Source organism: Thermobia domestica, chromosome 18 (genome assembly GCF_964235325.1).
Source record: "Thermobia domestica chromosome 18, izTheDome1.hap1.1, whole genome shotgun sequence".
Classification (NCBI taxonomy): domain Eukaryota; kingdom Metazoa; phylum Arthropoda; class Insecta; order Zygentoma; family Lepismatidae; genus Thermobia; species Thermobia domestica.
This window is the reverse complement of record NC_137471.1, coordinates 38,055,566-38,199,744: the sequence shown is the minus strand read 5'-3', so window position 1 is coordinate 38,199,744 and position 144,179 is coordinate 38,055,566. Positions and strand designations below refer to the sequence as shown.

Genomic DNA, 144,179 nt, shown 5'->3' with positions numbered 1-144,179 from the left:
AGGGTATCAGTATTTAAATATTTAGGGATTGTGTTAGACGATAAACTGAATTTTGGAGAGCATATTAATTATGTTACTTAAAAGGGTCATAAAGTAACTAATAAACTCATTTCATTGGCTCAAACAAATTATAGGCTACCGAGAAAATTAATTAAGACTTATCAGGAGGTAATCCTAAGCGCCTCGATGAACTATGCTTCCAGCGTATGGGCACATTGATTATTAGAGAATAACTCCTTAAAAGCAAAAATAAATCGCCCACAAAGAAACCTTTTAATTCGGCTCATTGGTGCCTTCAGCACGACACCGCACAGCGCGTTGTGTATTTTGATGGGTTTCAAACCAATGTATTTAACAGTAATCCAGAGAGCGGCAACATATTGGTATAAAAAAGGAAATTTAAATAAGACGAAAGAACTTTTAGGGACCAAAGCACAAAAACTCGATGAAATAGAAAGACAAATTCAACAAAAATGTATACAGGACTGGCAAGTAGACAAAACATCAAGAAGATTATTCACGTTTATTCCAGACGTTGGAACGCGACTCAAATGGAATTACTTCAATCCCAACAAAGGACTAATTCATTTCCTAACAGGACATGGTCCCTTTCCAACCCATCTTTATAGAATCAACAAAAAAGAACATGATAGCAGTGAATGTGGAGAACAAGGGACACCTGAACACAGTGTTCTGTGGTGCCCGTTCCTGGAGGAGTACTTGCGAATTCGTGACCAAATTAGACAGAAAGATATAAAAGCTAGCTTGGGAGATGAAGAGGATTATAGAATCCTGGCACATGTAGCAGAGGAATACTCAGAACTATGCAGAAAACATTTTACAAAGAAAACACAAACTAAATGAACATAAAATATGGAAAACAGAATGAATGAGGATTCCTCCCTCCTGGACCGAAGGAAACTTCTGGAAGCGCTGGATCTCCGCGCCCCCAGGAAGGAGGTTAAGTGGTGGTGTGTGAGTGCCTAGAGCATTCTCGGTCTTTGACTGGTAAGGAACTCCGGATGCTCTGGGAGCGTATGTGTGATGCGATGGTGACGGAATGAGTGTTAAATCTAGAGCCGTGGGAATAAATATACACTAATATGTAATAGAAACAATCATATAAAAATATCCCAATTTTGACATGAAGACTCGGAAATAGAGCATCATCTCGAAGCCGCTTCGCGATTAGGTTACGATAGCGTGCGACTTTCGGTCCGTGGGTACGCGGCGGCGGGACACAACTGACCAGGGCCCGCACTAAGTGCTCCGAGTGTGTCCTGGGCCTCATGTCGATACTCACGGTCCGTTTCTGATGTGTAGGATGAACCGAGATCAATGAATAATACAGCTACATCAACAAATACAGTCATAATCAAAATTTTTAAAAAATCAGTGAACCAACTTTATCGATATGACACTTAAATGCATTATAGAAAAGTGGTGTGTTAGTGAAGTGATGTGTAGTGTAGTGTTTAGTGAAGTGATGTGTATATAGTGATTATTAACCACACAGGGGAAACCGTGACACAGGAGAGGAACGCACATACAGGTGAAAATCATTTAGGTGAGAAACCAAGATTAGGAAGAATATCAGCAGTCAGCAGTAAGCAGACACCGAAGTTATCAGAGTGTGATAACAGGAATTTTTCGTGTTATTTAATAAACTCTTAAAATCAATAAGACGCAAATAGAAAATGTATGTTTTGGAAATATTAAACAATTGTCAACTTACTATATATGACAATTTAGGTAGTAGCTAGAAAACAATCAAATTTGTTACGCAATACGATAATAAAATTAGGTAGGAATTAGATAGTAATTTAATTCTTGTTTAGTTAGTTAATATTGATTAGATAGCTCAAGTCCTTTTGTTTTTCTTTTCGTTTTTCTTTTTGTTTTTAAAATTTTGTTTTGTTTTATTTGTTGTTCGTTGTTGTTGGATGTTGAGTGTTGTGGTCTCGTCCTTCCCACCGTTTTCCTTGTTCCCTGTCTTCTTTCCAATTATTGCAAATAAAGATGATGAAAAAGGCTAAAGGAAAACAAAATGCGATGATGATAGCCCGTTTCGGTTAAAGTCTTCAGATGCCGAAACTGAAGAGGCAGATCTGAGCATTAAAAAAAAAAATCGGGGATATTGAAGTTACCACCACGTAAGAACGAGGACTTCGTTTTGGTCTGCGCTCGTTTGATTTGTCACGGAGAATCGTAAAGGGGCCAACATGAACTATCACCAGTCATGTGCATGCGGTTATTATTATATATTATTTTTCGCTGACGAATTGTTATTATAAGGAGAATACTTGAACTCCGGGGGTCAAGAGTGACTCCTGCCTTTACATCATGAAGTGAAAAATCTTGAGACTAGTGCGTATAATTGTATGAATTTAGTTGGCAACTGTCGCCGATCACTAGCAAGTGAATATGGGAGAACTATGAAAAAAGTAAATAGACGCTTGCCATTTTGTTATAAAATTACATGACGAATGCATTTGATCTGATTCCAAACAGTTATCTTCAAATATACACGGTTAAAGGAGTACTCTGATTAGAAATATTAAAAAGACTTCAACGATTTATCACTCTACAAGCTGTGTCTTCATAGGCGCTTTCGTGGCGAGTTCGGAAGATTACGCAACTAGTAACCCTAAGGTTGATGGTTCACGCCCAGCTCACGGCACTTTTGTTTTATTTTTAAAAAAATGTTTTTAGACACCTTGATGCAAAGAAATTACGCATATAGGCGATTTAACGTATTTTAGGGGAATAATTTTGTGGTTCGTTGGCGTCCCGTCGCTTCTCTGCCGGTGGTGGTATAATTTTCAAAACGGAAGCGTTACCAATTTTTGGCTGCGGGACCGCCAATTTTTGGGGACATGTCACTAGTTTCCTATCGGTGGTCCACCGACGCTTACGGCATGGGATTTTCCCCTCATGAGTGAGGCAGATTGTAATCGACCAAGAGTGTTTTGGAAAAATGGGAAACATCTTCCGACTTCGACTTCTGAATAATACGTTTAGGATCAAGTCGAATCAAGGCTGCGCCACGGGAAGGTAGAACAAGTGAGACAATCGTTCCAAACACTACGCTCGAGAGCTTCCGTCTCATTCAAGACTTAGACTCTTCAGGAAAAGTAACAAGTTTATTACTTGTAATTCATTCATTGAGTCAAAGTATTTTACAATAAACCATCGTTTTGTAAGATATTTTTACGATTGTATACTATTAATTTCAAAAATTGTACTCATAATATAATTTCCCATCATGGATTTGAAAAAATCAAAGTTGGAACAAAGAAAGATCTTCGATCCACATGTCTCTTCATGTTTGATATGGAAGTCTCATCTTCATTATTGACCCTTAATTTATTTTAGTCCTAGGCAACGCGAATCGACGGGATGGCTCTAAGTGAAAACATTCATTTAGATGGTTAAGTAATCAGGAAATTCCTGCTTTTATTTCACGAAACACAACAGATCTTGAGGGAAAAAAAATTTTGCTTACCAGGGGGAGGGAGTAAATCATCTGCATACGTTTTCTTAACTAGAAAGAAGGCAAGGGCGCCGATCCTGGGGGGCCGGGCCCGCCCAAAGCTCATGTAGGCCACCTTTGTATTTATGAATATACAATATTTGGCATAATTTCAGTGTAATTTGTCTTAAAATCCTCATATATATATATATATATATATATATATATATATATATATATATATATATATATATATATATATATATATATATATATATATATATATATATATATATTATTGTGTACCACAATGTAAAGAAACATAATATTTAATTGGATTTTAAAATTTGTATAAAACAGGCAATGTATGAAGTGAAGGCAGTTTGAATATTCTTTAGGATTCATAATCCAATGGAAAATTTAGAGTGCCTTGACTTCTACAATGCAAATGACCGGCGATGACTTCTAGAACTAGGAAGACTCAGAAAGAATGTGCAAGAATGTTGACATGACGGAAAAATCATATAAATACTACCGGATTCTCTTCCGGGTAGGAGAAGTTCTATTTTGACGTCGAAACTCTGCGAGTCAAATTATTCATAATTAGTTTCTGTCACTCCGTCATTTTGTCCATCAGAGGTTCTGCTCGTCATCGTTATCAAAAGTAAGTGATTATGCATTGTCTTCTCTAGTCTTTAAGTCATACCAGTCCACATCATGCTCTGTAGTTTTTCAGTCATTCAAGATCAGTTCATTAAATTCTTGTTCTAAATTATTTCTGTGTTATCGAATTTTATCTTTGAAATTCTACTCCCATGTTTCTAATTCTGAGCTACGCTATCTACGCCCCCAAGACTTGCATTAGTTTAAATTACTTCTTGGAGAAACTGGGTGGATGTTAAGGCCATTCAGTAGTTTTCATGTATGAGAATTGTTTGGGGTTTGCGACCCAGACAAGAGGTCTCCGTTCGACATGCCTCCAGAAGTTTCTAACTGCCTTTTACGTCACAAAACCGGTCACGTTTGAGGTAGATTGCAAACCTATTTTTAAGGTTTTAGCATGGTGGAGTGCGCGGTCTTTTGGATAGTGTTACAAGCTATTTTGTATGTTGAAATTCACTGTTCAAATTGATTTCGGTATCGTAATGTTTCACCAAGAGCGGGAGTGTGCAATCATATTTCAAAGTGTATTTAAACGTTTTAGAATTTAAGTGCTAAGGTTGTATTTAAGGTGGTTTAGAAATTTAAGGTTATATTACATAGAGTACAATGTTATATTAGTTATTTAAGTTAAAAGATTATTTTTCTTGCCTTATTTTGCTCATGCCCATTGATGAGTTAACAGAATTGTTAGATGATATACATTTACATGTAGTGAAATTAAAGAAAAAGTCAGCGCAAACGCAAACAAGATTTCCACATAAATATAATACTAGGCTAAACAGCAAAATGAATCAAGGAACGAATACAGAAACTCCGGCAAACAATTCGGTTAAGGTTGAGATTGCTCGAGATTTGTTGCCTATTCCGAGGTTCGATGTCAAAAGTGGTGATGATATACGTTTATTTATGGAAGAATATGATGACGTATGTAGGATCAATGGTTGGGACGAAACTAAGAAAAAGGAAATGTTACCGTTAGCATTTACAGGGCAATTTAGAAAAAGGTTACGGGTATTTTTACAGAGACAAAGTGAAGAGCCACAATCTTATGACAATTTAAAGACACTTATTTTTAAGGAATTTGGTAGATCTACACTAGGTTTAGACATAGAAGATCAATTGCGAGAAAGAATACAAAAACCTGATGAACCAGTTACGAACTTTGTGTATGACATGCTTTTGCTGATTCAGAGATTTGATGACAAGTTGTCAGAGGAAAGGGTGATTGCTCTTATAGCCTCTGCATTACAACCTTATTATTTAGAGCGCATTGGAGTATATGAATTTACAACTGTAGAAGAAATGTTAGGTGTTTTAGTTAAGCTTGAGAAAAATAAAGCTCGTGTACAGAGAAGGGAAAAACGCGAACGTAATACTTCCGTTACGAAACAATCTTGGAAATCCGTACTTCCAAAGTTGAAAACTTCATTAACAGCAGATTCTTCCGAGGTCGAGTCAGATAGTGAAGTAGAGGTGAAACCGCTGAACAATCAGGAAAAGAGGAAGAAAAAGAAAAAGTTAGTTAAGCAGGAGGCTAGTGAACCGAAAGTGCAGAGTCAATCAAGTAATCAGGCACAAAGTCCAGTTAGCTCCGATCAATTGCAGTCGTTAGAGAAAAAGTTAGAGAAATTAACTTTACAGATTAGTCAGCAACAATCTGATCAGAATAACAGTAATAGTAGTAATAAAAACAATGGTAATAAAAACAGACAGAATTTTCAAGGAAAAGGGAATAACTTTTTCAGACAAAATAGAGGAAATCAGAATCATAACTCTAGTCAAAGAGGAAATTTTAGAGGTCGAATCCGTGGTAACTATAGAAATTTTAGAGGCCAGTCGAGAAATCAATTTTATCCTAGAGGTAATTTTCATAATTACCAGTTCCAAACACCTATGTATGGTAGTAATTATCAACATTATCCGACTCAGGCACAAACACATCCCATTTGTTCTGTTTGTGGTCATGGTTTTCACACAGAGGATACATGTTTATTGCGGAAGCAGTCTTTAAACGCGTAATGTCTGTAAATGTGGGAGGTACATTTACAGATAACGCAGTATTCGGGAACAAGGGTCACGTTGTAAAATCCTCCATTATCACTCAAAACAATATGATTTTAATGCCAATACTGATAGAAGATAAGAATGCTCATGCTGTGTTAGATTCGGCTTCACAAATATCAATAATTAGAGAAGATTTAGTTTCACCAAAGGCTAAGATTTTGAATATTGATACACGCATAAAAGGAATTACTCAAAATTCTCTTTTGATAAATAAAATAGCAATTGTTCGTTTTAAGATTAATGGGAGAACATTTCATCATGCTTTTCGCGTGCTAAACAATTTTTCCCAAGACATGTTGTTAGGGAATGACTTTTTAGTATCCCAGAGAGCACAAATAGACTTGAATAGAAATGTTTTGTTGCTACGTAGATTTGGAAAACCTCCTAGGTTTGTTATAAGTGATAACAGGGATATTTCAAAGGAATTATCACCACAGGCTAATAATTTAGTTTGTAATAGTATGAACCCTGCGTTTGTTTTGGTTAATGATGTTACTATTCCGCCTCGAACGAAACAATTTGTTGAAGTAAAATTAGCGAATTCAAAGACAGGAAAAGAATGGTTACTTGAACCAAACAAATCGTTACAAGACAAGACAGGAATTTTGATTCCTAGGACAGTTTTATCTCCCAAACAACACTTTGTACAAGTTATTAATCCTTTTGTGTCTTCAATTTCGTTAACGAAAAATGAGATTTTAGGGTATGCCGAAGATCTAGCATATTTAAGTGATTTTCAATGTTTCAATGTACAGTCAGAGGATGTAGATTCAGAGCAGTTGTTGAAAGATCAGAAATTGTTTGATAGTACAAAACTAGATGTTGGTACAGAGGTTAAACCTGAGATTAGAGAACAATTGATTGATTTATGCTATAGATATGCCGACGTTTTTGCTTGGTCAGAGGATTCTATAGGGAGAATTAAGAATTATGAGCATGTAATAGAATTAAAAACACAGGTTCCTTTCTATAGAAGACAGTATCCCATTCCTGCGGCCCTTAGACCACAAATTAGAGAACAAATCAATCTTCTTTTAGACCAAAAAGTTATTGAATATAGTGAAAGCCCATATAACTCGCCCGTGCTGTTTGTAAAGAAGAAAAATGGAGATTTACGTCTATGTTTGGACTCGCGTCTCCTTAATTCTCACGCAGTGTTACAATCCGTTTCTTTACCACCAATACATGACATTTTATCTACTATAGGAGGAAGACTGTACTATTGTTCGTTAGATATCAAGAATGCATTTCATTGTGTTCCTTTGGCAGAACAATCTAGACCTTATACAGCTTTTAATTTGCCTCAAATCGGGTCATTTCGTTATCGTTCGATTCCCCAAGGTTTCTTAAATTCTCCAGCAATATTTAGTAGAATTATGTCTATGTGTTTAGCGAACGTTTATCCTGAACATGTGATGTGTTATATGGATGATGTCCTGATTTCAAGCAATTCTCAGGAACAGATGATTGAGATTTTAGAAAAAGTGTTTCAAAGATTACGTAATGTAGGTCTGAAGCTTTCTGTTGAGAAATGTAAGTTTATCCACGATAAAGTAATAGCGTTAGGACATGAATTATCCAGGTTTGGTTACAAAATTTCGGACAAGATCATTAATTCAATCAAAACATTTCAGATACCTACATCAACTAAAAAATTAAAATCATTTTTGGGACTTACGAATTATGTTAGGAAATTCGTAAAGGACTATGCAGAAATAGTGGACCCTCTTCAAAAACTGACGAGAAAAAATGTGAAATTTCATTGGACAGACGAACACCAGAGAAGTTTTGATAGATTAAAATCAGAATTGATGAAGACACCCATATTGAAGCCGTACGATGCGAAGAAACCTCTAGCTTTATACACAGATGCTTCCCGAAAATCTGTGAGTGGAATTTTGATGCAATGCGATGAAGATAAGAAGTGGTATCCAATAGCCTACTACAGCAGGAATTTGCGAGACAGTGAGAAGAATCTGGACATTTATTCTTTAGAGTTACTCGCAGTGTTAAGTGCATTCAAAGCGCTTAGAGTATTTTTAATTGGTCGAGAGTTCAAATTGCTTTGTGACAATAGGTCAATTACCTACTTGAAAAATACTCCTAACCTACCATCGAAGTTAGCGAGATGGCAACTACAGCTAGCAGAATATCAGTATATTCCTATTCATGTTAAGTCTTCAGACAATGTGGCAGATGTACTTTCCAGGGAAACAAATAATCAACCAACAAAAGAGGACTTTGATGTTGAAGACCTGAATACATTCATTTCATTCAAGGAGGACGTTGATGTCGGCAAACTTCAGAGGGAGGACTCTTTTTGCGGTCCAATCATCCGAGTTTTGGAAGGAGAAGAACCGAAGGACGCGAAGACGGAAAGACAATCGTACTACTTTGAGATCAAGGATGGACGCCTTTTTCGTAAACAAAAACATCCTGGAGGAATTAATTATTTATTATGTATTCCTTCTTCTTTAAGAGACTATGTTTTTGACTGTGTTCATTCTTCTAATCTAGGAGGGGGACATCTAAGTTTTTCAAAAACGTATTCAGCCGCAGTTAAGAAAGTTTACATGCCAGCCTTAAAGCAGTACATACAGAAACATTGTCAGCAGTGTATATCTTGTCAGGTGAACAAACGAAGATCTGGTCGAACACCTCTACATCCACAAACCTATCCAGCATACTCTGCTATGAGTACAATAGTGATCGACGAGTGTGGGCCTTTTCCCTTATCGGCTACACACAGACATAAATACATTTTAACAATGGTGGATGCTTGTACAAGATATTTGGTGACTAAAAGTCTTCCTGACATTACGGCAGAAACGATAACTAATGCCATTTATGAGGAAATAATTCTCAAGTTTGGTATTCCTCAATTAATTTACTTAGATAGATTGACATCCCACAAATCGAAGATCATGGAAGAAATGGCAGAACGATTCAACATCAAGTTGAAGTTTGCGAATACAGCTAGTAGCTATACCATTGGATTAGCTGAGAAATTTAACGACAAAATACAAACATGCCTTCGACATTTTGTAAACAAGAAATCAAATGACTGGGACACGGCTTTGGCAAATATAACATTTTGTATTAATACCCACAAACATGAAGGTACCCGTTTTTCGCCTTTTTATCTTCTTTTCGGATTTGAAGCGAGAACGATGTTGGATGCGAAGTTAGATCTTCCATGCAAGTTCGTGGAGAATGAAGTCCGAATCAAGAATGTACAGGATGCGAGGGAGATTGCAGCGAAAAATCTTTCTAAGAGATTCGAATCGCAGAAACAATACTTTCAGAGAAAATACTCCGATCAAAAATTTCATTTAGGACAGAAAGTCCTAATCCAAGATGTTAACCCGCAGAAAGGAGTTCCGGCTTGCTTTGGAAACAAATTTAGGACGCAAGGGACAATTGTTGAAAAATTGAATGAAAATTCGTATCGAATTCGCTATCGAAATTCGAAAAATGAAGAAGTCGAGGATTCATTTGACATTAGAAGACTACGTCCGTTTTACGAAGATTCCAATTGCCAAATGGGAACGTTAGTGTAAAAAAAAAAAGAGTTTATGAAATATAACATTATCTAGTATAGGTATTAACTGGTGGTGGACTATCTTATTATTTTGCGTTTTGATATGCTTCAGCGAATTCTGGACGCTGAACCTCAACCAAGTCCAGACAATCAACGGAAGTTGACATAGAAATATGTTAACATTTTCTAAATTTCAATATCAAAACGTAATTTAATAATCTTCAATTGTGTCGTTTTCTATTCTATCCTTTTGGGTTAGATTAGGAATTATGGATTTTTCTTACTCACTTAGAGAAACGAATCAACATTAGAGAAAAAAAAATGATCCTGTAAAGTAAATATTAGATTAGAGAACATCCTATAAATAAATTTTAAATCTGAGATTTCATTTTCAACAAGCCGCTTAGTGGAAATTTTTATTCATTTCAGATGAATTGGATTTCCATGACTCTGATTCTTGTATGGTCCATGAGTAGCTACTGTGAGCTAAATCTTGACCCTCAGCAACAAATTACTTTAGCAGAACTAGGCATTGCTATTTCGCAAGCAGGCTTTGCAGTTCATGATGCAGAGAACATCTATACTACGCTTCGGATTCATTTGGATATTAATTTTACGTTACCACACAATGATAGTTGTACAGATTGGACTCAATTCAGGCAAGAATTATTGGAACATGAAAGAGAATTTTTTGCAGAAATCAGAGACGTTATACCATGTGCTTTCCAATTTTCGAACAATTCAGTTCATTGTGTACCTAAACAACGTAATCGGAGATCAATTGTATCTTGGATACTTGGTCTTACATCTTTAGGTCTTTCAGGTTATAATTTTTATCAAACCAGTCAATTAAAGGCATCTGTAAATGCGTTACAGGAACATGATCATCTGTTAACAACTGAAGTTCAAAATCTCAAGAAAGCTTTTAATCATGAAGTTAAAATTGTACAGAATGTAGCCTTAACAGTCAAACACACTATGCTGAAAATGAAATCACAGATAGAAGAAGGATTTTGTAAAGTAGTTAGCATAGAAACCTATTTGCTTGCAATGTTTACGTACTATCAATCACAGCAAAGGATTATGAAAATGATATCTGATATTCTTCAAAATAGAGTGACTCACGAAATATTAAATTCAAAGCAAGTTTTAAGTTTAGTTAAGAACCATGCAATTTTAAAAGATACTTTGTATATCCATGATATAGGTTTATTTTATTCAATTTCATCTGTATTTTTGGTTAACTTCAATTTTGAAACACTGAATGTAGATTTAGTTTTGAAAACACCAGTAGTAACACCAAACAAAATTTCAAAATTGTTTCAAGTTTCCAATTTAGGAATGTTACATTCTGATAAGCTTGTGAAATATAATATTCCAGAACAGGTATATGAAAGCGACAACAAATTCATGGAAATCAATAAGCTGTTATGTAAATGGCATTCATTTTTATTTTTATGCGAGACGTCTAGTTTACGAGTCACTTCCCCATCGAAATGTTTAACGAACATGGTTTTCAATAAATCATTTACTAATTGCGAAGTTCAAACTATTTCACATAAGTTTGAGTATAGTCATCTTTATACTCCTGCAGGATTATTAGTTAATTCTCTAATACCAGGACACATTACAAAAAGAACATCTCATAATGTTCTTCATACTGAACCATTAGTCTATGGTAACAACAAAACACAATTTATTTTGTATGAAAACTTTGAAAACATCTTTATAAAACACACTGTATTGCCCTCAAGGCAAACTATTAATGTGGTCAACACGAATGTTGTTTTGACAATAAATATCTCAGCTCCACATTTAAATGTAACGTATGCAATTAAATCTTTAGATCAAATCAGTGCTGAATTAGAATCACTCAAACTCAATGAAAATAGTTTGCATATGCTACATTTTGACAACTTGCATAGCATTTTTTCAATTGTAATCCCGATTATGTTAGTTTTGTTTCTTGCTCTATTGTTGTATTTATTTTTTAAATTGAGAAAACTAGAGAAAAATTACGCTAACTCACATGCAAACAATCTTGAAGGTAGTAATCATTGAACTACTTACCGAACTATGTGTATTTATTTTATCCTTATCAATATATTTATGTATTTAAGTTTATTATGTATATCAGTAACAGCATACATACCTGGAAAATATATTTAAAAAAAAAGAAAAGAGAAACAAAATATTAGTTTTCTTTTACTTAAATATTTCCAAATATTAGTAGAAATAAGTTAGTAGTGTAAGTTAATAGAGATAGTTCATAGGAATGTGGGCATTGTACCTTGCATGATGCACAAGTACACTTCCACACCTCATTCCAAAGTTCAGTATTGATTTTGAGTTTTTTAAGTTTCCTTTAAATAATTTAAGATAGAATGACTATGATAATAATTCATATATGTAATTAATTTTTATTTGAATTAACTCAATTCATGATCTAAGGCTACCAAGGTGTGAGACGTCATGCTAAATGTGTTAGTCTTATTTTCATGCAATCATGTTAAGAGTATGTTATTTTTGGTCTGCGTATTAAAGCGCAGGGAACATTTAGTTTTTATTGGAATATTTTATTAAGGATATACGATATTAATAGTAAGACTAGTGTATTGAGGCACGAGATTCAACCTCTCTCCCTATTTTACAGGCTTGAGACTGTTCAGGATTTACACTATCCTGAGCTAGGTTAAGATTGAATAACGTACCTTTTGTATATGATGCTTATAGAAACTTCATAGTTGATCTCTAAGGTTCAGACAGACGAAGAGAACACAAAAGAAAGTAGTTGAGAAATAGGAAATAAGTTTTATTATTGCTTGTAGTTGTTATAGATATTATGTTATTTTATTTCGTTATGGCCAAAATATTTAGTAGTCCCTTCACTCTCTTTCTTTTACAGAGAATGGACGGACAAATTATTTTTATCATCGAAGCCACGACATTAGTTTGTATAATTATTGCAGTTATATTATTTATAAGACTGTTGTTCAAATATGATTGCACCTTCTCGAAATGTTGTATGCGAAACTTGGCAACACCGCAACCCACTGGACCTCACGTACCTCATTACGTTTCTAATTTGTCATTCGAGTCACGTGACAATCAATTTGTAATTGCATCTACGTCAAGTTCACTACACTTATATGACGATGTCAATTTTTCTATTCCTAGTAATTATGTTTCTAATATTCCTCTATCCAGTAATAACTTTACTTCAATTTCTTTGAATAAAACTCGCTTAGCCGTTTGCGATATGCAAATGACTATTATCTAAAACAGAGCATTCCTTTACCCTATATCCTTCCCAGGCAATGCAGGTCACGAATTTTTTTAACAACTAAAAGCAACATGACTGATTGATTAGAGAATGATTTCTACAAGATAATTATAGCAGGACTAGCTATGAAAAGAAGTGAGGATGGAAAAAGAAAAGGGAAACAGTGGTTTCGCTTTGATGCACAACACTTCTGAACTGTAATTGAATTCACGATTTTTTTTCACTTTTGTTCACAATCCACTAGAACTTTAAAAAACACAAAGGACCCATCACTATATTATGTTGAAAGCACCAATAACACAATAAAATAAGAAACACCGAAAACAGAAACTATTATTTTAACAAACTTTGTACTATTAACTGACTTCACACACAGACAAATAAAGACAAGATGCATTCAGCACCAGCTCTGTAGCATCTTACGAGGGGATCCTACTAATCAGTGTTATTCTACGCATCTCCAGTTTTCCCCCCCTGCTTCCGCTGTCATTGAATACTACTACGCTGCATTTCCGCTATCAACTGTGAATATTAAAGAGTGTTGCTAACTCTAAATATCCTAGAGTTACTGAGTGAAGTGATTTAATTTACTTTTTTGTATTATTTACACATACTTAGTGATGAAATAAGTGAGTGAGTGCATGTCCCTAAACAATATATTTTAGTGTTGTGTGCAAGCGCTTATTCCAGTGATTATATACTTCTTAAGTTGTGTATATCCACATACTTTGAGTGATTAAAACTTGGTGAATTTAAATGCAGTTGGCAACGCGCTGTGAACATTCTTGAGAACTTGGTCTCTGAGCCAACAACAGAGAATGGTTGTTTGTTCCCACAGACAAAGTGATAAGTCGACAGAAAAATAATCTGTTATCTAACATGACTTCATACCATCTTTGCTTATTCTACGTTCCTGAACTGCTATGTGTCTGCTTTTAACAGACTTTAACTAACAATATTGCAAAGACTTATTTACCATTACAATAAAATATTCTTTTTTTATATACAGGATAATCCAATGTGGACAATATTTCAGAACATTTTTTTTTTAAATTTCATTCAAGCATTATTTTTCTTTTATTTATTTTGATGTTCATTTTATACATCATGTATTACGTATAGGATACTTTTTATAACATATAGGGTGTTTCATAATTTATGGGTCAATATTTTAAAAAGAATTGATTATTATTACTATTATCATTTTATGTAATTTTTGGTTTTGGTTTAACTTTTTATTTTTTTCTCCAAGCTTTTGTTTCAACCACCAAAGAAACAAAATATTTAATTAAAGCACAGGGAATATTGTGTACCACAATGTAATGAAACAAAATATTTAATTGAATTTTAAAATGTGTATAAGATAGGCAATGTATGAAGTGGAGGCAGTTTGAATATTCTTTAGGATTCATAATCCAATGGAAAATTTAGAGTGCCTTGACTTCTACAATGCAAATGACCGGCGATGACTTCTAGAACTAGGAAGACTCAGAAAGAATGTGCAAGAATGTTGACATGACGGAAAAATCATATAAATACTACCGGATTCTCTTCCGGGTAGGAGAAGTTCTATTTTGACGTCGAAACTCTGCGAGTCAAATTATTCATAATTAGTTTCTGTCACTCCGTCATTTTGTCCATCAGAGGTTCTGCTCGTCATCGTTATCAAAAGTAAGTGATTATGCATTGTCTTCTCTAGTCTTTAAGTCATACCAGTCCACATCATGCTCTGTAGTTTTTCAGTCATTCAAGATCAGTTCATTAAATTCTTGTTCTAAATTATTTCTGTGTTATCGAATTTTATCTTTGAAATTCTACTCCCATGTTTCTAATTCTGAGCTACGCTATCTACGCCCCCAAGACTTGCATTAGTTTAAATTACTTCTTGGAGAAACTGGGTGGATGTTAAGGCCATTCAGTAGTTTTCATGTATGAGAATTGTTTGGGGTTTGCGACCCAGACAAGAGGTCTCCGTTCGACATGCCTCCAGAAGTTTCTAACTGCCTTTTACGTCACAAAACCGGTCACGTTTGAGGTAGATTGCAAACCTATTTTTAAGGTTTTAGCAATATATATATACCCAGATAGCACAGAAAAATATTTAAAAATTTGCAAAGGCAAACTAAAAAATTTGCAAAAAACTTGCCTTTTCAAATGAGAAAATTTGCCGAAAGTTCAATGCAAATAACGAAGTTGACGCTGGCTGAGTTTGCAGCAAAGTTGCCTCAGAAAATGAAAACATCTGCCAATACAAACGAAATGTTTGCGACTGCACAGCAAGAAAGTTTGCCAGGACTTTGCTGCAAATATTTTGTGCAAATTTTATTTGACAAAATTTCCGAAAATGAGCTGATAAATTTGGTGAAAATATTAAAAGGTTTGCAGCAACATTATAGAAAGTGTTTTCACGATCGCAAGATCATGTTTGCTGCAAATGTATCAGTTAATGTTTGCTGCAAATTTATAAAATGAAACCTAACTTTATGAAACATCAAAATTTTTATAATGTGGATCCGTCTTTTCTTAGTGGCAAGCATTAAACATCTTTAGCTACTTGCCAAAGATAAGAAACTTACGAACGATAAACGCACAGACAAAGGATATTGCAATTTATCTACTTACTCAACGATCATATCCCTGTATTTACTGTCACACACATTCACAAAATAACGTCAGACTGCCTAGGTGAATAAAAACATCTGATAAGACACCAGTGAGTTTATTCTGGAGTCCTCTGATCCTGATGTATTGGCTTTTCTCCATTCTCACTTCCCGCTTGTTTTGTCACAGTTGATGTAGCGAAGTGACTTCTGGGTACGATGTGCGCGCACTCGGTAATATCATCACATATTTGCTTTCAGCAAGTTTTTCGAAACAAGTTTTTTTACAGTTGCAAACTGTTTGCGACAGCAAACTTTCAACGCTATATTTTCAAAAAAGATGCAAGTTAATGCAGTGGTGAACTTATTTTTACAAATCAGCGAAAATTTGCAGATCATATTGAAAGCTTTTAGTAAATATTAAGAAATTTTGCCTTCGCAAACTTTCAGATTGTTTGCTCCACTAAACGAAGCAAAAATTTGCCGCAAGTATTCGTGCTATCTGGGTATATATATATATATATATATCTTCTGCATTTGAATGACCCCCCCCCCCCCAAATTTACAGAGAAATTGGCGTCCTTGGAAGGACTAGTGATAACGTGGCCTTAACGTGGGAATCGGTTTCGGACCATGCACTTAAGCCGCTTTGCCATAGAGGCACATAGGAGTTTTTTTTTCGATTTCCTTAGGAATATTGCGAATGGTATGACTTAAAACAATGTTTAAAAAAGAATACACATCGACACAATAAGATGATAATCTGATACCTAGGAAATATATTCAATTGTTTTTAATTTGTTCTCACGTTACCAAAACAGTACTTACGCTTTTTTTTTATTCCAGCCTTTTAATATAAGCATTTCACACTATTGTCTGTTCTAGGATGATACAATTCTAGTTCATGTATATGCTAGCTTTGGAAATACAGTAGAGTTTCGCTTATCCGACATAAACAGGCAGTCAGAACGCTGGATAATATGGATGTGTTAAGAAAAGACCTATTAAAAGTAAAACTTATGATATAATTTTACATATTACGCATCTAATAATAATGTTTTATATCAAATAACTGCACTGCACTGAATCAGGGACGTATCCAGCGTGAGAGTCTGAGGGCTCTCATTCTCCGAAACTCAAGCACTTTTTAATAAACTTTTTTTTACCCTTTTTAGGTTCTTTTATATTAGTTTACTAGTAGTCAGTGTCCAAACTTTGGGCAATGTGCTGTTGTCTTGTTATAATTCTAAGAACATCCATAATGCCATTATACCAGGTGGAATTAAAGAACAGTTTTAAATAGGATTAACATTTCTTTTCCGTTCTGTTTTTAACTTTAATATATTAGAACGACACACTCAATGTCTTCTTGCTATTTTTGTTATGCGATATACGTAGCAGACAGTTTTCTTTAGTTACATTTTTCTCGAAAATATGTTTCATTTTGTTTGTGCTATAATGCAGTTTACAAAGTAAATGTAAAGTAAATGCGGTTTATAAATGAAAAGTAGGAAAAAGTTTAAGAGAAATACAGAACTGTTGCATTATTATTATTATTATTATTATTATTATTATTATTATTATTATTATTATTATTAATAATATTATTATTATTATTGATATTGATATTTTTAAAACATTAGAATTACGTGCTTACGAGGACGTAATTCTACGTAATTAGAATCATACGTGTTGGGCCCACTCCGAATGGAAAACCTGGATACGTGTCTGCACTGAATGATAGACGTATGAGTCAAGGTGTAGAGGGCGCGCTAGGCGATAGACTCCAGAGCATAAAAAAATAGATTAAGACCACAACTTGCAGTTCTTCTTGCCGATTGGTGCTATTTGCAATGATATATCGGATCATACGGTATGTGGAACAAAGGATGGTCGGATAAGGGAGACCATGGTGTATTGGTGTTTCACGCACCTAAACCTGTAAAATGTTTGTATAAACAATTATCTTTCACTCCCTAGCTAAATTAGTGGGTATGATCACACACCGTGCCTCATAAAGTATAGTCTTATAAATAAAAAATATTTTTTTTAGCTAAAACCTAAAGAAAAGCCAACTTCAATAATTTAGTTTTTTTAAATAATAATGGCAAACTAGTCCATCTCATCACGATAAATCACTTTTGGTACTAAGATGTCTTTTTCTCTCCGTATATATCCTTCACACTTTGTTGGAGACAAAATTGTTCTTTCCCCAAGAAAACAGGATGAGAGAAGCTATACAACAGCATGAACAGAAAACAATAGCTATTAACAATAGTTCTCTAATCCTGGATAAATACGTCATTACAGCAAAATATCAGTAAGTTGTCCTTATTATATTGCTTCGGTTCTTATTAACATGAAAATTATAATGTTTTGTAAAAAAAAAAAAAGAATTGGATGGGATGGGATGGGATTCGATGTGGTGTCAAAATAATGAAATAACTACAAGCCGCCACTCTATCCACCTAACCACGGAGGTTACGTTGTATTGGCTCTTTTTTTTTGTAAGAAATAATCTTCAAAGCCATGGTGCGTATTGCTTCGAACCTTAAGATAAGAGTTTTTCTGTTTAATTCTATATTTTCGTACGACATCTTAGTTACAAAAGCTAATTTATATTTGGCAGGCAATCTACACACTAGGTTTTAACCAATAAATGCAACATTTTAGTCCACTATCCAGTTCCTTGATCCAACTCCTCGACTCCCCTACTGAATTCCCTCCGCAATCATGCTCTGCTACTGAAAAAATCCATAGAAATCATCGTTGCCAGTAAACACAAAACCGAGCATAATTTTGTTTTTTGCTTATATTTTTATTATTTTATTATATTTTTTGGAAATATCTCCTTAGATGGATTGCTTTCTATTATCTCCACATACTAATAACTGAATTTTACCTATAAACGTAAGGAAAATGGAATAAATACGAATAATCTTCAGTTACAGTATACGCGCAATTTTTTTGCGCATGGGAGTACAATTACTTCTTGCAACACATTAGTATCGAAGCACACTTTACTCTCTTTATTTTCACAATGATTCATATCTCTCCTGATCCTGCGTTGTTACTGGCATACACCTCTTTGTTCTTTATTGTGTAAATTGAAAAGAGTTAATCTACAGGGTGTATGACTTTGTTGGTATACATTTCTCCTATCCACATGACAAAACAAGTAGGGGTACAGTTGAATCGCTGATTTGAGAAACGTCATAAGTCAGCCATATGCCGAAAATGAATTTACAGCTTTGATTCTTGAAGGGTTGCTACATCGTTAGGATGTGATATATCAGAGGTCACGCTACTAGTTTGTGCAAAATCAAGCTGAAACAAGTGACTCTGAGTCGAGGAACGTCATAAATCATTGACTTATGGTATTATTGACACTATTGACTTATGACGTTTCTCAAATGAGAGATTCAATTAAGTTATTTGAATAAAATTTGTTTCAAATGCATTGCTACTTTTTTTTAAAATAGTACGAAGCTGTTTGATTCCACATAGTAGCCCTATATTCCATCTTAGTTTCACTTAACTACATATCCCAAGTAAACGTATGTACCTTTTGTTCTAGTTACATAATTTGACTTCTATGTTATGTTATTCCTCAATTTCAGTTTTTTTTTTTTTTAATATTCATCTTCAACACGATTTCCTTACTGTTAAAATTAAGTTTTTCGCTCAAATATTTCAGTTTTAACTCGACATTTTCAAAAATAGCTAATTAAATAAATTAGTCAACAGCATAATGGCAATGGAGGGATTTTAAAATTTATTTAAATACATTTTTAAAAATAACATTTATAACCGGATTTAATATACACACAAGCTTACATTTTTCTTCTTGTTCTTTTACAGGATAAAGTTAGTCTACAGTTGAGGACATACAAAATAACACGAATACTATTGCAGATGAGTGAGACCTCTTATAATTAAAATTGTGTGGATACTGAAGAAGACAAAGTGAAAAATGTAATTTATCAAGCTACACAAATACATTCGGATAAAATTTTTCTGATAAATTATATTGTCCCGTACTTTATTCAAGTGATGGTTTTACACTTGATTGAATTTTTACGAAGCCTTCATATTTTATTAATCAATTTCAGTTATTGTAATAAACTTTTAGTTACTGGCGATTGAAATTGTTCAAACAATATTATGAATAATAGTTCGAAAACTCTAATTTGAGAACTCATGTGTTTATTTCTACGAAACTAAGTGTTCATTTTTTTTTTCATGCTTAAGTTCATCATTTAGTCTGATTTTTACGCATAAAAGCAACACAAACGCAAAATGAATAGTACAAATGTAACTGAAAATAATGAACTCTGTGCGGGAAATTTCGTCCAAGCATTAGCTGCATACGACAATATTAGTTTTCCAATAGAGTTAGTTATTTTGATATTAGGTACTGTTGGAAATATCTTGAACATCATAGTTCTAGCTCGCCTAAAAGGGTGCATCAACATTTTCTTGATAGCGCTATCTGTAGCTGACTTACTAATGCTGGTTAATGAATTACCAATTCTCATACATTGTAACACTCATAAAAATGGAAAGAATGGCGAAAATAAATCGTGGACTTACTACCACTTGATCGGAGGACATTTTCTAAAATGGTCTTTCCACACCATTTCGACATGGATGACTGTTTTGATTGGGGCATGGCGAATCATACTAGTTTATTATCCATTTAAAAGCCTAACAATGAACAGTTCCAGAAACAGCTATGTTGCAACAAATGTGGTCTACATAATCTCGATATTACTGAATGTGCCACTTCTTTTGCTAGTTCTCGAAGAGCACAACAGAAAACATTTTCATACTTGTTTCCACAATCATTACTCTAAAGAACTTGTCAAGGAAAATCATTACACAACATTAAGGAACCTGAATTTCAACATATTTCTGTTTGGTAAATTTCTGGCGTTAATCCTTGTGATAGGTCTCTGTGTGATGCTATTTTTGGCCATTAAGAAGACGAAGCAAAAAGTGAATACATTGAGGCTAGGAAGTTCGAACACATCTATGGAAGAGAAATCAAACCAAATAACCATGACACTCTTGCTAATTGTGGTTGTTTATTGTGTAACACATTTACCAGTTGCCACTATTTATGTAGCGTTTTATATTATGTTTTTTACTGGTAATGTTTGCTATCAAAAACTAGTGAGAATTTCTGATCAACTAATTTTCTTCAACAGTGCGATTAATTTTGTACTTTATTGTAAAACAAGTGCTGAATATAGAAAAACATTCAAGGAAATGTTCACATGCACTAAGTTAAGAATAGTGATGGTTAGTCGTCTACCAAACTGGATGATTGGTTCAATTACACTTGAAACTGAAGTGTAAACAATATCTTTCTTAATTATTTTCGTGGTGTTAATCTAATTTCTTGAAAATTGTTTGTGAGAAAAAAGCTTCGAAAAGATTGCTAATTAAAGACTACAGAGTTAATGCTATGTCGTTGGTAGCGTTTTTATAGATACTTAAAGAGATTAATGTTACATACCTAAACATTTTCCTTAATTACAATTTAAACTAAAATATCATTAACATTTACTGTTAATGCTCAAGCTGCCAACGTGCGTGATATGAGTCTAAAAGATAATATGTGGAACTGTTATAGAAAAATGTTAGTGCTACGTCCTCAAATAAGATACAATCGATTCATAAGACAATTATTGAAACTAAAACATATTCAATTAAGAGATCTGAATACACTTACATTAATTACTAATATCAATTTCTATTCCAAAATGCGATTTGTTTTTATTGTTAAAACAGACAGAATTTGTGCACCTCTATAGAATATCTAAATTGAGGGTTGATTGAGAAAATGTTAGGTTTATGTGTTGTGTAATGTTTACAAGGATGTTCGGGATATTAGATTCTGAATTGAGTGATAATTGTGGCCATGGGTTGGAAATCAATACAGCCAAATGATGACTCAATTGTTCATACTGTGCCACTGTGTTCTATGTGAACACCTGGATGACAGACATTAGTGTTACCATCATAATGTGATCCTGATGAACAAAAACGTGGAGGAACTGTTTGTCGGATAGTTTGATGCTTTTCATTGTAGTACCTCTTAACACTTTCAATCCGATTGTAGTTCCAGAACGACACGCTGTAAACTTACGTTAAATCCGAGCGTCGTTCGGGAACGACACGGCCATTTAAAATTTAAAATACCAAATAAAAATTAATTCTGTACGCTGTTTCATTAGCGAAAGTAATTCTGGGTGTTTTGTGAATAATCTACTGGCAACCCTGGTCTAAGAATGCCTTTCATTCATCGTAGGGAGAGAAATAAAGCATTCGTTATCACTATCGCTCCACACGCAAGCGCGATTGATCATTTGTGGGCTTGTAATACCGTGGCAGTGGGTACTGTGATGCCCAATAGAAACGAAATGCCTCGTGCACCATTTGCTAAAAAACTGAAGAAAGGAGAAACAATTGTAATGCAGCGGGACCATCTTCTGGCTATAAAGTGACGAGACGTACGGGATGTTTATATCATTAGTACTGCTCATAACCATCAAATGATAGAGCAGCCCACCACAAGAGGACAGCATCAAAAGGTAAAGCCATGTGCTGTAGTTGATTACAACACTTACAAAACAGGTGTTGATACGTCAGATCAAATGCTGTCGTATTACTCCTTTGAAAGGAAATCTGTAAAATGGTGGAAACAGTATTCTTTCGCCTCTTCGATCTGAGCATTGTAAATTCGTATATTTTACATAGAAAACTGGCAACGAACAAAATTGCACTCCGGCTGTATTTGATTGATGTGGCAAAAGGATTGGTCTCAAATGTAGGACTGGAAATCCAAAAGCAATCCCAGGCATCAACCGCAGGTAGACTTTCAGGCTATGGACACTACCCATACTACTTACCTCTAAAGGCTGCAGATCCAAGCCGTAAAGGACAGCGAAAGTGTAAAGTGTGTTCAGATCGCGAATAGTTGCGTACAGGGAAAGCCGGCGGAAAAGAGATCACAACTTACTGTCCTAAGTGCGACGTTGCGCTTTGTATTGGAAGATGATTTGAAGTTTTTCACACAAAAGACAAATATTGGGATTATTGAATGTAGAGTGGTAAAAAACAATCTAATTTGTATATATTGAGCAAACTTTCAACAGTTGAGAGGTGTTTATAAACTTTTAAGTGTGCATATGTGTGTGGTCATTCAGTGTCTGATAAACTGGAACAATATCTATCAAATGGGCCTGTTGCTGCGTGGGACACAAAATCTGCAAGTACATGATACTTTTCCTTCTGATAGATCGCTATTTCTACTTTCATGTCCCAAAGTTACAAAAGTTTCGAATAAAAACTTAGGCAGATATGATTTTTTAAAATAACCTTTATTTTGTGCCGGGCACAGGGCTTTAATAATTTAAATACCCCCTCGGATCGAAAGTGTTAAATCATATGCCTACATGCCAAGAATATGGAAGCCAAAATATGATGACTATAATTTTTTTTGTATAAATGTTTATAATACTTTCAGGGATTGTACTCTACCCAAACATTTAAAATTTTATCAATTCTCGCACACTGTGTACAACATTAAAATATTAACTAATTCCATGCAAATGGAATTCGGAAGTTCAATGTCGAGTTTACAAAAGCTCTCCTTTGATTTATGTCCTTTGCCAAAATGGATTTATTTTCTACTTAGCGTTCCTGTTTCTGAGAGATCCATCTTAATATATTCCTTTTATCCACGTCTAGGTCTTTGTAATTCTCGCTTTCCGTTGGTTTTCCATTGGTTAAAAATTTCTACTTCCTTTCATACTAGCTACATGGTCTACCCACATGAGCATCGTAGACTTAGTAACACTAACAATGTTAGGGGAACAATATAAATTATTGGGTTCCTCAATATGAAATTTTCAGTATTCCCCATTCTTGTCCCTCTTTTATCTAGTATCCACCTTATTATCAAATACATTTAGTTTTCCCTCAAAATAAGCGATCATATTTCTCAACCATGTACTATAATAGCTCAAATTATCGTGCAAAATTTGAATAGCAGCGAATAAGGGTAATGACTATTCGCATTTTCTCATATGCATATGATGGACTATTATTGAGTCAAAGGTCTCATTTCGTTGTAGCTTTCCACTGTTGACTGGTATGTACATACGAGTAAATTGTTCCGTTATCCGTGAAGAAGTGTAGATAATGAATGCAAGCTAGTATCTAATACTTAAAAGGTTAGGCTGGTACAGTTAATATTATTTGAAGATAGCTTGAAGAAATATACAGTGAAGAATGACAAACGCAGACAATTAGGGCACGTGAAGAGTAGGATGGTATTGACACAAGACGAGACTTTCTATATAGTCTCGGTCTCGTGTCGGTTGACAAATAGTGATCTCAGTTTCGGTCTCGTCTCAATATCAATCTTGATTTCGTCTCGGTCTCGTCTAGATAGTCCAGAAATAAACTGTGTAGAAGTAACAAGAAGCAGTGTGACGTGTACACCACGTGAAGGAGTATGAACTCTTATGGTGTGATATTATCTCAATTGTTGTGATCTCCGAAGTGGTAGTATAATTATACCACTTCCGGTTTTAGTAGAGATGGAATATATACGTGGGTCGCTTAATCGATTTCAGTAAATGGCTTCTCGGTATCTGGTACCGGTTGTAATCTATAACGGTCAACGTTAAAACCGAACTTTTATTTTTTTTCTGAATGTACAACAATATTGAAATCAGAAGTCGTAGCAGATTTGTTCCACTTCCGATTTTAGTAGAGACTTAACAATAGAAATGAAACGTATTCTTGGGATGTTCAATCGATTAAAGGAAACAGGTTATCTATCTATTACCTCTTTTTACCGTACAGCGATCAAGATTAAAGGTTGATTTCTGTCTCTTTCGGTTTTAGAGAGAATAAAGTGGAAGTTGGAATATACACTTAGGATGTTTAATTGATTACAGGAAATCACTTCTCGAGATGTCTTACGGTTTTTATTCCATGACGATGAATGTTAAAACCCTAAGTGATTTATTTCTGGTGCTTCAGGTGTGAATAGAAGATTAATAGAGAAGATGGCAGTACCTATTGTTATAACGCTACATTCATTTAAAAGAAAACGGTTTCTCGCTATCTGTTACTTCTTTTTTGTTCTATTCAGATCAATATTCAAATCGGAATTCAGAGTGTGCTTCATCAACTTCTGGTTCTAGTAAAGAGTCAAGGATGGAGACCTAATGTATTCTTTCGACACTTAATCAATTGAAGAAAATCGCATCTCTCTAGCTCTTGCCATTTTTTCTTCTACAGTGATCGTTAGGACCGGTAGTAGTTAATTTCTACCAATTCCGGTTTGAGTATCTCGGAACTCGGTTCCTAATTCTTGACTCTTTACATTTTGACCAAGTTTGGTAACGATTGATCAAGTAGTTGAGAATTTTTGTCTCTTGGACGGACGATCATGGAAAATATATAACGGAATTTTGGTAAACCAAATTTATTAACGTGGGAGATCCGGGTTCGATTCCCGGCGGGAGCTCATGTGGTTCGGATTCCACGTTAATCAGTAGGTCAACGTCTCATATAGCCTCGCTGCTGAAAGGGACGCTAAACTAAAATCAACTCAACAACAAATTTATTAAAATTAATAAGGTATCTTATGACTGCTGTTTCTTCGTTTTGTTTCCTCAGTTTATTCTTTACAGAATATTTATTGTAGTTCTCGTAGCCAATGTTCGTAATTTCAGGGAAATTTCCCCAATCTAGGGAAATTCCAAAAGTAAATTTAGCAAAAATGGATTTTGCCGATAAAAGTGAAAATCTAAGGAAAGTTCTCCCGCTGACTGACTGATAAATATAAATCCTTTTTCATTGTTCAGAAATAGCCGATACATTAGCAGTTCTGTTATATACATATACATACATATATATATATATATATATATATATATATATATATATATATATATATATATATATATATATTTGGTCTAGGAATTAATTCGTGCGGGTGGACAAGAGATGGCGCAACGAACGGAGCGTCCCACAGTTCCGTGTACCCACACATGTGTTGCAAACCGCTGTCATCGCGTATCGTTCGTAGTATAGGGCAGTGGATTAAAGCGTCAACAACACCAGTTTGTAGTTAAGTGAACATGGCGCAATTTGTGCCTGATAAAGTGTTTTTGCGGGGTGTCCTGCTGCATTACTTTAACATGCAGAAAAGTGCGACTGAAAGTCATCGTATTTTGGTGGAAGTGTATGGTGACCATGCTCTAGCTGAGCAAACGTGTCAGAAGTGGTTTGCACGGTTTAGAAGTGGTGATTTCGGCTTGGCAGACCAAGAGCGAGCTGGACAGCCAAAAAAATTTCAAGACGAAGAATTGACAGCATTGCTCGAGCAGGATTCGTGTCAAACGCAGGAACAACTTGCAGCAGCATTAGGCGTTGATCAAACAACAGTCTCCAAACGCTTGAAAGCCATGGGAATGATTCAAAAGATGTCACATTGGGTTCCACATGAATTGAAAGACAGAGACGTTGAAAGACGAAAAACCATTTACGAATTGTTGCTTCAACGACAGAGCAGAAAGGGGTTTCTGCATCGAATTATTACGGGTGATGAGAAGTGGATCCATTACGAGAACCCTAAACGAAAAAAGGCCTGGGTGAAACCAGGTGAACCAGGTCCATCACAACCAAAACGAGATATTCACTGTGCAAAGGTTATGCTGTGCATATGGTGGGATATGAAAGGTGTGGTGTACTATGAGCTGCTGCAACCGGGTGAAACTATGAATGGAGAACGTTATCGACGACAATTAATGCGTTTGAAGCAAGCTCTGGCCAGAACACGACCAGAATGGGAGAACAGACATGATAAACTTATTGTTCAACATGATAACGCTCGCCCACATGTCGCAAAACCGGTCAAAACCTATTTAGAAAATGTCGGATGGGAAGTTTTACCCCAACCGCCGTATTCACCAGACGTTGCTCCTTCGGACTACTACTTGTTCGATTGCATGAACAACGATTTGATTGGACAGCGGTTTACTTCTTCAGAAGATATCGAAACATGGGTCTCTGACTGGATCGCTTCCAAGGATGAGGACTTCTTTCGCCACGGAATCCGTACATTGCCTGACAGATGGGCGAAAGTGGTGGCTAGCGATGGACAATATTTTTCTTAAGGTATTTATGTATTTTGTGTTTGTACTACAGCTTCAATGTGTGCGTACCAACCGCACGAATTAATTCCTAGACCAAATATATATATATATATATATATATATATATATATATATATATATTCAAAATAGTATCATTTGCACCCATTGTTGGCTGTGTTTATTTGTGAGTATAATACTGAAAGAAAAAATTTTAAAAATATGGTCGGGACTTCGATTGCTATAGTTATCTGTTATGATTATTCAACCTGTGTTTGGTATATACTAATCAATTAATTGTAAGGTCATATTTTTTGTATTAAAAGGGTCCGCGACCAATGGTTTGAGATCTTTGCAGTCTAGAAGTTCTTACCTAAAATTGATCATTACTACCACCTCCAGGCTTTTTCGGGTAGCAATTTCTAATTTTAAAGTTCTCCGTAGTATCCGGAAATGTACTGGGGGAAAATTTTCCTGCGATGTTATAGTGCCGTTATATACTGTTTAATGGAAATTAAAACCTACACTAATATTGATAGAAATCTATTGCGAAATTTTCTGTTCAGTGCCTGCAAGAAAGTCATCAGTAATATGTTATATATTTCGTCCGTTGTATAATTGGAAGTGGCATATATAAGTGGAATATATATATATTAGGGTGATTTAAAATATCATATTTGGAATTTTTTATGTGTCACCGACCAAAAATGTTCCTTTGTATAGAAGAAAAATATGATCTACATTATTTAGTATTTAGAGGTCGCTCATCAAGCATAAAGTATATGCCAAATTATAACATTATGTTGTATTCCAGGTCATTTGTTTCTGTTGGGTTTTACGTTTGTCTTCAGAAGCGGTGCTATACAGTGTCGGATCTGAACCACTACTCGGGTTTGTATTCGAGGCGTTGGACTCTTTGCAGGACTCGAACCTGGGACCACAAGCGCCGGACTCGAGAGCTGTAGCCATAAAGCTACGGGGATCCCTCGTTTCAGATCACTGAGATTAACCTTCATTAACGAAGTTTTCTGAATCTTGACACCGATTGTCATATACTCTTTTTGTTTTAATTTCTTAATTTCAAAACTTTCCCTTACTTGTTTTTGGTGGTTATTTTATCATATTTAGTAACTTCTACTCCGCATGAGCCTGGCAACATTGCTCAGCAAGTCTGAGCAGAGTGGAAGAAGAAAGTACTAGGGCGGTAATGTTCGTGATGTACATAAAAATAAAAGAGTTAACCGAAGCCATGCAGCAGTGTAATACTTTAGCCATTGTATTTACCAACTTTAACTGATTACTGTTATTAATTAGCCATTACGTTTTCTTTTCTTGAGAAGTAGATAGTGACTTGTGAAAAAAACATTTTGTTAAAATCTAACACGAATTAACATATGTAGTGTTGCTGAACTAGTGAATTGCTATGTAATCTTTGATCCGCATTCAATGCTTCATTTAGTGTAGTGATATATTGTGAATTGTTAGAAGAAAGATTTTCATCACAAAATACGCGACTCGGAGGCGGTAACTGCTATTTTTGTTGTTATAAAACATTGTTGTAAGTTGCATAAGCATGACGAGTGTATCCGAATCGGCAGAATCAGATATTTCACCGAGAAGAAGAACTTTATTATACCTTCTAGACAGGTCCGCGGAGTGTAAAATCAAAGGTATTAATAGTAAACTTCCATTCAACCGTCAAGTCCTGTGCAATTTCTTTTATTACCATAGGAATCTTAAGAAAACTACCCGTGACAGTTCGCGAGAAGTCGCCAAGAATGTGAGTGTATTTTGGTCAAAAGCCCGGATCCCCATTCGAAGTGTACAACACGTGATAAACAAAATAGAAAAACTTCACGACGTTTGGATGCGCTTAAAAAAGAATGGAAAAAGAAAGGGTGAAGCGCAACATCGTATTGAGCAGACATTTGTAGATTCTTTGGATGATTTGTTCGATATCGCACACGCGGATGCACTGAAATTGATAACAAACACGGATGATCGGGAGTTTCTTCTGGCATAGCGTGAAAAGGGTCGTCGCGGCTGCATGACTAGTGTTGATTTGAAATTGGAAGGAAAAGAACGCCGAGCGGAGAAAAGAAAAATGGAACAACTGCTAAGAATTGAACGTGAGAAGCGAAAGTTAGAAAATCACTGTGTCAGGACTGCCGTCGAAATGGATTCCTCCGACTCTGAGCCTGATGTCGGTGAAGCAATTGACCCTAGTTTTGATCGTAAATGTGTGTCTCAAAAATCATCTGACCAACCAGTAGATATTAGTGAAGCTGGGCCATCATCTATAATAACACCTAAACTAGCTGCCACTCTAGATAGAACAAATATCAGTAACCGAAAAGCAGCTTTAGTAATAGCAGCAACCCTAGAAGGCATGGGAAAGAATGTCAATGATTATTGTGTAAGTTACTCCACGATAAGAAAGGAGATAGAACAAATCCGCTCTTCTCTTTCAGCCAATCTGCAAGAGCAGTTTAAGCCAGAAGGGCCTTTGATTATACACTGGGACGGAAAGTTGTTGTCAGATATATCTGGAAAAGAAGTATCGATCGCCTTCCGGTTATTGTTTCCAGCCCTAGAATTGAGGATCAGCTTTTGGGTTTTCCAAAGTTAAATTCCGGAGCAGGGACTGTTATAGCAACAGCAGTTTTAGAACTTTTAAATAAGTGGAATCTAACACGTGCTATCCATGGAATATGCTTCGACACAACGGCCAGCAATACAGGGACAAAAGCTGGTGCTTGCGCTTCACTTGAAACGAAACTCAACCAGGAACTGTTGTACTTTTGCTTGCAGACACCATATTTTTGAACTTGTGATTGCTGCTGTATTCTTCCTTTGCATGGGGGCCCTGTCAAGCGGACCAGACATCAAGATTTTTAAAAGATTTCAAGATTCATGGGCACAGATAGACCAATCAAAGTATGAGACAGGCGTGGAGGATCCGTATGTCCTCTCAGCTGTCAAGGACGTCAAATCATCCATTATAGATTTCGCTCAAAGTCAACTTTCTATTTCCCATCCACGAGAAGATTACCAAGAGATGCTAGAGCTCGCTGTTATATTTCTGGGAGGAACACCACCTCGTGGAGTGAGGTTTTGCATCCCAGGAGCAGTTCATCGTGCAAGATGGATGGCTAAGGTTATCTACGCACTCAAAATGTGGATGTTCCGCGGCCAGTGTAGGTTAACTTATGGAGAAACAATGGGACTTATTGTGTTCTCTAGTGGCACTGTCGCCGTTTTTTCTATTAATCAAAATTCATAAAATAATTTATGTGTAACTTGCATAAGGTAAGGATCAATCATAGTTAGATATTATAAAATATTTACATTCTACTTGTTGAAACATAGTAAATAACCTGAACCTAGGCGGGTAGTGTCTGGAAATGTCCATAAAATTTCCTACGTATATATAATAAGGCAAGTTTGTACGTTGATTGTGACAAATAATGGAGGAACTTATTTTAGGCATATTAGGAAGGTTCCTTAACTTTTGCAGTGTCAAATATTGTTTGTAGTACTAGGATTTAATCTTTCCATATCTATTATTTCAATCAAAACCTATTGACATTTTAAGAATTAATTACTTTATATTTGGGTTTTGCTATCTTCTGTGTAAAGGAAATGTTGCTATACTACAACTGGCAAATTATAAGACAGAAATGAGTCTGCAGTATTTTATATTTGTTTTGATAAGAATGAACATTTAATTTTTGTCTACCGAATTAAATTTTTAAAAAAAACTAAATAAGTATTCTTTATAATGACAAAAACTCACGTTTAACTGCCTCTGCTTAAACCTCAGTTTTGGTAAAGAAAATGAATGGTGCTGCTATCTATTTCATTAATGTTTCTAAGCAACAATTCAACAATTAAATATTGTATTGTTGCTTTTGGATTATAATTGCAAAATTTGATTTTTTAATTGAGAGAGAATGTAGTCGTTGTTGTGGAATGGACTTAGATAAAGCATGAGTTAAGTATTTCACTGTTTATACGCAACTATCAGCTTTTCTAGCTGTCTCGAAATTGAAAGCGAGAAAGGAAAATCTCTTCTAAAACGCTATTCATTGGGATACTTGTTGATGATTGGTGGATTGGTGGTCCGCGTTACCATTACAATAAAATCAGTGACCGACGCATTCTGTTCATTAAAATTTAGACTAATTATTTTAGAAAGTAAATTTCAAGTACAAATAAGCCTATGTAAAAACGACATTCAGAAAAATATTCAAACCGGACTTGAAAATACAGAAAAAAGCGAGTAAGAAATGTAAAAAAAAAAAAAAAAAAGCAAGTAAATCAGTTGGAAATTCTTCTTATTAATTTCTACAGGTTTTGACACCAATTGTTCTATATATTTTACTATTATACTCATTAAACAATCTTGAATTATATTTATACATTTATAATCACGTGTTTTCTTTAAGAGTTCTGTTAAAACGTTCTACGATATGTTGTTTTACGAAGACACATTCTCAGAATGGAGGGCTCAAAATTGAAAAAATCGTAAAATATATCTCTATCACTTACAATTCCCGAGATATGGCTCATTAAATCTCCCAAAAAGCGAACTATCTTTGACCAATATCTGGGGAACGATCGCCAGTTTGCCAGGGGCAACAGGTTACTATTTGGTACTAAAATATTCATCCTCCTCATACGTATTGGCCAACACCAATATGACCTAATGACTTACGGTTCCCGAGATATAGCTAATTAAAAATCGGAACTTTTAGGCAATATCTCGGAAACGTTAAGAGTAATGCGAAAAATTGCATTACTTTCTCATTTTTATACTTTATAAACTGGAGGGCTCAAAATAGAAAAATTCGCAAATAACAGACACACACGGACGTAGAGAATTCAGTAGCGAATTTCGTAAAAGTTCGTTGAAAATACGTCAGGAAAAGCAAAAATACGATCATAGGAAAGCAAACAGAACTAAACCTCAGAGCATCTTGATTATTTAGATCTCACGAATGAGAAATACCGCAATCTTTTGTTATGTCGACCTCTGAACTTTTAATATTTTCTGTACATAAATCACTTACCTCAAATTCCGAATTTAAACTGGAGAAATATTGTCATTCTATGTACTTGAGATATGGTATCTTTATTTATATATTAGTGCGCACTTTCCTTCTTTCTACAACCACGTGTCCCCCTTTCGACAGAGAAACGCTGGAACGATTTGTTCCCAGTTCATAATCTATTGTTAGATGGCAGGGAAATGAGTCGTAGTTTGGATTGTTTAAGTACTACTCTTGCTATGAGTAAAACGGAGATGGCGTGTCAGAAAACAAAAATGTTTATACAGTAAAAATCCGAAGAAACTAATGTATTCATTGGCAAGCATCATGAGGTGATTGGGAAGCTACCTAAATTAAGACATAGGGAAATTTAATCTATAAAGCCTAGAATAACGGTGACTAGGAATCGATGCGCTTGCCATTTAACACTCTGGTGAACATGAGCCATCTGGATGACCGTATCCTTTCATTCCTGTACTGCCAGGAACTTTAATTCACCACTTCTTGAATTTTCATCAGTATTTTAATAGTATGTAAGTAAACATAGAAAAGAATGTAACCTCTTTCTTAATGTCTGTCCTGCAATTCGCCTCGATTCTATGTAGCCCTACTGAAAAAGTACTGAACTTTATGTCGTAAGAGCCCATGAGGTACTCTGGCTGACCGGAGGGCAACATTTCAGCTGGTGATGACACATAATGTTTGGTGTATATGTGCATGTATACCTATATATATATATATATAGCGTTTTATTTCTAAAAATAAAGGTGCCCGTACGCTGGATCTCAGGTTCATACTGATTAAAAAATCGCGTACCTTTCAGTATAATAATAATATTAATGTCCAGTAGCATGTCACTGCAGTCTTGTACTAAAAACTCTTACGTATATAAAGGTGCTTTAAAAATGTCTGATTCTTACATCTTATTTCTATAACACAAAAAACATAATAATAATATTTCTTAGTGATTTGTTTCTTGCTTTTTTCTCTTATTGTAAAGGGGAAAAAGTTTAGCTGGTATTGTTTGTTTTCAAAAGGCATCAAGAATTCGACAGATACTGAATTTTACCAACAAAACACATAAAGAAAATTGTTCACACAATGTTCTACAGTAGCAGAACACTAATCATGCTACCAAAATGTTCTACAAACTTCTACTAAATTAATGGGTAAACTTTGCGAAAAAAATCAATGGGTCGTTTTTACATAATCTTCTAATGAATAAAAAAAAATAATTGGTATATTAAAAGAGGAACTGATCAAAGGTTCCTCTGCGGAAATCGTACAGAGGTGGAGTCCGAACAGAATTTTTGTATTGGTTTTCAGTTTAGTCGCACTTCAGCGACAGATAATTACTGGGAGAATATTTCGTTTCAGGAGGTCAGTCTTTTCAAGGAAATAAAAAAGCTGATCGATTCAGAGCCTCTATGGTTTATATTATCGTGCGAAAAAGGAATTTTAAAAAAGGGGGCCTCCCAGCGAATGAGAGACAGAAGGGACCAAATATTTCTAGTCCCTGAATACAATTAACTGACTTTAAGGCTGTGTCCAACACTCGGAATGCGTTGGGATTTCCAAATATAATAACATGTCGTATTTCTTTCCAAAATATTATGAAAACTATTTACTTTATACATTTCAAAATTCGTCCAAATGTTTGTTAGTATTAATGTTGCATGTTCACTTTTACTTTTTCTTCCGAGGGTAATATTAGAGCGCGCTAATTAAAAATTAATTTTCTTCCATTTAAAAGCTGTGGAAATAATGGCTGCATTTTGCAACAGCGCAGAGCAGCAGATAGGAGGCTAAGCAGGTAGGTTTATTTCATTCTCTGTCCCCCGCTAGGTCACGTGCGCGAACTTTGGGTCGTCTCCGGAGATGAAGAAACCAATGGAATGCAGATTGACAGCAGGTAAGAACAAAATCTGTTTTCTCTCTCTTCATAGATTTTCAAGATTCCATTGATTCTACATAAACATCTCCACGAATAGTTACCTTTAAAGGCATATTGGAGCTAAAGACGTACAAAAGTTTCAGAAAATCTGTCTGTGTTCCTTTCAAGTGAGGGATGTTCATTTATAAAAGTAGTTTTGAGCTGTATAGTGTAGAGTAAACTAGCTTATTTGTCGCAGCAACTGACAAACATTTACACAGAGATAGAAAAGGATTTATGCTGTTGTGATGTATAGCGGGCTGCAAAATAGTTAATATATGTGTAAGAAGAAAACGACCGAGAACTGTTTTTCGATATATCATATCGTTTATACTTTATGAAAATCAATATTGAAAGCGGAAACAGTAGTAAATTTCTACCAGTTCTGGTTTCCAATAGAGAGATAGGATTGGAGATGGTACATTTTCTAGAGACGTTGAATCAATTCCCTAAAACCGCTTGTCGCTAGATAATATAGTTTTTCATTTATGGCCCGTAAGTGGTCCATCTCTATTACTTCCGATTTATATAGAAGATTGATGGAGGAGATGAAACCTATTCTTAGGACGCTAAATCGATTCCAGAAAACCCTTCTCGATGTCTCTTGCCGTTTTTGGTGTGATACCTGTTAACGTACATAGCCGTTCTATTAGGCTTTCGAAACCTTTGCATAGAATAGTTTGGAAGTTTAATAAACCCAGGTAGAAGAAGTAGTATTCATCAAATCTATTTTCGTGCAGATTAAAAACAGGAATTTCAAAGATTCTTTTACATAAGTTATTATGCCCTAAAGAATAACGGGGACCGCGGTGGCTCAGTGGTAGAGTGCTCACCTCAGGTGTGTTTGTGTGCTCCCGGTTCGATCCCAGATCGCATCAAATGGACTTTGTGGTGGATGTTCGTGAGTTTTCTCATTTTCTTCCACTTTCTTCATTCCACCATTTCATTCATCCTCATCATCACCGTCTCCTTTAGCCTAGTCGGCATAATCGTGGGACGTAAAACACAAAGATTTTACTTCATTTATAAATAATAACCTAATGCATTCTACAGTGTTCTGTTTTTTGGCTAATGCCCCAACAATAGCACCAGATTGATGAAACGTTTGCAGATTGATATGCCACAAAATCGATTATTATTCATGTCAAAAAAAATGTTGCACCAATATCTGCCAGGTAATCACTACAAGCAAGAATCTATCTATTTTGTACAAATAGTTTTCTCCATGAGACGAGACGGGAAGTAAGGTTTTCTCGTCTCGTCTCCTAAATTTAATAGGTCTCGTCACGTCCCGATCCTCGAAGACTTCTTTCGCTCTAGTCTCGACATTTTATTGTTCTGTTTTGGTAATTTATGTTTTTAAGAAATTAGGCCCTAATTTTTCTTAATTTCATCTGGAAGTATTACAAACGTTCCTCGTCACGATTGGTCCACGAATAATGTGGCATTATTGGTCTAAATTGTGTAACGACTTGCATATTTTAAACGTAGATAAATGCTCTTCATTGCTTTCGTATCATCATTTTACCAATTTGTAGGTTTCTACATACAAATCATGTAACGCTAAAACAGTGTTTGAGATCAAAACTTGGATGAATCAGTGTTGCCCACGGGACTCGAGAAATTTCTCGTCTCGAAAACGAGACGATAATTGTTGTATTTCGTGCGCCGTCTCGAATTTAAAAAGATACTTCTCGTGTGGTACTCCAGATTATAATCGATAAATTTCTGGTCTCGTGGCCAACAAACGTTCAGAATGGGATGAACTGGTGGACTTGTGCGGGGGGGGTGTCTGTAGGGAGCAGGTGCGTTAGCAACGGTGGGTATGCGCGTAAACTAGAAGTTTATCCAATCATTATGTGAATAGAAATAAAAAAAAATACATACGTTTCGAATTGCTAAAATTTAAATACATCACAAATATAGACCAATATCCAGTTTTTATTTTTCTTACGCCATACTGAAATATTAACCAGTATAAACTGCCAAAGCGCTTGTAGAGATGTATTTGTAATATCGATTCAAATGTTATCATAACCAGTGGCGTATTTAGGATCTTGTTTCGGAGGGGGAGGCTTGAGAACCAGTAAGAAGCATTTGTGTTGTACGTATAATGTGAAAAAAAAATAATAATGAAATTATTTCGGGACCTCTTAAGCCCGATAGCCTCCTAAATGCGCCACTAACCAAAACATATTTGTTATCATTATTAGAGCATAAATGTAAATTATCCTTCGTAATATTACTAATGGAGCAAACTTTTCAGTGCTGTATCTCAGTTATATAAGTAACACGTTATCCAGGTATTCGCCAGGCGAAATTGTAGGCCGCGAGATTTTGATTGAGATGTTTCACCCGCAAATCATCATCAGATCAAATATTAACTCGCTTCTGATGGATGGTCAACTACAAAATAGAAGAAGGCCTATGCATGAATGTGGATATATGGACTAATATAGCTTTCTGTGGATATACTTTTATTGATTCAGTGCGATTTATGATCATTCCAATTTGCGACAAGGTTCATGTATCGGCCAAATCTGATTGAAAATTTGATATTCCTCAGCTGAATATAATAATTCTAGTTTGCGACCAACCGGTAATTGGTTCTTTAAATGAATCAGGAGATTAGAAGTAATACACGTTGCCAAATATTTTTCCCTAAAATTATGAAGTGTTATGAACTACATAGGGGGAAACAACGATAAACATCTCTTTGTTCAAAAGTGACGTAATTGTAGATTCATAAGATGTAATGTAACTTTGATCAGGAAACTGAGTCCAAATATACTATATAACACAACACACACACACACACACACACACATATATATATATATATATATATATATATATATATATATATATATATATATATATATATATATATATATATTAGGGTGGTCCATAAATATCAATTTTCAGATCGGGCTGGTCTCACCCCTTAAATTGTTCCATATGGGACTAAATTAAACCAGGAGAAAAATTAGTTTCATTGAATAATATTAAATGGTGCCCCAAGCGACCTAAAATTTTGAATCCGATTACAGTACATAGTATATGGGGAAAATCTGGAATAAACTCATGTAATTTAGAAACGGCTAAATGTAATGCAAAGATACCCTGGATAATAGAAATAGAAGAAGAAAGATATCTAATTTTGTATAGTACTGCCATTGCGGCCATCTTGAAATTCCGACGTAAGTTGATGACGTATCTTTCGTTGATGGTGTCGGGGCTGTGTCTTCCGTTAGCCTCGATTCTTCATGGTGTAACGTCACGTTTAACACCTATCAACCAACTACTTGCTGTGGAACGAAATCACACACACGGGCTAAGACAGATGAAGAGAGAGAGAGAGAGAGAGAATCAAAGATCACATGCGCCCGGGCAGACTTTTATTGCCTTTTGCTGTGTCCTCCTATGAAACGATTAAATTGTCATTTCATGCAGCCAGCAAGGATTAGCAATCATGAGACTGGTTGTCATAATACCGACACATGGATTCGCTGTCTGCTATATATGTATAAATTTCCGATCGAAACGCTACATGGGTAATGTATGCGAACTAAAAACTTATACGTTTTCCATATTTCTTATGTTTTATGGCTACTAGTTCAATTTTTTCAAGTTAGTTTTTTTTTTTATAGTTTGAAACATGAAGAACAGCATTTAAATTGACTACCGTATAAGTTTACCGTAGACAAGCGGTACGGGTTGTATATATATATATATTCGTGTTCGTGTGTGTGGACTATTCATCTTAATACACAGTTGTAACTTTTAAACTAAGTGGTGAAAAACGCTTGACTTTTGTACCGTACAATATCGGCAGCGAGATATTGTTTGGGATACTCTGAGATACCACAAGCTTGACAAAGTTTACAACTCAATATAAAATATTATTTAGAAAAAAAAAAGGTAATACGTAAGGTTGTTGCAGATTTTAAATCTGTATGTAGTAGGAAACCACACAGTACCATACTTGTCATGCAATATTGGAAAACCAAGAACGTTATAGTGCCATAAACAGTCCCATTTTGGAGACCTCTACAGAAGTAGTAACAAGAATCAGAAAGTCGAGCAATGATCATGATTTAAAAAAAAAAAACGTTGAGAGATTTCGAATATATACAAACGAAGTTACAAGGGATTGAAAATTTGATTTTTTCAAAACAATTTATTTCGTAAAAGTTAATTAAACAAGTACCATATCCAATTATATAGACGGTTTTCAATAGATTTGTACATCACAATAATGTTTACAGCGGTTGGACATCCCAAACCATTCTGGAAATATAATAAAAAAATTAAAGTTTACAATATTGCTTAAAATTATCTAATTCCGAAAACTTATGGTAATTACGGCTACCAAAAGGTATTGTTGTCATGTTATAAAAGAAACAAATATTTTTGAAGTCCTCACATACATGCCATTTAAAATATCAAATTTTACCAATTTTCATATCTCCACCTTGGTTTGTAATACCAAATTGTTTTAAACGGCATTATGATATTTATGTTTATTGGAAATAATGTAAGTAATTCGATATGATACTTATCTAAACACTTTTTCGAAATAAAGTCCTTTGAAGATGGTTAAATTGTTAATTCGTTGTAGATTTGCCTCTACTTGTTCAAAATACGTCATAAGATGAGCATAATGTTTGGCGAAAAGTTACTTTGGATGTGCATTACCCGTCTTAATTATATTATAACTGTTGTAGAACCCTCCGAAACTTTGTTATTTTTCGATGTTTCTGATATTGTAGTTTCCTTAGTTTGCAACACTTCACACAAAGTGTGATATTGTATGTATTAAATTGTTGAACAAATCATATTTAAAAAAAAAAAAAAACGAAATAATCTGGTACTCAAGTAATCTTTTATTTCCAACAATTACAGAAATTTAAACAATACATTATTTTGGACAATATTAAAATATATTAATATATAAAAAAAACTGTTAATAGTGGTATCTCCCTAGTGTTTCCTGTTAACAATTCTAAAATGAAAATTTCGTTAAATCACTCACAAATCTATTATATTACTGATATAGGGAAAATGTTACAGGAACATCGTTCGAGCCTATGAAGAAGACGTCCTACTGGAGGCCGAAATCGATGTCTGGTAATTCGGATTATATTGTTATTTTATGACCTTGAAATTGATATGTCAAATTAGGTAATATATATATACATGAATTAGTTGATGAATTATTGTAATAATAAATGTTTTTAGGGAATTTGGAAGCAACAGCAATAAATACGTCTGGAACAAAATAGTGGTTTGGTTTTAACCCTGGTAAAACACCCTGGAATCTCCGGAGACCCCACGTGTGTTGACTTACGTACCTGCGCCTGTGCTAAATAACCAAAATAGTTAATGATTCGTCTACCTTCAGTGCTTGAGTAGTGGTGAAAGTAGGAACCATTATAGGTTGTGTACACTATTTCTGTTTATTTAGTGCAACTGGGTCGCATACGGCCCCAGGGTGTTCTTTATGGTACGAAAATAACATTGTTGGAAATTTTCGTTTATTTTTTGTTTCGAACTCTTTGCGGCTAAAGTGCAACATATCATGGCGTTAATAAATGAGGCAGTCACAGTGGAAGAAATATCTGATGTACTGAGTGAAGAGGCAGCAGCCCGAAACTGTGACAGAATCACGAAGTAGAAGACATGGTCGGTGTATTTTCTGTCCTCGTAAGGACAGAAAGGAACAAAAGAAGATGTGTGTATCGCTTACGCAGCTTATGTGTTGGACATCACTTTGGAATTTGTGGCGACTGTAAAGATATGAAGTGACTTTTCACTAAGCTGTAAACTAATCAGGATTTTCAAAACTTATGTAGCTGTTTCAAAAGGACTATTCAAATAATATAACTAATGAACACAAAACTCGGTATTTTTTAACTGGTGACCTACCGAGCTATTGAATAACCTAACCTAACCTAAAAGATTGCATTTGATTAGGTTAGGTTATAGATATACGTCAGTAGGTCACCCGTTAGAAGATTACCGAAAATTTAATAGTAAACTCCTAGTCCAATATTTGTGCTCAATAGTGAAAGCTGTGACAGACTATGAGAAATTTCAAATGTATCGGTGTGACGTTCATATGTTGCAGTCAAATGTAAAATAATTTAGCAATTGGTACCAACTCTTACTCGACTAGTGTTTTCTAAATGTATACATGTTGTAATGGATCGTACTTTGTGTCATGATAATGCTATGGTGTTCTTCCAGAGTTAAATAGTTGCTTAGGCTTGATTATGAGTAAAAGTACGTACTCGTGGAGATTTGGAGCAATCCACAATTATGGATTCTTGTAAATGGATATTAAAGGCACAGATTGAGAATACACGGTCATGGATTGCATACATGCACAGAAGCACACTCTAAAATTATACTATTTATTTATTTTATTTTATTTTGCTTAACTACAGTTACATGTTTACTATCTACCTTGAGCTTGATTTCAATCGTTCCTTTGATTAAAGTGAGTATTCTAAAAGAGTTTGGGGTTCAAAATAAGTGAAAAAAATAGAGTAGTATCTCCTGAGTCTTTCAAGTTAGAAAGATAAAAAAATGTATATAACCTCCTCACTACAAACAAGTGGACACATGGCCCAGCATCTATATATATATATATATATATATATATATATATATATATATATATATATATATATATATATATATATATATATATATTCCAGTTTTAAGGGAAGGAAGGTGCAATTTCTATATTCACCACATTGGAATAGATTTTACCTGTTTACAATCACATCATGTAAAACGGCTTATTTGTTTGAAATGGATCTTGGAACATAGTTAGTTCCTGCCTCATATGATTTTTATTATGTCACATTGATTAAGGGGATTATTCTAAACGGGAAGGGGAGTTCAAAATTTATGTAAAAATAAGTTATCCTATGGCCTTTTATTATTATAATTTCATTGAAATGCGAATACTAATGGGGGGAAGGGAGTTCAATTATTTTCCATAAACCTGTTCTTTCCGTGCGAAGAACGGGAATTTAACTTGCATATATACAAACTCATACTTCTAGTATTTTCTTCTATTGCAGAACAGAATTAATATATGTATTAAGATAAACAGAATAACACACTGAACAAGGCTATGTGATAATATATTTTTAAAAAAACAATGACGGGGCAGTTTCAACACAATAACTATGTCTTCATCAGATTTCCACTCCTTCTATCTACTTGGGAATTGGTCATCTCTTAGATAGATACTTCCCGGAGATCAACTTTTAATTAGGCTCCGCCACTTCATTAACAAATAATATTTGTGTTTTCACTTTCACTTGTTCAGCTGCGTACTGTCCAATTTTTAATGATTGTCTCCACAAGCTATCTACAGAAACTCCTTTCATAACATTTGGTACAATGAGCTCTACTACAATGTCCTTTAAAAAACATATCTTCTACGGCTACTCAAAATTATGCATACTCAATAGAGGCCAAATCTTCTGATACATGCTAATAATAACATGTTTTCACACACATTATTTCACTTACATTTTGTAGGACCAATATTAAACTAATACTAAATCCCTAAGTTAATGCTCTTTGGCCTAGAAAATGAAGTATCTTCTTAACAAAATCTACAAGATTTGTTTTGAAGTTACCGCTTACAAGAAGCTCAATAGTGAAATAGTAATATAGCGGAACGCTTGTGGTTTACAGCAGAAAAAAAAAAAAAAAACGAGAGTTACATATTAAATAGAATCCACATCCACTCATACCAACATGGAAAAAATAGACATATCCATAACTGAATCAATCTTTCTTCGGTAAAAATAGAAAACTTTTTAAGGCACATCAACAAATAGGGATACAGATATTTTTTTCAACATTGGAAAATATTGTTTATGTTTCTTTTAGAATTCAGTTTTTTTTTTTTTTTTTTTTTAATTATTAATAGCATTCACTTCACATCCTTAACTTTAGCTACAATAAGGTACTATGACCAGTGCACTTTAAGTTCCCTTTATAAACTAACAAGAATTAGTGCCATAATTAATTCAATGCTAATAAGAGAAAATTTATTCAGATAAAACATATATTGAATCAAATATCAGAATCATGTTTACGTAAGTCTGTTCTACATCCTCTATCCCAGCTAACAATTTAGAATTTTTGTTGCTTACTGTTTAACATGAGCTATTGATCCTGTCAATAATACTGGCAATATTATTATCATTGATCTTTTATTTACTTCTGCTTTACTCTTACAGCAGATATACCTGATGGATTGTAAAACTTTCCAGATATACCCGAAATTTCTTCAACACTTTCTTGCCAGACAGCAGGCAAATATCACGCTAACAAGCTGAAAAAGAAAATGAAACGAAAAATATATGCAACAATGTCCTTTAACAATAAAAATATATGTACACAACGATAAATGACGTATGCTTATTTCTTAACAAAGTAGCTATATCTCTACACAGAAAGAGGAAAATGTTCTGCAAAAATAAATACAGAAATAATTACATAAGAAAGAGATTAAGAAAGAAACAAATTAATCTAAAAGGAAAAATTAAGGAGAAAGTAAGTAAGTCAGAAGAAAGAAATTAAGTAAGGAAGTAAGTCATAGTAAGTCAGAAGAAACAAATTAAGTAAGGAAGTAAGTCATAGTAAGTCATAAGAAATTAAGTACGGTAAGTCATCATAGGTATTTTTCCATTATTGGCAGGTCACTTGCTGCATGTTTCCAAGGTCTTCCGCTAAACTCTTCGTCTTCACGTACAATTTTGCTGTTTTGATATCGTCCATTAACTGTAGTCTTCTTTGCCCCTCCCTCTTTTTACCGCCATCATAGCAGGTCCCTCATGATACAGTTCCTTCTTAGCCAATGTCCCAACCAATTTCTCTTTCTCTTCTTAATCATATCTAGAATTGTTCTTTTCACTCCAATCATTTCTAACACCCTGTCACTCGTTTTTCGCTCGACTCAGCTAATTCATTACATTCTTCTCCACACCCACATTTCGAAAGCATCCAGCCGTTTTTCATCAATTTTGCATACTTTCCATGTCTCCAGACGAAAGGGGTACCTGATAACTCAGTGATACAGTGGCGGCACTACAGGGAGACGAGGAGGGGCGACCGCCACCTGAATACATATTTTTTCTCGCCCCCCTTGTCACATTTTATATGTACAACCGTGAATAATAATAATAATAATAATAATAATAAGTACAACTGATAATAATAATATTCAAAGCAAAACAAATGTGGTTGCCTCGATTCCCCAAAATTTTTCTTGCTTTCCCTCTTGCCCCCTTCTATTATGAGTCTAACACCGCTACTGTAATGATAGTGTGAATCTTATGGCAAGGTGTTCCACTTTAGATCTGCTATCAAATAAGTTTATGATGAAGAACATTGTATCTATTGTTCTTATTTTCATTTTTTTCTTTTTGTGCGGGCGATACATTTCCTCGCAAATCCTCATTGGATCAATTCTTTCAAAATCATTATGTTTTGTTAATGTCAGCGCACACAGGTCGTAATTGTGGATCATGAACCTTTAGATTAGATAAAATGATTTCATTTAATTTCCTTTTGACCACTACATTCAATCCCTACTGTAGTTATGCAACCACGCACAACACCAAAAATATTTCGCCATTTTGATTCTAAAACATTGATGGACTGCCAAAGAGTTTTTGTTACTTGGTTGGACGTTGTTCCATTTGTCATGAATCGGAACCATCTGTCCTAACGGAATGTCCGGGACCCTCACTTCCTGTGGTAGACTCCCTTGCGCCGCCACTGAACGATTCAGAATCATGAGAATTTTCGGATAGAATAGATTACAAGTCTAAGACAGTAACATGCCGCCTCAGCTCAATAGCTAATAGTTTTGAAGATATTTGCCCCCCAAAGTTTATTTTCCCACGGTTTTGGACAATCCTAGCTCTAAAACTATGCACTTTTGACCAAGTGTCCATATGAACTTTTTTCCTTATTTTGATGCAAGGAATCACCTGTTTCAGTTTGTCGGTCTAGTTCATTAACACTCTGTTTATACCCTTCCATACAACACAAACAAAAAAGAAGTTAAGGGTACTTAAGCCTGTTGTAGATAGTTGTTTCAAATTCTTAGTAGGGCGGGAGCTCATGTGGTTCGGATTCCACGTTAATCAGTAGGTCCACGTCTCATATAGCCTCGCTGCTGAACGGGACGTTAAACTCAAAATCAACTCAACTCAACTCAAATTCTTAGTAGTTTACCATTATGAGCTATAGTATATACACACAGCCAAAAATATTGCACTAGATACAGATATAGATTATTATAGAACGTATGGAATACAATTGAGAACGTGTCACTTATATAGGCCAGAAATTACATGATATATTTTCTGCAATAGACCCCTACCAAGGAAACAAGAATAGCAATAATTGATGTAACTATCTTTTCAAAAAGCAATTTGCTGGACACCCATTTTTATAGTACTTTGCCAATCATAGCTGCATGCAATGTTGATAAAATTAGGTACATAATCTACGAATAAAGTAAATCAAATTAAATTTGAAAGTCCCCTATAATAATTTATAACGCAGGTGTAATAGTCATATGAAATGTATTCAAATACATCACATTTCTGTTATTTGTGGTTGGCTATCGAGCATGTTTTGCTTTCAACGAAACAAAAATCGCTGAATAATATACTGAAACTTGTTGACTGCCATTGGTTCTACTGAACAGTGCCAACTCAGTATTGGGTAAGTTACTTGTAAAATTGTAACGTGTTACAAGTCACTTTACTTTTTTTAAAAATGTAATGCGTTACAAACGCGTTACTTGCCCCCAAAAAGTAACTGTTACTTTACTTCGAAAGTAACGCGTTACTTTTAGGTCCGAAACTTTGAATATGTGAATAAATCTTACTACTTCAGTTTTCCGTACTACTATTACTACCGCTATTATTATTATTATTATTATTATTATTATTATTATTATTATTATTATTATTATTATTATTATTATTATTATTATTATTATTATTATTATTGCACGTTCTGAATCGCTTTATGTAACTGCAAGGACAAATTTTTACTTGACAGTTATATGAACATTTTCATATAATGTAACATAGACTAAAATGCCATTCTGCGTTACTCGTAGGGATGGGCACGAGCAAGTACGAGCGAATTTTCTTTGAAACTCGATCCAGCTAGAAACAGATATCTTTGAGCTCGACCCGAGAACTCGGCTCGAAAAATTTCCTACAACTCGACTCGAATTCAGGTCGAGTTTCGAGTCGCGTCCAGCCAAATCCGGTGTGTAGTTTCGAGTACTCTCTTCAAGTATCTTGCATAGGCAATATAGGCTATTATCAATGATACTACTGTTACTACTACAACTTTTATTATTATTATTATTATTATTATTATTATTATTATTATTATTATTATTATTATTATTATTATTATTATTATTATTATAACAACACTGTTTAGAAACATGAAAGATAGGTGGTTTCTATTTGAATACTAAAAAAGTAGTTGATTGCCAACATCGGTAGTCGTAAAGTCTAGGAGTCAAGGACATTGTTCACGAGCTCCTGAATTTGGGTTGTGGGTCTAGGTTGAGTATTCGGGCTCGAGTCAAACACTGTTAAAAGTTATAGGGCACTGGCCAAATATCTTCAAAACTGCTCGACCTGGATTTAGAATTGTCGGCTCACAGCTCATTCACTATCGACCCGAACCGAGAAGTGATCCGTGCCAACAGCTCACCCAACCGAGTCGGCTCGAGCCGATGGTTCACCCCAAGCGAGCCGGCTCGAGCCATCGGCTCAGTTGAGCCGAGCCAAGCTGAGCTTGTTATAAAAAAAAATCTCATGTGGTCACGCTATCGAGACGAGGCCAGATGTGAGCAGTGCCTCCTCTCGTGAGCAACACTAAAAGTATTCCATATTACTTCTTAGCTTACATTTCTAATGACTTTCGTTTTCTAGTGTAATCAGGCCATGATTTCAAAACGAGTTAAAACGAGCGAGCCATTTATCAAACTCGACTCGACTTGAAACTCGACACCAAAACAAGTGAATCGGCTAGGAATTCGACTCGAGAATATTACCTTTGACTCGACTCAAAACTCGAAGCTCGTGCCCAACAATATGCGTTAGAGAAAATGGTTGTTTATTATTGTTCTGCTAAACTTATTATATAATAATCACATATGTTGTTATGTAAAATTAAAAGTACAGAATATAGAGAACATTACACCACACCTAATAAAATGAGAACACATTAACTGAAGGTGAATCAAAACTTGTCAGTAACTCTAAAATCGATAGATGCTTTTTAAAGCTAGTTGTTCTAAACCCTATAATCAACGGGGCTTTAGGATACGCAAACTTATCTGAAAGAACTCCATTATTACATACCATCAACAAACTATTTTCTATTAATAAAGTATGTCTGCTAATCAAAACACAGTTTATTCATATTAACCCCTTACTGTATATTGTTAATTATGGCATCCTAGTTGTTGATAAATATTTCCCGCCGGGGCACCACTTTACTTTTAAATTCTGTCCACCATCATCTTCAGCTTTTATGAAAAAGTATCTTTCAAATGTTCGAACGGTAAAATATTTTCGTTCTCCATCTTTATAAAAACAACACCAATCAAAGTAAAATAGACTCACTGAATGTATTGATTAAAAATTGAGTGAATATTCACTCACTGAATGTATTGATTTGGAGCTGTCAAAATCTATGACAAAACCTTCAAGGTGCTTGCAATCAATACACGTGATTTCCCTGAGGTTGTCCTCATCTTCCAAAAACAGCAAGTGACACTATGATTCTATCTGTTTCTTTGTGTGCCGATGACTAACTGTCGGTCACCGACATTGTTCATGCTCCATTGCTCCATTCTGAGAAATTCACTTAAAGCCTAGAAATATTTGTTTCCGAAAACAAATATACATATATTGTAGTTACTCATTCGAAATATATCGCGAAAAAAGTAACACAAACTAGGTACGTTACTTAAAAATTTGTAACGCGTTACCGTTACAGTTACTTTGGAAAAAATGTAACGCGTTACTTGCGTTACGTTACTTACCAAGACTGTGCCAGCTTTACCGAAAATCAATGAATTTTGAAGATTTAAAAAAAATACTGCTATAGATCGTGATATAACCACTTCCAAGTCATTAACTAAATATTATCTGGGTATTAGTTTGAATTTTATAAATAATACAGATACTGTAAACATTATCTCTGCAACCTAGACATATCACATGTAATAAATATTTTTAGTTTGCCATTCGCCTACTATCGTTCAAATATAGTTAATTTTAACATATGACTTTAAGTGCAGATAAGATCGTCAGTTCCAGGAAATTCTCAAAACATCCATATTGTTTCACTTTCAAGGTACAGAAGCACCAAAAGGAACTTCTGTTCTGAATTTAGAAACAGCGACATTCACTCTGTCAGCAGGCATATTGACCAACAACTATCAAAGGACTAAAAACACTTGTCCTGCTATAGCTTTTCTTTCAAGATTGTCATTTATTGTAAATTTACTGCATGCTTACCAGAAGGCAATGATTCAGATCGTGACGGAAACAAAAGAAAACCAGAAACATTTTGTTTATTTATACCATTTGCTGTACCGGTACTAAATATTGTTGGAATAAATTCCTCTCTCTTACCTGAATAGAAGCGATACCAACTCCAATACCACCAAGAGTCATAGCTTTGTCTTCGAGGAAATTGTCCAGGGCATTGAAACAACCTTTATCATTGATCTCTGTATTGTCAGTAGAAATTGCCGTATTGCAGTCGAGATTGTTCTTACAGCAGGAATCTGGAACACTATTGTTTGTGAATACATTTCTCCAGTCGGCGGGACCATCAACTCCACAGCAATGCAGCTAAATTAAATAAATAGTAAAAGTAAAGTGTTCTTCTAACTCTTGTTAAGTATAGGTATAACCTACTATCTCACGCTCAAAATATTTAACCCTTTGGGGATCCTATGGTACAATTTTGCACCATACGGGTGTTTCATGGTACATTGCGTTATTTCTCTTCTATTTGAGCTTTTTCGTCCGGTTTTTTTTTGTTTTTTTTTTTTTGTTTTTTGTTTTTCAAGTCCAGAGACATTGTAGAAGACATTACATATGGTTTCAGACCGTCCTGCGTCCAGACATAGGAGGTGATGACGTCATAATCTTAAAATGTATTTTTTTTTCCTTTTTAAGCCTATGTTCATTATTTTTTGGCGGGCTTATTTTTGAACGTAGAAGGTTGAAATTTTGCGCAAACATTCAGCATACCAAGTAGTATTTACCAGATTTTTTGTTCCGATGTCAGTGTTAAAACAGGGGGGGAACCAGAGGGGCAAAGGGTTAACAAAAAGGGATATTTTTACCCCAAAAATCCCGTTTGTCGTCATTTTCCCGCCTCACATACATGATAGGACCACGTGAGTCATACTGTCTGAAAGGCAGTTCCATTCTGAAGTGATCGACGGTCGAATTATTATTCTAGGGTAATTAGGGCCGTCTCAGTGAATTTTTATCCAAATATACTTCTGTATAGGGTAAAAGTGGGGCAAAGTAGGGAATTTTTTCTGGTGGGCCTATTTTTTCACGTAGAAGATTGCAATTTTGCACAAACATTCAGTCCACCGAGTAGTATTTACCAGAAGTTTTTTCCGATTTCTGCGTAAAAACAGGGGGGTCCAGAGAGGCAAAAGTTGAAAAAAGGGATTTTTAGACCCAAAAAATCCATTTCTTCAGGATTTTCCCCCTTTACATACATGATAGAGACACGTGAGTCATACCGTCTGAAAGGCAGTTCTGTTCTGAAGAGAATGATAGGCGAAACATGACCCTAGGGTAATTAGGGATGTCTTAGGAATTTTTTTCCCTGAGATCATGGTGTTTTGCGGTCGTTTTGGGCATGGTGGGAATTCCTGATAAAATTTCTCCCGCCCTTACTATTCAAGATAGAAACTTGAAATTTGGTACACACATTTAGTATACCAAGTACTATTCATCAGATTTTTTGGAGGTCTCTACGTTCACACAGAGGGGCCAGGGGGGCCCAAAGTTGGACAAAAAAATTTCCCCTCAAAATTTTCCTTTTGACATCAATTTTCCCTGTTCTGGTATATGGTATGGGCATGGAAGTGATACCATTTGAAAGCCTGCTCTATTCTGAAGAGAATGAGGTATGAACCATGATCCTAGAATAAATAGTGACGATGCAGTAGCTGCTTGACTGAAAGTCTAAAAAATAGCCCAAAATGCCAGGATCCGGAAAGGGTTAAAATATTGGGTTGTCTAAAAACTATTGAGCATTTGGAAGTTAAAATTGAAAATACATTTATTGTGTTTGGAAAATACGAGGAGTGATCAGAAAAATGGTTACAAAACCTGCAGTGAAACATGTATATATTATTTCATACAACCAATAAAGCCAACAGATAGTACATACATTAGGTTATTTTTCGATATAGTCTCCATATCGGTTGAGGCACCTGTCTCATCGTGGGATGAGTTTGAAGATTCCATGTTGATAAAAAAAAACCCTGTCCTTGCGTGTTCAGACACGTTGTCACGAAGTGTTTCACCTCCTCGTCTGAAGCGAAGCGACGGCCTCCTAGGTGCTCCTTCAAGTGAGGAAACAGGCCCAGGTTGTAGGAAGGGTGGCTGATGATGTCCCAGTGAAACTGGTTCAACATCGTGCTGGTCTTCTGGGCAACAAACTTTCGACACCATTCTGTAACATGTTGACGAGACATTACAGTCTCTCCGTAAACCTTTACCAGCTGCTGGTGAATTTCAGCCGCGGTTACATATTTCACCCACAGAAATCGAATTCTTCGCGAGACCAGTTTTCCAAACGACTCGCAATTTGTGTTTACCTACAGCTAGCGCCGTAGGTGGTGGATCGCTGTAACTCTGCCCAGTTGCCAACTCTGTGTATTAAAATTATCACACACTCCTCATTGAAATATAACAGACAAAACTCCAGAAATATCAGACTTGTACCCTTAGTTTCTGTTCCTCCCTTGTAACATTACGAAGCCACATATACGCCATTTTGATCGATTATCTTCTGTCATTTTCCCGGCAACCTCGTAATCCCGTCGCTATAAAAACTGCTATAGTTTCTGACAAAACATTGTGACACTTGGTTTTCACAGGCCTCTTTTGAAACTAACTTAATATCGTTTAGAGAATTCTGCAGAGAACGAAACGATTATTGCTGAAGATGTCAGGTCCGGACTAGAGGATGCATGCATTAAAACCTCCAGCCAAGTTCTCTCATTTTCTAAAGAATTGATTAAAGATGTATACGGTCTGGTGTTTTCAGCGTGGTATACAACAGGCTTTCTGTTGATCAGTTCTGGCTCATTTTTTTAACTGCACTCTGTACTTGTGCTAGTTGTCAACAACGCAATTTTAAGTCTATCGTTCTGCCCTAGGACATCAGCTCATGATGTACGATAACCTTCCAATCGCATCAAACGCATAGCGTAACGTTCCTAAGCGTCAATGTGGAAATGAAATGAAATCTTTGAGTTTAACGTCCGATGATTATGCCCGTTAGGCTAACGGAGACGATGATTAAAACAAGTGAATGATGATGAAATAATTGGTGGAATGAAAAGTGGAAGGAAACAGAGGTACCTTGAGAAAACCCACGGACACGATATTGTTCACCACAAACTTACTTGGTTGGGGATCGAACCAGGGACATCACGCAGCAGAGACAAAGCTCTTTACCACTGAGCCACCGTGGCCTCCTAAGCGTTAGTGTGGGTTTGCTAAACACTGTGGAGCTTCTCGTTTTGACCATAATTTTTTTTCGCACATTGTTGTCATAGGTAATCCCCCTTTCGTTACTCGTGATCAAGTGCTTTAGAATTGAATCGAATTCATTACGTTTCACCGGGTTCAATTCCCGGATGGGGCATTTAGTCCAAAAAGTGTAAAAAGCTTTTTCAGGCCAGCCATTCTGAATGAGGTTTTCCTGGGTTTTTCTCATTCACACCATGTGAATGCTGGAGTGGTGCCTAAGTTACGGATCCCAGGCCGCTTCTTTCCTTCCCTTTCTCCTGATACGGTAGTGTGCTCGCCGACAGACGGCATCCCTCATACGTGACGGGCTAAATGACCATAGATGCCGACAGCCCAGAAATCTAAATCCCAAATTCTCGTTACGTTTCAGTAGAGATTCGATATTTTTGAGTCACATCATGTAGCGTCCAAACGTCGAGGTTCTTGCTGTAGCCAACTCTCTTCAAATGGTTCAATCCTGTTTGGTGATAGATATTTATGTCATCAGCCACATCGTGACTGCTTACATGCAGGTTCCTTCCAACATTAAGCAGAATATCATTCATTCTTACCGTGATTGGTCACCCATTGCTGGGACATCGGAATTTTAAAAACGAAAGCGACAACCATATTTTGGCTGTTGCTTTTGGCAACGGATGTTTTCCATAAGCAGCACAAATTTCTTTACGAGTCTTCGAAGTATTTGGACCCTTATCGAAATGAAATAGGTAGCACGTCTGGTCAGTGATAGAGGGCTTACCTGTAGTGCGTAGGGTCTCTGGCTCCAACCCCAGCCAAGTAAGTATGTGATGGAGAACATCGTGCCTGTGGAGTTCCTAAGGGTAATCTCGTTTCCTCCCACATGCTCATTCCACCAATTCGTCCATCATTATTCATTTGGCTTAATCATCCAGCCTAAAAGACATAATTGTGGGGCGTCAAACTGAAAGATTTCATTTCGAAATAAAATATTAGATTAAAATGTAACTTTGCGGAAAGTTCACTTAGTTCCACAGCGCAAATAATTTTTGTGTATGATTATAAGAGTTCCACTAATTTTTACACATCTATTAGCTTCGACTGTCAGCTGTCAATTGTCGTAAGACCTAACTCACTGCTTACACTGAGATTTGGAATACTAACGCCATTCGTGCGCAAAAGCCTCAATACTTTCTAGACTACCTCTTATTGCATGATGGTAGAAAATCTTAAAAAGAAAACATATTTAGGAAAAAAAATATGCCACCGGTTTTTATCCAAAAGTGCACAAAAAAACTTAAAAAGAAAGAGAGATTAATTTTACAACATATTGTTGATCATTGCAATTCACGAAAAAGAACATTGTATTCGTCAGGATTAAGAAATAGAATTGTAGTCTTCCGGCATCTATGGCCATGTTAGCCCATTACGTATGAGGGATGACGTCCTTCGGTGATCACACGATCCCAGGAAAGAAAAGAAAGTATTGGGAAAGGAATTAAGTGGCCTGGGACCTATATGCTAGGTACCATCCCGTCATGTGTCTGGTGTGAATGAGGAAAATCCAGGAAAATCTCACTCAGGATGGCTGGTCTGATAAAGCTTTTACACTTTTTCGACCGAGTGTACGTTCCGGGGATCGAACCCACGACCTAGCATTGAAAAAATGAAAATGACATTTTTCAGTTTAACATCCCACAATTATGCTCTTTAGCCTAAGTGAAACAATAATTGAAGCAAATGAATTATGAAAATCTGGTGGAATGAGAAAATGGGAGAAAACACCCCGAACGATAAAAGCCACGAACATCATGTTCTCCACCAGTTTATGCTTTACCACTGACCCACCGTGGACCCTAGAACTTCCCACTGTATTCGCATATTGTACGAGTGTATCGTTTCCGTTACAAGTAGTATGCATCTTACTTTTAAAATTGTGTCTGGCACTATAAGTGTAAATCAAACTACAGATATATTTGCCACTTAATGTAATTGTTCATATTATTATTATTATTATTATTATTATTATTATTATTATTATTATTATTATTATTATTATTATTATTATTATTATTATTATTATTATTATTATTATTAAGTAGCCTGCCGGTAGGTCGTAGGCCTAATGAGATTTTCTTTCCTTTAGGTTCGAGTATGGAAATGTTTATTCCACGTTTCTAAATCTTCCGTTTCCTCGTGTAACTTTCAATATTTTCTTCTATTTAAAAAATATGGATGAATTATATTACTCTTTCTGTTTCACACTTGCTTTCCATCTTTCCATCTATGGCGTTAGATATATATATATTCTACATAAGATATGTCCAATCTAATTGATCTTCCCACGAAGAATGCTAACTTTAAAAAGAAAGGTCCCAATTTCTCCTACCATGTTTCGTGCACAGTACATAAATTAGCTATTTCAGCGGAATAAAAGCTATTAACTCCAACAGGTTGATAAAGAGTGACATACTTTTTAACGCCATGAAAATTAGTATTTTTTCTTGATTTTCTAGAAAACTACGCATGAGAATTCATCGGCAACTATGTTACTTTGTTCAGCTGAATGTGATATTTTGGTAGATATACGAGGTGTGTTCAAAAAGAAACCGAACTTTTGAAAATGAAATGAAATCTTTGAGTTTTACGTCCCACGGTTATGCCGGTTAGGCTAAAGGAGACGGTGATTATGAGTAATGAATGAAATGGTGGAATAAAGAAAGTGGGAGGAAACGGGAGAATCCCGAGAAAACCCACGCACACGGTGTTTGTCCACCACAAAGTTCACTTGGCGGGAGCAGGGTTTGAACCCGGAACCCCAAGCACCAGAGGTGAACGCTCTACCACTGAGCCACCGCGGCCCTGACCGAACTTTTGAAATAGTATGCCAACCAGCAGCGGGAGCGCACTGAGCGCACCTAGCGGCAGGTTGAGACAACAAATTCCCATTTGCCGCGTTTCGCTATGACCGTTAGTTGGTGAGCTGTAGCCGCGAAAGTGAGTAACTGTACAAGCTGTTCGTTGGATTATTAATATGGTAATAAAGATAGACCTTGAAGAATAATGTGGTGGGTCAAATTTTGCTACAAACATGACAAAACATTTATAGAGACATTTCAATTGTTTTCCAATATATTCAGGGTCTCCTCGATCAAAAGCAGCATCCATGAGTTGGACAGAAATTAAGATGATTGTTTATTAATATTATTTTTATTATTATTATTATTATTAGTATTATTTGGAAAGTTATTGTCCATCATCAATTTCTATCATGTGATCTTATAGTAAAGAAACAGTTGTACGAGGACATTTCAGTGGGATTGAGAGATGTTGTGCGCAGAAAGAGACCTGAATTGTGGGAAAATCAGACTGAGATGGTGCACCGTGCTAATCTGCCTCCTCACGCTTCGCTCCTCATCCGCAGTTATCTGGCTAAACATCAGATTCCACTTGTACACTCATCTACCCTATTCTCCAGACCTAGTCCCAGAATAAATTTTCCTGTTTCCCAAACTTAAAAATCACTTTGGAAGCACGTCGATTCCAAACCACAGAGAAGTTGCAGGACAATGCGACAAGAGACCTGTGCACCATCCCAAAGTGCGCGTTCCAGGAGGATTTCCAAAAATGACAGAAACGTTGGTAACGGTGTGTTCCAGTAGAGAGGAATATTTTGAGGGGGGGGGATAGTGCTTAAAATGTTGTAAGTGAACAGTATTGATGTTACAACAGAGGATTGGTTTCTTTATGAATACACCTCGTATGATTTACTTATCTTTCGAAAACATTATAGTAAACAGAAATTAAAGTCGTAGAGTTAATCATAATCTGGCTATATCTCATCAGTCATACTGTAGCCATATTTTTGTATTGCTTGTGTCACAATGAAATAAATGATGAGAGTATATTTCAGAAATAACTTTCTCTTAGTCATGGTACAACAACATGAATTTCTAAATTTACATTTTAGAAAGTTAGTGTCTTTCAATTTTCTCGAATAAACGCATGAGGATTTGTACTCATCCATATTATTTTGTTGAGATGAATCAGATTAATCGATTCGCATATGTCTGATATTTTTTTTTTCTTGTTAAAGGCTAATAATATTCATCATTATCATAGGTATTCAGCCATTATTGGCAGATCACTTGCCGCAATTGAGAAGCTTCCATGTTCCACATGTACCTTCTAGTTACAGCTGACGTGGTATATTTTTTTCTCGGTTCGAATAATTTTCACCTGTACTGTGTAACAATGTTGCGTGTTATCATGTCTTACGTATAATTTTCGGTTTACATATTAAATCCTTTTTTTTTTGTGTGTGTGTGTGTGTGTGTGTGTGTGTGTGTGTGTCCAAATAAACTTAATTTAGACGTTTCAGAATAATTAAGAAAACTAGATCTTCGGGAAATAATTTATTTTATTTACATATTACTTTTCTTCGTAAATTTTTGTGTATGGGCATCTCATTTGGATAATTATTTAAAAAATACATTATTATTTCGATGTAAATCATAGGTTAGCAATTGAGTAGAATTTTCTAAATTTTTCCACCAATCCGATATTTGGTAGGATACTTTAGACCCCCTTGAGATACCCCAATGAGATACCCATATCCTACCCCCCCTTCCGATGAGATGCATATATCCTACTAAAATCCGGTTTGATCCAGTTTTTACTATTTCTCATTCGTTTTGTATTTTCCGCCGCGAATTTTTTGCGCCGTCATTGGGAACTATATGCTACCTCAGTGTTCTGGCGCGTCTCTACCTCGATCTTTGTGCCCTAGACTACGTGGAGGAAACACCGTGCAACAACGCAGTAAAAAGTTTAGTCGATTCAACAGGAAAACCATTGAAAATTCAGGTAATATTATCCCAAATAGCCAAAGAAACAATTTGGAAGCTGTTTGGAGTCCCAAATTATTGGAATTTCATCCGAGAAATAAGTAGAACTATGAAATATGAAATATCATACTAGGATAGCCATGTTTGACTTCGAGGAAAGGTTCAGAGTGAGAGTGAAATTTGAATTTCCGGTTGTGTGAGCTTTCGAACTAAGTTTGGAGATTAGTGGTTCCCTTAACAATTTCCTTCATCCTCAAAAATTCAGCTAAGTTGCGGTAGACTGTCTATATATAATTTTGTGTGTGTAGTAATTATATTTGATTTTTTTTTAAGTCATGGCGGTGTACGCGGGTTTTATATTAGTTGAGTTAAACATTAAAATGTCAGAGTAAACATTTGTAGGGACTGCTATCTTACTCCAAATTTGACCAAGCTTCCAACTAGTGCTCTCAAACGGGTCGGGTCAGTCGGGTCAGCTCGGGTCGGGTCAATCGGGTCAGCTCGGGTCGGGTTATCGGGTCGGGTCACTCGGGTCAGTTCACTTTGGTCAACTGAGTTTAGGTTGAGCTTAAACTCGGCTGGAGTCGAAAGCTGCTGTTTTTCACTAGCTGCCTAATTAAAAATAGCAATTTTCAATTGATTTTATAGAAACCATAAATCTATTTTGAACACTTGCAGCTAGTGTTTTTATGGTAAATACTTATTTTTGTACTTGTGTGTACTTTAATTTTTAAATGTGAAAGATTGATTTTACCAATCGACTGTAATATTAATATGTACGCCAATATGGAGTCTGGATTTAGAACAAAACTAGAAGTTGTTAAGCAAGGCCAAAAGAAAGATTGGATATGGACGACCAAGCCCAAGCAGGGCCGCGGTGGCTCAGTGATAGAGAAGTCACCTCTGGTGCGTGGTATCCATGGTTCGATCCCAGCTTGCGCTAATTGGGCTTTGTGGTGAGAAACGCCGTGTAGTGGGTTTTCTCGAGGTTATTCTGGTTCCTCGCACTTTCTTCATTCCACTATTTCATTCATTTCTCATGGTCACCATCTCCCTTAGCCTCGGTGCAGAATCGGGTGACCTTAAACTGAATATTTCATTTCATTTCACCAAGCCCAAGGACATCGATACAAGAACAAGATAAAGATTGGATATGCAAGACGAATTGCATAGTAATCTTGCTCTTGGCCTTGTTTTGGTGATCACCAAGTAACGATGAGCATATTTTCTTGCTTTCCGTATAGCATGAAAGACCATAATCAAAATCACACTTGGTCTTCATTTGTACCGATGAGGCTAGCATTCTTGGCTCTTGTATAGCATGAAAGACCACCAAGACTACGAAATGCAGGACCAAGACTTGATTGTGCAAGACAAAGAATAAAACGCAGTATTGATGACCAAGACCCAGGGTGCGAATTGTTTGAATTTCATTTGTTGGGCTGAAAGTGATGAAATAAAATTAGTACTTTATAATTAAATATCATACTGTATTTTTAAATTTTAAATTACAAAATTCATATTATGCATCTTCTTACTTGCAACTATATATACTGTAAAATACGTTTTAATTACCGAGAAAGAAAAATCAAAGTGGCGCGGGTCCCGGAATCATAAAAACCTATTTTGGAATGAAAGTTGAAGGGATGGAAAAAATCACAGATGTTTTCCCGTTTCCTCAATCCTTATCATTGTAGTTAAACGATTTCCTTTTGTCTCCGTCAAGAGACTCTTGCTACTACCTTCCGAGAAGACCCCCTGCCTTCCGAGCAGGTGAGAACACTAACCTTTAAGAAAAATTTCGTCACATAGAACTAAAGCAAGAAAAAAAATAAATTTCTCCCACGTCGGGCATTGATATCAGTTATAAAAAGAAATAACCAAACCTTAAAAGTGCCAAATGTTCATTAAGATGCATATACAAATCCCCAGTTTGATCTAGCTAGTGATTAACATATAAGACTTCGGTACACGTGGTCCGGGTTTAATTCCCAATGGGAGTGCATTTTGGCGTTCACCCAGTGTCGTGACCATAGTGCTCTCAAACGGGTCGGGTTGATCCGACCCGACCCGTGACCCCAAGCATCAGAGGTGAACACTCTACCATTTTAATTTCATTCTTCAGAGAAATTTTGTATTTAGACAAGGGTTATTTTCCGAAAAGCGCTTCAATTAATATTAAAAATGGATATTTTTAATTAGATTATAGAGAGACTTAATCATTAGGATTATATACTTGCAGGCAGACAAGATTATTAATATATATATATATATATATATACAAGAGCGGATCCAAGGGGGGCTAAGGGGGTATAGCCCCCCCTTGACGCTCAGGTTTACACTGGATAAAATGGACTTCAATCCTGCTTTACACTGGATAAAACGGCAAACTATGGCTTAGCTCCTCCCTTGATCATATCCTGGATCCGCCACTGTATATATATATATATATTAATCATCATCAATTGCAAATATCTACCGTTTGTTACAAGGTAACTCTTTGGTCGCGCTGTGATCAGTTTCACACACGACAGAATAAAGTCGCTTATAACTCAGGCACTATTAGTCGTATACTAACTAGGTATACATTTTTTGGAGCATAAAATGGCAAAATAATAATAATAATAATAATAATAAATAATAAATAAATAAAACTTTTAGAGGAAACATTTTTCCGAATTCGATCTTGTAAAGATTCTGTGGCTTAAAAAAAAGTGATGTCACGAGCAACCAATACTGAGCAATAATGAAAATAAGAAGAAAACCTTATATTTAGCTCAAAAATGTACCAGAATTAAATTTAGAAGACAATTAAAGAAACAAAATGAAAAACGTTTGTATGATCTAGCTCCAATAGTTACAGAGATATAGTGAATAATAGAAACGGCTAAAATTTCGGGTTTCTCCTCCTCCCCCTCCCCAATTGAGAGGTATTTTTTCTGGTATCCTTCATTTTTGTGATCAGTGATGGGTATATGTTCAAAAAAATATCGGATGCCAGTTTGTTACATGATTTGCTCTTAAACTCGAAAAGGAGAACACTTTTGTCAAGTTGATGCCTAGACTATTATTACTATAGAATTTTAAAAACTGACAATAAAGTAGGTTGCGCTTGTAGGATACTGTGACTATCCGCTGGTTCATTTATTGATAGAATTCGATGTTCCGGATTTTACGTACATCATATTATACGACGAAGAAAATATTCAATGTCATCAAGAAAGTAGTTTACTTCTACATAACACAATATCAGAAGAAATGTTTTAATGAATACATAAACTATGCCACAAATTAATTCTCGTGTCTTGGAAAGAGCATTGTATTGCTGATTTATTTTCTCATCATGGTGAATATTGATACATAATTCGTACAGCGGCTATGGGTTGCCAGATAACTATACTAAAAGATATAGTTACCGGTACAGACGAAATTCTTATGGGGACAATTTTTGTACTATGATTTTCACTCGTTAAAATATTATATTTGGTTATCGTCTATTTTTTAATTTAAAAAAAATACTCTCCAGTCTATTTCGGGGAATCATCCTTCTGTTGCCCATACATTATATCCCATCCTGAATTCATGGAATCTACTACTAAAAATAATAAACAATACTTTTACTGTATTTGTCTTTGACCCTTATTTTGTTCTCGAATTGTGGCTCCTTTTGCATTTTTTGACAAATTTGCAATCAATTATAGTACCAAAAGCAAGTATTTGTACACCCAATCTTATCTTGGTGTCAGAAATCACCTCCCAAATGTTGTCGGTGGCTTGGGTAAACATATGGTAAAGACCACTTCTGGTGAAATTAATTTACTAGGTAAATTAGGTTGTCATCGAACAACGAAACAGTATGTAAGTAGTTTAATTTTAGAAATGAACCTACAGGTGGCAGGGGAAGCTTGTTTGGTATGTTCATTACATTGAATTGCATGAGTGTTGAAACTCCTCTTCAAAAGTTAGAAAATATGACATACCATTATGTTAATAAATTTGGGAGTTCGAACACCTCCACTTGACGACTTCTGCATGTGGCATTGATTCTGTATCTATCTTATCCACATTTAGATCGCACACCCATACGGAGACAATTTTTACAACAAACACAACGCTTGAATTCGCGACCGCGTAGTGTAAAACAATACATAAATCGCTGCATATTTATCATTCAGCCCAGCAAACTTTCTTTGATGCAATAAATACCATTTGATGCAACAGTAATAGCAGTTAGCTCAGTCGTCTTTGAGCACCCTATCCGCTATGGGCGATGCTTACGAAGTGATTAATATGTTCTGCATGCGCACGCTAGTCAATCCGTGTGGCCAAACCCATTGCTTCCTTCAGCCATTAGAATCAACGTTCTTCACGCATTAAGCATTCTGTCAGCCCACGTGAACCACGGCTAAATCACTCAAGGATATTACAAAATAGAGGATCTGCATTTACAAGAAAATATTGAAGCCATACGTCACAGTTTCGCCACCCCCACTCCGCCCAATAAGATCGCAATGTTTTGAGCCAACATTCATTACGGAAAAGAAAATAGCCAAACAGACCATGGCGGAAGCAGGAGTAGCCAATCAGACGTGCTGATACTTGGTTGTTTTTTTGGCTTCATTCAGTTAATAGGATGAAGATGCATATGGCCAGATCCTCTATTTTATAACATCCTTGAAATCACTGTTTACAATTCATTTACCGAATTCAATGTTATTTTGTAGTATTTTCCTCACTAAGTCGACGAAACAAAAGATGATATGCTATTAGCGCCGGACATTGTAATAACTAGATTTATTTCTTTTAACATCTGACGTAGTTAAAGTAACATGTAAATTTTATATGTACAGTTTTAGAAACAAGTTCAGCCAATAATATTAAGTTAACATTTGCGTCCAAATAATTACGCCATGAAACCACATGTTTTGCATATATCCTCTTTGTTTTCGCTGATTACACGGCGACACCACATTATAGCACGGGTTGCTGCCACTACTTGCCGTACATAAACATAACTAATTTATCAAAACCAATAAGAGAAACCATCTACAAAAAGAATAGCAAAAATTATGAATAGTCTCGAAGTATTAATAAGTAAACACCAAAAATCCTGTTTTCAGAACATTTTTATGCATTAACCCTCAAAGGATTAATTAGATAAATATAGGTACACTCATGTCCAAAATTATTGTCGCATGTCTATACCTAGGTAAATATGTTGTTTTAGGAATATAATTTGATAACGAATTCGCCTGGTATTTCTTATGGTTTTAGTATGAGTATAATAGGCAAAGACATGTATGTGACAAATTATATTTCAAAAGAGCAGTAAATAAGAACAATAAAACGAAAATAAAATGTTCTTGTGCATTTAGCAATATTTTGTTTTACTCATTCTAATTTTCGTATTTATAATTCTTTTCCTAAGAAATTTACCACAAATATAAATTTCCCGATTATAACATAGTATCAGTATTAAAAGTACCCTGCAAAATCATTATCAAATTATATTTTTACAAGAAGACAGTTATAGATATGCGACAATCATTTTGGACATGAGTGTACAAATATGTCCGTACAAAATTCAAATAAAAAATGAAAAGAGCTCATTTACTCAGTACTATACTTACATCTGTTTGAATAATATGCCACAACTTGTTCATTTTTGAATTACTATTGACTTGGCTCATGGAGTAGTTGAGATGGTTTTGTAAGTACATCCTCACATCTTGTTGTAAAATGTATCCCGCAATGCCACCGACAATTTCAAAGATGAAAACAATGATCAGGAATACAGCAAACTGAAATTAGGAAATACATATTTTAGGACTTCTGGTACTCTTCTTGAACAGGAATTTAGGATTTAGATTTCTATTCTAGGTATCTATGACCATTTAGCCCGTCACGTATAGGGGTGCTCACGAGTCGAGTCAAGACGAGATTTAACCCTGTCTTGTTCGTCTCGAGAAAATGTCTCGATTCATATCTCGACTCGAAAATATGTTTCTGTCTCGACTCTTGTCTCGACTCTACTTGAATTCGAAATGAGACGTCTCAAATTTGAGTCGAGAAAAATATACGAATTAAAATATACGCTCAAATCAGCCAGAACATTATGATTACCTACCTAACTGTCAACATGTTCACCTTTGGTACGGATAACGACGCGTCTTGGCATGGACACAATGATCCTTGGTAGGTCGCTGGAGAGAGTTGGCACCACATGTGCAAACACAGGTCATTTAATTCCGGGGAGGGAGGCGATGAGCTCTGACGTCACGTTGAATCACATTCCAGATGTGTTCGATTAGGTTCAGATCCGGCGAGTTGGGGAGTCAGCACATCACTTGGAACTCTCCCCTGTGTTCCTCGAACCACTCCATCACATTCCTGGCCTTGTGACATTGTATTATCTTGTCGAAAAATGCCACTACCGTTGAAAAACATAGTTGTCATAAAGGGGTATACGTAATCTGCAAGCACTGTGCGATACGCTCGGCCGTCATGGTGCCTTGCTCGAGCTCCACTAGGCCCATGGATGTTCACGTGAATGTCAACCAGAGTATAAGCCGCCGCCAGCTCCGTCCCGCAGTACGCGTGTCAAGGAGCTGTTCTTTTAAAACACGACGGATTCGCATCCTCCCATCGTCATGATGAAGAAGGTATCGGGATTCATCAGACAATACAACGCTCTGCCACTGCGCCAAACTGTATGTAGTTTGTTGTTTTATAACTTAATGTTTACAAAAAAAATCTTTTAAAAGAATACCTATCTATAGAAGTGAAAGGTACCTATCTGTACTAGTTCTTGGCATCCAAGCAGTCTATTTATTGTAATATACTATGTAAAATAGTCTCGTATTATAATATGTGATGTACAACAAATGTTACATTATACATTATCCGTAACTCGTGATTGCTGCAACACATTAAAGCCTCAAAATAGTTGGGGAAGCGAAAAATCCAGAAGTTATTTAGCCCTATTGCGTTCTTTAAGAAAACTAATCATGATAACAAAAATACAATAATTATAACTATGCTAAATTACTATAGAATGCAGTAGTAATCGCCCCACTTGAGGCAAATTTGGACTTTGACCCCGACCTTTGTGACGTCATAGGTCAAAGGTCAATGACCTTAGCCCAGGGTCAATGACCTAGGGGTACTTAGGACCACCCCCTTTAAATTTTGGCAGGGGTACCTTGGCCCACCGGCCCTAAATTTTGGCAGGGGTACATAGGACCACCCCCCTTAAATTTTGGAAATTGCCAAATCTAAAAATTTGGTATGGTAGCCTAGGACCACAGTATGTACCTCTATCAGTATTGGGGGTCTATGTCGTTCCCTTTTATGGGTAAAAAATTGCCAAAAATTGAATTTTCGGAGGTTTTTGACCTAATTTATCCCCTTGGATGAGGTGTTTTTTACCCTATATGGTTATATGGGCGTATACAGGGGTCCATTAGCTTTCATAACATATGGGTATATTAATGCACCCCTTGAAAAATTTGGGAGGGGTACCTTAGCCCACCCCTTAAATTTTGGAAATTGCCCAATTTAAACATTGGGTATTATAGTACAGGACCCTAATATGTATCATGATAAATTTGGGTGGTCCACCTTGTCCCCTTTTAGGGGTACAAAATTGCCAAAAATATAAACGTAAGCAATACGTTATACCACGTGTTTGGTTATCGGCCTAATTTATCTCCTTGGATGTGGTCCTATTACCTTATATAGTTATATGGGCGTATACAGGGGTCCATTCCCTTTCATAAGACATAGGTATATTAATGCACCCCTTGAAAAATTTGGGAGGGGTATCTTGGCCCACCCCTTAAATTTTGGAAATTGCCAAATCTAAAAATTGGGTGTGGTAGCCTAGGACCATAGTATGTACCTCTATCAGTATTGGGGGTCTATGTCGTTCCCTTTCATGTGTAAAAAAATTGCCAAAAATTCAAATTTCGGGGGTTTTTGACCTAATTTATCCCCTTTGATGAGGTGTTATTACCTTATATGGTTATATGGGCGTATACAGGGGTCCATTCCCTTTCATAACATATGGGTATATTAATGCACCCCTTGAAAAATTTGGGAGGGGTACCTTGGCCCACCCCTTAAATTTTGGAAATTGCCCATTTTCAACATTGGGTATTATAGTACAGGACTCTAATATGTATCATGATAAATTTGGGTGCTCCACCTCGTTCCCTTCTAGGGGTACAAAATTGCCAAAAATATAAACGTAAGCAATACGTTATACCACGTGTTTGGTTTTTGGTCGATTTTATCCCCTTTGATGAGGTGTTATTATTCTATATAGTTATATGGTCATGTATAGGGGTCCATTACCTTTCATAAGATATGGGTATATTTGTGCACTCCTTTAAAAATTTGGGAGGGGTACCTTGGCCCACCCCTTAAATTTTGGAAATTGCCCAATTTAAAACATTTGGTATTATAGTACCGGACCCTAACATGTATTATGATAAATTTGGGTGGTCCACCTCGTTCCCTTTTAGGGGTACAAAATTGTCAAAATATAAACGTAAGCAATACGTTGTACCACGTGTTTGGTCTTTTGGCCCAATTTATCCTCTTGGATGAGGTTCTATTACCTTATATGGTTATATGGTTATGTATAGGGGTCTATTCCCTATCATAAGACATAGGTACATTTGTGCACTCCTTTAAAAATTTGGGAGGGGTACTTTGGCCCACCCCTTAAATTTTAGAAATTGCTCATTTTATATATTTGGTATTATAGTACTGGACCCTAACATGTATTATTATGATAAATTTGAGTGGTTCACCTCGTTCCCTTTTAGGGGTACGAAATTGCCAAATTTTACTACAACCACGTGTTTGGTATTTTGGTTCAATTTATCCCCTTGGATGAGGTCCTATTACCTTATATGATTATATGGTTATGTATATTGGTCCATTCCCTATTATAAGACATGGGTATATTGATGCACCCCGGGAGGGGTACCTTGGCCCACCTCTTTATTTTGGAAATTGCCCAATTTAAACATTTGGTATAATAGTATAAGACCCTAATATATATTACTATAAATTTGGGTGGTCCATCTTGTTCCCTTTCATGGGTACGAAATTGCCAAATTTTAGTACAACCACATGTTTCGTTTTTGACCTAATTTATTCCCTTGGATGATGTCCTATTACCTAATATGATTATATGGTCTTGTATAGGGTCCATTTTCTATCTAGGACATAGGTACATTGATGCACCACTTTAAATTTTTGGGAGGTGTACCACAGCCAATCCCTTAAATTTTGGAAATTTTTCAATTTAAGCATTCGCTATCATAGTGCATGACCTTAATATGTATCATGATAAATTTGGGTGGTCCACCTTGTTCCCTTTCATGAGTAAAAAAAAAATTGCCAAAATATAAAGATAAGCAATATGTTGTATCACGTGTTTGGTTTTTGGCCCAATTTATCCCGTTTGATGCGGTCTTATTACCGTATATGTTTATATGGTCATGTATATAGGTTCATTTCATAAGACATGAGTACATTGATGCACCCTTTAAAAATTTGAGAGGGGTATCTTGACTCATCCACTCAGTTTTAGAAATTGTTTAATATAAGCATTTGGTATCTTCGTACAGGTCTTCAATATGTACCACTATAAATTTGGATGGTCCACATCGTTCCCTTTCATGGGTAAAGAACTACCAAAAATCAAATTTCGGAGGTTATTGACCCCTATTTAATACGTTATATGGTTTATTACCTCTATATGTTTATGTTCTCTTTTAAATTTGGGAATTATCAAATAACAAAATTCGGTAAACGTTTTCTAGGACCCATTGGTATTCCTCTTATGACCAAATATTCAAAATTTAAAGGTTATTGACCGGCTTTATTATTGAATAAGTACAGGATTTATTACTTTTTCATAAGACACAGGTGTATTTGTGTACCAATCTTAAATTTTGGGAGGGGTACATTTCTTATTGTCATATCAATAATTGGTAATTGTTCTTTGGGTAAATCATTGTGAAATATGAGTATGATCACGTGATCAGTTATTGACCTATGATGGGATTAGGAGTCCAGGACATTGGTACATTTAAACTTTGTAGGATAATTTGAGAATGCGTCATTGGTATTAATTATTACAGCCAAATATAAACGTAAGCAATACGATGTACCACGTGATTGACCTTGATGAGGTAGTGTACAGGGATACATAGCTAACCTTATTGAATCTTATGACTCATAGTCTTAAGGGAATATATGCTACAACACTGGCAAAGTTATTGTTGATGCAATTTGATTGGTTGATCACTATCTTTCGTGCAATCTGATTGGCTGATCACTATCTTTCGTGCAATTTGATTGGTTGCTGATTTTCAAATCTTTGCTGCATTCAGTTTTAAGTTTTGTTTAACACTTATTTGAAAATTTTTTGTTTGAAAGTTTTTGTTTGAAAACTCTTGTTTCAAATTTGTTTTTGAATTTTTTTGTTTCAGAATTTTGTTTGAAATTTGTTTCAAAATTTTGTTTGAAATTTTTTTTGTTTGAAATTTTTTCGTTTGAAATTTTTTGTTTAAAATTTTTTTGTTCGAAATTTTTGTTTTGAAATTTTTCGTTTCCAAATTTTTTTTCGATTTTTTTCAAAATTTTGTTTGAAAATTTGTTTTGTTTCAAAATTTTGTTTGGATTTTTCGTTTCCAAAATTTTAAGTTTGTGCACTCATTAGTAAAGAACCGGAACTGTTTAGAATAAAAACCTCTGGCAACATTGTGGTGCAATAGTACACGTCAGAACACGATAATGCAACGTCATCAGTTTTGCATCATATATAAGTATCGTTCGAGTTAGTATTCATGATAACGTCATCATGGCTTCTTGTCTGCAGTTTCTAAACACACGTGATGTGATGAAATCATTTACCAAGATTACTGATTTACAACAGAATGTACCTCATAGAATCTTAGCTAGCCAAATGATACCTACAAAGTTTGGATTAAGAATCGTAGTGAAGCTTGAAAATGATAAGAATATAATTTTACCAGCAAGATATTTTCCCATGGAGGCATCAAAACAAGAAGAACTGCTGCGTTTCTTAAATACTGGATCTGTATCTTTATGTTACAAAGGATTCTTGGGTCGAAGTCATCAATTTGAATTTAGTACATAGCCAGATTCGTCAGCAATTGTGATGAAATAATGAATTCAAACGTCAGCACATTAGACATAGTTGTATGAATTTGATTGGTCAGCATGACGTCAGCAACTGTGATGAAACCATGAATTCAAACGTCAGCACATTCCTTTCCTATGACGTCAGCCGTAGTTCTATAAATTAACCAATACACTGTCATCCCACGAAATCATTTGAGCAAGTGCTTTTCAGGAGGAAAGATGTGTACTTCTAACGATAAAGAGTTCATCTTCGCAAGCTATTATCCAATAAATATATTTCAAACAAAACATGTGATGATTGGTATCAGTGCTAGAACATTTGAACCAGTGATTCGATTGGGCAAAGCAGAACAATTTGGTGTACAACTGACCTGTGAAGAATGGCAAATATTATGTTCACGAATCGACCAAATGAACGATTATTTTCATGATGAGCTAAATGTGACCATAGTCAAATCATTAGGCTCAAATCATGAAATGGTGCTACGTACAGTCCTCGAAGAGAAGATGGTGCTGTTACGTAAAAAGAGTACATTCCATGTCCCTCGCAACATGGTGTATCTAACGCAAACAGAATGGAACAAATTCATCAGCGTATTTCAGTGTGTGAAACATGCAGTGGAAGTGTGCAACAAAACAAGTATATTCCTGAAAAAGTACTATTTTGAAAAATGTGTTATGCATATTGTACAACATGTATCTAGATATTGTGATGGTTGTCAACATCGTTCGTGGGTGCATACCTGTATTGATAAACAGTTTATTTGTGATCAAATGGACATTGAGTTTCCACCAATTGATATTGCAATAGACCTTAAAAGACTTCAATTGGAATTAAAATTATATGCTAAAGACAAACTAGTGCAAGAAGTTCAAAATACATTGTATCGACAATATCCAGATCATATATCTGGTATGGATGTATGTGGAGTGTAATAAAATGATCCATTTGAATGAATTGTGTTTTTTTCATTTCAAGTACAACCCTATGTTCTGACGTGTACTATTGCACCACAATGTTGCCAGAGGTTTTAGTTCTAACAGTTCCGGTTCTTTACTAATGAGTGCACAAACTTTTAAAAATGTCAAACCAAACTTTGAAACAAAAAATTTCAAACAAAACTTTCGAAACAAAAAAAATTTAAACAAAAAAATTTGGAAACGAAAAATTTCAAAACAAAAATTTCGAAACATTTTCAAAGAAAAAAATTCAAACCAAATCTTCTTCTAAGCAGTTCCGGTTCTTCACTAATGAGTGCATAAACTTAAAAATTTGAAACCAAAATTTTCCAAACAAAAATTTCGAAACAAAAATGTTCAAACAAAAATTTTAAACAGAAAAAAATCGAACATTTTTTTAAACTAAAATTTCAAACAAATATTTTTTTAGTTTTGAAACGAAAAAAAATTAAAAATTTCAAACGAAAAAATTTCAAACAAAATTTTGAAACAAAAAATTTCAAAACAAAAAATTTTTAAACAAAAATTTTGAAACAAAAATTTCAAACAAAAATTTCGAAACAAAATTTTCAAACTAAAAATTTCAAACGAAAAAATTTCAAACCAAAGTTTCAAACAAAAAATTTCGAAACAAAAATTTTTAAACTAAAATATCAAATGAAAAAAAAATTTCAAACCAAAGTTTCAAACAAAAAAAAATTTTCAAACAAAAATTTCAAAAACCTTTTTAAGTGTTAAACAAAACTTAAAACTGAATGCAGCAAAGATTTGAAAATCAGCAACCAATCAAATTGCACGAAAGATAGTGATCAGCCAATCAGATTGCACGAAAGATAGTGATCAACCAATCAAATTGCATCAACAATAACTTTGCCAGTGTTGTAGCATATATTCCCTTAAGACTATGAGTCATAAGATTCAATAAGGTTAGTTATTTATCCCTGTACACTACCTCATCAAGGTCAATCACGTGGTACATCGTATTGCTTACGTTTATATTTGGCTGTAATAATCAATACCAATGACGCATTCTCAAATTATCCTACAAAGTTTAAATGTACCAATGTCCTGGACTCCTAATCCCATCATAGGTCAATAACTGATCACGTGATCATACTCATATTTCACAATGATTTACCCAAAGAACAATTACCAATTATTGATATGACAATAAGAGATGTACCCCTCCCAAAATTTAAGATTGGTACACAAATACACCTGTGTCTTATGAAAAAGTAATAAATCCTGTACTTATTCAATAATAAAGCCGGTCAATAACCTTTAAATTTTGAATATTTGGTCATAAGAGGAATACCAATGGGTCCTAGAAAACGTTTACCGAATTTTGTTATTTGATAATTCCCAAATTTAAAAGAGAACATAAACATATAGAGGTAATAAACCATATAACGTATTAAATAGGGGTCAATAACCTCCGAAATTTGATTTTTGGTAGTTCTTTACCCATGAAAGGGAACGATGTGGACCATCCAAATTTATAGTGGTACATATTGAAGACCTGTACGAAGATACCAAATGCTTATATTAAACAATTTCTAAAACTGAGTGGATGAGTCAAGATACCCCTCCCAAATTTTTAAAGGGTGCATCAATGTACTCATGTCTTATGAAATGAACCTATATACATGACCATATAAACATATACGGTAATAAGACCGCATCAAACGGGATAAATTGGGCCAAAAACCAAACACGTGATACAACATATTGCTTATCTTTATATTTTGGCAATTTTTTTTTTTTACTCATGAAAGGGAACAAGGTGGACCACCCAAATTTATCATGATACATATTAAGGTCATGCACTATGATAGCGAATGCTTAAATTGAAAAATTTCCAAAATTTAAGGGATTGGCTGTGGTACACCTCCCAAAAATTTAAAGTGGTGCATCAATGTACCTATGTCCTAGATAGAAAATGGACCCTATACAAGACCATATAATCATATTAGGTAATAGGACATCATCCAAGGGAATAAATTAGGTCAAAAACGAAACATGTGGTTGTACTAAAATTTGGCAATTTCGTACCCATGAAAGGGAACAAGATGGACCACCCAAATTTATAGTAATATATATTAGGGTCTTATACTATTATACCAAATGTTTAAATTGGGCAATTTCCAAAATAAAGAGGTGGGCCAAGGTACCCCTCCCGGGGTGCATCAATATACCCATGTCTTATAATAGGGAATGGACCAATATACATAACCATATAATCATATAAGGTAATAGGACCTCATCCAAGGGGATAAATTGAACCAAAATACCAAACACGTGGTTGTAGTAAAATTTGGCAATTTCGTACCCCTAAAAGGGAACGAGGTGAACCACTCAAATTTATCATAATAATACATGTTAGGGTCCAGTACTATAATACCAAATATATAAAATGAGCAATTTCTAAAATTTAAGGGGTGGGCCAAAGTACCCCTCCCAAATTTTTAAAGGAGTGCACAAATGTACCTATGTCTTATGATAGGGAATAGACCCCTATACATAACCATATAACCATATAAGGTAATAGAACCTCATCCAAGAGGATAAATTGGGCCAAAAGACCAAACACGTGGTACAACGTACTGCTTACGTTTATATTTTGACAATTTTGTACCCCTAAAAGGGAACGAGGTGGACCACCCAAATTTATCATAATACATGTTAGGGTCCGGTACTATAATACCAAATGTTTTAAATTGGGCAATTTCCAAAATTTAAGGGGTGGGCCAAGGTACCCCTCCCAAATTTTTAAAGGAGTGCACAAATATACCCATATCTTATGAAAGGTAATGGACCCCTATACATGACCATATAACTATATAGAATAATAACACCTCATCAAAGGGGATAAAATCGACCAAAAACCAAACACGTGGTATAACGTATTGCTTACGTTTATATTTTGGCAATTTTGTACCCCTAGAAGGGAATGAGGTGGAGCACCCAAATTTATCATGATACATATTAGAGTCCTGTACTATAATACCCAATGTTGAAAATGGGCAATTTCCAAAATTTAAGGGGTGGGCCAAGGTACCCCTCCCAAATTTTTCAAGGGGTGCATTAATATACCCATATGTTATGAAAGGGAATGGACCCCTGTATACGTCCATATAACCATATAAGGTAATAACACCTCATCAAAGGGGATAAATTAGGTCAAAAACCCCCGAAATTTGAATTTTTGGCAATTTTTTTACACATGAAAGGGAACGACATAGACCCCCAATACTGATAGAGGTACATACTATGGTCCTAGGCTACCACACCCAATTTTTAGATTTGGCAATTTCCAAAATTTAAGGGGTGGGCCAAGGTACCCCTCCCAAATTTTTCAAGGGGTGCATTAATATACCTATGTCTTATGAAAGGGAATGGACCCCTGTATACGCCCATATAACTATATAAGGTAATAGGACCACATCCAAGGAGATAAATTAGGCCGAAAACCAAACACGTGGTATAACGTATTGCTTACGTTTATATTTTTGGCAATTTTGTACCCCTAAAAGGGGACGAGGTGGACCACTCAAATTTATCATGATACATATTAGGGTCCTGTACTATAATACCCAATGTTTAAATTGGGCAATTTCCAAAATTTAAGGGGTGGGCTAAGGTACCCCTCCCAAATTTTTCAAGGGGTGCATTAATATACCCATATGTTATGAAAGCTAATGGACCCCTGTATACGCCCATATAACCATATAGGGTAAAAAACACCTCATCCAAGGGGATAAATTAGGTCAAAAACCTCCGAAAATTCAATTTTTGGCAATTTTTTACCCATAAAAGGGAACGACATAGACCCCCAATACTGATAGAGGTACATACTGTGGTCCTAGGCTACCATACCAAATTTTTAGATTTGGCAATTTCCAAAATTTAAGGGGGGTGGTCCTATGTACCCCTGCCAAAATTTAGGGGGGTGGGCCAAGGTACCCCTGCCAAAATTTAAAGGGGGTGGTCCTAAGTACCCCTAGGTCATTGACCCTGGGCTAAGGTCATTGACCTTTGACCTATGACGTCACAAAGGTCGGGGTCAAAGTCCAAATTTGCCTCAAGTGGGGCGATTAGACTACTACTACTGCTAATTGCTCATTCAGAGAATTTATGAAGTTAACTTTATCGCGAAAGTTTTATACAAACTAGATATAGGCTACGGATAAGAATTTTATACAAACTTGATAATCTAATATTTTATTAACAATATATTTCAAGTACAATCGAATATCATGACATTAACTATTAGTTCTAATTAATTGAATTGGGCTGACCCGGTGGGAGCTCGTGTGGTTCGGATTCCACGTTAATAAGTAGGTCCACGTCTCATATAGCCTCGCTGCTGAACGGAACGTTAAACTCAAAATCAATTCAATGAATTGAGATGAAAATTAAATCTTGATCTCGAAAGATTAACTATTAAGTTTATGTGTTCTGCACCTTTCTAAAGTAATAAATGCTGGAATTGTTTTCAAGGCTGTATCTGAGTGAATACCTTATTGAAAATAATATTAAAAATTATAGATTTTCGATACATTCGAATCGAGTCGAGATTTTTATGAGCAGTCTCGACTTGACTCCTATCTCGACTCGAAACTTCGAGTCGAGAAATACGTTCGTCTCGACTCGTCTCAAATTTTACAACGTATGTCTCGACTCTAATCTGGGCTCGAATTTGAGTCGAGTCGAAATTCGAGACATGTCTCGACTCGTGCGCATCCCGAGTCCAGTATGAGGGATGGGTTGCCTCGGCGAGCACACTATCCGGGGAAAGAGAAGGAATAAAGGATTGGGGAAGGAAGGAAGGGACTTGGGACCTATAAATTAGGTCCCATCCCGGTATTTGCCTGATGTGAACAAGGAAAACCTCATTCAGCATGGCTGGCCTGAAAAAGCTATTTACACTTTTTCGACCGAGTCTTCCCACCAGGAATCGAACTAGGGACCACTCGCACCGAAGGCAAGTGCGTTAGTGACTATGCAACGCAGAACGACGCACTCTTCTTTAAGAGAACTAATCACTGCGAAATTAAAATACCGCTAAGTTCACAGTAATTATGTGATATTTCCAATTACATTTTAAAAAAATAATTGAAATGTGGAACAAAAGTGCGGTAGACAATATTATTTTGCATGAGGTACAATTTTCAAGAGTCACCTAGTAGCTTTCCGGTTGCAACCATTTAGAAACGCGAAAGTAAATGCCGATTTTCTAAATGGCTGGATATCGAAAGCAGATAAGTGAGTAGTGATAACGGTATCTCATGTAAAATAATATTCTCTAGCGAGCTCTTGTTGAACTTTTCGATTGTCTTTTATCTATTTGAAGATATCCCATAGTCACTGTAAACTTAGCGCTATTTTAATTTCGCTGTAATGGGGCTCTTTAAGTAAGTTTTGTTTAACATATTGTGAAACTACAGTAGAGTACCAAAATATGAGGGACTGAGTACTGAGACTGGAACCTGTGCATGTAGCCTATCATTTTCTGTTTCGAGATAAAACCTGTTCTGGAGATGCTAAACCTATATAATAAAACTTCTCGTTACTTATTTTACCATTCCTCCTCTGAGGGGACCTGAACTGAAACCGGAAATTGTCATTTTATTCATTCTTGCATAGGAGTACTTGTGAAAATGGAACCTACCTTTGAATCCAATAAAAAAAAAAAGAAAGAAACTACTTCTTGCTATCCACTACAATTTTCCTCTATACTAATCATCATTGAAATAGGAAATGGTCGTAGATTTACAGCACTTCCGGTATAAATAAGGCAGTGGCGTATACTGGATTGATGGCTTGGGCTACCACTAACCTCTATAAACATCTGTACCAAATTTCACAAAATTAAATCCCCACGTTAAGCGGGTTTGCATATCCAGGCTCCTAACTATGAAAACATTTACGCTCACTCCAACCTCAATCATTTCACGAATTCAACCTGTTTTACGTATGTTATTAGGACATAATATCGATTGAGATTTATTCTAAAAACACTTTTATACATTGCAAGAGCTGTAACGTCCAAACATTTACTGAGAACTCATAGTCGTATCGGAATAAACAAAAGCGAGTATGGAACAGTAAACTGCTTTCACAAGAGGCAAAAGAAGATGTACAAAGGCATACAAAACGGTCGAGTGGTTTGGGTCGATACACTATCAATCACATGTTTGTGTGTTCAAACCCGATAGTAAGTTGTTTTCATCGGGAGGCTGAAAATATTTCTTTGAGTAACTCATTGAAAACTTCTTTTGTTTCAAATTCGATTAGAACGGAACATTATATGAATTGCGAATCTTAAATCCATAGCTAAAAAAAAAAAAAAAAAAAAAAAAAAGTATACTCACTACTCCATTATCCTCTGATTTGTAACGAAGAACTATTTATAAACAGTGGTGACTTCAGAAAATTATTCTCGGGGGGAATTTCAATATGCGGGTGGAGGGCAAACATTGGTAGTCCACATTGAGCACGATCGAATATATGGTCCTGAAGGCGGAAATTTCTTAGCTCGAAAGGGGTCTCAAATTCTCCGTCAAATCACGTCCTGAAAGCATCATTGCTTAAAAGCTTTTCGTAGCAAATATAATAAAAGCATAAAAATTACAATACCAATCATGTATAAATTATCCTGTAAGTTACCAACTTTGGGTCAGATTAAAACTCAAATATTTGTTTTCGTATTGCACTTAGAAGTAAGTCCTCTCTATATAATCCTGATTGGAAAGCCATGTATAACTCTAATTAATTAATCAATATTTATACAAATATTTTTTTTATTTTACTATTTTTACTATTCAATATTATATACACTTCATTTCCAAAATCAAAATCTCGAAAATGTATATTGTACGAGTGCAGATTCGGAAATAAATGATTATTTATCATATATATTGGTCTCTATTCGAAATTCTATTTAATCGAATCCGACAAGAACACAGACAGAAACATTGAGAACAGGTGAAAAAAAAGAGAGAAAAAGGTGCTGTACCCGGCGGAGACTCGAACTTAGTTCGATTGGTGCTTTATAAGCCGAATGCCTTAGACCACTCGGCTATGGTAACAACTAGTAATTTCAGCAAAGGCTTCGAGTAGTAATTCTTATTACAGAATAACGTTTTCTATTGCCTAAAATTTAAACCTAATTTACTTTGATATAATATATCTATTAATTTGTTTCATGAACACGTTTTCGTTACTTTGATGAATGATGTATGTTGTTGATATAGATTCTATTACACGTTCTTTCGTAAATATTATAGAAAGTATCAGGGTTATTTATGATCTTTCATGGAAATTGACTGGCGCATGCGCAGTACACAGACAGTTCAATTGGAAGGCGAGGAAGGAAACGCTAACACACTGTTAGAATGTTTCATAGCTGTGAAGTATAAAGAACAGCTAAAATGAATTTTACTCTTGTCATTGCGTAAAGAATCACCAGGTTAATGTTTGTCCAAGTTCTCACTGATCAACTGGACTCATGAAAAATAATTAATATTGTCATTACTGCACAATATGAAGAATAAAGAACGTAAATTACACCACATTGTTCTCGAATTCGAACCTAGCTAAGGAAGGGACACTAAACAAAATGTGATTTATTCATTCGAATTGAGATAATTCAATTAAACTAGAAATTACACAATCAAAAGGAAAAACATCGTTAAAAAGGCAATAATACTTTTATCCGAGATGTAAAATAAAGTTATTAATTAACTGAAATGAAAGTAATATTGGGCACTATATAGAGTAAGAAAAAAAAGTAAATGTATTCTTAGAAACGTTCAAAGTAAATTCACAAATACTTTTTGAAGATATACTACTCTTCCTTAACGTTTTAACGAACTAATAAGTAAACAAGCAAAGGAAAAAAATGAAGAACGAAAGTATTGCTCTTGAAAAAATATAATAAATAAATGAAACTTAAATAAATGTTTACACAAAAAATAACACACTAGTACTTCGTGTAATCACCTCCAGAGTCAATAACTTCTTGAAGTCTGGAGGGGATACTAGATACAAGTCTCGAGCAATACGACGGTGTGTCACGAAAATGTTGCCACAGTTCCATAACATGATTTTGAAGAAACGTTTGGTCTCTGTCTTCACGTCTCTCTTCTCATTCTTGCACCATGTAGGCCCAGAGATGTTCAATTGGGTTCAAATCTGGGGACAGAGGGGGCCACTCAATACAAATTAACTCTGGATGTTCACTTAGCCACTCTCGTGTTTGCCGGGAAGTGTGAACAGCACTGTTGTCATGCATAAATATACATTCTTCCTGTTCGGGGAAGTTTCTTTCTAAGGACGATAACAACGTATTTTCGAGGATATTAATGTAAACACTGCTGTTCATTCTCTCAGGCACCGCAACCAAATCTCCAGGACCAGCAGCCGTCACGTATCCCCAAAAGTGTGCTGATATTCGTCCTGAACAAGAAGTTCTGATAATATTTTGTTCAGCATACCTGGTTCCGCGCGGTCTATACAATATAACTCTGCCTTGTTGGTTAGACTTGAAAACCTTCTCGTCGGTCCAGATGACTAAGTCCCAATATGACTGAGGTTGGGTTATGTTATTCTGTGCCCATTCCATTCGTCTGGCCTTGTGAGTTTCAGTCAGGAGAGTCTTCCTAGCGGGTCTTGAACAGTGTAGACCAGCCCCCAATAATCTTCTTCTTATTGTTTCGTGAGAACAATTATATTCTCTGGCTTTGTCCAAGAGGATTGACGTGTGGCGTAGAGGTCTGTTGATTACTTCTGTAACTAAAGCTTGATTTTGAGCTGCAGTTGTCACTTTTGGCCTTCCACTTCTTGACCGAGACCTGAACCATTCACCACCTTCTTCATGTCGCTGAACCCATTTCTTGACCGTTTTCTTGTCACATCCCAGATCTCTAGCAATCTGAGGCACAGTTTGTCCCATTTTTGCTCGGCCTATGATTTCTCCTCTCAGAGCAACAGACAGTTCTCCACAACCTTTAGAGCGAGGCATTTTCAGAACCTGTTAGAAATTTGCGTTCTGGCGTGTATGACAAATGTCGGTAAAGTGCATCTTTCTGTTTCTACTGCGCATGCACCAGTCAGTTTTCTTGAAAGATCATAAATAATCCTGACAATTGTTGTAATATTTATGAACGAATACGTAATAGAACCTATATTAACATCATTCGTCAAAGTAAAGAATACCGTAAACATAAAACAATTTCAACAGATTATTACATCAGGCCAAAATAGGCTTAAACTTCAGAGAATACAAAATAAATTTCATACTGTAACAAAAGATTGAACACGAAACACGCTTACTATATTTTCAACTTGTGACATTAGCCGAGTGGACTAAGGCATTCGGCTAGAGATTCTGAGGCACAATTCAAGATTAGTTCGAATCCCACCACAGTACAATTTGGTTTTACCTCTTCTTGACGTTTCTGTTTGTGATCCTGCCGGATTCTATTAATTATAATTTCGTAATACGCTAAAATATACGTAATATTTGAAATTCTTAACCTCCCATTTTTACACTTTTCAAGCTCAGTTGAGAAGAAAGAGGGAAAATGAAAGTACAAACATTTACAATAATTACTTAGCATTTACTGTCATTGTAATTGTGGATATTTTATTTATGAAAATGTATAATGAACTAAAAATATATTTAGTAGGTCACATGTCTCTATTTTTCGATTCTAACTTCAAAGTTACAGTTTAGGCGTTGACACATCAAAGACCCAGGGGGTTGTAACCCCTCCCATTGAAACTTTTATATTCTATTGAAATAAAAAGTGTTCCAGTTTATAATCTTGGAAAAGCAACAATCACTGTGTGTGGAGGACGATTTATTTATACTACGATTTATCACTTCCAAATGTGTCGAAGATGTGACTGTATATTGTGCATAATCATTCAAAAAATATAACACAACAAAGGGACTTCGTAAACCCTTCACGCCACCCCAGGAGGAGGAAGTGCGTCCCGCCGTCCCTCGGTTCGGAACTACTGCTTGTGAGGGAAACATACTAACAGTGTGTTAGCGTTTCCTTCCTCGCCTTCCAATTGAACTGTTTGTGTACTGCGCATGCGCCAGTCAATTTCCATGAAAGATCATAATAACCCTGATACTTTCTATAATATTTACGAAAGAACGTGTAATAGAATCTATATCAACAACATACATCATTCATCAAAGTAATGAAAACGTGTTCATGAAACAAATTAATAGATATATTATATCAAAGTAAATTAGGTTTAAATTTTAGGCAATAGAAAACGTTATTCTGTAATAAGAACTACTACTCGAAGCCTTTGCTGCAATCACTAGTTGTTGCCATAGCCGAGTGGTCTAAGGCATTCGGCATATAAAGCACCAATCGAACTAAGTTCGAGTCTCCGCCGGGTACAGCACCTTTTTTTCTCTTTTTTTTTCACCTGTTCTCGATGTTTCTGTCTGTGTTCTTGTCGGATTCGATTAAATAGAATTTCGAATAGAGACCAATATATATGATAAATAATCATTTATTTCCGAATCTGCACTCGTACAATATACATTTTCGAGATTTTGATTTTGGAAATGAAGTGTATATAATATTGAATAGTAAAAATAGTAAAATAAAAAAAATATTTGTATAAATATTGATTAATTAATTAGAGTTATACATGGCTTTCCAATCAGGATTATATAGAGAGGACTTACTTCTAAGTGCAATACGAAAACAAATATTTGAGTTTTAATCTGACCCAAAGTTGGTAACTTACAGGATAATTTATACATGATTGGTATTGTAATTTTTATGCTTTTATTATAATTCTCTGTAAGTTATGATTTTGCCAATTCTAAATGTAGAACGAGAAACAAGTGTAATATGATATTTGCTACGAAAAGCTTTTAAGCAATGATACTTTCAGGACGTGATTTGACGGAGAATTTGAGACCCCTTTCGAGCTAAGAAATTTCCGCCTTCAGGACCATATATTCGATCGTGCTCAATGTGGACTACCAATGTTTGCCCTCCACCCACATATTGAAATTCCTCCCGAGGATAATTTTCTGAAGTCACCACTGTTTATAAATAGTTCTTCGTTACAAATCAGAGGATAATGGAGTAGTGAGTATACTTTTTTTTTTTTTTTTTTAGCTATGGATTTAAGATTCGCAATTCATATAATGTTCCGTTCTAATCGAATTTGAAACAAAAGAAGTTTTCAATGAGTTACTCAAAGAAATATTTTCAGCCTCCCGATGAAAACAACTTACTATCGGGTTTGAACACACAAACATGTGATTGATAGTGTATCGACCCAAACCCCTCGACCGTTTTGTATGCCTTTGTACATCTTCTTTTGCCTCTTGTGAAAGCAGTTTACTGTTCCATACTCGCTTTTGTTTATTCCGATACGACTATGAGTTCTCAGTAAATGTTTGGACGTTACAGCTCTTGCAATGTATAAAAGTGTTTTTAGAATAAATCACAATCGATATTATGTCCTAATAACATACGTAAAACAGGTTGAATTCGTGAAATGATTGAGGTTGGAGTGAGCGTAAGTGTTTTCATAGTTAGGAGCCTGGATATGCAAACCCGCTTAACGCGGGGATTTAATTTTGTGAAATTTGGTACATTGTTATTATTATTATTATTATTATTATTGTTATTATTATTATTATTATTATTATTATTATTCAGTTGTTTCTCTGGCCCTAATTTGTTTTCTTTGATAATCAAGCATTTATAGGAAAATAGCGAAATTCTTCAGTGTTTATTGCCTAACCTACATCAAATCCGACATCGCATATCTACCCTCATATCTGCGCGGCTATCGGGCTTCGTTCATGGCGAATAATTTAACAAATAATTTCCTCCTCTTAGGTCTAAATGTAACTCACAAAGACCTCTCCTTCAATTTTCAAGTACTCTTTAATTTACGAAGAACTTCCCTTTAAACTCAGAAATATATCTTCACCAACTTATGAAAACATCCTTTCTCAACTCACGAATACTTCCATTCAATAATCTCCTCACATTATCTCACGAAGAATGTCATGCTCATAACTGGCTGACAGGGACTGAAGATCTTTGTAAACATAACTTAGACAACTGCTCCACTCTTAATGGCACCAACGAGCCATAATGCTTGTTTGTCAAAGTTAATTGCAGTACGTTTTAACACATGCGTTAGTTCAAAGACTCACCGTGCCAACCATGCAGTTGTTGTCCAGACACGCTCCGCAACAGCCACAGAAAGCGACGAAGAACACAATGCTCCCGGCACCGATGAAAATAACAGGCGGTGAGAAGAATTTTCCATCCAGAAAATCATCATAAATACTGTACTGGTTTTTGATTGCTGCTCCTACACTCAGAATAGCGATGCCTGTCCCCTAAAATAAACAGATGTTAATGTTCACTTTGCATTAAGAAACTCCCTTGAATGGGGTAGATATAATTAGACACATACAGATTTAATCATACACTCAAAACTGAAAATATCAAATTACACACATGTACTCGTATTAAGAAACAATAAGAACAATTCAAATTTTGAATGGATATGAGATGAATCCTTATTTTTTTAAATAAATAGTTTCGAACTTCGCTCAAGGTATTTAGTATATATTAAGAAAACAATGTAATAGGTGCATGGAGGACTATATACCTTGGCATGCTCTTGTAACTTTCAAACTAATAGATAAAAGGCTCTGAAAGTTTCTACAACGCAAATATCGACAAGGTCACATTGTTTGGCATCTGTAATACCACCAGATTAACACTGTTTCTAACTCTCTCTCTCTCTCTCTCTCGATATATATATATATATATATATATATATATATATATGAGGGAAGCTCAAAAATTATGTTTACAAGGTCGATATTTCTAGAGTTTAGTCTGTTATAGAGCAATGATTAATGTCCGGTAATTTATTCCATGGAGTTGGCAACTGTGCAAAGTTTCAGTTACCCGCCCCCTACGACGCTTGTTGTAGATACAAAGGATGGATAAAAAGTAAATGCAAGACTGTTATAATTCACAAATGGCTGTATTAATGGTGAAAGTACACCCTACATGCCTTCAATGTCCTCATCGTCCCCCATGTCCACAACCTTCTGCCACACGTATGGAAGGCGCCGTGCTAAGTCAGTCAGCACTTTCTTCTTTGGTGATGTCCAGCGGTGACCGCCCTACGGCATTGAGAATGACTTGTCTGGTGTTGTATCGTTGTCCACGAAGTTTTTCTTCATCTTGGCAAAAAGGTTGTAATCGCAGGGAGACATATCCGGCGAATACGGTAGATATTCCAGAATCTACCGTTGCCAGGCACGTCAAAGATTAGTCACAACATTGGCTGTGTGACAGCGTGCATTGTCATGCAAGATGAAGGGGGTCCGTACCAAAGGATCAGGGCTCTTTCTCCGAAGTGCTGGACGCAGATGGTGTTGCAAAAAAAAACTGCAGTAATATGGCGCATTCACAGTCTGCCCTACTGGTACAGCATGGTGCAGGATTACCTCTTTAACATCATATGCCACAATCAACCCTCCCTGCCTCCCTGATCAGGGCGAACAGTCTTTGGCCGTGGGGAACCGATGTGCTTCCATTCGTTGGATTGGCGCTTCAAGCATAGTTCGGACGATCGAACCCAGGTTTCATCAATGGTGACGATCCTGCCTAAGAAATTGTCACCCTCCTCTCTGGTGGTGGTCCAGCACCTCCTGTTCCAGTGCATAGCAGTGCGATTTCTGCACCTCGGTAATACTGTAGCATGTGATACCCAACGTGCTGCAATTTTGCAGAAGCCAAGGATGTCGTGCAGAATGTGCAGCACAGTTTTATTTCATACCCGACCTCTGCCGATAACTCACGCGCAGTCCACCATGTGTCCACGTTCAGCAAGGATGCAAGAAGCTAAATCGTCGCGTTATCCATTGCAGGGCGTCCAGAATGTTGGCGGTCTTCCACGTTCTCCCTGCCTTCACAATACATTTTAACCCATCGCGCCACGGTGCGGTAGGGCAACGCTGCGTCACCACAGGCTTCGCGCAGTCCCTGATAACATTCTCGTATACTACGACCACGTGCCACTTCAATTTTGATCCACGAAAGTTGTTTCTGTTTTGTAAACATCGTTTAAAGCACGTCCACTCGCGATACAAATTTTGCGCCACTGCCTTCGTTGACCGACTGACACTACAGCATTCTCACTCACCTCAGTTCGTCACTGACATTCCCTGAGATGTGTGGCTTATGAGCAGCCGCTCGACCATGAAATCCAAGTTTTCTCACCTCATGCCTAACTGTCATAGTACTTAGAGTGGGGAATTCCTGTGTGATGGTCTGGATAGATATCTTTACGACTCTCTTCAACTGTCGGTGATCTCTGTCAGTCAACAGAGGAGGTCGGCCTGTACGCTTTTGTGCCGTGCGTGTCCCTTCACGTTTCCACTTCACTATCACATCAGACACAGTGTACCTAGGGATGTTTAGGAGTGTAGAAATCTCGCGTACAGACTTCTGACACAAGTGACCACATTCGAAGTCCGTGAGTTCCGCGGAGGGCCCCATTCTGCTTTCTCACGATGTCTAATGACTACTGAGGTCGCTGATTATGAGTACCTGGCAGTAGTTGGCAGCACGATACACCTAATATGAAAAACGTTTGTTTTCGGGGGTGTCCGGATACTTTTGATCACGTAGTATATATATATATATATATACAGGTTGAGTCAAAAGTCCATGGACACCTGCATAAATTTGAAAATCGACGGGAAAAGTAAAAAGTGATGATGGGAACAGCATCGGCAAGTACACTGCATGCTGCCATTTTGTTCTTTCTTACATTTTCCAAAATTCGGTACCAAGCCAATGAACTGTTTGGTGGAAATTTTAACATAAAACTACATTCTTTGTCGCTTCACTTTACTATTTCAAATTAGGCTTTAAAAATAACACAAATGATCAGATATTCCCAAATATATCTCACACATTTAGGAACTGCGATCTCCCAGGCCAATGTGTAATTTTATAACATTTCGTTATTTTATTATTTGTTTTGTGTATTTACTGTACTAAAATATGAAAAATAATGTTTTATAAGTACTTAAGCTTAACGCTGATGCCTCATGACACTCTATAATGAAATTTATAAAGAGAGGCAGCGAGACCTCATGTAGTCAGTGGCGGATTTAGCCATATAGGGCCTTATGAAGAGTCGTTCTGAATCGTTATTAGTGCTATACTAAAGAGTTCGACTAACATATGTTTCCTGCAGTAGTCAGGCATTTAGTATGACGCTAATCATGCGTCAAAACGACTCTGCATAAGGCGAATAGTGAATAGGCTGCGGATTTAGTCCGCGCCTCAAGGGGGCCGCTAACTCCAGGCTACGTGTTTGCACTTTGCCCTTAAAGACGGACACTGAATTCATCCTTATTCTGACTAAAAAATAAAAAGTGCCACATTCCCGCGATGCGTGAAGTAGATCTAGAGTCCGTGGCGTCGCGGGTTGGTGTCGAATATCAGCGACGCGATGACACAGCCTGTGGCAAGTCTTCGACAGACGAAGTGGCCTAGTGTGCGATAGCCTTAAGGGTCAGAAAAAAGGCACGCATGACCAACGATCAGAACGACGGGAGGCTTGAAACATGTAGGATTTACGAAGTGGGGAGAAAGGTAAGCAAGGTTAATAACATCTTCTCTAAGAGACAGGAACATGAAGACTCTGAAGAAAACCATGTGAACTATTAGACGGTTTTTCAAAACACGAATATGGAAAAGAATTGAAATGAAATATTTCAGTTTTATGTCCAATGGTTATGCTGGGTAGACTAAAGGAAACGATGATCATGAGAAGTGAATGAAGTGGTGGAATGAAGAAAGTGGGAAGAAACCAGAGAAGCTCGAGAAAATCCACGCACATGGTGTTCGTCCACCACAAAGTTTAATGGCGCGAACTAGGATCGAATGAAAAATATTAGTTGGATCAAACAGGGAACTGGTTAGGAAGCATTGGGAAGAGGTAGGCACTGGGTGTAATTAAAAAAAGATAATGCAGATAAACTACTTAAGATTTGTCTAGCAAGAAACTATCACAAGAGGCTGATAGAAGATACAACGGGAAGAAAAACATGAGGAAATAAAAGATTACAATTAATGGACAGTATCAAAATTGATAATTCTTACTCAAAGACAATTCTAGTACATGAATTTCCTTAGTTTACGATAAGTAGCTTATAATGATGACCGGATACCTGATTATGATTAAGATAATGTGAAGGTGTAACAAAACAGCAGCAACGCTGTACAAAAGGTGCCACTACCTGTCGAAATTTCCTGGAATAACCTGTGAAGAGAAAGGATAAAGCAAATTAGTTTCAATTTCATATTTTGAAATTGCGGTATACTTGCAAACTATTTGAATTCAACATTGCATCCACACCGAAAATAGTTAATCTAACTTTCGATTGGAGTAGAGGAATATAAGACAAAACATTGAGTCTCTTTTTTAGACGCAGAATCTACATCAAAAAACTGCTTCTTACTATCTATTACCGTGTATTTACTATGGCAATCAGTGTTAATAACCAGAAATTGTACATTTCTATCATTTCTGGTTTGAATAATGCAGTAATGGTCGACAAGAAACTTATTCTTCAGACGCTGAAACCATTTAAAAAAAAACATTTCTTGTTATCTTTTATTACAGAAACTAAGGTTACAAAACCGAAATACCTGGAGTCTCGTCTGTTATAGAGGAATAAGGAGTGTCCGGTAATTTTAACCCATGGAGTTGGCAACTGTGAAGAGTTTCAGCCACCCGCCACCTACGGCGCTGCTTGTACTTAAACACAAATGGCGACTTCTTTGGAAAACAGGTCTCGCGAAGAAGTCCACTCAGTTATTCGATTTCTGTAGGCGAAACACGTAACCTCGGCTGAAATTCACCGAAAACTGGTAGATGTTTACGGAGAGATTGTAATATCTCGCAGCACGTCGCAGAATGGTGCCAAAAGTTTGCGACTTGTAGAAAAAACGTCACCAACGAGGAGCAGTGCTGACCCAGAACGGCATTAATGTATTTGAACCCAGCTGGGACATCATCGACCACCCTCCCTACAGCCCAGACCTTGCTTGAAGCGACTTTCACCTGTTTCTGCACTTGAAGGAGCACTTAGGAGGCCGTCGCTTCGCTTCAAACGAAGAGGTGAAACATTTCGTGACATGACTGAACACACAAGAACAGCATTTTTACCAGAAGGAAATCTTCAAACTCATCCCACGATACGACAGGTGCATCAATCGATAAGAGGACTATGTCAAAAAATTACCTAACACATTATATTGGTTTGTTGGTTTCGGCTACCACTAAACTTTATAACACCTGTATATTAATAATAATAATTAAATTATTATTATTATTATTATTATTATTATTATTATTATTATTATTATTATTATTATTATTATTATTATTATTATTTAGTTTCCACGTTATTATAAAGTCTTCAAAATAACAGAAAACCTTAGAGCATACTTTCCTTTTATCAAGTAGATAAATATGATTTCCTCTTTAGAAAGACTTATTTTATCTTATTAGTTATTACAGAAAATCGATCATACATTTCTACCTTCATGTGCTGCGTGAAGTGTCCCTATATTTTGCTTTGAACAGGTGAGTAAACTAAAGTTGTGCAAAGAACGCTGAAAAGGGTTATTAGCCAACGAAAAAGTCTGTTTGTAATAGCCTTCGCAACGTAATGCAAATAAGCAACAAATAATTATAACATGTATGCCCACAACCCACTATCGCAAAACACTGTAAAACGAAACTTGTTTTGCGTTGACGCAAACAGCTACGGAACGGGGCTCACGATGTCCGTGACAATTCCAAGCGACCTCCAAAATGCGCTATCATTACTCGTATAACTTCCCTTTACCCTTCGCGCATGCTCAAGAAACTGATTACTCTCTAGGAAACTGGCGCTACCTACCAGCCCGTTCGTAAGCTGCGTTGGGAGGTGGAGCGAAGAACGCGCTGATGACTACACGATTCTTGCTGAAAGAGAAGGTAGGTTTCTGCTATGTTGCCAAGTCGAAGATCTCTTAGGAAGCGAGAGAGACTCCGTGCAAAGAAATTAGCGGATATTTCTAAATTCATAAGGTTCTCCAAAATTTGCATCATGGAAAGAATATACAAAAGTATAAAATTATCAATATAAATTAGTTTCTATTATCATACCTTGGTTTCATAATATTCTAGGGCAACCCTCGGTAGCCCACAAAATACGCCACTGGTATACTATCTGTTGGCTGTGTTGGTTGTATGAAATAATACATACACGTTTCACTGCAGGCTTTGTAACCTTACTTTCTGAACTCCACTCGTAACATTGAAACCACTAACTTAATATCTTTAAAACCGAAAATGGTAGCGGATTTCTGCCTCTTCTAGTGATGGTAGCGGGAAAGATGGAGATGAAATCTATCCCTAGAGCGTCGAATAGATTACAAAGAAATTCTCGGTGTATTATCGCTTTTGCTCTGTAGTGATTAACATTCAAACCGGACATTTTGATTTCTATCACTTCGGATTTGAATAGAAGTTTATGGATAGAGATGTTATACCCATTATTGGAACGATGAATAACCTTAAAAGGTATTTCTTGTTATCTATTACCATTTTTACTCTAAAAATATCTGTCGACAGACAGACAAACGTGCATATCATAGTTTGGAAGTCTAAAATACGAAAAGCCGTCAAAAAGTTCTCTGAATTTCGTTATAACTATTTATTACCACAATATAGGTACTCTTTCACTTAATATCATTCAAAATAGGATTCTTGAGAACTATTTATTTCCACAATATAGGCACACATTCACTTAATCTCATTCAAAATAGGATTCTTGAGAACTATTTATTACCACAATATAGGTACACATTCACTTAATCTTATTCAAAATAGGATTCTTGAGAACTATTTATTACCACAATATAGGCACACATTCACTTAATCTCATTCAAAATAGGATTCTTGAGAACTATTTATTACCACAATATAAGCACACATTCACTTAATCTCATTCAAAATAGGATTCTTGAGAACTATTTATTACCACAATATAGGCACACATTCACTTAATCTAATTCAAAATAGGATTCTTGAGAACTATTTATTACCACAATATAGGCACACATTCACTTAATCTCATTCAAAATAGGATTCTTGAGAACTATTTATTACCACAATATAGGTACACATTCACTTAATCTCATTCAAAATAGGCTCATTGAGAACACTCATACTTGTTCCACCGCTTCTGCTATTGCTGGATTCAACTTTGAAAGTCCTGTTTTGGTATGTTCCGAAATTCAGCCGTCGCGTTGGTTTGGATGTCTTCTACGGTAGCAAAATGGTTACCTTTGAGGTCCTTTTTGATTTTGGGAAAGAGCCACAAATTCGCTGGTGCTAGAGCTTCTCTAAGATCTGTCTCTTCCCCAAGACCATGTCGCATGTCACTTTGAAGAGTTTCAGTGTGATTGGTTATTTTGGTAGTTATTGGCGCATCCCCCTTCAGAAAATTCTGAATCGTGGATATTAAATATAGATGTGAAATGAAAACAAGGTGAAGAATGGCGAAAGAAGCCTTTAGGAGGAAGAAAATACTATTTTGTGAGACCTTGAATAAATAGTTGAGAAAAAGACTTATAAAATGCTTCGTATTGGAGTATTGTATTGTATGGGGTAGAAACATGGACATTACGGAAAAATGATTAAAAACGACTGAAAGCTTTCCAAATGTGGTGTTACCATTATGCTCGTCGTGGTTCGGACTAACTTTCGGTCTCGTATTTTATTTTTTCTCCTTTTTATTTTCCAGCTATTCCACGGCGACCATAGTTCACACCCATGCCTGCATCCTCGTCATGCCAGGGCTGGGAACGCAACAGGCGTGGATGCAGATAACGTAAGAGATATTTGCTATACTACGAGTGTGATGAAATCATGCATTGGATTTAATACAAGTGATAAACTCAAGACTTAGATAGTGAATATATAAGTCACTTAATAAACACAGATATTACATGCACATTAATTAAGAAAATAAATGAATTGACAACCTTTTACTTAATACCGACGAAGTAGGTGGCTCGGCATATAAACTAAACAACTACCGTTATTTTTCGGCTAGCCAATAATGCTGTTCCATCGATGTCCTGCGTTAAATTCCGAACGCAGCTTCTTTGAACGATGCTCCAAGCTGGCGCTACGAATATATTCTTTAGTCCATGGTCACAGGCAAAATCACGTTTTAGGGTTTCGCTTATTATGATGTTTATTGTAATAATAACAATAAACTCGACTTATTCTTCACATTGAATACATTTCGCAGATGAAACTGTTACGCACTTACATCCAAAAAACATTTTGGAATAAACTATTTGTTACATACTCAACTAATTAAGTGTTTATGTCCGTCCCATGGAGGGATAGCTCATACACTCGGCAGCAAGATGCGCGCAATATATAAGTTCAGGCAGCATGGACTCTGCTCTCGAGTAGGTGCTGGCTGCCCCGCCTAGCAAGCAGCAACGAGGAGATAATCCTCATAAAAGGTGTCGAAACACTGAAGCTCTTCCTAGTTAACTTTTTTGTATGAGTCGTTCGGAGCTGGAGTTTCCCGGTTATGACGTATAGTGCTGAATTCAAGCTCTTTGGCTGAAAAGATGCGGATGCTTCGAATGGACCAACCAGCAATAGACGATGACAACATGGAAGTATTATTGCAACTGTCCCGTTTTCCAGACTCGAGAAAGCGTTCACAAAGGGAGTCGTTATTCCCACATTGTATGTCTATATATAGTCATGAAATCGGACTGAGGCTCACCAACACAAACGAAAGGACATATCAAAGCGATGAGGGAAGAGTCTCTAGAATGTTGAAGAATATACGAGGCTTGGTTAATAAAGTTCAGATTAAGTTTATTTTTCCCAATGTCCTTTTTAAATCCAAAAAATGAGCTTTAGGTCGGGGATAGTGGCTGTGGAGAAGAATGGAGAGGATTAGCTGGGCCGAGTGGAAAACGAATGAAAGGATCTTACAAATAGTGAAAAAAAAAAACAATATTAGATATTATAAGAATAGGAAGAGAAACTGTTTGAGACATTAGCTAAGAAGAAACTGTATTAGGGACGTGCTAAAGGGTATGGTGGCAGGAAAAGAAGGAGGAGGGGGTGAAGGAGACTACAATTGATGGATGATATCATAGCAGAAAAATTGTACGTGAAGACGAAGAGGTTAGCATGGAAGCTTCTCAGTTGCAGCAAGTAACCTGCCAATAATGGCAGAGTACATATGATGACGATGACATATACACATTATTTCCTAGATAAAATTTTGTTTGTGTTTTGTATATTATGTTGGTTTTTATATACTTCATAAGAAATGTCAAGTTCGATTCCCGGGCATGGGTCCGATTCATGGTGGTAGCTCATATGGTTTGAATCCCACATTAAGATGTAGGTCCACGTCTTATGTAGCCTCGCTGCCGAAACGGACGTTAAACTCAAATCAAATCGGAAATTAAATGCTATGTTAACTTATTAGAACTCGAGTATCTAATAAAAAATATTACGGCCACGTACGAAACTTAAAACCATGTTTATGTTGTCTGGGAAAGAAATTTAGTGGCGACATGTACTGGGCCGAATGTCTTTTATATATATATATATATATATATATATATATATATATATATATATATATAGAATTACTGAGACGTCACGCAATTACGATTACTCTATACTGCCGCTCCCGCAACTAAATATATTGTCACGCAACTGCACTTGGAATAGTATTGATCTATTCAATGAAGTATTATCTACAGAATGGAAGTGACCTTCGCTGCAAGCAGATGAAACGGGGTATTTCATGACTATTTGTCGCACTTGAAATACTGACCTTGAAATGTCTGATCTCGTGGCTAGCTTGTATGAATTTGGTGTAAGTGGAGCCCTGGTTTGATTCCCGGTGGGAGTACAAGAAACTTAGCACCGTGGTTCACTACCAACTTAAAACCGTACGTGTCATCCCATATAGCCATGCTGCTAAGATCGTAAATACCACATCTATTGGAGTTTCCGGAAGGATTAAAGACCTCTTTGGATAATTACTTCAAATACATACAATTAGGGGTACTGTTGTCCTCGAAACGAGAAATTTCTCGGTTCATAGATAGTATGAGAAATACTTTTTTTTTTAATTTGAGGCAAGACGAAACGAGACAAAAATTGTTGACTCTCGTGGGCAATGCTATCTCTAAGCAAGATTTCAATCTCAAACAATATTTTACTGTTACAGGAATGGCTCATAGTGTAAGAACTATACGTTGATAAAAATGATTGCACCAACACAATGAAGTATATTTATCAATGTTTAAAGATACGCAAATCATTACACAATATACTCCAATACAGGGACGTACGCAGGAATTTATTTCGGGAGGGGTCCAAAGCTTTTCAGGGGGTCCAAACACAATTTCAGGCTAAATTATATTTAAAATTGTAAAATTGCCCCTAAAATTAGACTAAATTTACAACAAAAGTCCGGATTTCGGGGGGGGGGAGGTCCGGACCCCCAGTACACACCCCCTGCGTACATCCCTGCTTCAATAATAAATATGGTTTGGATGTTATGTCGCCCTCTCCGTGGACCTCTTGTGATGGAGAATTCTGATAACGTTTAGTGCTTACAAAACGAGACGACAAAAACTTCTCGACAAAAGAGTTGAGAAAGAAAACTTCGAGAATTGAAAGGAGACGATAAAACCTTATTTCCTACGGTTTCATCTCATGCGGTGGCTCTGTGGTAGAGCATTCACCTCTAGTGCATGAGGTTGTTGGTTCGATCCCAACTCGCGCCAAGTGAACATTGTGCTGGACAAATACCGTGCGCTTGAGTTTTCTCGGGGTACTCCCGTATCCTCCCACTTTCCTCATTCCACCATTTTCTTCATTTCTCATCATCACCGTCTCCTTTAGCCTAGAAGGCATAAACGTGGGACATAAAACTTAAAAGATGTCATTTCATTTTTTTTTTTCAATTTCGCGTCACCTTGTGGGTAACACTAATTGGGGGACGGTCATCAGTGATAGAAAGCTGCGAGAGGTTCTTGGTTCGGTCATGTTTTTCTTTCTTTCTTTTTTTTTTTTTTTTAGTTGAACGTCCCACTATTATCCTCCGACGTTCAGAGAGAATGTGATGATGATAATGATACAAATGGTGGAATGAAAAAGTGAGAGGAAACGAAAAGAACTCCGAGAAAACCAACGTGGATGATATTTGCTTACAAAAAAAGCCCACTTGAACCCGAGCTGAGATCGATCCAGGGACCCTTGGTACCAGGTATGAGCGCTCTACTACTGTATCAACGCGGCCCCTCCTTGTAAGATTGTGGTTTGGTACCATCATATTCATGGGTGTTATTCAGATTTTCTCGTTTTCTAATTCAATAAACTATTTTGCAATAATTCACTTTCATGGTTTATTCTTGTAATTTAGACTGAAGGACGTAACGGGGAACGCTAGATTAAATATCTGACTATCTAGAACAGTGGTTCTCAACCTTTTCTGGTTGACGGTGCACTTTACTGAGCGTTCAGGACATAGCGATAAAATTGTTTGATATTTTTATTATACATAATAATAATAATAATAATAATAATAATAATAATAATAATAATAATAATAATAATAATAATAATAATATGTATTATAATAGTGAAACCAATTAGTTTTTATAATGACTCTATATAGCACTGAGCATTATTGCTACCGCTGGAGGTGTTCACTGGTACAGTCTATCTCGATTTTAACCAATTATTATTAAATTCTTTATGGTACTTTTAAATTCTGAAATTTCGCGACACAACTTAGTAGGAGACACCAGTGTTTCATCGGTTCAGTGACACATCGGTTGACAACCACTAATCTAGAAATAATTCTAAAGTGCTAACCACACATCACTCAACAAAACACTATGAGCTTTACCCATCCGCATGCTACAGTATAAGAAAACTAGCCCTCCTCGCTGGTTCCAGTGGACGGCGGGTGTGGCTTTGGTGTATGGGGTTCTGTGTTCGATTCCGAATGAGATTCGCTCAAACGTTCTATATTTGTTCAGATTTCATTCTAAACTATATGGGACTGGTCTCATATAGCCTCGCTCGTGACTAAGCTTTTGAATACCAAACTACATACCTATTGCAGTCATTTCTAATTCGCCAATGTATGACGTAGGAACGGACTTCTATGATTAGAGCCAGGACAGAGAGAACAAGGTAGATGGAACACGTGACCCAGATTTCTCAAAATTCCGGTTTTAAAGGACGAATAAGGGTATTTTCTTCTTTTTCTTTTCTTCTTTCTTCTTGACCACATTTAAATCGATTACATAACGTGGAAACGATTGACCCGTTTGAAATGGATTTTGGAGTTTGGTGACAACTTTCCACAAGCTGAGCACTTTTATTATGTTACTTTGATTAAAGGGCGTTTTCTTAGGAGGTTAAAACAGCGACGTAAACAATAATATTTGGGTCCCCATGAAAATGTTGTTTTGGGCCCTCCTGAAAAATTCGAAAAGAGGCCCCTTCTTTCCATCTTTCTCTTACTCTTTATGGGCCCTTCCGCACGCCCCTGGGCTCGTTTCAAACATGACAAATTAATTAAAGGAGCAATATTGATAAATCTCAAAGCCATACGAATAAATATTATTTCTAGGGCAACTAAGAGTAAACTTTTTTTTTTTTAACTGAAAGTGGCCCATGACTCATTTTTGTTTCATTTTACCTTTTGTGTGCTGTTTTGTTTATGTAATGTAGTGAATCTATTGAATACTTCATTTATAATTAAATGTTCGTATCATATATGGAGCAAGAAAAATTTGTCCTAAAGTGGGCCCTCTTGAACGGCGAGGAGCTTCCCTGGGAAGCAGTTGCCCCTCCTGCCCCCTCAAATTACGGCCATGGGTACAAAATTATGTCAAAAATTGAATACCTTATTGGTTTTTGTCATTACGTTTTCCGTTGAAATTTATATCCTAAGGGAAGAAGGTGGCTGAAATATTTTTCTCCAAATCTTTTTTTTTTCTCACTAATATAAAGAACGATAATTTTAGCTATTAAACATAATGAATTGCAGTAGAATAAGAATGACCAATTATGGTAAGGAATGCAATAGGTTTTAGCAGCATAAATAATATTCTTTTTCACTCAAAAACTACGCATGAGAATTGGGCGGTGTTATGCAACAACCATTCAACCCACAACGAGTCAGTTGTGGGGAAATCACAGTTATAGTTTTCTCGACCCTATAAGATATTACTGTAAATGGGTTGACTTTTCTCTTTATAGATGGCAGAGCTATCCCAAACGCGTTACCAGAATTTTTTAGTATGTTCCTTACATATGTTCAAACCCTCCAGCAGAGTTAACTCTTTTTTTTTTTTTTTTTTTTTTGTGGGTTGACTGGTTGTTGCATAGCACTGCCCAATTTATTCTTAGGAATGTTACTTTCTTCATCTCGATGTCCTCTATAGACTGTCCCATCTTTTTAATTTTAAAAAAATGAAATGAAATATTTCAGTTTAATGTCCCACGTTTATGTCCTTTAGGCTAAGGGAGACGGATGATTAAAGAAAGTGAATGATGATGGAACAATTGGTTGAATGAGAAAGTGGGAGGAAACGGGAATGTCCCGAGAAAACTTACGAACACAATGTTGTCCAGCACAAACTTACTTGTAGAAATCAATATAAGAGACAATCATAGGCAGAACTATGGGAGGTATGGGGGCATTGCCTACCCAAATTTTTGAAACAAAATTAATATGCCACCTATAAGATCCTTTAATTCTCATTTGTATTTACTGTGCCCCCAAGAGACAAAACTTCTTCTCCCCCAGGACACAATTCCTAATTCCGCCGATGCAGGCAATAGGAAACAAACTTGATTTCTCCTAAAGTGTTTGCATAACCCTGCGGAAAAGTCGAAGGTGGCCTTTTCCGACATAAATCGTTGTTATTTTCACTTACGTGTTACTAAATAATGGAAGTTAGCATCACACATTAGTCAAGTCTCTTAATACAACCATAGGCGTCATTTAGAGGGGACAGGGAGGGGGGGGGGCAATTGCCCTCCCAAGAGTTTGAAGAATACATATACTTTACTCGATTGTCTACAATACTAAAACCGACTCCGCATAAAGCCCATTGATTTTTGGGTGGGAGTTCTTGTGTTACTAATGATTACTTACTTGTTACTAAATACGGAAGCTAGCATTACACGTTAGTCAAGCCTCTTAATACAACACTAAAATGGACTCTTCATAAAGCCCATTGATTTTGGGGTGAGTCCTTGTGTTACTAAGTGTTACTAAATACGGAAGTTAGCATGACGCGTTAGTCAAGCTCTTAATACAATACTGAAAACTACTCTGCTGAAAGCCCATTGATTTTTGGGTTGACGTCCTTGTAACTTTACAAACACGATTCTGTCGACTCTCACTTCTCTCACTAAATTTTCTTTCACTCTTGTTCTGTCCTCTGTAGAAAGGCATTGAAAGGTTACGCACGAGAATCAAAAAAAAGAAGACTGCACGATTTCTTTCCAAGAATCGACAAAGTTTAATCGAGCGAGAGTGTAGAAGTTGTGTAGAATATACCACTCTGAGCCAAAACATTGTTTTCATCGTCCCACCACTATGAACTGATACTATAGCAGATGATGATGATGATGATCAACAAAGCTGTGGAATAAAAATGTGAAAGAAAACGAAACAACCCACGAACGTTGTATTTGGCTACCAAAAAGTACACTTGGTGGAAGCTGAGATCGAATCAGAGACCTCGTGCACCTGAGAAAAATGTTCCATCACTGAGACATTACATCTCTTAAATAAATTGAAGTTTAACAGTGTGTACAGCAGGGAGGATATATAAATGAAATGGAATCTTTTAGGTTAACGTTCCTCAATAATGTTCTTTAGGCCAAAGGAGATGGATAATAAAGGCAAGTGAATGATGATGGAAGAATCGATGGAATGAGAGTGTAGGAGGAAACGGCAGTACCCCGAGAAAACCCACGGACACAGGGAAGATATATAAGACAGAACTACTGATTCAAGTAAGATCTGAACTATTTTAACAGAAGAAACTATACTAATCAGGCATCAAACCCGGGATCACAAACACCAAAAGCATAGGCATTAACCTGTAACTTACAAAGGGCACGCACAGTAGCACAGTGTTCGGACGACTGGAAATCCATGTGATCGATCATCCTGTACTTTAGTACTAGAAAAAGTAGAGATTTAGGATTTACATTTCTGGGCTTTCGGCATCTAAGGCTTTAAGTTCGTCACATATGAGGGATGACGTCCCTCGGCGAGCACACTATTCGGGGAAAGAAAAGGAAGGAAGCGGCCTGGAACCTATAAATAAGGTACCACCCCAGCATTTTCCTGGTGTGAATGAGGAAAACCCAGGAAAACTCATTCAGCATACCTTGTCTGAAAAATCTTTTTACAATTTTTTGATCGAGTGCCCCCACAGGGAATCGAACCCTGGACGCTCGCACCAAAGACAAGAAATTTAGCGATTATGTTACGCGTTGGCACTAGAAAATGAAGGAAACATCAAATTAATTTAAATTATTTTAAATAGATTATATGACCCAAGCACATATTACAACAAACGCTTTAGACAGAAACTGTTATTTTGACATTTTACTGGCACTGAACTCCGTAAACATTTTCTTTTTTTCTAAATCATGAAGGTACGAGAGAGAGTATTTCCAAATATTGAAATATCGCGCCACTCGTAATAAACCGTTCATGGCATACAGTACCATCTATGGAAGAAATAAATATCAATTTCTACTACATATCTCCGTCATTTCGTTAAGCACAATAATTTGAATTAGTCACTATGCGTCACTCTCGCATACTGAACAACGTTTCAGTTTCTAACGATGTGGTTGCCAAGGCAACAATGCTTAATCTGAGCTGTAACATGGATGCTGATTACGCTGGAAACCATAATCTTTCATTACACCCTTGGCAACAACAGGCGTATAGATTGGAGGATTGTCATGCAGTATACAGGCTTAATGAATAGGGACTGATTCAGTTGACTACCCCCAAGAAACTGTCGCACCTAGACAGTTGAAACTAATACATTATTTCTTCCATAGATGGCATTGTATGTCATGAACGGTTTATTAGGACTGGCGTGCTATTTCAGCGCAGTGTTCGTAGTTTGAGGGAAATTTTGCAAGTAAATTTAGCAAATAGGGAAAAATAGAATTTTTCGATAAAACGTGAAAAACCCAGGGAAATTCTTGTGTTGACTGATTGCCTAATATAAATGCTTAAAATTTTCTTTGTTCTTCAAAAATAAACCAATATAATAGCACATAGTTTGTATATATATTATGTGTGTGTGTGTGTGTGTGTGTGTTCAAAGTAACAATTTGCACCCATTGTTGAATGGGCATATTTGTATGTATTTCTTTTCTTGTTTAAAATAAAAATATTTTAGTTTTACATTCTATGCTTATGCCGGCTAGGCTAAACGAGACGGTCATGATGAGAAATGAATGCAATGGTGGAATGAATAAAGTGGGAAGAAACGAGAGAACCCCATGAAATGCCATGAACACTGTTTGTCCCCCATGAATACTATGTTTGTCCACCACAAAGTCCATTTGGCGCCAGCTAGGATCCAGCCAGTGACCCCACACACCGGAGGTGAACGTCCTATCACTGAGCCACTGTGCCCTCTCGTTAAAAATGAAGGAAAAAGCAACAAAAAAAAGAAGGAAAAACCAAATGTATAAAGCAAATGTGGTTGGTTCTTCCTTTAATATACCTAAATTAATCTTATAACATAACTTCTGTCATAGAAATTGAACACTCAACAAATTAGGGAAAATTTGGTAAGAAAAGGGAAAGTCTTGTGTCAGTCGAGGGAAATTTTCTTAACCTACGAACACTGTTTTAGCGTCAGACTGGAAACGTTTGGAAATTCCCTTGTGACAAAAATTAAATAAATGTTACGAACAGTGACAATATTTTGTAAAATCATCCTAGATATTTGCTTCGAGTCTCGGAAAGTAATAAAAGCTTGGTCAACAAGTCAAACAAATTATGCATAGAAGATTCGTTTTTCATGAACTTTATGCTCAAATAAAATAAAAACAAATCGGAGAATGTATTTGTTATATAACTCTGCAGATTAGAATAGGTAAATATTCAAGCAACGTTGGCTATTTTAACAACGTAACGACAACACAATATATTCACTACATTCAACAATTTGTCGAAGCCAAGCGCATATTTCTTTTCACGCGCTACCCTAGCCAACAGTTTTAAGTTGGTCACAAGGAAGCGGGCGAGGTTCGATGTCACCTGGTGTGGTGTTTTCATGGGGATCAAGGTGGAACAAAACGAGCTCTCTGGGGATTCTAACCCCCTTCCCTCAGCTATGGGTTTCGTAACGTAAGTAAATCACGTACAAGGCGAATGAGTATTATTTTTATTTTATTTTAATGATAAAAGTGTTATAAAATTCTTTTTAAAAAATTAAAGAACTTCCCTCCGGTTGGGTTTGAACTCAGGCCAAAAGCGAGTTTCATTAGTAGCCCGTGCTAACATGCTCGGCCGCAAGAACCGACAGCACCTGGCGTTTGATTTACGCTATATGCAGTGGCGTATTTACGATTTTCTTTCGGGGGGGCTTTGCTAACTTTCGGGGAGGGCTTTGCCTGAAAATGTGAAAATTCTGCAAGATATTTCATATACTTTACTATAGTAAGTAAGATTTCGGGGGGGGCTTAAGCCCGGAAGCCCCCCCCCTAAATACGCCACTGGCTATATGTATGCTACATGGCGAGAAACGGATAGCTTCAACCAATCAGAACCGTGTATTTACCTCCTATGCCTAGGGTTAAGCGTGATTAAAACGCCTTCCAAGCCGAACTAAAAAAAAAAGGTAAAAAAGAAAATTCAAATTGACATCAAAAGAACTGAAAAAATACATGTTAATACCAGTTACTTACAGCAAAAACAAAGTTAATAAGAAACAGTAAGCATCTAATCATTGCGATTCCTGCTTCTATGATGAGAGAAGTTCTATTGCCACAATAGAAATAAATTTATAAACACAAACATTTTTTTAAAGATGCAAAATCAATGTTTAGACAACACTCGCAGAAGAAACTTCATTTTCTAAAGAAATCACAGTCTACTGCCAACATGGAATCTCGGTTCAACCTAATGTCAAACAGCAATGAAACAACTTTTACGTATAACTGTACACACTACAAAATCTTGCGGTACACCACTGCTTCAACTACACAGCGATCGTCTGCTACATTTCGGAACAAAGGACAGTCGAATAGATGGCTCTGGTAGTCACTGAATAAATGAAGATAGCTTCTGCGCAGTGAAACGTTACGTTAAATACAAAAACGGAAGTTATGTAAATTTTATGATATTTAAGACTATAAATATTAGAAGTATTTTAATTTAAATATGCTTTCAAATACTGTTTGAAGAACAGAGACGATGTGATATTCAAACGTAGCTGCAAGAACTAGTTGAGTATGTACGGAAAACTCTTTAAAAATCGATAAATAAAAGATTCTGCGCTACGTTTAATCTCGTGCGTGTCAATGTGCTTCAAAGGTAACACGAAGTTGCTCTGATTATTTTAGCAAAACTTCGGTTTTTATGTTCTCTTAATTTCTAGTTTCTTTTACATGATTTATAAGAGTACATGTAGCATACTTATCAATGTGAAGTATTAGAGTACATCGAAGGTTTTTCACTAAGAGTATTATGCCGATAACATTTTTTTTTTTTTTTTTACTATCCTCATCTGAGTATATTTTACATTTTATGAGAAAATACAAATTAATACGAAATAAGGTGACAAATGTTTTGAAATGGTATCACGGGCATATGTTATAGATTGAATACTACAGTACTCTTAGTCTTTAACCGAAAAAGAATGTTTAAAGGTAAGACAAATCCTAGTTCATAGGTCTCACTAACTAACTCCATGGCCTATGAAAGCTGGAGTTGAATGTCTCACTCACAAAAGTTCCGCATTGACTTCTGTCCTTAGCCAATTGGATCCAGTTTCTACTTTATTTTTCTATTTCTGCGAGATCCATCTTAATACTATCCTCCCATCTGCGCCTACGTCTTCCTAATGGTTGTTTTCCGATTGGTCTTCCAATTAAACTGATGCTGAATGTTGCTTATTTGTCACGTTATATAATTTGAGAAATAAAGTATTATAGAAGATGCATTACCTTACAAAGAGCAAGACAGCATCCATGTAAAAAAATACATTTATTGAAAGAATATAACCATCACCTAAAATTAAACAATAGAAATAGTGCAAATGATATTTACAAATTTACAACATTGATTCAAATAGTATAGTGATCAGGGTCATTATCAAGTAGTCTGTCCTTGATAACTCTCGTGCGCTCTCATGTGTTTATACAGTCACTTTTTTACACAACAATTGGTCATGTAATGATTATAAGCACTGAGCATACTCACAAACTAAAGAGTCGTTAATGGTCGTCGGCTTCAACGGAGACATCCTGTAGGTTCTGGGAGACGGCGGTCACCAAACGACGTGGATTGAATATTCACAAACTGCTCTGTTGATGAACGTCGATCGAATGATGATTTATCGTTCAAAATGCTAGTTTTTATACTGTTACGGAGACTATTTTGGTTTTTAGGAAAAGGACTTGTTTTACACTTGTTTTCAATATAAAGGAAAATGTGTTTTTCTTTTCTTTAAAATAATCACCCTGAAAGTGTTTATATAATATACTTTTATAACAGATTGTTACTGGAAATTCCATTTACGTGTTGGTTCTTTTGCAACTAGGACATAGGACTTGTTTTTGTTCTTGGATTAGTTTCTTATTTTTGTTCTTGGTTCAGTTTCAAAGATATGTTTACAGATGAGTATAGAAGTTACAATATCTAGAAGAAGTTTTTATATAGTATTGGTATACTTTCAACCGAAGAGTCATATAGGAACCTATAATGATTTCTTTCAAAAATTAGAGGAAATCGACGACATATATGATCAAAGTTTGCTTGTTGTTGGTGATTTTAATATATCATCAATTACGGATGCTGATTTTGATTTATTGCAGGGTGGGTCTGTTTGTAATATGTTGGCGAATTCCTTTCTTTACATAATTTAACATCGCATAATTTAATAAGAAATATGTACGGAAAAACTTTGGACTTGTTTTGTCTAATTTTGGAGATGATATTAATCTAACTAGAAATGTATTTCCATTATCGACAGAAGACAATCATCATCCATCTCTTAATTTTAATATTAATCTTGGAAATTTCACACCAGGCATAAAACATAACTCAAGTACTATGTTTAATTGTAGTAAGGCCAATTTTTATAACCTTTATAAACAACTTGACCTACAACATTGGGTGCATCTATATAATATAATTGATGTTGATAAAGCTGTCAATTATTTTTACGATGCTCTTAATAGTATTATTCAAAGAAATGTGCCAAAAAAGAAAATATCTAAGAAATATCAATATCCATGTTGGTTTACATCAGAAATTATTAATACATTGAAAGAAAAGCATTATTATAGGAAACAAAAATTTCCGACTATAATTTAAATAAATTTAAGGAATTGCGTACAAAATCAAAAACGTTGATTAAGATTGCTTATGCTTTATACAGATGGTGATCAGAAAAATGGAAACACCTGAACGAAATTGCAACTTACCAGATTAATATGGTGTCGGGGCACCTTTCGCCTTCAGAACAGCCTTGATGCGACGTGGGATGGAGGCATAGAGGTCGTAAATGATAGCAAGTGGAATTTTACACCATTCCTCGTGCAGGGCATCGGCCAGTTCTGTGAGAGAGGATGGAGGTGGAAATCGTTGCCGGAGTCGTGTTTCCAAGACGGACCACAGATGTTCGATTATGTTGAGATCTGGGGATTCGGCGGGCCAGGAGAGGTGTTGAACTTCATCCCGACGTTCCTCAAACCACGCTGCAACAACGCCAGCTGTGTAAATGGGCGCATTATCATCTTGGAAGATGGCGTCATTGTCCGGGAACAACATCCGGAGCATAGGATGCAAGTGGTCTCCTAAAATTGCGACATAATCGTTGGCAGTGATTCGTTCGCTAAGTGTGACCACATGACCCAATGAAAACCATGATATGGCGGCCCACAGCATCACCGAGCTGACGCCATGTTTCACAGTTGGGCGGAGACACCGCAGATCATAAGTTTCTTTGGGCGCTCTCCACACATAAACACGGCCCGTGGTTGGGAATAGGGTGAAGGATGACTCATCCGACCATATCACACGTTTCCAGTCCTCAACGGTCCAAGTTGCATGGTCGCGGTACCATTTGCGGCATGCGAAAGCGTTATGGTCCCTGATGAGCGGTTTGGCCCGTGCAACACGATCCCCTAAATTCATTTCATGTAATTCGCGGCGGACTGTGATTGTCGAAACAGGGTGGGGGAGGTGTTGATTGAGTTCCTCCGTCACTTGCTCCGCAGTGGCACGACGGTTCTGTGTGACAATGCGCTTTAATACCCGGCGTGACCTGTCACTCATGATTTTCTTCCGCCCACTGTTCCGCTTCCCCGATGTGGTTTTCCCGTGTGTTGTGTAGGCCGTCATCACCTTCGACACTGTCCCACGCGACACACCTAACACAGTAGCCACTGCCGTCACACTCACTCCACATAACCGCGCACCAACAATTTGCCCTCTTTGAAAATCTGAGAGGTCTCCCATTTTACACTACCTCCGTCTGCTGCAGCCACTGGACACTGCTGTTCCACTGCGCCTGACGTAGTATGGAGACCGACCTAACACACCACCACCAGCGGTCCGGCGCTGCGGGCGCCACGACACCACTGCCAACCCATACATCTGACGTGTTGCGAACTACAGGTGTTTCCATTTTTCTGATCACCATCTGTATATAAATCAGTCAGAAATGGCATTGAAGGATAATCCTAATTTTTTTGGAATTATATTAAAAATAAGAAGAATCAAAATTTAGAAATAAGTCATATGACTTTCAAAGATAAAGTAGTTACAACAGATGCGGACATAGCTTACAACTTTGCTCAATATTTCAAAAGTGTTTATTCTCCTCAGCCTTCTGATTACGATATTATCTCCCATACCGTCAATCATACCGTATTGTTTGACGGTGAATTCCATTTCTGAATGTGAACTTAAAGAAGCTATTAAAAAGTTAAAATCTTCTAAATCAAGTGGGCCCGATCTATTGTCATGTCATTTATTAAAAGGATGTGGAGAAGTTTCAATAAAAGCATTAAATTACATTTATAATCTGATATTAAAAACTTCAATATTTCCAGAAATCTGGAAGATTAGTAAAATTCGTCCAATAGTTAAGAAAGCAGATGCCAAAAGTATTGGAAATTATAGACCTATATCTCTAATTTCCACAGTAGCTAAAATATTTGAGCATATTCTCTATAATAGAATATTTCATCATGTCAAACCTTATTTATCTAATTTTCAACATGGATTTTATCCACGGAGATCGACTGTTACTAATTTATTTATATTTATACAGTCTATTGCGGATTCCCTTAATAATGGTTTTTCTGTGGATTTAATTTATACAGATTTTGCGAAGGTCTTTGATAAGCTAGATCATGCTGTATTACTTGCAAAATTATCTAATTATGGCTTTTCAAAGCAACTACTATTATTAATGAAGCTTTCAAATCTCTAGGTTTTATGATAAGAAGTACTAGAGATTTTAAAAATCCATATGTCATTATTATGTTACTCAATTTTCTAGTACGCAGCAAACTTGATTATGCAAGTTTAGTTTAGACACCGTATTATAAGCAGTACATTGCAAAAATTGAACGGATTCAAAATAAGTTTCTGAGATACTTATATTACAAAACTTATAGAATAAACTCTTATGAAAATAAAATATCGTATGCAACTCTTCTAAGGTTATTTGATGTTGGAACATTATCTGCTAGACGAAGGTATTTTCAACTTATATTTCTTTTCAAGTTAGTAAATGGAATTGTTGATAGTCCTGAGTGTTTGCATTTATTAAATTTTAATATTACACATAACTGTTTGGTGACAAGATTGCCATTTATTTGTAAAAAATCCCAAACCATTGCACATTTGAATACACCATTGATAAGTATGTGTAGATTTTTAACAGTTTAATACAAAATAACACTGAAATTGATTTTGCTATGCCACGTATTACCTACATAAGATCGCTTATAACAATTTTACCGCGTTTAGAATACCTATAGTATTGATATTTCTAAATCTATTTATTACATAATTACAGCCAATTTAATTGTAACATGATAATAATGTAAGTCTTTAATATTTGAACACTCCTTCTATTGTTACTATTTTGAATTTGTTTAGTAACAATATTGTATCTATTAAAATTTGCTTTGATAAGTTAGTTTATGGACTTTGTTATGCTCCTTCACAAAAAGATGGCTTTATAAATCTACTTTAGAAGTATCTCAGTGTTCCTGTGCTCATAAAAATCATTATATCAGAATTAATATAGGAAAATTAGGCCCAAATTGGGCGAAGTGCGGAAAAATAGTATAACAAGCTGAAAATTGGTGGATGTGTTCTTTGGATACCCCTGATTAACATACTCAAAATCCCAAAAAATCCCACCTGGGCAACATGCCGCCATCTTGGAAAATGGCCGCCATTGAAAATTTGTTTACTTAGGTTCCTTTTGAAGGCCATAACATCGGACACAAGAGAGATATTGATGTGCGGTTTGCGCGAGTTTATCGCAGACACTCCAGACTATCCACTGAAAACAACATTTAAACCTTTAATTGGTAATCTATGTAAACAAAGTATATAAAAATTACAACTGCGAAAATTTTTCGATACATATTTTCAATACAACTCGATTTTCGCTCTTTTCCGTCAGTGTTATCAAAAAAAGTAATGAATCAAATGTTGTAGAGAACACAAAAATAAACAAGAATATATCCTAGTTTTGTCCAAAAACTCAAGTCTGAATGGTTTAATAGAGCGCGCAGTAAACGCAGTGTCACTTGCTTAGCCTTAGTTGCTGCACAAGAATGTAACAAAACAACTTCCAGATGGGCAAAACTTCCAAATATTTTACTTAGAGCATTTTCTTTTGAAGGAACCTACGGATTTAGAACATCCACGTCGCTTGCTTGCGGTTGATATCAGGTTCGGCATTTCGTTATCGGTCAGGTCTTCATGTTCTTCTTCATGGAATCCTCCAAGACGTACAATCACTTTTGAGAGCGGGCTGTCAACATTTGCTGCTAAAATGATGTCCATAGCTTTAACGTAAAGTGTCTGGTCAAATGTTACGATACATGATGACTGATTTTGTTTCTTGCACTGCTCCGATGCAAACTCCAAACAGGAGTATATAGTCGACATGTTACTGGGTTCGAGGTTCACTATTGGAAGTGGTAGTACATCAGATATTTCCACACGCTCCTCGGATTGCATTGTTGTTTCCATGAATCCGCTCCATCCTACAAAATTTGACACTTTACAACTTGGTCCAGACATCCATAACAAGTCGATAATTCTAGCGAATTCAGCATTCTGTGGCTTAATGTTAAGTATGCTAACATCCTCCATAGAAAAATGCTTGAGTCCAGTTTTGTAGTGCTTGTTATACGTTCTGATCTTTGTGTAACCAAACCTCCCGATATTGTTGGAAGAAGGCACTGACACTGGACGAAGAACCTCATTTTCAACTTTCACGAAAGAAGCTGGCGTTGCACAGACGATTCCACCCATTACATGAAAATTACCATATCCGTCAACACTGCTAACGTTGTGATCTATGTTATCGAACACATACTGAACGAAAGCTCTGTCGGGGCATGCTCCGTTACAGAAGATTCATACTTAATCGCTTCACTGTAAGATGAACACAATCCCATGGCATGGAAAAGGTCGATAATTGAGCGGCACCGAAACCTTCTATGCAAATAAACTGATACACCCAATTGGATTGGTGGCACGAATGATCTTGGCCGTACTGCTGATATAATTGCATGGGCTATGGTCAGTGTTGTTTGTGATTTGCAGTAATGTTTCTTCTTTGTTACTGTTTCCAAAAACAGTTTTAAATTTTCTGGAACCATGTCAGCACCCCCTTTTCGAATGTCTTCAGCTGATGGATATGTATCAGTCGTGTATACAACAGAACAAATATCTTCTTTGATAATCTCTGCTGCCATTTGCACTATTCTCTTCTTTTCATTCGAAAGATTGATTTCCACTCTTTTAAACCATTCGTCCGTTAGTACACGGCTCACTACACTTCTAAATGACACTACGATATCCGATTTGCCTTTGTTGTGTGTGAAAATTACTCTTGGGCCAAAATGTTGCTGCAGTCTTTCTTTAAGGTGCCTTTCACTGTACAGTTCTACACCAGGATACAACTCACTCATTACCCGATGAAGATCGGCTAAACGATATTGGCACTCATCATCATTTTCCATGAATTCACACAGTTTTGCAAACGCTGTATCCTTTTCCAACTCAGGCCCCCTGCTGTGATAACACACAGATGGACGATTTTGATTTTTAGCTGCTAACGTAGAAAAACATTTTCGGTGATACTTAGCTTCAATTGCAACAAGGTCAATCACAGAGCAGACCAGTAGAAGAACTTCGCTTCCCCATTCGTCATTTCCTCTTTTTGCCTGTGCAATGATAGTTTCTTTAAATGGCAATGTAGTAACACAACTGACTGCGAGAAAACGTTCGGGATGTTTTCTCGATTCGGCAAACTGGGTTGGTTTTCCACACAGCAAGCAGTGTGCCTTGAAATCAAACGCATCGACACTTTTACGTAGGTTTATGCTAAAATCTTGTCCCTTATCTGTAACTTTCTTAATTCGACGTGTGTAGTCTTTCCTACATTTATTATGCGCTGTCACTTTTTCTTTGTCCACTAAACTCTTATGCAAGTCATCTCCTCGAATTAAGCTTATGGAGCGAATAGTTTCTAACCCTCTAGTCACGATCACAGCCTCATTTTCGGATATCGGGTCTTTGCATATCACACATACAACACTCTCCATCATATCCATTGTAAACCCTATTCAACACGAAAATTAGCACAGTTTGGTACTCATTTTCAGGCCAAAACCAGTGATCCCACCAAACACTGTTCACTAGTCAAGTTTTTTTTTTTTTTTTTTTAACGCTGTCGAAACTGCATGTAAAGACAGAGTTACAAACAAAAACTTCGAAAAGTTGTAGATACAACAACGCTAACATGTGTTAACGCTGTTGCCAAAATTACGCGTTGCCAAGTATGCACTATTAAAGAACCTAGCTTATCAAATTTTCTTTTCCATATTTGGGAAAATAAATATACTCACATACTTGGTTTTCTCGTACGTAAGAAACTAACGAACTTATAATTTGTGAAGATATAGTTTTGTACTTGCAAGTGCAAATGTTTTGATTGCTTTTCATATAAATGAAAAAGGCACATAACAACCGGAGAAAAAAATACTGCACTACACATGGTGCCGCGTTTACTGCGCGCTCTATTAAACCATTCAGACTTGAGATTTTGGACAAAACTAGGATATATTCTTGTGTATTTTTGTGTGCTCTACAACATTTGCTTCATTACTTTTTTTGATAACACTGACGGAAAAGAGCGAAAATCGAGTTGTATTGAAAATATGTATCGAAAAATTTTCGCAGTTGTAATTTTTATATACTTTGTTTACATAGATTTCCAATTAAAGGTTTAAATGTTGTTTTCAGTGAATAGTCTGGAGTGTCTGCGATAAACTCGCGCAAACCGCACATCAATATCTCTCTTGTGTCCGATGTTATGGCCTTCAAAAGGAACCTAAGTAAAAAAAAAAATTCAATGGCGGCCATTTTCCAAGATGGCGGCATGTTGCCCAGGTGGGATTTTTTGGGATTTTGAGTATGTTAATCAGGGGTATCCAAAGAACACATCCACCAATTTTCAGCTTGTTATACTATTTTTCCGCACTTCGAACTAATTTTCCTATACTGGTTTATCTTCTCTTTCTGGTATTTTCTTCACATCTTGCTCTCTCCCTATGCATTTAGCATTTTGCCATTATACGTTCTGATGTTTTCTTGTGGATATTTTTATTTATATGATATGTTGCAAATATGTTGCAAAATTGATATGTTGCAAATAGCGGTAATAGAAGTGGACGAGATTCGAATGGCAATCAGAAAACTAAAATCAAAGTGTTCGATAGGTATCGATGATGTACCAGCATATGAAATAAAAGGTTGTGAAGAGAGTTTCTTATTACCTTTACACATGCTATTTAACCTAATACTCCAAACCAGCACGTTTCCAGCAAAATGGAAACTTACAAAAGTTTGCCCTATTCCTAAAAATAATGACAGTAAAGAAATTCAAAATTATAGGCCGGTTTGTATTCTAAACTCATTTGCAAAGATATTTGAAAGCATAATTTATAAGCGCATTGAAAATCACATTAAACCAGTAATATCGGATTATCAACATGGATTCGTTCCTGGCAGATCCACCGTAACAAATCTCGCTGTCTTTACTGACCATCTAGTTGATACATTGGAGAGTAATAATCAAATAGATGTAGTTTATACAGATATTGCGAAAGCATTTGATAAGGTAAACCACACGTTGTTAGTGAATAAACTTAAATTTCTCAACTTTTCTGATCAGTTAATTGCTCTTATGAAGTCATATTTGATGGACAGAAAACAATATGTGGTTTATAAATCCTGTAGATCATTTGAATATATTCAATTTTCTGGAGTCCCACAAGGATCTAATTTAGGGCCGTTACTTTTTATAATATTCATTAATGACCTTCCTAATTGTATTAAAACATCACATAAACTACTCTATGCAGACGATTTAAAATTATATAGGAGAATTACAACAGCACAGGACTGTGTCAGTTTGCAGGAGGATCTAGACAGAGTAAATGAATGGTGCAAGAACAACTTGTTAAACATAAATTCAGATAAATGCAAAACCGTGTCCTTCACTAAGAAACGGAATATTGTTAAATTTCAATATAAGATAGATGGTAAAGAATTAAAGGGGGAACAAACTATCAAAAATTTGGGTGTAATATATGATAACAAACTATCGTTTGAGCATCATATAAATCAAATTGTAAATGACGCAAACAAAAATCTTGGATTTATTTTGAGAATGGGAAGGGAATAATAAGTCGAATGTTTTACTGAAATTATATTTTTCATTTGTTAGATCAAAATTAGAATATGCGTCTATTATATGGAACCCCCACACGAAGAAAGACTCTATTAGAATAGAAAGAGTTCAGAATAAATTTCTGAGGTTTCTGGTGTACAAGAGAACAGGCATCTTCCCCACATATGAAAATAGTACTTCTCTTAATGAAAATTTTAACACAATGTCTCTCAATCACAGAAGAGTGTTAAATGACATGATATTCTTGTACAAAATATTAAATAACAAATTAAATAGTAAGGATTTGGTCTCTGCCTTTCATCTCAGGGTACCCAATGGAAACATACGTGTGAGCAATGGAAATTTCTTTTATTCTAAGAAATCTCGAACAAATGCAACAAAACAGTCACCAACGTGGAGGATGGGTGCAGTCTACAACAAACTGAGTAAATGTAAAAAGTTCTGGATATACACAGTATGAGTCAGAATAGATTTCGCAAATATATTATAGATATTCTATGTAACTCTGGTATGAACACTGTAATTGGGTAGAATAACCTGTTGTGTTCTTCTTCTTAAATAAATAAATTTATTTTTCTTCCATTTTTATTTTTTCTTCTATTGTTCATTTGTAGATATAATATTAATTTTGTAAGCCTCTTGTAACTGGGATAAACTCCTGTAATAGGCACCAATAATAAATAAGTAAATATTGTTCCCTGATGGTGATGGCATCTACCAAGATGATTTGGCACCCTGTCACGCTGCAAAAACGGTGAAATCATGGTTTGAGGAGCATGACCACGAGCTATCACACCTCCCCTGGGTCCCACAATCACCAGATCTGAACATCATTGAGCCATTGTGGTCTGAGTTAGAAAGGCGTGTTCGGTCTCATTACCCTCCACCAGCATCCCTTAAGGAACTGGAGCATGTTTTGGAGGAACAATGGTACAAAATTCCACACACCACGATCAGGAGCTGTATACGTCCATTCCACGTCGGATCCAAGCTGTTTTGGACACAAAAGGAGGCCCCATACCATACTAGGTATGCTTTTCAACTTTTGCAAACGTTTTAGATTTTTTGTCCAACCCCTATATATATATATATATATATATATATATATATATATATATATATATATATAGGGGAAGGCGGGAAGGAACGGGGAACTTAACATAAATGGGTATGTAAGAGTAATAAAAATTACAAGAGTATACTGAAAATGAAGTTACTATGTTATTTGAAGTTTTAGGTACAAAAAGTAGCAGTAGTTTGTCAATGTGTGTCCAACCCTAAGGTCACACACGTGTTTATAGGGAGTAATGTTTTCTTTTCATATGCACGGGAAGACACGAAACACAATGGGGTACGCTGAATTACGGCTGGCAGTACTTACAAACGTAAACGTCTTCGTCGTAGTCACTATGAATCATGTGACCACAGTTTGCACAGCATACATGCAATCCATCCCTCGTCGGATTGGGAATACCACCCAGCACAATAAAGATAGGTAACATTCTCTGATGAACTAGCGCTCAATTTCTTCTTCATTGTTTCTGCTGTCAGCTCTCCTGCATACTCAGGTGCGTGATCTGTCGAGCTTCCTCTTCTTTCTTCCATCTTTTGCTTTCTCTTCTCTGGCTCTTGGTTCCAATGCTACTGTATACGGTGATGATGTCGATATTGCTGTGTTTCCTCGTCTTCTGATCAGTCTCCTGCCACCAGTCTTAACTCTGGAGAAAGGTAAAATATTCTTCGTCAACATGCGTAAAAATATTCTCATGTCCGGAATGTCTGTTTCTGTAATTGGCGTGGAAGGTCCTGGAATCGGTTCACCAAGAGATGTTCTTCCCAAACCCATGGTCGCATCTGGGAGATGTGGTTCTCTGGATGATGTCGAAGGTCCTGGTTTCGGTGCTACAAGGGAACAACTTCCTGGAACAGTTCGTAGACTTTCCTCGCTGTTCTGGATTTCATCTGTTAGTTGCAATGTGATATCAGTAGCCCATTCCGCCCCTACCCCGTTCCGTCCCGATACACATGTTGGTGCTTCATGTGGTGTCAGTGGTAACTGCGCGGGAAAAGATTATGTACTATAGTTACTGAAACATACAACTTTGATACTATGAAACTATAATTGCGACTTCAGCATTCTGTGCGTTCTTATTTGACTCACGTTAAGCTTTGTTTCTCTTGATACTGCAACAGGCGTCGTAAAGCAGAGCAACAACAATAAAACGATTCGCACGTGCAACACGCATTCTCCAACACTGACAGTGCTTGCTCCACGCACTGATAGGAAGTCGACATTCAGTTTCCTGCTGCTCGCAACGCTGCAGAATCATAGCGGGGAAATAAGAGGGGTTCCCAATCCGCCGATTTAACACTACCCTCGCTACCCCGACCCGCTATATATATATATATATATATATATATATATATATATATATATATATATATATATATATATATATATATATATATATATATATATATATATATGGGTTATAACTTTTTGCAAAATAATAGATTTCCTGTATCATAAATCGATGAACTTCTGTGTAATACTAATAAAAAAAGTGTTTAATTCTGTTTAGTTTTTTTAAAAAGGTCACCCCCAAAACAAAATCTAAAATAATATATAAGCAATTTATGCATTTTTTTATGCAATGTGCAAGGTTTAGTACTATAGTTTTCTGAAGTCTTCTAAAGCTCTCTTCTGCTTTTGTCACTTGCTGGCAGACAAGTTAGAGACGTGTGAAAATAGTGTTAGAAGATTCCGGTAGACAGTACCGCGCCATACAATAACCGGATATTTGAGAACAGAGAGTAGGCGGCCTGCAGCTAGAAGGAAACATACATCGCTTCGGTATAGTGACTCGCAACGAGCGGGAAAGAGCCCTGTTGTACAGACATTTATTGTGAAACATTGTTTGTGTGCCGTGTTCAGGAACAAAAGAATATATACAACTGAAGGAGTGTGTGTGATTGACGGTAATTTTCTGAGTCGCATTGTGATGTGTTGTGTTGTGTTGTGTTGTATATGACCAAACCATGCAAACTATTCCGCAATAATTACAACCTTCCAGTACCCTTTGTAATCAAAATGTCTCCTAAGAAAAGTGCTTCTACCACCGAAAGAAAGAAAATCTGAACGAAGAATTTAGTGCAATTTCAAGAATCACATAGGAAAAGAAGATATGTTCCAAAAGAATATCAATCATTGGAAAACAAGAGCAGGATACCACTCAAAATCCAAATTGTTGGTCGCTATTTGTTCCTTAGAGCATCCATCAAGGCAAGGAAAGAACGTGTAAATGTAATCGCAAAAGAAGTAACAAGTTTATGGCAAAATAAATTTCCCCAGTGTATCTATACAAGTCGTAGAAGCAAAACTGAATAAGGTTCTGCGCACCTACGACGAATGTGTAAAACAAGGAAAACACGATCAATTGGATGAAATTTTTGACATCACAAAAGAAAATGATGAATGGCTGTGTAATGAGGATAGATTATATCACATTCAGATCGAAAGCAAGGACATGTTGGTTATACAACTGGGAAGACTGCGAGTTCCAAAACTATCCATCCACCCGAACGAAGGAAAATGCCATTGCAGTCTACTTCAAAAACAACAGCAACAGCAACAAGAAGTACTACCATGAGCAAAATAAATGACGCGTCTCTTTATTTTGAAGTTTTTTGAAAATATCTCCGTTTTCTTTATATGTTCGAAATTTCGGAAAGTTTCCCCAGCAGGAAACGTTAATAGCAAGCCCGTTTTAAATATTTGTGTTAGATATTAGCTTAAAATAAATAAATTAGAAGCGAAAAACATTAAATCGACTGAAATTACGGGAATTACCAACTCTGCTAAAGTGGGAAATTTTCAAGAACGCGAGGGAATTCTGCAGTTCAACACGAAGCAGCGACATCTATGTCATTGAGAGAAATGTGGATTAATTCTACAAACGAAACTTTTAACGAAACATTTCTAATATGTCTTATTACGTGCATTATCTGCAAACTCCAAATATATGAATCTATACTAAGTATTAACGTATAGATAGAGCATATAGTGGAAATTGCCTATGGAAAAGGACGAATTGGTAGCACGATCGTAATGAAAAATCATATTTACCGTATAACATGTTCAATTTGCGTAAGAAAACAAATAGCTCAGTCAGTTAAAGCAACGAGTCTGTATGCCGAAGGTAGCTCGTTCGAACCCCCACAGAGGTGCAACTGTCATTTTTATTACTGTGGTTATTTTATTTATTTTTTATGTGGAAAAGAATCAAATTGTAACATATGTGTAAAACTCATGACGATACCAAAAAAAAAGAAAAAGAAAAAATGTTGTCGCACTTGCATTAGTGTCCCTAATTTTGTTTGTAAACAGTTACGTAATTATTTTCCCTGTGCTCACTGCTCACAATATGCTCGCTGGTGCATACTGAATGTTTCCCAGTAAAAGCTAATTCTAATTTGGAGATTTTTATAAAGTTTCACAATGTTTATCATTAAATAGTCTTCTATCTACTTTTTTGGACACTTTGATACCAGGTTTCCCTATTAAATGTTTAATTTTCAGTAGATGTTTCATTACGGAAAAGTTTTACAGTGTATTTGTCTTGAATTGAAATTGTTTTGAATTTACCCCACGAGGTAAGTAGCCCGGAGGAGGAGAACTGAAGTAGCTGATATCTTACGTAAAAGCAACCAATTTTAGATTGATGACGCTTCTTACCTTCAGCACATAATCTTTACATTAGAGAGTCAGAGAGAAAAATCCTTTTCTTCCCCTCCCCTTTGACCACTCATCTTAAAGCTCTACATGTAACGATTCGTGTCACATAATTTCGTCTCTCCAAAGATATTCATATAATAATAATAATAATAATAATAATAATAATAATAATAATAATAATAATTATTATTATTATTATTATTATTATTATTATTATTATTATTATTATTATTATTATTATTATTATTATTATTATTATTATTATTATTATTATTATTCCTGAATATGCCACCCTTACATAATGTAGTAACCTTAGACATCTTAGTTTAAAGTGCTTTCTTTAGTAATAATTTTAGCAATCACGTAACAAAATTTAAACTGTAGGAGGAGCACGACGTGTTATTTTGCCCCTCTATTTTCAGCACCCTCCCAAAAGAAAGTATTTAATTTCTGACAAGCAGGGCAGAGAAAATGAATAAGAAATATATTTAGGGCACCCTTTCCTCCGTGAGTGGAATATCACGTAGCATTTTTTTATTCTACCGAAGATGACTCTAGGCGGTTATGATTAGTTAACAAAAGAAATACGTAACATATTTATAGCGCCCTTGGGCTGTAATATTACAGCTTCTTTATTTGTTCGAAGGCTCCCTACACAACCAAGGGTGACAAAAAGAATAGGAAAAGTGTCTAAAGATTATAAAACACTTTATATTTTGTCAGAAGCATGGCAGTGTATACACAGCATTGCTTTCGTTAACAAGTGTTTCACCCTTGAGTCGCTTATAAAATTAGCCAGAATAAACTTTGGCCGATCGTTGCTCTAGAGGGATTTGTCCAGGATGGTTTGTTGTCGGGCTAAGAACGATGAGTATGTTTATTTACAACTTCGTTAAAGAAATATCAAACTTTCTGAAAGGAACTTACTTAGGAAATATCAGATCCTCCTTATACTTAGCCAGAGCCCATTCTGAAATATTGCATCTGGTGTTCTGGGTGAAAGTTCTATGGGACTATTAGAAAAATATATATTCCCGTTTCCACGCTGATGGTAGAATTTCTGAAACAGTTATTGAATTACGTTCGAAGCATTGGCGTAAATAGCGCCCCCACAACCCTGTGGCGTGGGGACCGCACAAGCTGCAAAGTCAAAAAATATATAGAAAGTACGCAGGGACGGACCAGGCCAAATTTTCACCTGGGCAAAGTGACTTTATGGCGCCCTCCCCCCTAGTATTAGCCTATATTTTACATTTTATCCTAGTGTTTTTAATAGTTTAAACCAATTTTTTCAAAAAGACATTCATTACCTAGGAAAACTTCACAAAAAATATGGCCTGCTCTAAACAATACGAACAACGCCCCCCCCCCAGCTTGGTCTAGTGGCTAGCACGCCTGCCTTCTGTGGTCCCGGGTCCAATTCCCGGTGGGTTACTGTTGAACGATAAACGTGGTTCGGATTTCACTATAATCAGTATCCACATCTCCTTTGGCCATTAAGGCATAACTGTGGAACGCTAAACTCAAGCAAAGAAACAAACAATACTTACTCCCCCTCCACTCTTTATTCTACATGCCATCTCTCCATTTGTCGATACAGTCCCCTTAGTGCTATGAACCTCTTCTTCCATGGTGAAATGGAAAAAGATTATGTAATTGCCGCTACTTTACAAGAATATAAACCAAAAAAGCCAGTAGGAAACACATTATAAAATTTACTTTTTGAGGCTCGTTTTGGCGTCCCTCTGACTCTTGCCCCGCCCAAGGTCCGGCCATGAATGTATGGACGCATAACTAAGGGCTGCGGACGTGAGGTTAACCTTCATGTTATGCGACTGGTGTTTGAAATGTTCAGTAACTGATGGGTTAGTAAAATAATTTCGACGGTTACTGATATTTAAAGTTTAGCTAAGACAAAGTTACCTAACCAAATACATTTGATATCGCGATGTTACAATTTGATTTTTCCTCACATAAAAAAAGAGAAAAACAATAGTAAAAAAAACTCTTACTCGTATTAGGCTCCAACTAACAACCTAATTCGTACAGACTAGTTGATCTGACCAACTGAGTTTCGATTTCTTACGCGAAAGAAGTCTGTTATATTACGAGGCATGCTTTTCATTATGATCGTGCTGTTGATTTATTCTTTCGATAGGTAATTTCCACTCTTTGCTTTACCTATATAAATAAATGTATGGATTCATATATTAAGTGTCTTTGGGTAATGTGTGAAATAATTTCGCGACAAATATACTTGCTTAAATGTATTGTATGCTATGATTTGCCCTGATTGTCTGTTCATATGGTGGTTGGAAAACACACGTCAAAACTATTCGAAGTAATACCAACACAGCTTAAGAACAGGGACTGAACTGAATCATCACTCGATTGACCTTGAGGGCAAAAAACACCAAAGGGTAGCTATAACGAAAGTTCAGCATGCATTTCTGTGGAGCTCTGTTCAGTATCACGGTTCTCTGGCAAACACGTTTGTTCTTAGGAGTATATATTACAAACCTAACCTTTCGATACAGCGCAATTGCAGAGAACCAAAGTAAAGGAATTCTTGCCCTTGTTAAGTTGGGGTACCACCATGTGCAATAAAAAATATCGCGTCTCCTTGAAGTGATACTTTATCGAAAATAACTCGTTTTCCTTTATATATTCGAAGTTTCTGAGGGTTTCAAAATGAGGAAACATTACTGAAAAACAAGGACGCATTTAGGGGTGGGTTCAGGGGGTCCAGACCCCCTCTGAAATCCCAACTTTTCTGTAAATTTAACCTAATTTTTGGGGTTATTTTTTTTAAAAAATATTATAATTTATCCTAATATTGAAGTCGGACCCCAGATAACTTTGGACCCCTCCCGAAATAAATTCCTGCATACGTGCTTGCTGACAAATATATTTTCAATATATTCGTTAAATAATTAAGTAAAATAACTAAATTAGGAGCAAAAAGCTTCAACACGGTCCAACTTTTGTCCACTGCCAATATTGTTAGAAGGGATATTAATAGCAAAAACTTATAGTCAATGCTGAACCTTGGAACTTCATCCCGAACACAAGCATATTTTCGAAACACACTAAGGCCTAGCCAGAAAGCATTGTAACCGAGTTACGTTTGGCAACATCGCACGGAAACAAATGAATGCTGAATTGCATTGTAACCCGTTTCTACTACTACTACTATTTTTATTACTAACTTCGCTATGGATCTGTATAGTACAAGGGCAAACTTATTTTAACGAAAATTTAAAAAAAAATAATTGTTAAATCACTTTTTGAATATTATTTTAAATCTTTTTTTTTAACGAAAGAAGTGTTATAAAACATTTTTTAAAAATAATTGTCCCTAGGAAGGATTTGAACCCACGCCAAAACCAATCTTCCTTACTAGCATGCTGCGCTAGGTCACTCAGCTACGAGAGCCGACAGCATTTAGCGTTTATTTTGTGCTATATTCACGTCATGACTCGTGATGTCACCAACAGGATCACGATATAGACGTCATTATTTTTCCTACATTGCAGAGTCCCACGAGAATTGATCATTGTCTACTCGGACTGGAATTGTCATTTGGAACAAACACTTGAATATGAAGCCAAAAGTTCCTTTAAAATAGACGAAAACTTCGAAAGTTTTAAGAATTTTAATATTTTTGCCTTTTCCCATATGGGGGTCATAGCCTCTACACCGAAAATCCCCCCAAGATTTGATCATTGACCACTCGGACTGAAATTCTCATTTGAAACCAAAACTTTAATATGAAGTAAAAAATTAAACTTTTACATCAATTTGAACTGACTGGATTCCGGTTAACCACACCATTACGTTTAGTTTAGTTAAGTGGTAATTTGTGACAGCTTCATATCAACAAAAGAATCCTTCACTTCACCGCTTCCCCCCCACTCAGGAATCCGCGCTGGATCAGCCACTAGAATCAATAGACACTTTTCCTATTCTTTTTGTCACCCTTGGTTGTGTAGGAGCTCCCTCGAACAAATAAAGAAGCGGTAATATTACAATCAAGGGGAGCTATGTATTAGGTATCTCTTTAGTTACTTACCCCTAACCGCACAGGGTTATCTTCAGTAGAATTAAAAATGCTACGTGATATTCCAATCATGAACGGGGAGAGGGTGATATAAATATATTTTCTTATTCATTTTGTCTGCCTGCTTATCAGAAATTACGTAACGTTGTCCCTGTTTTTCAGTAACGTTGTCCTTGTCTGTTGGGAGGAAACTTAAATGAGAGGGGCAAAAAACCGTCGTGCCGCCTCCCACATGGTTGCTCAAATTATTACAAAAGAAAGCATTTTAAAGTAAGATGTCTAAGGTTACTACATTAGGTAAGTATGGTATCATGGGCGGTATTAGGGGGGGGCAAAGGGGGCATTTGCCCCCCCCACTTTTTTGAAGTAACCCATTAATGTATATAGTTTCATTTGGAAATGTAAAGTTTTTGTATGTATTACTGTCTCATAGAAAAAATGGTGCCATATAATATTTGTCATTGCGTGAGTATATATTGGTTGTTTTCCCGTGAAGTTAAGAAAGCAACAGGAATTGCGTTTTAATTGCCACGGAAAACATCCCCAAAATTAACCTATTGAAGCACAATAATTCCAGCATACTTTCAATTCAGTGGTATAGAAGCAAAACCTGATAAATCCATTATTCAATTTTGTCAGGAAACGAAGAAGTGACGCCCTTATGCTTCAGAATTGTTGAACATTTTTTTGTTTAGTGATCAATAATACAAATGAGTGAAATCAACAACTAAACAAAAAAGTTGTTAAGAAATTCTGAAAACATGAGGGCGTAACTTTTTCTTCGTTCCCAGCCAAAATTCAAAAACGAATTTAGAAGGTTTTGCTTCTATACAACCTTCTTACAACGGCTCGATATGTTAGTCAGCCGCTTTGAAACTAATTGAGAGAACATTTGCAAAAAAAAAAAAAAAAAAAGTATTTCACAAGGAATTCTTTAATTGCACAAAAATTGACAGTTCCTAAAATGGCTTTTCTTCTTTCTAAAGTAAGGAATATTGATTAAAAAGAGCGTAATAAGAAACAACTTCTACCTTTTCCAGTGTTTTGTAGTGTAATATACGAGTGAAGTGGTGTGTTTAGGGGTGTACGAGTTTATACACAATTAGATTTAGTAAATTCAACATAATTCTAGGTTTTAGAATTATTTTGTATAACTGGAGTGTGAAATGATTCTAAGTGTGGTTGTGTTTTGATGTATTCCAAGTGAGTTAAAACTGCACCTAATGGCAACTAACATGTTTCGAGAAGCTGCACAAGCAAATACATGTATTGCTTTAAATCTCGTAGCAAATGTTTGTTGTATTTACTGGCTTTGATTTTCCAAGAGTAATAACATTCATTTAAAAGCATATGTGGAATTAAAAATTAAGTTGTTCATTAATCCCCAGTTTCAATATTACTTCTACATAGCATACCTCATTATTCATTACTATGATTAATATTATCCTTTCTATTCATTTGTTTTGTAAATTTGTTATTAAATAATCTGATTACACAATTTTCTAGACAGAATGTTAAGAGAAAGAAATGAAATGAAAGTTTTGAGTTTTATGTCCCACGCTTATGCCGGCTAGGCTAAAGGAGACGGTGAAGATGAGAAATACTGTAAATGAAATGGTGGAATGAAGAAAGTGGAAGGAAACGGGAGAACCCGAGAAAACCTACGCACAAGGTGTTTGTCCGCCACAAGATCCACTTGGCGGGAGCAGGGTTTGGACCAGGAACCCCATGCACCAGAGGTGAACGATCTACCACTGAGCCACCGCGACCCCCAGAATTTTAAGATGTTCATGAGCAAGTAATCAAATCTCTTCTTACACCTTTGTTGTTTAAGAGTACAAAGGGCTAGTGCCTACTTCTGTTGCTCTTGTCAATTTATTTAATAAAATATAAAAATACGATATACGGTATTTTAACTGAAAAAGATAGTATCCTATTAGTTATACAACCTTTCGTCAAACAAAGTTTTTGGAAACAACCAGGGAAACTAACAGTGATATACAAATATTCAGATCATGTCTTGCCCCCCCCACTTTTAACGTCCAATCGCCGCCACTGTATGGCATATTCAGGATTATTATTATTATTATTATTATTATTATTATCGAACATATAAAGAAAACGGAGATATTTTCAAAAAACTTCAAAATAAAGAGACGTGTCATTTATTTTGCTTATGGTAGTACATCAACTTCCGAAACATCAGATACTGAGAGTGATTATGAAGAAACCCAAACTTCAGATGAACCCTCCATAAGGACAAGGAAGAAGTATAACAAAACCAAAACTGCAAAAAAATTAGTAACATCTTCCAAGTTATCAACCAGCAAAGTGGTAAGCATTTGCCGGCAGTTATCTCAAAATGGAATCGGCATTGAGACGCCTCCACAATCTGGTATTTACAAGTCTACTATTAAAGATGCTGTTAAACTTAAAGAAGAAATTAAGAAAATACTACATTTAGATGACTGGGCGTTGCATTTTGATGGTAAACGTATTGATGGCCAAGAATATCAAGTGCTAGTGTTGAAGAATGAACGAAGTGAAGTTAGAAGAGCTAGGTCTACCAAACGGAAAAGCAGATACTGTGGTTCAAGGAATATCAGGTGTTCTCAATGAATACAATTTATGGAATAGTATAAAGATGATTATTGCAGACACTACCAATGTGAACACTGGAAAAAGGAATGAGATTGTAATTCAATTACAAAGGCTGTTTACTCAAAAGAAACTTGAAGTACCACAATTCATTGGTTGTGAACACCATGTTCTTGACTGAGTGCTTCGCGTTGTGATGGATGATGAATTTGGAGAAAACAACACATCGCCCAATATCGAATATCCATTTATCCTGGAGCTTGTAAAGAACTACGAGCAGCTTAAGATTAATTTTGAGACTGGTGAAGAAGAAATAACAGAAACAGCTGGCTGGCGTGATGATATGAAATTTCTATTTCATTTTACTCGATTTTTCAGGTTTTTTGAAGCAACTGGAAGATTTCCTAAACAGAAAATACCAAAATTGAGTAATACAAGATGAAATTCTCGAGCAATACTAGCTCTTCTGACATTCATTTTTCTACCAGGGAGAAGAGACTCTCTACTCGAAATTTGTAGATTCATCTCTTACAAATGGGCAGACCATTGGTTTACTAAGCAAATCTACAGTGTGGATGATTATCAGAAGTTATGTAGCAGCTTGCGGGTTCATCAAAAAGCATTAAACTGTGTGAAAAAGTTTTAGAATCAAGAGCCATCGAGACTAAGACTTCCCAAAACAAATTAATGTGCTGAATGAGCTATCAAGTGTCTCCAAGATCTTAATGACGTCTCTAAAATGAAGGATAAACTTAAGCTTAGATTTGTTTTGTCTAACAGAACATAATAATTGTTCATTATGCTATAATTATACTATTCGAAATTGTAGAATTGATATGTAAGATTGTAATTTTCAATTTATTTAAATGTTTTATGTTATGCAATAACAATAAATAATACATATACAATAAACAATCCATATAGAACACAATAAATAATGTAGAATGAATAATATATGGAATAAACAATACAATACAAATACAAAATAACTCTAAACTACATATACAAAATGCTCCCTCGTGGCGGGATGGTTAGCACGCTTGCTTCTGGTGCGCGTGGTTCTTGGTTCGATTCCCGGTGGGAGCACAGGGGTTCCGACCTCACGTTAAAATGTAGGTCCTGTACTTAGGGCACCATCATCCTATGGAAGGCAATGGGAAGCCACCATCGGTTCATCTTGCTCAAGGACCTTCGGGTCAAGGACCTGCCTCAGGGGAGAACACCAAATAACCATCATCACAATATACGCGTATATTGTGAAATCGTTTTTTTTTTTTTTTTTTTTGGTTTGGAGGTGACCTTTTTCGACAACAAAATCGAATTAATGCATTTTTCGTTAGTTTTGATTAAATGTTTATCGATTTGTAACACAGGAACATAAGGTTACAAAAAAAAGTCATAACCCTAATATATATATATATATAGGATGTTAATGAACTATACCGACAAACTGTATGAGCTGATTCCTCACATCAAAATAAGAGAAAAAGTCCATATGAACCTATGGCGAAAAGTGCATAGTTTCACAGCTAGGGCTGTTTAAAATCGCGAAAAAGCTAAATTTTAGATAGCCCTCTTTCGAATTCCAGAAACTGTGGATGGTTGTCCTTATCAGCGTAAAGGAAGCCACGTATACGCAATTCAAAAGTGCATATTTGATCAATTTTCAATTGGTGTAAAGGGTATTCCCTACAGGATGTAATTCTAAGATATGCTCTCTATAGAGTTTTCAGATATACCGATTTCAAGGAGGGTCTAAAGTAGGCAGGAGGTAAACTTTGACAACAATGGACATCCAATGCTTCGTAGGGAAGTCGGAAGTGTTAGGAACCGGCAGCTCCATGTTCTTTTGTGATCGGAATACCGTGTGATGCGATGTATTTCGTCATGATATATTTCACGTTTTCTTCGTTTCGTGAAAGAAAACATCGCAGCATGCGTTTTCCGAGTACGAGAGATCGTGCTGCTGACGATCCTTAACACTTCCGAAGTCGCGCCAAAGGATTCCGTGTTCAGTGCTGTCAAGACTTATCGTTTGCCTACTTTGGACCAATCATAAAGTCAGAGCATATCTCAAAATTAGGTTGATGGCATGTCTGGGAATTTTACCCTGAATGGAATACTCTGTATACCATTGAACATTAATGAAATATGCATTTTTGGATTGCGTATGCATGACTTCTTTTACGCTGATAAGGACCACCATCCACAGTTTCTCGAATTCGAAATAGGGTCTCTTGAAATTTGGGTTTTTCGCGATTTTGGACAGCCCTAGCTCTGAAACTATGCACTTTTGCCTACAGGTCCATATGAACTTTTTCTCTTATTTTGATGTAAGGAATCACCTCTTACAGTTTTGTAGGTATAGTTCATTAACACCCTGTATATATATATATATATCTGATGTAGTTTTACTATACTGATCCACAGATCGTAAAATGTACAGTAAAATCCGGGCAGGTCTTTAGATTGCCCACTTTATATCGAGAACAGAACCCAACCAGCCCCTGCGGGGCTTCTAACCCGTATCTAGTACTACTACTACTCCTCTTCCTACCACTACTTATACTATGCATCTGTATAGTAAAACTGAACGTTTTCCTGCTGCAACTTGATGTAGTTCGAGGACTTCTAACGTATATTTTAAAGTGAATATGATGAAAAATATGTCCGAGTAAATCAAATGTAGGGTCCCCAATTGCTACGATCTCACCTTACAATATGCTATGATCCATCTTTTATCATTTTAATCTTCAGTACTAAGTTATTTATTGATAAGTCAATTCACTTATATTTAATCTGTCCTAAACTTATGATGACGATATGATTGGTAGTTACCAGTGACGTAACTAAAAGGACAAACGGGGTTTGTGCTCCAGGCGCCGGATTGGAAGGGCGCAAATCTGGTCAAATATTTATTTCTCACTATAAGGCAAAGAAAGGAGTTTTAGCAAACTAAATATCATTAAAATATACTGCAGAAACTTAACAAAACAACAATGACTCACCAACCTTAGCATCATATCCAAGAGTATAAGTTAGCTTCAAAGCTATTTTTTGAGGACATAGTAAAAATCTTTGTAGCCAAAAGAGTCCAAAAAGTTAAATTTCAGTTCCAGCTTTTTTTTTTTTACTTACATCGATTTAAGAGATTTGTAAAATATCGGAGTATAAATACTCGAAACAACAGGTTGACTCTTTGGTCATAATTAAATATTCTATTCTAAAGCAACAGACTGTTTGATTCTTCTACACATATGCACATCCCAACAATTCCAAAAACATTGTGATTTGCAGTTATTAAGATAAGACTATAATAATATGTCAAGCATGCTACGCTTAGGTTATTTGGCAATCAAATATTGATTACTTTGGTGTTTTATTTTGTACTACAAAATTTAAATAATGTACTGCAGTTTTGAAATCAAGGTTTACCACTTGAAGGGAAAAACGGAATAGGATATTTACTGTGTGATACCAGTATTAGGTGTAGTTGGAGAGTGTTTTGGTTTGGTTGGTCAAGAGGGGGGTGCACTAAGGCGAGTTCTTACCTCGGGTGACAACTAACCTAGTTGCGTAGCTGGTAGTTACTATACTAATAACAGTTTATTAACGAAGTATGAGAAAATGTGCGTGCTAAATTAGCACCTGTACATATCCAGGTTAACGTATAATTAATATAGTCATTGTGATGCTATGAAGGGAAATCGCCTTGTGAATGGGTAGTTCGAGCGGAGTAGATCTCGAACGCTTTTATATGTAAATACGAGTGCGTTGAATCCTTCATCAGTAATCACGATTGTGGCGCCAATGATAAATGTTGCCTGTGATGTTAAGTGGAATTCTAGATGTTTTAATGGTGTGTAATATTTCCGTTATGCTCTGGTCTACAGTCGCCAGCCCCAATTTTACGTAAAATTATTCGTTTCTTCGAAGTTAAATACCTCCATTGAAATTAGGTCAAGCATAATTGGTTCTATATAAGTACCAGAAGAAGGAAAGAAAAAAAAACCTGAAGCCCATGATCACAGTCAACATCCAAGGAACCACGTCAAGGGGATCTGGAAAGGTGATATCCTGATTTTTATGTTTTAAAATTAAAGTCTACAGTATCATCGTTCGCAGACGTAACGGTGAGACTGTGATAATCTTTGAACATATTGCAACAATGAGAATTTTCAATAGATTGAAATGGAAATTTGTATTGTGTACTATAAAGACACTTTTGCGTTCTTTTGGATAATGTTGCATTGTAGTAATTATTACATTACGCCTACTTTTTCCAAGATTTGGCCCCTTTTTGCGGTAATAGGTAATAACCATCTGGTTCAAATTTTTCAAATTCCTTATGTAAATCAAGTTGTAACTTCTGCGTGCTATTACGATTCGATTCTTTCATTTTCGATTTTTTTATCCTTAGTAATGTATTTTCAGATATTCATCGAATATATTCGAGTCTTGTGACAGCCAGCTTTAACCTTGACAGAACCCAACATGGCAGCTATTGTTATTAGCAGTATCTTCCTAACTACCTACTCTAGACTTACTCACATAGATCTTAAACAGATAGACCTGGATCAATAAGCATTTATAATGTATATTAATTTCAGTTTGTTAATGAATCACACACTAAAAGTATACAGTATGTCCTACGAGCAATTAGCATAAGCCTATACTACTATTAAGCTATAAATTACCTACTTTTACTGAAACATTAAATATTTAGTTTACAACACAGTGGATTAGTTTACAACGATTGAATGAAATGAAATCTTTAAGTTTTACGTCCCACGGTTATGCCGGTTATGCTAAAGGAGACGGTGATAATGAGAGATGAGTGAAATGGTGGAATGAAGAAAGTGGGAGGAAACGGGAGAACCCCGAGAAAACCCACGAGCACGGTGTTTGTCCACCACAAAGTTCACTTGGCGGGGGCTGGGATCGAACCCGGGACCCCGAGCACCAGAGGTGAACGCTCTACCACGGAGCCACCGCGTCCCCCTAGTTCACAACGATATACAATTGTTCTACTGTTAAATTTTCATTCAGAAAATGTATAAAAAGTTATAGCTTCTTCAAAATGTTTGTTTGTATATCGTACTGTTAAATACCAACATAATTTGATTCCCATATAAAAATGTAGGTACGTATTCTAATTTTCTACTACTTTTGATAGTAATACAAATTTTCATATTTCTAATTGAAATGCTTGACTCATTCTGGATTATATAACTGCAGGGAGTGAAATTAGACATCCTCAGCCAGAGATATTGTGAATACCAGTTAATGGTAACACACTTCAATACACAGTATATACGCATCTCTCGTAAGAAACGTTTACTAAATATTTTATCAAAAGCGTAACATCTAACTTTGCACTTGCGTATAATACGTAGGTAAATATAACTTTCTGAAAAATGGGGTGATCCCCGTCTTTTGTAGTCTGTTCATTAAGTTCTTTTCATTTCCAGGTTTCATACAGAGGTCACAATATGAATTGAAGACTTTTCTCGCAATAGCATTCCTATTTCCACATCTTGTACGGAAGGCTTACTTCAAAAATGAAAATTATTGTTGAAATTACAAGTCCTATAATCAGCAAAAGAAAGGCAGATTGTAAAATAAGCATATTAAGACAAACAGGTCTATTACTGATTTCTGGTTTGTACTGTATCACAGTTGACCTCTCTCGTCCATTTATATCCCTTATCGTCTCAAGCTGCCATTTCCTGATTAGATTTCCTTCAATCATTTTCTGCAATAAACCATCAATCTTTTGTCTGAGCTCTGGCCTTAATTTTAACGCCATCCCTATATTTATCATACCTACTGATTCCTTAACCAAAACTAAAGACTTCCATGATTCATCATTTAAGTATTCAATCTTTGACAAGTAAGTTTCGTCTATATCTTTAGCTACAAGGCCGTACGACTCACTCGTTACTCTCTGTTTCACATCCTCGATTCCAGCAGAGAAATGATAATTTCTATAAAGCTTCTCGAATTTCGGGAAAATATCTTGTGATGTTTTAATCAGATTGGCAGTATAATTGTTTGTATCTGTCCATTGAACACCACTGTCTGCCAACTGACTGAGTGTTCGGATAGGAGGTGAAGTTACTGGTATAGTAAGATGTGAAATTAGTTTGCTACAGTAGAACATATTTACCAGGTTTAGAAAAAGCACTGTTGCAATAAAATATAAACGTACGGAAGAATTTGTCGGTTCCGGAATACCATGTAATGTCAAGCTATCTACTAAATACAAGACAGTCCAGTTAAATTGTTTGTAAGGTATTGAACTGCAGTCGTGAAGAATCTTGTGACGTATATGTGTTATTGCATACAGAAATAAGCCAGATATTACAAACACAGTAATTGTTACAATCCAAACTATAGGTTGGAAAGGAAATACTAAGGACATAAGCGAATATATAGGTTTAGGTTTGGGAACTAGAATTACCATTCTAGTTCTGGCGTATGGAATACTCATGGCAACTATTGAATAGTAACTGGCATCGATGAAAAGTCCACAAAGACCAATATGAGCTCTGTTTGTAATGACATCACGTATTACGTCATCCCATCCGCCTGCATTTCGTATGCCAATTACAGAAATGGATACGTTCAGTATTTTCGCCACTTCTTCAAGTATACGGAATTCAAATCCACCGTATGTCAATTTTCCTAATGCATCTTTGGCTACCATAGTAAAGGGAGGATAGTGGATAAGACTCATTTTTAGTTCTTCTGGTATGTCAGTAAATGGATATATTTGTTTATATTGAACCGTTGTTGACAGTTTGTATCTGAAACTGTCGTACTTACGAATGTTGAATGTATTACTTCTTGTAGTAACATTATCTCCGTTTTCGTTATATAGTATATTAACAACGTACATATTTCCTGTATCTTTAAAAACATTGGTCTTTATTACGTTGCCTTTAAAAGTAAAATGCGTTTGTATCAAAATGTAGTGCTCATTTCGGTGGACCCATCTCTCTAAGAAGTTATTCTTTACAAAGCATACAAGAAAATTTATATCTATAAATAATATAACAAAGTCTGCATTGACTGGAATAGTTTGATCTATTTTGAAGTTGTCCTGCGTAATCACTTTCCATGGTAATTTTAGTTAAAGGCTGCTGAGAAGTTTCAGATATGTATCGTATGATATCCTGCAACAGAAGATTTTGAGTTTCTGTATTAATAATGCAGATGAGTTCAGAATGTGTTATCTTTGACACAATGAATTCACCTATGCCTCTTATTTCTGAAGAAGGTAAACAAGTAGCTGCTCCGAAACCAAGCCAAAGGATGTACAGATTCAAAATACCCATTCCTCCAGAACAGATTTTACAATTGCCTAAAAGAAAGAAAAATTTCCATATGCCGATTAAATAAGTAGATACTGAGTCAAACTTATCCACTTGTCTAAACGCCATTTCTAAAGTGTTTTAATGTATTTATGTATTACACACACACATATATTATGTATAATATGTAAACTGCACTAAATTAGATTGATTAAATTATGAATGGTTATAAGATTTTCAGATTAAATTTTTCTATTGTAGCAACAAGATGGTGATATGAGGACAATTTCTTTCAAAACTCCGCCCTCAAATGTTTTAATGAAAGTTTCTCTATCATTATATTATACAAATTCTTTTAAAATAGAATGATATTTTATAAATATTTATACAACTACACGAAACATAAAAATTAAGCCGAAACTATTACGGAGGAAATTACATATATCTACAGAAATATAAATTTTTATGGTATTTTTAAAAAAAATCAAATATCTTTGATTTCCTGCAAACTCCGGGGGAGAAACCTTAAGATCCGTCTGAGAGGACAGCACAGGTGTTTGTTCTTGTTTTATATCCAATATTAAATACATGATTTATTAATTCACCTTTTAATTTTTTCTACTTTCTATTTACAACCATTGAGGTCTGTAAATGTACCTCTAGCTTTCCACCCAGCTTCAGTTTCCATGTCTAGCATGAACTACAACATCCACTCAAACAACTGACAATCTTGATCTTCCCAATTTATCCCCGGGTGCCGCGTTTTCACCCTTTTTGTCACTCCAAATACCAAGGACACCAAACCTTATCTACACGCGAATCAGAGATATAGAAAATGTAGCACATGGAGACGATTAACAGCTCAGTTAATTTTATAAATCATGGAGCAATGCAAATTTTCAACACGGTCGTTAGATATAAATTTGCAGTACATGGTATGGGTTCGATCCTAGGTTCTGAGATACGAACTAAGGTTGCACTTTAACCAACTGAGCTAGGCATCGAATGAATAAGTTGTGAAAATCGATTCTTATATATGAACAAACGCTTCTAGAAGTAACTGCGTCTATCTGCAAAGTGATCAACTAATCTGTGATTAGTGGCGTCTCTTGAATAAGTGGAAAATTGTTTGAAAATAAGGAAGTTTTATAACAAAACCGGGCATGTTGCAAGAGGATTATGAAAAATATATTTCCATTACACTAGTTAAAATTATATTTAAACCTAATACTTTAAAGGTGATAATTTTCACTCCCATAAGTTTATAAATGATATATCTAAAAAAAAAATATGACAATTTGCTAAATAAACAATACTGGCAACATTCAAAATAAAAATCTTAAATTGTATAATCCTTGATATTTTCTGTACTTATTAAGATATTTCAAAAATTCTAACGGATTTCAAAAGCTTACTAAAAACGCAAAATAATGAATGTATCGACTCATTATCTATAATGAAACTGAAAGATTAAAAATATTAGCATAATGCTCAAAAATACTAAGACATACAGAGAGTAACCTTTTTTGAAAACACAAAAATAATCCCATTAAAATACCTGATTTTTGGATTTGGCACATCTCGCCCATTTATAGACCGAATTTTAAAATTCAAACGACAATCAATATAAAATTAAAGTTGCAATTTTATGAGTTTATTCGTCGGTCCATCAATCTAATGAATAAATTAGAAAAATAAAATATTTCAGATTTTACGAATTTTATAACTATGAAATATATAAAATTTACACAAGAATTACATGACAATTATTGGTGAGTACATTCGTAGTGAAATATATTAACACAGTTCCTAATTAGTAATAATGATTTTTGAACTAATTTCAACATCTATCAAAATAACATTTACACTATTAGTAAGGTGATTTTTTATTGAGATTCCATAATAACTAGTATCTATCCTTTGAGATTTTTAAAAAAATTTATTCTTTTAGGTTAATATCTAGAAAATAACTGGTATATACGATATCCATTAGAAAGGTAGTTTAACCGGTCTTAACGCATAAAGAGATTCTTTGTCTTCGTCTCTTTTAACATTCATTCTGGATTTTTATTATACAGGATGGCCCAAGAGTAGGTATACAGCCCCGTAGTGACCGGCTCATGGCATTTTATATAATTTACTTATTGTTGTCCTCATACCTTAAGCTTGAAACAAACAGACGCAAATAAACTAATTATCTTAATAAACTAAAATGTCATACTTTGTAGGACTGTATACCTACCCTGTATATTTATGGCATTATATACTTCCCATTCAAATGTGCTAATATCATTTCACCAGATTTCATTTGAATCGATTTCCATGACGTTATATAATATGGTTTATCTTTATCTATATCTTCCAAATTAAGAATTCGAAACACTTTAATGTCGTTTTTCTTTAATTGTGAGGCCAACATCATTTTAGTATGTAGAAAATCTTTAAAATACATTCATCCTTATCAATACAAAACTCTAAAGTTGAATAATCATTCTTCAATCCAGTATATTTAATAGAACGCATCTCCAATTATCTCATCTATTGTTTTGTCTGTCATTAGTTTAGTAAATCGAGCAGGAAAATATATTTTAAATTAATCACATTCAACTAAACTGCTTTTCCCAAACACAGTTTTTATAATCTACATTTTCTCAATCTTATATTCCGTGTTTACTTGAAACCAATAACTAATTTTAACTCAATGTTTCCAATTTTATTATATAATCAGTGGTTTGCCATTTTTAAACAAAAATCTTCATTTACAACTTTCATGGAATATATGTTAAAAGTATATACATAACATATTACGACATACTATAATTAAAATTATTCAATCACTTTCACATTCTTTGAATTATATTTAAAGTTCTCCTGGCCTATTAAAATCTCATATTATATTATTAGCTACAGCTTTTGCTAAATCTAGAATTATAATTTTTTTTCATTTATGGATGCGTTATTTCTTCTACTCTACTTAATCATATACATTTGTGTATTTCTTTATGAATTCATCTAGATCTTAAAATATTTCTGGGTCTACATATTATTTTCTAAGATTCGCTATAGTCTTCCTTCATCTTAAGACAATCATTATTATCAATATCCAAATTTATATTTTCTTTAGGAAACACATCTTTCCGACCATTTTTCAAATAAATGTTTTACTTTAAAGTGATAAAATTTACTAGCATCTTTAAATTGATCTATTAATTTGATAAGTTAATTAAATAATCAAGCATAACGAATTGCCTTGCGTTTAATTGTGTAGTTACATCAAATGAAAGGAATGAGTTTGTTGTCGCTTTTCAGAAACGTTTATACATTTCAATTGAATATATAGCTTACAGTACTTTTAGTGTTTCGAGTTTTAATTCGTTGTCATAAGTAGGCTCGTATTCTGCTATTGGTATACTTATTTTTAAATTGCTTATTGTTGTTTTTCAATTATGCAGTGCCGTTGCATCGTCCTCTTCTCCAGTTCATTTATATGTAACAGTATTTCTATTAGCTTTAGTAAATATTATTAGCAGTCCTCCTTTTCATATTATATGTTTATAATCGCTTGAAAAGTCGGGTTTTGGTTAATGGAAATAGAACAGTAAAACACTGATATATCCTACATATGAAGATTCATTTTTAGATAATTTCAGTTCCAATTACAATTGAAGTTGTTTCACGGAATTCAATTTTATCTATAACAACTCCATTTTCTTATTTCTATTTGTGGAAGGAAAAATGCAACAAAATTATTTATGTTATATCGCTTCAATTGCACCATATGTTCATCTGGCCTATGCACCTACGTACAACTTCAAGTTTCATAAAAAATCAGCATCTGCATATATTTATTAAGTCCATTCAAATTGTTAAATGTTCGTCTATTTAGTGGAACACTTTGCAATACATAAGTCTAAATATCTTCAATTCTATTCATTTATTATGTAAAAAATTTATTTGTAGAAACTCGGTTACACTTGCCCAATCACATTATTATCCTCACCAGTTACTGTATTTCAAATTCACTAATCTTATCTACTATTACAGGCAAAAATGAAAGATATAAAAGTTTGTATACGATTCTACGATTAAACATAGTAGTAAATGACGCTATATTTAAAGCTCCCATCTCTCTGTGTGTGTGTAATCACCAATTTTAATAAATATTCCAGTAACTAAATTAAAATAAATATTAATTTTATCGAAAGGGTTAAATTTTGGCAGCTTGTTTCCAATATGTAATTTATTCGTTTCTAACACTGCCCGAAGGGGAGGAGACTGTGGAGCCCGGGCTTCCTCTGGCTCACGAAAATGTATACGTAATGTAGCAAACCACGTATATTAAATACCAGAAATACTATATGTATTATAGCAACCATGGAGATGGGCTTCCCCTATAAAATTTTCTTCGGGCGTTCCTGAATACATGTACTATAAAATTCGACCAGACTTATAATAAAATCATTAGTATTGTAAATCAATTTATAGTGAAACCTTTCTTTAATACTGAATTATTACCAGTTGATTTAAAAACCTTACTCATCATCATTTATAATATAACACATAAATGTGATTAGATAAATATATTTCAAGAGAAAATGTAATAAAATTAATAGAAGATATTATTCGAAAATTATAGTACAATTTAAAAAGAAAAGATACGAGTTGTTAAATATGCTTATTATTGCTTAACCACTTTATTAGCATTACTTTCTATAACAATTGGTTTTATTGATGTACTTATTCTGTCATTGTTTATTAAATTATAGCAGGGGTTAGGTAGAGTAGAAGAAAACGTGGTAATAACACATCTATGGTAATAATACATATGAAGGTACGGATGAGGAGTATATTAAAGATACAATGAAAAGAGTGAACAATTATAACAATAATGCTGTATCATTAAAACATACTATTCGCAAAACTAGCTTCCAGGAGTCAACAACCGTCATATTATGTAAAATCAATATTTAACTAAAATACTTTGAACGTTTTCTCTACAATAAATGAGTAAACTTAACAAGACTTAACTTGGATACAGATAAGATGATTAAAGAAAAATAATCTAAAAAATAGAATTGAGAATTATTACCTGATGATATACCATGTCTTTTACCTATCTGGATGTGGTAAACTTTTCACTTATTCAACTTCCTATGACAACCAGGTTGATTAAACAACAATATTATTTTACATGTATTCCAAACGTATGAATCAGCATAAATATCAACAAACGCAAAAACGATTTGAAAAAGCAGAATTACAATTTAAAGATCAATTAGTAATATTATATCTAGCAATAATTCAATTGTAGCTATTAATGAATGTGAAAATTTCGCCATTGTTATCTTTGATGAGTTTATATGAGAAAATAAAAACATTAGAGATTCCTCATAAGAGAAACATTTAGATTGCTTTCATCTTGCACAAACTTCAATTTTCAATTTTTTTTTTTTTAATCGTCGTTTTCATAATATACTAAATTGTACCAAAATATTGTTCTTGCGTAAATTGTGTCAAGTTTTTGATGAATTGTTCCGGGAAACTCGTCATTCAGAACAAACCAAGACAATACACAACAATGCACTGGTGTTAAATGTGATCAGATGTCCACTATAACATAATGAACTACGGACGAAACCAGAATGTTTCGTCATGCAAACTAATCGTTGTCGGTTGATAGTTTATCCTTATATATCCATTTTAGATTATAGGTATTATCGATTACTTTTTTGTATGTTAATTCTACAAACATTAAACATAGAAACTAACAGTGTTTTCGTATGCGTTACTGAATGAACTCCATTCCCAAAGGTAGTTTGAGCAACATACTCTAGATAAAGTAAGAAAGTAAACCGAATAATACTAAAAATGTTTATAATAAATATATAGTAAAATAAAGATTAAGCAAAACTTGCAAGAAGATATGGTTTCTTACCTGGATTTCTACAGAAACGAAATGTGACTATAAGGACGTTAATCCCAGTATTCAATGTAACGTTACCAGTTGGTGTTGTAATGGAAATTTTAGAAACAATTTCAAGTTATATTGTGCGTGCATGTATGTTTTTAACGGACATAAACACATTTCCTCAGTTAAAAGGCGCTAATGGAAAAGAAACCAGAATAGCGTACAGAAAAAACACGAGTTGAACACAGCTATCACGAATATATTGTCTCACTTTGTAAAATAAATCAAAATACATTTTATGGTTACTTTATCGATGGAAAATCAACACCATTTATACGTTTATATGTCATCAACTACATCAAATAATTTTTACTAGACAATGTGGGTAACACGAACAATTTTTTGTACCGAAACGACCTTGTTTTTATTTATTTATTTATGGCTTCTTTTACCGGGTGAAGATAAGACTCTGTAAACTTTTTTCGTGTACTTAACCTATGTGGATTCACTGTTTTTTAATTTTAAAAAGATTTCAATCACACAGGAAAGAATATGCTACCAAAATAAACAAAGAAGTTAAATACTACAAATCAAAAAAATAAATAAAATGCAAGAGAATAAAAAGGCCACGTATGAAAAATACAATCCAAAATAAAATTAGCATGGTGAAACGAACTAATTATATATAATTTGTGGAAATTATCAAGGGTTCCTAATTGATTGTGTTTCTATTCATAAGTAACACTGTGCAACAGTGAAAAAAACGTTTTGCAAAAGTATGTGTTCTTTATGTATTTCGACCTCCTGAATTTGACAATGACAATCAAAACATCCTACCACCCAGTATTTGGCACAAATTGTATACTTTGCAAATATTGATAACATATGTGGAAGTATGGCATATATATATATATATATATATATATATATATATATATATATATATATATATATATATATATATATATATGGAACACGAATCGTGCTGAAGTAGAATATAAGTTTAAAACAATAAAAATTGAAATATGCACATAGTGAACAAATGCGTACAGGGAATGTGGTACAAAACAAGCATTAAACTCATTCATTCCGTGCTTTCTTAGTGGTTATGGCGTGGCCCTGCTTTTCCTCTTATGCAGTATATCCGGGTGCTCACGATGAAATATCCAGCACCCATCATCCGAACATTCCAAGTGCCTTGGTATCGTCGTTCCATGCCCTTGATATCCTGATGGAATCTTTCACCATGTTTCTCAAATACAGCACCCAGATTTGGAGGGAAAAGTCAAGATGCGAATGTAAAAAATTTAACTTCAAATTCATTGAGCATCCCAGTATTTTAATTTCGTCAGCATGTTCTCAACTATGTCGATATAATCTGAGCTACGATTTTTTACCAGAAAGTTTTGAACCACACATTTAAAGGCGGTCCACGCTTCTCGCTCCACGGCATTCATTGAATGAAGGAAACCTTATCAAACATTAGTTTGCGAATATCGGGACCAGTAAACACATCTTCATGTAACTTAGCATCTGACAGACTGGGGAACTTGTTACACAGATATTCGAAACAGTTGCCATACTTAGGTAATGCCTTGACAAACTGCTTCATTGTGACCCTAGGAGCTCTGCTTTGTCCATTGTCAGTCCCATATCACGGACTAAATCATTTAGATTTGAGTGAACAGAATAGGGCCCTCATCTATGCCTACTTGAAATTCAGTATCATCCGTCTCCTGCACGGTAGCCATGTCATCACTGTCGTCCGTATCTAATGTCTGTGAAGGCTGTGGTATAAGTATATCCGGGCCATGTGGAACAGGACGAATCACGGACACTCAATAGTGTTTTTGTTCTTCTTGTTGAAACCGTAACCTTACTAGAGCAGAAGTAGCAGTCGTCGGTATGATTCTGTTGCTTCCACCAGACCATAGTGATGATAAATCGTAATGGCTTCTTCTTTCTTGACCCTCACCGTCGTAAATCTTCTACATACAACACACACGACCTGTGGAGTCTATGGCTTGTTGATGTCGCCTAGTTTCACTCCGAAATAGGCATGGTAGACCTTTTTGATGAAATTTGTAATGTTTCTTCGGTCTTTTTCACCACAAGTTCACCCAAATATAACAAAAACTGTTAGGAGAGATTACACAGCCTCGGGTAGACATTTTACACTAACACTAACACGTACGTTCTTCCTCCAACAATACAGTGACGAACAGGAAGCGGCATTTCCAATGTGACAGTTCGCTGTGTACCGCTAGGGGCGCAACTGTTGAACAGTTGAAAGCGATGCGCCGCTTCTGAGCTTCATATGGTGTTTTCATATATATTATTATATTATTATATTACATTGTCATCAATTGCAAATGTAAGCAATTTGTGCCAAAACTGTGGGTTATACGATATTTTGAGTATCATTTTCGAATTAAGGAGGTCGAAATACATAAAGAACGCCCACATTTTCGAAAACAGTTTTTGTGACCATGCAATTTGTTGCATTGTGTTAATCTGGTGAGACGAAGATCCCTCATGTGCCATTCATATCTTTATATTCGTTTAAGAGAAAGGAATTCACAATTTAAAAAGAAAATTGGAAAAGATTTTAAAATTATGTATTGAGGTAAACTGTTCAAGGCGTGTAGTACTTACTGTGGAGGATTTTGAGTCGGAATCCGAATTATGACTGAGTATGGAGAGGAAGAAACTATATCGTCGTGTGCTATTATTATTTAAGTCCGGGAATAAACATAAAAATCTACGTGCTAGATACGACGTTTTTGTTATAGTAAGTATTTTGTATATACAATCTATAATTTTCGGAATCTCTGAACCAATAGTGACGCTGTTAATGCCGTTCAAGTCCAAGTTCAGCCCCATCGTCAGAGGGAGGAAGGGGTAAAAGGAAGATATCAATAATGACTCAAATTAGTTTTGAATTCATAGTTTTTGGTGTTGTGTAAACGGCTGACCTGTTTCAAATGAGTTATGGAACATAGCATAGGGTTGCCATTCCTCCCGGAAAATCCGAGACCGTCACGGAATCAAGATCTCCGAAAATATTTCTCCGGTGTCCCGAAAATATTTCTCGGGATGCTTAGATGTCCGGATTTCAGTGAAAAAGAAAGGAATGGAATATTATAGTTTGCTTTTTTCCACAGGATTAGGTATATAATTATTCTCTTAACAGATATAAAGTAAAAATTCAACGAAAGAAGTTCTTTGAAAGTAACAAACACCGCCAGAACATATTGCCAATAAATTATTCGTTCTAAAAAAAACAACAACAACACGAACAAACAAAACGTGTGAAAGGAAACATCATACCTTGAATGAGCTAAAACAGACTCTGAAAGGCACGAAACATAACAGATCCTGAGAAGTTAAAAAAAAATGATTATCAGGAGGGAGAGGGTAAATTATCTGTTTACGTTTGCTTAACTAGGGAGGAAAAGGTCTACTAAAATGAGTAAAAATGTGATTACGTAATACTTGAACAACTCTATCTTATCAAAGAAAGTAAATGAGTAGATAAAACACTTTCTTAATTTTAAGCATTTCGAAGATTCTCGTAATTTAGCAGTGTCCCGGATCTTCATTTTTGAAATATGGCAAGCCTAAGTTAATACCCACTTTAAGCTCTTTTTAATCATGTCAATTTAATTAAAAGCGTATTCTGTGGGGGTAGAGTGTTCCAAAAAATTGATTTCTCGTTTGGACCCGTATTCTTCAATCTTTCCGTCAGCTTTTACACCGACTTACTAGGTTTATTTCAGAAACATGTAAAAACTCACACTCTAAACCAGGAGTAAAAGTGAGGGACGCGGGGGACGCCGTGCCTTCACCTCGAAAAAAAATGCACGACGTCCCTTCAGTTCCTGCAAAAATTACAATGGGCAAAGATAGGCAAGGGGAACGCCGTATCGCCATGCCGCTACGTACCATCCTCCTACATTTTCAGATCCACTTTTACCCCTACTCTAAACTTAATTTTAAAAAGATGCATTCATGTTTCTTTTGGACGAAACAAATAGGAATATAGACAGACAGGCTGTAATGGACCCGTTTGGTCTCCATTACAGAATAAGATTATTTTTTTTAATATGCCCTTATTGTTTATCTTTACCATTACCAAAAGTTTATTAGTTATTGTTAGTATTGCATTTATGCTATTATTTTTGTTTATTTCGTTGTATAAATTAATGTTGGATTATAATTAATCTGCGCCATCGGTGTACAGGCGTTAATGGCAGCGAAATTATAGCCAGTTGTATTCTTTTTCCTCTGTTGAATTGAGATTTTTGCTGTTTTTATATTATTAGTAATTGAAGTTGAAATAGTAGTGTTGATCAAGAGAAGAAAACATGAATTTGTTGTATTAGTTTAAATAGTCTGGAATCCGTGAGGATTCCGTAACTGGAATGTCTTCTCTCCTGTGTATAAATAATATCTTTCACACCAGGATGAATAGAACATCTTAGAAGTTAATTACAAATAACAATTCGGATGCCTGTACCGATATGATAGTGTACTCGTTTTATTATTATTGTGTATGCCATGTCAAATGATTAGGTTTGCTTCCTGTGATTAAATTATCATCCTTCTGCTATTGTAAAACTGGTTCATTAAAAGTAATATAAATGTTATTGATATGAATATGAAACACGACGATTTAAAGGACTAAATATGCATTGGAATACGAAGATATTAGTAGATAAACGTTAATTATGTGTATTGGTGGATGAAACAGGGATGCTATTACGTACATAACTCACATGTTAATGTTGATGAATTTGGATATATGGATGTGTACACTACCATAATCACACTGGCATAACCGTCTTGATTGTAACCGATATGATGAGACGACAACTGTTTGTTTGTTATATACAGTAACAGAATTAAAACTAGTCAACATTCTACAGTTGTGTTTAATTCCTATTCTCATCTTATGGAACGCATTGCCTATTTATTTCTGATGTGCTTTATTCAATTCTTATGTCCTGTTTCTTTCCTTGTAAGCCTGTCCTACGTTGGCAACGAATCAGCTCTCGGAAGTCCGATGCTGCGATATTTCTAGATGATCTTATGATAAGCAACACATATTGTGGGATTGCCAGCACCGTACCAGAACGGTGTAAGAAAGGGCACTACAAGGCATCAGAAAAAAAGATACTGAAATATGTGCTAAAAGCACAGCAGAAGCTCGTGCACGCTTACTCAAACCAACAAAATAATTATGAACGTGCCAGTCGCTTACCTAGGTGTAATTACGTGGTACTTTGCTACAGAGACTAGAAAATATACCAATTAAAGCTTTTCACAACTAAACTTCATAATCTTTTATTCAATATTTTTTTCCCAGCGCAGTGTTATCAATGAATATTGACTTCTAATTACTTAAAAAATAATATCAAAGAAATACTGTATATAGACCTAGCTGCGTACATATACATATTAAATGAACTTCGATCATAATACATAATTACATTTTTATTATTTAATAGCTTCTCTTTACAAACGGTAGAATTATCTATTTCATACTAGTCGATGTGCCAATGAGGCTTGCAGTTAATATCGAATTAAGTATTATAATATATTGTATTGTTATTTGTTTCATATTGGTCTTAGCTGAAGGTATTGTATAGCATAACCTTTTTGTTACTGAAAATCAATCACGAACATTCGCATTAGATATTCTTTATAGGTCACCACGATATTGGTCCAATAAGGAATAAGTATTCATGAATGTATAATGCTGTTTGGGAGACAGTAATACTATAGGGAATGTGTTTCCAATACTTGGTTATGAATAGATACAGTACTTGTCATTATGTTTGTATATCTGAATTTATTTCAATAAATCAAGTGATACGATGTGCATTTTTCTTATGAAGACAACTACAGTTTCATACAACAAACTGCTAAGACCAGTGGCGTATTTATGATTTTGTTTCGGAGGGCTTTCCTAACTTTATCCCCCAAAATATGAAAATTCAACAAGATAGTTCATTTTCTTTAAAAAAGTAAATACAATTTTGGGGAGCTTAAACCGGGAAGCCCTCCTTAAATATGCCACTGGCTACGCCTAATAAACGGCTACCGAGATAAAAAGAAAGTCAGGTCACGGTAACAAGGAAGACCACGGCAGTAAGGCACGCACACGCTCTCTTCAAGGCAGAACTTCAACGTCAGAACTTTCAAACCAACACCGACAACGTTTGGGAGGTGATTCCTGACACCAAGATAAGACAAAAAGTATAGACCAACCTGGATGCACAAATGCTTTCTTTCGGAGTTATAGGCTGCCGAAAACATGAAAAAGTGAACTTTAACGGTCATAGCTCAAAAACTATATTACTTATCGTAGTCGGGTCAAGACTTTATTTAGAAACTAGTATGTGCCCTATCCAAAAGTCCATGTGTCAGAATCCTGCGGTACTTCCGCAACAATTTTTAGAGAGTTAATTGGTAAGTACTTCAAATTATATGCCCGTAGCCAAACTCCCTATATTAAAATTGTTGCGTCAGTACCTTAGGAATCTAAAACAAGAATATTTGGATATTGCCAGGGCCGTTTTTAACCTCCCGACGGCCTAGGCACTTCAAATTGTTACATCCCCACTATTTCCAGAGCACCCCCCTCCTCTGTCAGTTATTACCTTACCAATTTTGGTTCGGGAGGGATTTTCCCTTAACTCTCTTACTCTTTTTCCTTTCTTTGTTTTCTGCTCTTTGGAGAGTCTTTTCATTATCCACCACCTATGGACCCGCAGTGTACCGAACTGGCAACCGGCAGCCGAAAGGAAAGGATAGTGGCATGGTTTGGCCACTCTTGTTCATTTCTTACCTTACGGCATCACGGACCACCCACCTTTTTGTAAATTACTACATAAATTAATGAAATCGTTTGCAATTACAGTATAGGGTATACATTATTGTATGAACGGTTTTCAACTTGTTAATTATCATCTTTTTCGTCGCTTTACTATCCTTTCTTCTTAGACATCCTTATTCTTTATTGAGTCACTGTCATCGTACTTGAACAACAAAGTTTTCTTCGAACTTTAATCATTGCAAAATCATTAATGGCATCATTCTAATCAATTTCCATTGTAATATCATTTTGAGTACGTAGCAACATCGAACTTTTAAGCTTTTCATTCAGGGCAGAAAAGCTTCTCTCTGCTGTACAGTTTGTCTCATTGCGACTTCTAAATTTGGGAAGGTACTACTATGAGCAAAATAAATGACGCGTCTCTTTATTATGAAGTTTTTTGAAAATATCTCCGTTTTCTTTATATGTTCGAAATTTCGGAAGGTTTCCTCAGCAGGAAGCGTTAATGACAAACCAGTTTTTAATATTTGTGTTACATATTAGCTTAAAATAAATAAATTAGAAGCAAAAAACATTAAATTCACCGAAATTACGAGAATTACCAACTCTGCTAAAGTGTGAACTTTTCAAGAACGCGAGGAAATTCTGCATTTCAACACGAAGCAACGGCATGTATGTCATTGAGAGAAATGTGATTAAATCTACAAACGAAAATTTTAAGGAAATATTTCTTATATGTCTTATTACGTACATTATCTGCAAGCTCCAAATATATGAATCTATGCCAAGTATTAACGTATAGATAGAGCAAATAGTTGAAATTACCTATGGAAAAGGACGAATTGGTAGCACGATCGTAATGAAAAATCATTTTTACCGTAGAACAGGTTTAGTTGACGTAAGAAAACAAATAGCTCAGTCAATTAAAGCAACAAGCCTCTAAACCTCAGGTGTAGCTGGTTCGAACACCATAGAAGTGCAATTGACACTTTTATTACTATGGTTATTTTATTTATTTTTTTATGTGGGAAAGAATCAATTGTAACATATGTGTAAAACTCATGACGATACCAAAAAGAAAAAGAAAAAAGTGTCGTTGTCGCACTTGCATTAGTGTCCCTAATTTTTGTTTGCAAACAGTTACGTAATTATTTCCCCGTATTAACGTAAATGTTAATTCTAATTTGGAGAATTTTATAAAGTTTCACAATGTTTGTCACTAGATAGTTTTCTATCTACTTTTTTGGACACTTTGATAACAGATTTCCCTATTAAATGTTTATTTTCCTTACCGGTATATATATTTAATTATGAAAAAGTTTTACAATGTATTAGTTTTAAATTGAAATTGTTTTGAATTTACCACATGAGGTAAGTAGCCCGAAGGTGGAGAACTGAAGTAACTGATACTCTACGTAAAAGCAACCTATTGTAGAATTATGCTGCTTCTTACCTTCAGCACATAATCTTTAAGTTAGAGAGTCAAATGGAGAAAAATATAATGTCTGTAACTCCTCAGTAGCGCCAAGGAGATCAAACTCTTTCTTCTGTAATAGCAGAAAACACGTATTTTTTTTAATATTAGTACAGTTAATAGTTTGTTTTCACCCCCAGTTATTCTCAGACAACTGTCCTTAAGTATTCTTATTTATCAAGTAACTCAACTGGAACAGAAATGACGTTTTCTGCACCAGCGTATCTTATTTTTTCTTCTTTTTTCGTACTTCAATTTTGCGCCCTAGACACACGCCTAGCGTACCTCAGCGGAAAAGCGGCCCTGGATAGGGCACTTATTAATTCCTAAGTGAAGTCTTGACCCGACTACGGTAGGTTCTATAGTTTTGGAGCTATGGAGCTTTAAAGATCATTTTTTCATGTTTTCGGCAGCCTATAACTCCGAAAGGAAGCATTTGTGCGCCCAGGTTGGTCTATACCTTTGTCTTATCTGGTGTCAGAAATCACCTCCCAAACGTTGTCGGCTTTGTTTTAAAACACTCTATATTATTATTATTATTATTATTATTATTATTATTATTATTATTATTATTATTTTCGACAAACAAATTTTAACACGTTGACTATAGTCGACATTCGCATGTTAAGGAAATTTTGTTTCTGTCGACAAAAGTCGACTTCCTCTGTCAAAGGGTTAATTTATGATGCAAGTAAGGTGGTGTTTTATGTGAATTTATTCTGTATAGTAAACAACAGTACCGGAGATATCGTCTTCTTGAAATGGTTAGGATATTGTTTTCATTAAGTACCGGCAGAATATGCTGAGACTTTCTGTAATTGAGAGATAAGCGTATAGAGTAGTTCTGTATTTTCTGTATTGCCCTAGTATTTTCAGTGGAGAGAGAGCTACCATATATTGAATCTCAGTAATCGAACAGAGGCAAAATGAGAGTGTTAACAAGATATAGTCTTGTTTCTTGCGACAAATAGCCTTTTAATTTATGAAGCTGTCGTAAGATGCGCTTACCTTTAATATACTGTTCAGAAATGTGTTTATTCCAGCTAAGCCCTTGATCTATTATTAAGCCTAGATCATTTACAAATGGAGAAAATTGAATATTAGAATCCATTATAGTTAGTTTTAGGTCATCAGGGTTGACTTTGCTCAACTGATGTGATGTTCCCAATACAGCGAAAACACATTTTAATGGATTAAGTAAAAGACTATTCTTATGGCACCGGTTGCTAACAGCTGAGAGATCCCTATTAAGTAACTCTATTGTGTCCATAATATTTTCTTGCAATACTTTAGTGCATGCGACAGGGTTTTTTTTTCTTCTGGAAACTTCTGGAAGTGCCCTCCCTGCGCGTCAATGCATACAGCAACTCGTCGCATCATGGATTGCCGAACCTGGTCCAATCGCCCACTACTGATGAAGATCTGTGTATCATCCGCATAGAAGTGAACTGATGAATGTTTTATGACTGTAGAGAGATCTGCTGAAAAGATCGAAAATAATAGGGGCTCTAATATTGAATCTTGCGGAACTCCTGCCTTTATCAAGGATGAGGTAGATACCTGAGTCTTTTTTCCGCTTAGTATTACTTGTTGCTGTCTACAAGAGAGATAGCTGTAGAACCATTTATTAACTGAATTCGAGAAGTTGTAATATTTCAAGTAGGAGTTTATGATTTACCATATCGAAAGCCTTCGAAAGATCCAACAAGACCAAAACTGGTACCATTTAATTTTCTATTCAATTCAAAATTGAATCTGTAATTTCTAAAAGGGCTGTGATTGTACTATGTTCTTCATGGAAGCCGGATTGAGTAACAGGCAATATTTCATTTTTGATTATATAAGTTGTTAATTGCTGGAAAGCTACCTTTTCTAGTACTTTGGAGGTAATTGAAAGTATACTGATGGGACGAAGTTCATCAAGCGACTGTACAACTGTCTTCTTGGGTAGTGGAACCACCTTCGCTCGCTTCCACAATTCTGGAAAACAACCTTGAGATAATGAATAATTTACTATGTCAGTAAGTGGAGTTAAAATAAACGGAACAGACAGACGAAGCATTTTTTCCTGTTATTCCATCAAACGCACACGCGTTGGACTTAATACTGTGTATTAAGATTTTAAATATCGAATTCCACTTCTCCGACTTGAGTGGATTCTCACATAGGCAGTTTTACAATGAGGAATCAAAATTTGTAAGATAGAAATTGTACCTTTTTTTCCTATTTAAGTGGAATTTTCGAAAAACATGAAACACAAATTCAGTTATTTTTAATAGAAAATTCATATGCCAAGTTTTGTCTTACTAACGTGAAATAGTTCATTCTTGATATAAAAATTTCAACCCCCTTTCACATCCCTTAGAATACGTATTTTAAAAATCCTTTCTGATTATTTGATTTCATAACAAAAGACTTTGCTGTCTAAATTTTATGTTTCTATCTATAGTAGTAGGCCATTTATGTTGATTATATATAATAGTATAAATCTCAAACGAAAAAAAAAATTCTAAACAGCGTCAATACATAGTAATTACGAACTTCATAAATGCAATAATTAGAGTAATAATGATCAGTGGCATAGCCAGAAATATATCATGAAGAGCACTAATAATTGTTTTAATAATAATAATAATAATAATAATAATAATAATAATAATAATAATAATAATAATAATAATAATAATAATAATAATAATAATAATAATAATAATGTTTATTTCTGTGCCATGAACAGCCTAACGGCAAAAATACAGCACTTTATCAGACAAGATAAACACATATTACATAGAACGTAAGCTACACACTAAAACAATAAAACATAAAATATAAACAATAAAACATAACAATAAAACATAGTGATAAAATAAGGTAAAATAATGTCAGATTAATAATTTCTTGTCAAATTAACACCAACTATTCTTTTAGTCTCAAAATAGTCGTCATAAATACTAAAAATATTTGTCAAGCTCTAAAATTCATGCTTTTATACTGATAAAAATAAATTAAAGGAATAAATAAATTACAGATTTCGGATTCAAAGAAACTAATGTTGATCTATTTCTTGTATTATACATGGGCATCCTTATACCTATATTATGCAAGCAATATTCACTATGGTAGCTATTGTCTAGTAGTTTATTAATAAAATCTCTTTCAATAAGTTTTCTCCTGTCGTTCAATGTCTGCAATCCCCAAAATTGACACCAGTAT

At 35.5% G+C, this 144,179-nt stretch overlaps 1 protein-coding gene across 2 annotated transcripts; it reads right to left on the bottom strand.

Moving 5' to 3' along the window:
* Positions 1-40,509: 40,509 nt before the first annotated feature.
* LOC145676085 (tetraspanin-7-like) lies at positions 40,510-99,389 on the bottom strand. Of its 2 annotated transcripts, XM_081746960.1 has the most exons (6): positions 99,277-99,389; positions 83,893-83,984; positions 79,837-80,025; positions 61,106-61,276; positions 47,509-47,730; positions 40,510-42,152 (listed from the first exon to the last, which is right to left on the bottom strand). In XM_081746960.1, the coding sequence occupies exons 1-6, from the start codon at positions 99,317-99,319 to the stop codon at positions 42,108-42,110; spliced, it is 762 nt and encodes a 253-aa protein (XP_081603086.1). In that variant the 5' UTR covers positions 99,320-99,389; the 3' UTR covers positions 40,510-42,107. The 2 variants fall into 2 exon arrangements, with proteins under 2 accessions (XP_081603086.1, XP_081603087.1); XM_081746961.1 differs by lacking the exons at positions 83,893-83,984; positions 99,277-99,389 and adding an exon at positions 97,761-98,061.
* Positions 99,390-144,179: the final 44,790 nt, after the last annotated feature.

Coding starts and splice junctions, on each gene's coding strand:
- LOC145676085 (XM_081746960.1), bottom strand. CDS start 99,319: ATGTCTCCGTTGAAGCCGACGACCATTAACGACTCTTTAGTTT. Junction 83,985..99,276: donor CATTAACGACTCTTTAGTTT/GTGAGTATGCTC, acceptor TTCTCTTCACAG/GTTATTCCAGGAAATTTCGA. Junction 47,731..61,105: donor GGCATATTATTCAAACAGAT/GTAAGTATAGTA, acceptor TATTTAATTTAG/CTGCATTGCTGTGGAGTTGA.